The 144,179-nt window shown below is 42.3% G+C and overlaps 7 protein-coding genes across 8 annotated transcripts in view; 3 read left to right on the forward strand and 4 right to left on the reverse strand.

The window, feature by feature from the left end:
• Nucleotides 1-9,906, forward strand: part of LOC134022954 (cytosolic non-specific dipeptidase-like) — a 12,289-nt gene extending 2,383 nt beyond the window's left edge. The window contains exons 4-12 of the mRNA XM_062464712.1: nucleotides 3,101-3,263; nucleotides 3,694-3,782; nucleotides 4,124-4,321; nucleotides 4,714-4,798; nucleotides 5,332-5,492; nucleotides 5,697-5,861; nucleotides 6,007-6,148; nucleotides 9,129-9,276; nucleotides 9,474-9,906. Coding sequence (XP_062320696.1) covers nucleotides 3,101-3,263; nucleotides 3,694-3,782; nucleotides 4,124-4,321; nucleotides 4,714-4,798; nucleotides 5,332-5,492; nucleotides 5,697-5,861; nucleotides 6,007-6,148; nucleotides 9,129-9,276; nucleotides 9,474-9,552 — 1,230 coding nt within the window. The 3' untranslated portion in view covers nucleotides 9,553-9,906. The remainder of the gene's footprint in view (nucleotides 1-3,100; nucleotides 3,264-3,693; nucleotides 3,783-4,123; nucleotides 4,322-4,713; nucleotides 4,799-5,331; nucleotides 5,493-5,696; nucleotides 5,862-6,006; nucleotides 6,149-9,128; nucleotides 9,277-9,473) is intronic.
• Nucleotides 9,907-44,684: 34,778 nt separating this feature from the next.
• On the reverse strand, nucleotides 44,685-57,542 carry LOC134022973 (1-acylglycerol-3-phosphate O-acyltransferase ABHD5-like). The gene is made up of 8 exons (XM_062464734.1): nucleotides 57,435-57,542; nucleotides 50,390-50,470; nucleotides 49,938-50,023; nucleotides 49,462-49,834; nucleotides 48,128-48,282; nucleotides 47,302-47,413; nucleotides 46,483-46,669; nucleotides 44,685-46,122 (listed from the first exon to the last, which is right to left on the reverse strand). The coding sequence occupies exons 1-8, from the start codon at nucleotides 57,464-57,466 to the stop codon at nucleotides 46,033-46,035; spliced, it is 1,116 nt and encodes a 371-aa protein (XP_062320718.1). The 5' UTR covers nucleotides 57,467-57,542; the 3' UTR covers nucleotides 44,685-46,032.
• Nucleotides 57,543-57,851: 309 nt separating this feature from the next.
• On the forward strand, nucleotides 57,852-73,346 carry ano10a (anoctamin 10a). The gene is made up of 13 exons (XM_062464733.1): nucleotides 57,852-58,028; nucleotides 58,803-58,970; nucleotides 59,098-59,295; nucleotides 59,432-59,566; nucleotides 59,869-59,988; nucleotides 60,186-60,755; nucleotides 61,026-61,081; nucleotides 61,232-61,306; nucleotides 61,575-61,760; nucleotides 62,020-62,211; nucleotides 62,704-62,832; nucleotides 67,990-68,106; nucleotides 72,270-73,346. The coding sequence occupies exons 2-13, from the start codon at nucleotides 58,832-58,834 to the stop codon at nucleotides 72,309-72,311; spliced, it is 1,959 nt and encodes a 652-aa protein (XP_062320717.1). The 5' UTR covers nucleotides 57,852-58,028; nucleotides 58,803-58,831; the 3' UTR covers nucleotides 72,312-73,346.
• A 448-nt stretch (nucleotides 73,347-73,794) lies between these two features.
• On the reverse strand, nucleotides 73,795-91,926 carry LOC134022975 (SNF-related serine/threonine-protein kinase-like). The gene is made up of 6 exons (XM_062464735.1): nucleotides 91,627-91,926; nucleotides 89,904-90,608; nucleotides 85,905-86,046; nucleotides 81,531-81,743; nucleotides 79,890-80,024; nucleotides 73,795-77,760 (listed from the first exon to the last, which is right to left on the reverse strand). The coding sequence occupies exons 2-6, from the start codon at nucleotides 90,490-90,492 to the stop codon at nucleotides 76,224-76,226; spliced, it is 2,616 nt and encodes an 871-aa protein (XP_062320719.1). The 5' UTR covers nucleotides 90,493-90,608; nucleotides 91,627-91,926; the 3' UTR covers nucleotides 73,795-76,223.
• Nucleotides 91,927-98,330: 6,404 nt separating this feature from the next.
• On the forward strand, nucleotides 98,331-108,972 carry LOC134022977 (protein SSUH2 homolog). 2 transcript variants are annotated; one of them, XM_062464737.1, is made up of 12 exons: nucleotides 98,332-98,588; nucleotides 101,145-101,240; nucleotides 101,941-102,025; nucleotides 102,336-102,465; nucleotides 102,601-102,664; nucleotides 102,852-102,976; nucleotides 103,106-103,168; nucleotides 103,404-103,483; nucleotides 106,104-106,196; nucleotides 106,961-107,066; nucleotides 107,269-107,376; nucleotides 107,868-108,972. In XM_062464737.1, exons 1-12 carry the CDS (start codon nucleotides 98,564-98,566, stop codon nucleotides 108,000-108,002), a joined length of 1,110 nt encoding a protein of 369 aa, XP_062320721.1. In that variant the 5' UTR covers nucleotides 98,332-98,563; the 3' UTR covers nucleotides 108,003-108,972. The 2 variants fall into 2 exon arrangements, with proteins under 2 accessions (XP_062320722.1, XP_062320721.1); XM_062464738.1 differs by lacking the exon at nucleotides 106,104-106,196 and having other exon boundaries at nucleotides 98,331-98,588.
• A 902-nt stretch (nucleotides 108,973-109,874) lies between these two features.
• On the reverse strand, nucleotides 109,875-111,657 carry LOC134022978 (tumor necrosis factor receptor superfamily member 11B-like). The gene is made up of 4 exons (XM_062464740.1): nucleotides 111,619-111,657; nucleotides 111,003-111,378; nucleotides 110,540-110,722; nucleotides 109,875-110,400 (listed from the first exon to the last, which is right to left on the reverse strand). Exons 1-4 carry the CDS (start codon nucleotides 111,619-111,621, stop codon nucleotides 110,093-110,095), a joined length of 870 nt encoding a protein of 289 aa, XP_062320724.1. The 5' UTR covers nucleotides 111,622-111,657; the 3' UTR covers nucleotides 109,875-110,092.
• Nucleotides 111,658-112,111: 454 nt separating this feature from the next.
• Nucleotides 112,112-120,724, reverse strand: LOC134022976 (tumor necrosis factor receptor superfamily member 11B-like). Its single transcript, XM_062464736.1, has 5 exons — nucleotides 120,589-120,724; nucleotides 116,702-117,071; nucleotides 114,382-114,597; nucleotides 113,459-113,683; nucleotides 112,112-113,258 (listed from the first exon to the last, which is right to left on the reverse strand). Exons 1-5 carry the CDS (start codon nucleotides 120,634-120,636, stop codon nucleotides 112,867-112,869), a joined length of 1,251 nt encoding a protein of 416 aa, XP_062320720.1. The 5' UTR covers nucleotides 120,637-120,724; the 3' UTR covers nucleotides 112,112-112,866.
• Nucleotides 120,725-144,179: the final 23,455 nt, after the last annotated feature.

The raw sequence follows: 144,179 nt of genomic DNA on the forward strand, positions 1-144,179 counted from the left end.
GCGGGCTCTGATTGTACTACAGCAGCGGTTCCCAAACTTTTTAGGCCACGCACCCCCTAATACATCCCGACCGGGTTCACGCTCCCCCACACCACAAAAAGCAACAGTGCCTATTTATAGCTGCATTAAAATCGGACCAATGAGAGAACAGTTTGCTAGCGCATGGAGTTTGTTGCCGGTCCAAGATTTTGTTTTCAAAACAAAATCTAGACAGAAATAGAAACTTTTCTTGTGTTCAAGCTTCTATTACTCAACACCAGTAGGACTGACAGGGGTCCTGACAACAGGGGAAAGAACTTCAGTGTCACCTTTCAAAAGAGACCACAGTCATGCATGTACTCCAAATGGTTCAAGAACAGCTTTCAATTTACTTTGGGTATGCCATTTTTAGGAATTTTCTTTAATTTGACAGGATCGTTAAGAGGTTACAAGATTTAGTCCGCTGTTAAATGTTGCAGTGTAAACACAAACCGAACAAAGGGGCAACTGCAACATTTTATCATATTAATCCCTGAATCGGAACAAAGAAAACGAACTACAGGTGTGAACGCCCTGAAACACTGCAACAAAGTTTCAATACATTTCAGTTACACAAGGCAATCTTTTAAAGAGCAATAAGGATGGTGAGGACACACGCACAGACTCAGAGGCAGATGGAATGACATTTAATTTACAATTAATCATAGGCTACATAGCGGTTACATTCATCTGAATCAAATAACAAAGTTAGTCCATTTGAGGATTTTCACCATTTCACATCAGGTGGCTCAGATCAAATTATATTAACTACTTGGGCTAACCGAGAGTGAGGTCATGCCGGGAAATATTAAACTCGTATCGCTAGGTCGATACGTTAAAGCCTCAGTCTGATATTTCCCGGCATGGCCGAACGGTCCAGGTTCGCTCCTTTCATTTTGTAAATGAAAATAAATGGTAGGCTAATTGTTAATAGAAAACATGTCGTTTTGTTCAGCTCTAAAGTCTTCTCACGACACAACGTGTTTCAGGTGTTGAGTAGCAACTAATTACTTGCTAACTTCAAGTTACAATGATCAATAGAAAACGGACAACACGGCTCAGCTAAAATGGCTTTAATTTACAGTAAAGTAACAACACAAGTGATTCAAACTATAGTTTCTAGTCTTCATCATCACTTTCAATAACACACTTTCGCTGCTTCTGAATTTCCTCATGGCTGTTGATGTCTATCAATATCGCTCATTTTGAAGATGACGTCAGAGGGCAATACGGATCTGTATCAGACCGGTGAGGAGGGCAATACGCGGCTGGCATGACTACCCATTAGCCAATCAGAAAGCTCGTACTGTCATTGCCATATAATAATTAATATTAATTATTACACCATTAGACCGTGCCAAATTATGTTGTGTCCTTGGGCAAGGCACGTCACCCTACTTGCCTCAGGGGGAATGTCCCTGACCTTACTGTAAGTTGCTCTGGATAAGAGCGTCTGCTAAATGACAATGTAAATGTAGACCACCATAACATTTTTACTCTCGCGCATCCCCTAGAGGCAGCTCGCACCACACTTTGGGAATCCCTGTACTACAGGCGTGTTCGTGACGTTAGTGACTGTGGCTAGCAAGTTAGCCACCGTTAGCTTCACCTTTCGCCACAAACTTAATTCAAGCCTAAACCGTGCAACGGCATGTAAATCCCAGCAAAGCAACGCAATCGTGACCAAGACGAACATTACATTTACATTACATTTAGTCATTTAGCAGACACTTATATCCAGAGCGACATACAGTAAGTACAGGGACATTCCCCCGAGGCAAATAGGGTGAAGTGCCTTGCCCAAGGACACAACGTCATTTTGCACACCCGGAAATCTAACCGGCAACCTCCTGATTAATAGCCCGATTCCCTAACCTCTCAGCCACCTGACTCCCAGCATCAGTGGTTCTCAAAATGGGGTCCGCGAACCATAGCCAAGGGGTCCGTGAAATAATTTGCCATAAATTATAACATTGTTTAATTGTGCTGTATTATTAAAAAGTGAAAACTATATTATAATCTACAGATGGGGACCATTTGCACCAATAAAACAAGCATATTGTGAGCACAAAGGGTATGCTGAATGGGTGTTACGATTATGGGGGTGTCCTTGGAAAATGTTCACCCCTGTAAGGGGTCCCTGGCCCCAAAGTTTGAGAACCCCTGGTCTATGTAGTCCAAATATTGAGGGAGCCTTAGGGGCAGTAGCAGTTCTAGGCACGGGCGAACTGGGAAGCCGCCCGGGGTGGCATGAAGAGAGGGGCAGCTTTTTCCGACATTTACATTACATTTAGTCATTTAGCAGACACTCTTATCCAGAGCGACATACAGTAAGTACAGGGACATTCCCCCGAGGCAAATAGGGTGAAGTGCCTTGCCCAAGGACACAACGTCATTTTGCACACCCGGGAATCTAACCGGCAACCTCCTGATTAATAGCCCGATTCCCTAACCTCTCAGCCATCTGACCCCATCCGACATTTGTGTTTGGCGCCCTCTGCTGGCATAAAGGTAGTACGTTTGTGTGTTCACACCCATTGTTGTGCCGTTTGGGGGACAGCAGGGGTGCCAAATGTGCCAGGGCCGCCACTGCTTAGGGGTGGGATAATAATGATAATTAAATCTGTGATATTACAAAGGTTGTGTCCTTGCCATTTAGTCAACCTGCTAAATGTAATGTAAATTTAAGCACACCCAATGAACAAATACATTTTCAGTCTGGCTTCGCAACCCAGCCCCTTCACCGATTTGGTCCTCTGGTCTGTAGCTAGTTTGCTATGAATAACTCGAGAACCTTTTTATAATCCAATGGAGTGCAGTACTGAAAATGTGATTTACAAAGGCCTTCGTAATGAAAGGAAGTAGTAAGAAAAATAGGGAAATTCTGTTTCGTTATTTAGAAGCAAATTCGCTTTTACAACCGATATTCAGCTGCTTTCAAAGGGGCTGGCTAGCTAACAACAACAATATAAAGTCGATATACTTTCATATAGATCAGTGATTTTTGCCTGTTAACAAATGCTTATTACAAGCACCTTTATCTAAGGCGTTATCCAGAGATCTTGTCTCCTTGTGCTCGTAGCTCCCAGATGGTCAGAAGCTGGCCCTACCCAAGGTGGTGGCCGCTACGTTTGGGAGTGACCCCAGTAAGCACACGGTGTGTGTGTATGGCCACGTGGACGTCCAGCCAGCCAAGAAGGAGGATGGCTGGTCCACAGACCCCTACAATCTGACTGACATCAACGGTAAGAAAGAGGCGTGGGGTCAGAAACATTCTATTCATAGTTTACGTTCGCTTTACTTTGTCGTGATTTTGGTGGGTGAGTTTTGGGAAAACGCCCTTGGGCTCCACTGTGACAGACAAGAAAAATATAATCTATAAAAGTAATGAAGATTATTTTGAACAATATTTCGTTTCTGGTAATGGTTGTTTTCATCCTTAAGGCCTCTCATTAAGTACAGTAGCCATTACTGTTAGCAAAATGTTGGGCACCAGACCACCTCTGATCCATTGTGTTAGAGCAGTGGTTTTCAAACACCCTCGAAGTGGCCTTGAAACTCTTTTAGAACCGCAGTGTTAGAGGCACCTGAACCATTGCTTGAGATAATGAATAGAAAAATAATAGATCTTGACTTCTGGGAGATAGTATGTTACATGTTTGGTGTGCTGTACAGGAAACCTGTATGGAAGAGGGGCATCAGACAATAAGGCTCCTGTTCTGGCCTGGATCCACACAGTGGAGGCCTACCAGGCCCTTAACCAGGTGAGTCCTACACAGCAGGCAGGGTTCCCGTAACCATATTGGCCTGAACCAAACTAGCGAACTCGCCCCTTCTCTGGAAATCCTCTTCTGGAAAAAAGCTGGAAACTGTAGAAAGTGACTGGGGTTAAATTGGGTCTGGGAAAAGAATGGTTTCAATTGTTTGTAACAGGAGATCTTCCCTTGAATTCAAGATGCAGATTGTCCTAAACATGTAATATCGGCATGGCAGAGCCAACTTTCTGAGAATCTCTAGCTGCCCTGTAGAGCACAGTGAACGAGCAGTTGTCAGTGAGAATGAGATTGCTGCTATTCTTCAAAGTTTCGTACTGTGCCCCCTCCAGGACCTACCAGTGAATGTGAAGTTCATCATTGAGGGGATGGAGGAGACAGGCTCCAATGGCCTGGAGGCCATGATAGTGGCCCAGAGAGACACTTTCTTCTCCGACGTGGATTACATTGTCATCTCCGACTGTGGCTGGCTGAGTCGCCGACCTGCCCTTACCTACGGCACCAGGGGCAATTGCTACTTCTTTGCTGAGGTAGATGTATAGGATGGTATTGAGTGGGGCCAGGGGTGTGGGTTTGTTTTTCGAATGTGGGTGGGATAGCTTTTTTTATATATATCTAAGGATGCATTAAATATAATTATCTTAATAAAAAGTGTGGGGTGGTGACAGATTGGATGTCCCTGAGTGGGACCTTGTTAAAGGTGTTGTGTAATGACGATATGTAGAGAATGTAACTTAATGTCATTAAGTCTGTAATACAGTGGTTAAAAGCAGTTACACTAACCAAAATCATCACACTGCAACAGGAAGCTGCAACATAAAAAGCAGAAATAGACATGCCATTGGCAATTCCTGTGGCTTAAAAAAAAAAAAAGTTTCCATGCATGAAGGATGGTTCATTACGTGTGTGTGTGTGTGTGGAGGTGGAGGGTCCCAAACAGGATCTCCACTCTGGGGTATTTGGAGGCACCGTGATGGAGCCAATGACTGATCTGATTGGCATCCTAGGTGAATTATTGACCTTCCATCTGGAATCTTTCTTTCATCCATAGCTATTTTCTTCTTGCATTTCCTTCTCCTTTTGTCTGAAATGCTTGTCTTTTCTTCCTTGTTTTTTATTAGAGTTTTGCTTGGTCCTCGGTATGTTATGTGGGCAACTGTGACATGATTTGAAGGTTCTTTTAATCTTCAATCTGTCATCAATTGCACATAAATAAATCAAATCATTGTCAGTGTGACAGTGTATAGTATTTTCAAATATTCATTGTCTGCTAAAAGCGTCTCTACTGAAGGAATACATTTGAGTCAGTCAGTATGTTTTCATGAGCTGCATGACCATGTGTAAGTACACAGCAACACATGATGTGTGAGCATGTCTGTCTCTCTGAATCCATGCAATATTCATGTGGCCTAAAGGGGACGTCCTATGAGTTTCCATGAACACACCTGCAGTTGATTGTGTGAGTCGGACATGAGGTGATATGGAAGTACGACCTTCATGACAGTGGTTGTGTCTTGTGCACCCCCTCCCCTTTCCCCAGACACACTGATCAGCCCCAGTGGTAAGATCCTAATCCCGGGCATCAGAGAGGCTGTGGCGCCCCTGTCTGATGAGGAATGGAAGATGTACCAAGACATCGAGTTTGACATCGAGAGCTACAAGTCCAAAATGGGTGTCGACCAGCTCATGTACAGCAGCAAGGTGAGGATGTGCAGAGAAGAGTTGTTTTTTTTTAATGTGCTTTTGACCCAGTGCATTATTCTGTTTGATTCCAACCCACGTGTTTGTATGTTAACACCCTACCCATACTCTTCCGCTTGCCTTACCAGGCCTCATTGGAAATAGAAACGTATGAATTGAAATGTCTTATTGCATGATGAAACTTAAACTGTGTCTGTTTCTCAGGTGGACCTGTTGGCTCACAGGTGGCGCTACCCCACAGTGTCCATCCATGGCATTGAAGGAGCCTTCTCAGGCTCGGGCTCCAAGACCGTGATTCCGGCCAAGGTCACCGCCAAGTTCTCTATCCGACAGGTGCCTGACATGGACCCTGCTGTGGTCAAGAAACAGGTGGGTCGTGGACCAACAAAATATGAAAGAAAGGACTATCTTGTCTAGACTTGGTTGAATATCAAAAGTTAACCAAGAACAACTAAGAAGATAAATACTTTATTGAAGTTGTCAGTAACTGAACTAGTGATGCCTGTCTGTGCAGGTGACAGACTACCTACACTCTGTGTTTGCCAAGAGGAAAAGTCCCAACAAGCTGAAAGTGACTATGATCATCGGGGCCAAGCCCTGGCTGGCTGACACCAAGCACCCCCTATACACTGCTGGGAAGGCTGCCGTTAAGAGAGGTATGATTCATCCTTGATAGATATGTGATTTCTGGACTGCTCATTGACTGTCTGACTCACTTTCCATAGTCTAAATAAACTGGTGTGGAGGTCCCCTCTTGGCCTAACAAGGAATGAGTTCAACAAGAAACCAATATGTGGGAATGTGTGTGCGTATTTGTTTTGCAATTTGGGCGTAAAAGCATGGCGAGGTATGTACAAACATGCCGCACTGAGGTAAAAGTGCATACTGCCTGTTGCGTGAACTGAAAATGGCAAATTGCGCTTTTCCGTGTCATGCATATGCATTCACGGGGAAAGTGGGAGTTTCCCATAAAGAGATGGGAGGGGATGCGTAAAGTGCGCCTAATTATGTATTCCGCGGTATGTACAAAAACCGCCTGTGAAAGCGCACTTCTATTTTGCAGTGAAAATTCTCCGCCTGTTAAAAGTAGGCGTAAACCATATAGTATGGCTTCAAAATGTACAATTGACCTATCGCTAAGCCCCGCTCCTCGAACGCAAACGGGCCAATGGCAGTTTAGTAACAGCTGCACTCGGACATCTTCAGTTTAAAACTCCATAGAGTAGCATTAGGAAAAGGGATTCTTTTGTTTTATCGGGTTTGTTGTAATTTAAGTGTAAAACAATGGTCAAACGATGTGCATGGGGTAGATGCAACACTGATACGAGGTATCATCAGAGGATGGGCAATGGGGTATATTTTATCCCATTTCCCAAACCAAAACAAGAGGGCCAAATGTCTCCGGTGGATAAAGCTGTGTGGCAGACCACACAGTCAACTGATCTCAGGGCTGCCAACTCTCACGCATTGGCCGTGAGACACACACATTTCAACCATTTCACACGCTCTCACGCCACACCTTGTATATCTCACGCTGAAAAGGCAACGCCAACCAACTAGCCCTCTTAACGTTGTAAACAGGTCCGGGGTGGGTAATCGGGAGAGTTCCCGGTGGGCCGCTTCACTTTTGGGCCAGTCGAGGATTTTTTGATGTTGACATTTGTCATGTTAGTATTATCTTCTCTTAAAGTAGGCTACACACGTTCCGCATTCTGACGCCTCTGCATGGGTTGTACCATGTGAGGGAGTTCTCCCCTCCCATATAGAGTTGGTTGGGTCCAAAGTTTTCTCAGATAGGCTACGGATAGCTGGGCCGGGGAGCCCTACCGTAACGATACGCGTCAGCGAGGATGGATGGGAGCAGGGCCGGAGTGATGGCATCACTAGACAAGGTGTTTTGATAAACGTCTATGTTCATTTTACATAAAGCTCAATTAAACTATTTTGCGCTCAAATAATGGCCAAAAAATTTCGCTTGCGCTCGCATTACGTGTGGAAGTCCCTATCATCACATCAAATACATACGTCCTAGGTTTGGGCTAAGCCCATAATGTTTACAAAGTCTGTCTCCGTGCCTGATTAACACTCGGATCGTTAGCAGTCTCAAAAAATGTATCAATATAAAAAATAATACGATCCATTTCTGTAATCATGATACCCCCCAGAAAAGGGGGGGGGGGGGGCAAATACCAAATCTCACTCCAAGGTTTTTGCAAAACTTGGCAGCCCTGTGATCTTCGTTACGTTGAGTTGACTGTGTGGTCTGCCACACAGCTTTAAGGATGTCATCACATTATTGTCATTGACAGTACCGGCTTACTTTCACCACTGATGTTATGCTAGGCTTAGGCAAGTTATCTCTGGTTAAAACTAGTTAACGTTATTAGCTACGTTTAACGTTTGGCTAGCTATTCACTAGCTAGAAAGTTAGGACACTGCCCTGTCAGGGACAGGGTAGTGCTAGTAAATAAACTAATAAACGTAGGTTTACATCTCAGTGCCTATCCAGATTAGTTCAATTAACTGAAGGTAAATTCATTTAACCCTACGGTGCATTAACAATACTGGTATTGCCAAGCATTGGATATCCACGATTCAGGATATCGTGAATGACCGTAAGATGAAGCTTCTCCCTCTTGCATTGAGATCTGTAAATTCTCGCCTCCAATTTAAGTTTGTCAATCACAATATTTACTTTTAAATTATGTACGTATCCCTCCATTAATTGCATAATTAAGTCCCTTTTGACGGCTAAAACTCTAGTCAGCTGCGATAGCTTGTCCGAGTTAGCAACAGTAACTAAGGGGGGCGGGGCTTAGCGATAGATCAATTAGGAGGCTAACAAATGACACTAGCAGGTAGTAGCATTGCTACGAGTATTATGCTTGGTTGCTAGGTGACGGAAGCTAACTAAAGCTAGCTAGCTTCCGTTTTGGAAAAATAACTCACTCTGGTGGCCGCGTCGGAAATATTTAGAACTCACGCATCTCATTAAAGAAGCCAGCGGGTCATCTGTCTCTTGTGGGTCGCCACCACTCGACATCCTTCGTCGTCCTTAGTGCTGCTAGCTATCTCTGACTCACGGCGGCGCCAGAGTTTCAGAGCTAAGGCGGGGCTGCGGATTAGGTGTCCCTAAAGAACACGAGTATGTAACAGTAGTTCCGCATTACATTAATTAATTTGCACGCGACTTTTATTTATTTTTATACGGTGTATTCTCCGTGTAATTTCATGCACCGAACCGTGACGTCCGTACCGTTTCGGTTCATTACGAATACATGTACCGTTCCACCCCTAGCGTCTACTGAAGGAATACATTTGAATCAGTCAGTATGTTTTCATGAGCTGCATGACCATGTGTAAGTACACAGCAACACATGATGTGTGAGCATGTCTGTCTCTCTGAATCCATGCAATATTCATGTGGCCGAAAGGGGACGTCCTATGAGTTTCCATGAACACACCTGCAGTTGATTGTGTTAATCGGACATCAGGTGATATGGAAGTATGACGTGCAGGTTTTGTAAATACGACGTAAACTGACGTATCACAGTGTGCACAATCTGCGGGTTGGCCATGGCGCTAATAACGCTACGTTTGCGAATGTACGTACATGAGGCCCTGTGTGTCTACCAGTTTTTAACGTAGATCCAGACCTGATCCGCGAGGGAGGCACCATTCCCATTGCTAGAACCTTCCAGGACGTGACAGGAAAGAGCATCATCATGCTGCCCATCGGAGGCTTTGACGATGGACTGCACTCCCAGAACGAGAAGATGAGCAGGTCAGCCCCTTCCTTCCTTCAAGGCCAGGCAGCTAGAAATGTGTTTACTCACTCACTTTTATTTGCTATTTCATTCATTCTTCAATCAATAATCTCAACGTTACAGTTCAAGGCACTTTGATGATGAAGATGCCCACACTTTAAGTGTGGGCATCTTTCTCCATCCTGACATCTCTCCTCCCCCTTTGACCTCCCAGGTACAACTACATCGAAGGCACCAAGCTGTTCATCACTTACCTACATGAAGTGGCACAAATCAAGAAGACCCCTGTCTAATTGAAGTGTTATTTGCACTTCTGAAGTGGATGGGGCCGCACCACCCCCATTTAAAAAAAAAAAAAACAACTCCATTGAACAGAGCCTCTTCCCTGAGATGACACGAGTATCGACATCATGAATGTCAGTATCAGAGCTTAAACTCTGAATCGGTTGTCTACAGTGAAAAGCGCTTTACATTTAAACATGAGTTAATTTTGGATGCTCAGCATTCAGATGTTCTTGTGTGTCAGAGGAGTGATGCAGGCCTATCTCCCCCATATCTTTCTTTCTCTCTGTTATCTTGTGCTCTTTCTAACTTTTTGTCTCCTTGTTTCAATTTCTTAGGTCTAATAAAACTGATCTTTGACTGTTGTAGAGGTATTGGCTGTGGAGTTTTTGAGATTGTAGTAAAAACAGTCTAGGTCTACTCTTTATGAAATGGCAAGCAACATGACACCCCAACCTGACAGTGCCTGAGAAATCGGTTGTGAAATCTGTTTATTTATGATGATGTAAAGCAAATGTAAGGATGTTACTACAATAGACAGTACTAAAACATTATACTATAACATAACACGTCAACTAGAGTTTACCATATCTCATTAGGTTCAAACGGAGGTTCTGTAATACATTTCCCAGAAACACCAGCTACGATACCACTTTAGCTAAGCTAGCAGTACAATGGTGCAGGTGGGCGGTAATCATAGTGAGGACTGAATTTACCCAATTTAGCTCAACAGAAATAAAATTCAGTACCCCCACTAAGCCTCTACTGCAAAACAGCAAACCATTTATATTCTTCTAATAAACAGACATTTAAAAATGTAATGAGTTGATTTGGGAAATAAAGAAATTGTACAAAGAGATACAGACAAAGCTTACTGATACCCAACTGAGACTGAAGCTGAAAATCAATTTCCATTTTTGTCAGAGACAATTACACACTGCTTTTCATGCTTTTGTATTACCAGAAACCAATTTCTCATCTATCATAGGAGATAAAGAGGATAAAAGCATGCTCAACTCAACCAACATTCTCATTGTTGCTTATGGTATTTCTTCAGAGATCAATCAAGAGAATACCTCATTTGAAAATATATACCCAAACCACAGCAACATAAACAGCTCTGGTACGCACAGAGAAGGCTTGAAGTGTCGCAGTCCTGGTTGGGACCCTTGAGTGTTCTGGTCGGGGATGGGGTGCGATCCTGGCACCTTGTGGTCTGTGGTGGGATGTGACCCTGGTGTTGTGAAGAAGCCGTGCCTGGCACTATAGCGGCCTGATTCACAACACCAGCTGCCCCGCCCCACCTGCAGGCTTCCTGTCCTGCTGCCTCTACTAGAGGGCCCCTGTGATGCCCTATCTGGAGTGGAACTTTTTCGGGTCCCACACTGCAGGACCGTAGCTTGAACTGAGCCCACAGTCCTCTGGAAGGAATGCAGGGGGGCAGGTCTCAGGACTGATCTCAGGTCTCAGAACCTGTAGGCAAGACAACAAACAACACAATCTTTGTTACCCTATACATGTGGGTGAGGCAATAACTCAGCACATACCGCACATTGCCTGGAGACCCTAAACGTCACTATCTCTAACATTAACTAACCTTATTCCTATTGAGCCTTATTTTTACTTCATCAATATACAAAACATGCAAAAGGGACAGCCAGCTTTTCATTACTTGAATTGTACATGAAATACTCCCTGACATTAGTAAAACTGATGGTTTTCTTCACTCTTTGAAGAAAATCTATGTAGACCCACCCTCCCTTTACATTCCTATTCCTGGTGACTTTCAAAAACTTCATTAGCCGAATAACTGTGGTAGCTGAGATTAAGGAAATACTTGACATCACTTCCTGTTGTTAGTTTTTGGTTGTTTTGTTGTTAAAAATGTGACACTGAATATCACAAAGTGTTTCACAGTTTTAATTAGTACCTTCTGAGAAATCTCTGGAAATCTGGAACTTTTCAGAGAGTTGTGAAAAGTTGTAAGATCTAGTTAAAATCCTTGTTAAATTGGCAACAATGGCTAACTTAAAGGGGATAAGGGGCTGGACAACCCCTTTTAGTTGATGTAACTTACTAGCAGCCCTGGTACATCCCCACTACACAAATATGCACTGTTGTAGAAAGAGCCTGAATGATATGTTTCAATTAGCCAGTCAGCATCTGTTTTCAACTCAAACTGTGAATATGGATTCAAGTCATTTTACTTCAGCACAAAGCACTTTGCTCTAAATCAAAGACATCACTGATGTGATTTGAAATCTAAGAGGGAAATCAGGCACCCAATGTCTGGTTCTACCTTTACTCCCAGAAGAGCAAAGGCAGTTCCCTCAACTGAACACCAGAGAACAGAGGGACATGGCTTGGACCAACATCACAACAGTCATTGTTGCCTTCATTTCCCTGGATGAATAGAAAGCTTTTGTTTGGTGCAACATACAGTAATTGGCGGAGGAGGTTTCTCTATTTTTCTCTAAAAGACCAGTGTTTCTTTTATGAGTTTCATTTTTAGACAGAGCAACAGGGAATTTCAGGCAGAAGCATCGCAGATTTGAACCTAACCACACTTGTACACACTTTATCACACTGAATAATTGCATCTATTCTGACTTTTAGGAACTGACAAGGGCCGCATGCACAACCCTTTATACTAGTTTTAATGAAAGGAGATTTACATGTGGTCAACCATGTTAAGGTCGGTGTGGAGTGTGTACACTATGCATACTTTGCTGTATGCAGCCGTAACAGAGCACTGTTATATAATTATATCCTCTTCAGGTGAAGAGTTACAACTGTGGACATTTGATGCTCAGCCACCTTTATCTCTGTTCCACTTAGGAACCCAATTAATCAAGTGCGTGTGTGTCCCTTTTGCCTCACTAAACCCGTACGGTCAATCCAGGCTAATTCTTCCACAGTTCAACATGTCACGCAGTCCATAATATTCAAGCAATACATTTCTCCTAATCCAGTTTTATCAGCTCAGTTGCCTTTTCTGGTCAATCTAATTGCGACAAAGCCCACATTAGGGCTTTTGTGACAGAAACTTATTTTCGCTTTAAATTAAACTGCTGGAGCGCCCAGCGGAGGCTTCTGGAAGGCGGCCACTGTCTTTCAGACAAATAATGTCACTGGACATAATGGTCACGACAGAAAAAGAGACTATTGCTTCACGACCGAGCATGTGTCTGCACCAGGAACTTATTCTCTGGCCCAGAGAGAAAGAGTGAGGGAGAGGGAGAGAGAGAGAGGTTGGGAGAGAGAGAGGGAGGAGGAGAGCGGAACAGGCCTGGGGCAGGGGATTGTGTTAGAGAGGGCGGTTGGTGGAGACACAGCCACGATAAGACAGGAACAAATAGGCAGGTGTTCTTTGATGTCCATAAATGGATGTTTGGGGAGGAAGACAGACCAACATACAGACAAGCTAATAGATTACACACAACCACACACACAGGCACACAAACATACACACACACCCATGACAAAGCAATCGCTGGGCTGACACCCATCAGTGACAGCCCCTCTCCATTTGGAACAGATAGACAGAAAGTCCCCTGACACCTCTTAATTGCCTTAATGAATCTATTTATTTTTTTGGCCCAGGTCTCAAACTCGCATAGCCTCTAAGGACCCTTTGACAAGACATTTAGTCCTCCCTGCCTATTGTCCCTCCTCTTTGGTCTGTGTTGTCTGGATCTGTGCTGATGCTGATGGATGCCTCCATCCCTCAAGCTGCCTTTAGACAGTTGTGCTTACACTGCAGAACAGAGAACGAGAGAGAGAAAGATAAAGATAGAGACAGAAAGAGAAAGAGAGAGATAAAGACAGAAAGAGAAAGAGAGAGAAAGATTGACAGAGAGAGAGTTACAATCTCTGCTTCCTGGATAAAAACTAGCATTTGTTTCCTAATGGAGCCTCCATCTAATGCTGCTAGATCAATCTTCCAAACTGACAAACAGATTTTGGCAAGACTGCTCTTCGAGTGATCCATCTCTGCACTGAAGGTGGAGAGTTTTATGGTTGGGTCTGTGTTTGGAGCATCCCTGGTTGTGTGTCATTAAGGATTAAAATGAGTGCAAAATTGTATGACAAGGAACTGGTCTTTAATCTCTCTGCATGGCCTATCCAGCCCCCCCCCCCCCTCTCTCTCTCTCTCTCACACACACACACACACACACACACACGAACACACACACAGTACCCTGGACCAGCACACACATGCAACACATGGCCCTCAGCAGTAACAGTCATTCTGCCTCCTCTATGGTTCACCTGCTATAACTCCTGTCTAGTTGACCGTGTCTGCTATCAGTTTGGTCCCTCTCTCCTTCCAAAGGTTTGGGTCATCTCTTAGTACAGCCCTACTTTCCTGAATTAGCCCCCTGTAGCTTCAGCTTTCTGTACTGCAGAAAGTCGAAACACAACCAGATAATATACATTTACAGAAGCAGACACAATCTCTCTAGACAGAAGCGAATGTGAAAGGTAGAGACTTGGGACGATACAGGAGTGCATAGAGGAGGGTAGGAAGAAGGAAGTGTGTACAGGACGGGAGGAGCAGATGAAGAGGGAGGACAAAGGAGAAAGAGAGCGGCCTGAGAGGGCAGAGAGCGTGAGGAGGAGAGGGGAGAGGTATACAGCACACTGTCGTGCTGTTGTTTGACTCAGGTTGGCAGGCGTGGCTTTCTGCCGCACTGCTGAAGCAGCTAGTCCTCACACACATGACGGACGGATGGATAAACAGATAAGGAGATAGACAGAGAGACAAACAGACAGAAAGACAGACAGCAGACAGATAGACAGACAGACAGATAGATAGACGAAGACAAACAGAAGAACGGACAAGGGAGAATTTCCTTCCCCATATTGCCTTTCAGTAAGTCAGTCAGTAAATCAGTCAATCCATCAGTCAGTCACTCAATCAATCAGACAGTCATTATACCATGATAAAACTAAATATCCCATTTCCCCCTACATCTGTCATCTGAATGGAGACAATCGCCAATGAATAAACGCCTCCCTCGTATAAACGCCGCCCTCGAATAAACGCTGCACCAAAAATGAACGTTGTGTAGGCTAATAAACGCCACCCTCGAATAAACGCTGCACCAAAAAAATCTGAAAACGATTATTTAATTGGTTAAATTCAACCCCAGTATTTATTACACATGGACATAACTTTCTGCACAGCTTTCTGATTGAAAGCTAACGTGTATGAACGTTTCGGCTTGCTGCTTCAGATTTCTACACAATGTAGAACAATTGTAATTGAGACAGTTGTACTACCAACGCACACCTAATTGATAGCCAATGAGAAAGGGAGTTGCCGCACTCATAGACAAACAAAGAATAGACAAGGAGGTCAGGGTAGTAAATGAAACCTGCATTTTTAGCTGCATTATTTATTTGTCACAATGTCAGCAACGAAGTTGTCTATGGCTGCACTGCAGCTACAATTCACGAAATCTCTCTTACTAATTAAACGCCGCCCTCGAATAAACGCCGCCCTCGAATAAACGCTGCACCAAAAATGAACTTTATTTAATAAACTCTGCGGCGTTTATTCGAAGAAATGTGGTATTTGAAAGCATTGATTGATCCATGTATTGCAGTATTGTTCAATCATATTGCTGGTACTTTTCATTGTAATTGCATAAATCTATTTTCTAGATATGCTTAGTTTAGGCTCATATTTTAAATATGAGAAACGATCATTTCTATAAATGTATATTCTATTTATTGTATCTGTTTAGAGCTAGTTTAGAAATAATGAATCCTCCATTTACATTTGCAGGGATTGTACAGTAATAATGGATAATGGTTAGTTTTAGCCGCACCAGTAAACTGAAGAGTGGGATGGTTGCCCAATAGCCTGAGGGGGAGTGAAGCGGGCCGGATTGTCAATGATTGGGTGAGTGGCAGGCAGGCAGGCAGGAAGAGAGAGAGAGAGGCAATGTACCACCAATGTGTAGCTGGGGTTACTGAAAGGATACACTGACAGGGGGAATCTGCCATGATACTCCACACTTAAGAGGGCAACACAAAAGCCACGCGACCAGTCCATTATCACAGCAATGCGCCATACACGGGCCCGGATCAAAACCATTCCCTTGAACCATTCGGCTGAGGTCTGTGTGTGAGAATGGCCACTTGTGGTGAATGACTGAGATAAATTAATCCCTGGAAATGGGAATCCCTTTTCTATCAGCGTATTGATTCGAAAAGGAATAAACAGTGGACTTAATTATGTGATATTATTTGAGATGATTTGTATTTATTGTCCTATTCAACTGTTCATATTCATTTAAGATGGGAGGATTATCATTTTAATTGAACCCTTTACCTCTCTTTATCTCTTCATTTGCAGGTTGTTAATTATCTTGAATATTCAAACTAAGAGCAATTTTTTTATACCGTATTTCTTTGAATAAGCGCTGCAGCGTTTATTAAATAACGTTCATTTTTGGTGCAGTGTTTATTCGAGGGCGGCGTTTAATTAGTAAGAGAGATTTCGTGAATTGTAGCTGCAGTGCAGCCATAGACAACTTCGTTGCTGGCATTGTGACAAATGAATCATGCAGCTAAAAACGCAGGTTTCATTTACTACCCTGACCTCCTTGTCTATTCTTTGTTTGTCTATGAGTGCGGCAACTCCCTTTCTCATTGGCTATCAATTAGGTGTGCGTTGGTAGTACAACTGTCTCAATTACAATTGTTCTACATTGTGTAGAAATCTGAAGCAGCAAGCCGAAACGTTCATACACGTTAGCTTTCAAACAGAAAGCTGTGCAGAAAGTTATGTACATGTGTAATAAATACTGGGGTTGAATTTAACCAATTAAATATTGTTTTCAGATTTTTTTGGTGCAGCGTTTATTCGAGGGTGGTGTTTATTACACAACGTTCATTTTTGGTGCAGCGTTTATTCGAGGGCGGCGTTTATTCGAGGGCGGCTTTTATTCAAAGAAATACGGTATATATATATATTTAGACTATTTAAAGATTTTCAACAATGTACTTGATTCCTGACCAGTAGCGACCCATGTTCATGAATACTTTTGATATTGACCCTTGGCCATGCCCACTTTTGATATTGTTGTTCAAAAAATTAAGTACATTCAAGACTTATTTTTTAAATAATAATTATTATCATATTAAAGAACAGACAGTACATATATGTGAACATTCCAGCCAGCAGCCCACACACCACCGCAGTAACCACACATTTGAAAGATACGCAATAAAGAGCCACCCACAATAAACTAAAGCAACATCTACATTTAGATTACTCCAGTTTTCCATAAACATGAGAAGAACATGACAGTTTATTTCTCATAAACCCCACAACCATGTTTTATTCTCTTGTTTTAGACCTTCCCTATGGTGTCCCAAGGTTTTCCCTATGTTCTGTGTTAGCTGAGTCCTCTTAATGTGTGGTCGATCCTGGCCAAGCTGCTTGGTTGCCAAACTTGTTTTCTTATCTTAATCTTTCAAATGGGCTCTTTAAAATAAACCCAACTCTGTTAGACACAATGAGCACAATGTTGGTTGCTATTTCTGCAGCATGAGGACTAAGTCAAGATAATGGTAGGGCTGCAGAATAGGGAAATGGGGAATGGAACAGAGTCTTCACTACCTCTATTGGCATTTCTTGCCAGTTCCATCTTCGACCAGAAGGTGCTATAGTAAATCTACCAGCATGAGTGAGGCACTGATAACCTGACTCGCTGGTGGTTAGTTACACACATCCATTCGGGAAGATGTCCTAGGAAACTGTTTGGAATAGGCAGGCATTTTCTAAAAAGGGGTGGGATGAGGGGCAGTGGGTGTTTGTGTGTGTGTGTGGGGGGGCTTTGGTTAAACACAGCAAATGACAAATAAACTCTGAAAACCACTAATAAAACAAATCAGACAGAATTTTCTCTAATTACAATTGTAAAATTGTCGGGGGGAAACAATCTGTCAGAGTATGCTATTGCATGAGTTTGGCATGTTTGCATACGTGTTTCAAGCAGACATCCTGTCTTCATTCAGCTGAAACAATATTGATTCTTCCTCACCTCTTCTCCTCACACACATAAGCCCACACATATTGTATAATTATTTCAAACAGTTAAAGCAATTGTGGCCCACTGGCAGGCAGCCTTCGTGTTGGGGTGGACTGCTCTGCTCTGAGTTTCTAATAAGACCATTAATCATGCACCCGCTCTTGGGTCGCCTTTCCTCTCTGCTCTCCACATCAGATCAGTAAGGTCTGCGATGATTTACCCATTGATTAAGCCCAGTTGGCCGCTGTGCAAGCCAATCAAGTCCCTGCTTGTCGGGGTGTGATTGTTTATTAATTGACTCATTGATTAAAGCTTGAAGACCAACAAAATTGAGCTTGAAAAAAAAGAAAAACATACAATAATCAAGAATAAATTAAAGATTAAAGAATTTTGTATTTGTATTTGCTGCCATGTGCAAAAAAAGTATCTTCATGCATTGCAGTATGGGAAGTGACAGCTATGTCTCAGAATTATATCAGGACTACAATTGTAATGTCAACTCCATTTACTTAAGAGTCAACATGTTCACTAAGCTTCAACAGTCCCTCACAACCCCTCATACAGACATAAAGTATATAGAGTATAGATAGAGTGCAATGTCGACAATAGAACCCACTCAAGAAATGAGGATATGAAATCAGGGCAGGTCTACAAAACGGAAATAGAAAAGTCACAATGCTCTTGGGTCCAGTTCAAATTTACAACAGTCTACTTCTTTCAAAGTAAATCCAATGTGATTGACTCTAAAAGCAGAATAATGCACATGTGATATTAGCTACTGTACCTTTTCTTCTGCTGCAGGTCTAACTAGGATGTTAAGATTCACCGATTTGCATCAGGACACCGGCATAATAATTCACCATGCACTTGCCCCTATTAAAAGAGAGTGCACTGGATAGGCTAAGATTTCAGATGAACTTGGGATGCATCATTTCTAACATCTTTGGATGGGTAAAATTCGATTTATTTAGATATAATTATATGAAGAGACCCCAGGCCTTTATTATTTAGAATTTTGACCAATACATTGTTACCAATACCTTTGTAAGTAGATTGATTCCTCCTCTCTAAACAATTTCTCAAGCATGCTCTCTCATCTCCACTGCTGTCTAGTGACGTCGTGTTCATTTTGAACAAATCTTTAGTACGACTCTGGTGTAATGAGTAGTCTCCGAGAATTCTTAGTTAATTTTCTCAGGGCTACTCATCGTGACTGTTGTATATGCTGAGTAGAGGAAACAGAAATGATTCGTTCATCACTTGACTGGTCCTCTTTCATTCATTTTTCACCTGACCGTACTGTGTAACTCAACACTATGTAAAGACTCATACCTGAAGAACAAGTCGAGGGGTGCATGAATAACTTTTATTTTCGTTACTGACTGTGTCTTCGGGTATGAGTCTAGTACAGTTAAATAAAAATAAAAGATCTGCTGATAATAATCTAAGACCATTTTAATTTAATTCTACACTTGTTAGGAAGATAATATTTGTGGAGAGAACACTTTCTGCATTCAACATTATACATCATGAGAGTTTGTATGATTTTAAATGGTCATTTATTATCACACTGACTTGTAATTATCACGGTAAATAATTACATTGCACTGAACTGTGAGGGACAAATAGCCAGACAAAAGACCCAAGACCCATGTTGCAATTCTCTTGAAAAAAATATGGGAATGTGTTAGTTTGTGATATGCCGTATGCTTAAGAAGAACCAAAGAAACAAAATCAAACTATAATTTTGTTCCATATTGAATTGCATGGCATCATATTCTCATGCATTGTATCGTATCGCGTTGAATTGCATTGTGTTGACTCAAATCTGGTCGAATCGTTCTGCATTGAAAAAGAGGTGAATCGCATCATATCGTATTAGTAGTTGCTTCTAAATATGTCTCTTTAATGTATTCGATGGTTGGCACATCATCAAGATGTGTATTACATCTGCCTCAGTGATGCAGATGCACATCCCTAGTGGCTAGATATTTATGTCATGCTTCCCAAGTCTACAGCCACAGTTAAAAAATCCCTAGTAATGAAATTATTTCTGCAATAATGAAAGGCCTAAATAGCAAACCTACTATTATGTGTATTATTATAACATCCTAGCACCTCTGACTTGCTTGGGGCTTGAGTAAGTGTGTAAAAATGTGAAATGTGTGTGTGTAAATGGGGATAAAACAAATCAGAGCCAGAGAGGTTCTGTCTAAAGGTTAACAAGCTATTGAGGGCAACAATGTTCTATCCAAATGATGCCAAGAAGCTGTGCTGTGAATATCTTATGCAAATTAGGTTGATAAAATCTTAGTCCTTAGCTCCTCTCCCTGAATTTCCTCACAGTTCCCACAGTGACAAACAACTGCACTGAATACGGTGAAAATGAGACATAGTGCAATCTCACAAACAATGCATCAATACAGAGCAGATCACATGCACTGACACTCCGACACACTGAAACACTTGCGTATGCACACACGCATACACACTCCTGATAAAACCCACTAGCCGAGCTGTCACTCAATTAATGTCCCTTTTTATCCGCCATGCTCATGACTGCCAGCATCAGCATGGAATTAAAGATCCATGGCTCTCCTCTCTCTTTCTCTCACTTTCGGAGTAAAGCTAAGTGAGGGTTGGATTAAATTTAGAGGTAATAACTTTGCATCATAAAAAAGCAGGGATTTTTGTTTTTTCCAACCAAATATTTTTTCTTTTTCTGTACAAGCTATTCCCTATATTTCTTCTTTTCAATCTTTTAAAATACTGGTATGGCATGATAAACTGGAGTTAATTATATTAAAACTAGCTCTAGTATCTCATGCCACAACGTTGGCATGATGCCTCAAATGGCGGATTGGAAAGTGCTGACATTTCATAGCCAATTTTGCTCACTTGCCCGGAAGCACCAAATCCCCTGTTGTGTGGAGTTGGGTGTGAAATCCATTTACGACAGATTCCAGCAGAAAGCTTGTCATCTCACAGAAAAGATCTCTTCCAAAGACTTGCCCATAGGTGCAAAAAAAAGTATGGTACTTTCAATCTTTTTTCCCTATCCCAGTTCTTCTCTCCCTCCCCCTCTCTCTTTCTCTCTCAGTCTCTCCCTCTTTTGTTCATGGTAACAAGGAAGGTGGTCTTCTCGTTTCTTATTCTGCTGCTGAAGATGGAGAACGTCTGCAGGTACCTGACAAGAACAATGGAAACAAATCAGCAGTTAATCTGTCTTAAAAGAGAAACGTTTTGAGCTTCTCATCATAAGCCACTTGAGGGTCGTCATAGCAGGCTGAGGTCATCATTTTGATGGCTTTTTCATGACACTCTTGACCCTGCATTAAAAAGTACATTATATTGTTATTGTGGAGAAAGTCTTCACTGTGATAAGTGAAGTATTGCTCTCTGGCGACCATGGCAAACGGACTAGGCCTTTCACAAATCAGGCCTACAATATATATCACACAGAGCCCAATCATGGTATGATTAAAAGTCTCTATAAGGATATAAAAGAAAACCTTTAACAGGGTTCTAATCATGGTCTCGATAGGCCAAAATTGAAGCTATGACCCCCCACCCCCACACTTACACTTAGACAAAGGACCTGGCAGTGTTGAAGTTGCGAATAAGAACATATAACTGGAATGAACAGTATATCCAACTTCAGCCAATGCTTGCCAACAGAAAAGCTGTAAGTGTTTAATTGCAAATACTGGACGGTCCCGGGGCTAAAATCGTGTGACGAATTGACAGGTTGCCCACAGACAAGCCCTTCCGATGGCCAGCTGCAGCTGTGCCAAGGCTCACATCTGAGACAGTCAGAGCTGCATTGTGTGGCTGTGTATGTCAAACAAAGGCCCCTCAACGCCACACATCCATACTGAGGGGGGAAGAGGGTGGAGCACGGAGAGGGAGAGCCGTCGACAGAAAGCAGCGAAGCGTGCGGAAATAGTCCTCTATTTCCCTCCAGTTTTACGTGTATGCAGACAAGCTAATTATCTGTTTTTTTCTTTTTGTTTCCCTCTCTGTCTGTCTGTCTGTCTCTGTCTCTCCCTCCCTGTCCGTCAGACGGCTTCCGTCTTTCAGATGTCACTCGATGCTGGCTAGGAGCTAATATTAGCCCACGCCGAGAAGTCACCATCACACTAGTGCATTTACAGTCCGTTACGGCTGCTTGGTTACCACGATATCTTTGATATAGAAAGTATGAAAAAAGTCACGGTATCTTCTACACGAGTATGCTCTGAGCGTGGGAAGACAATGAGAAATAGAGTGTCCTGAGGGAACGGACTTGTAACATGTTCAGACAAATTGGGACTGAGAGAGACACGTCTTCAGAAGCATGACGAGGCCCAAAACAATCTGCATGTGATAGGGACACATGACACAAATGACTTGAGACGAGGATGTGGCATTCTGAAGAGAAGACCAATCTCTTACAATTACTGTAGTATAGTAACCATTAGAGCATCATAAAAAAAATACTTTCTTACATTCCTTCTTGATATGGCCAATTGAGAGACACTACCAAAACACAAGCCTTCAGACTTGTATACAGGCATGTCTTGACACACACAGAGATGCACACCACTGTATCTGCACATCAATGGAAGCCCATAATTGTTCACGTGACCCATGCCACAACCACACAAAAACATGTAAATGCGCATGCACATACACACATGTGCACACACAAACACACATCTAAATGAAAATACTGTGTAGGAGCGACAGCCAACTGTGCACATACACAAACATCCACATAGTTAAACACACACAGGCACACTTACCCAAATGGAAAAACTGCATCAATTCTTGACACAGAAATTCCCATACTAACTCAATATGATCATGTGAGGATAACTGTATGCATGGTTATTTGAGTGTGTATTTGTGTGCATGCATGCACAAATGCATTTGTGTGCATTCTTGTATGCAGACTCGATGATAGCTAAATCAAATAGGAGTCTTTATAACCACCCAAGCAACACACACATACAAAACCTCAACAGTGATTAGCCGTTGGGAGCATGCTTCCCCACCCCCACTGCCCAGGGGCAAAGCACCCCACATACTTACCCCCCCCCCCCCACACACACACACACTCTACCCTGCATTATTGATAGATGTTAATGGTTCCATTAGACGGAGTGCAGAGGCCTTAGTTGTTTTAACATGAAAAAAGGGCTGAGGAGCCTTGAAGGCCTGTCTGACTGGTTCTGCTGACTGGAGTGAGTCTCCACATACACACACACACACCGACACCTATGCACACTGTACAGTGCACACAGTCAAGTGAATGTCTTAACCCTTGTGCTGCCTTCGGGTCACATGACCCAAAGGTTCATAACGAACCATCGTTGTGTTTACCCAATTTTACCCAATACAAAAACAAATAAAAATAATTTTCTTTTAACCTTTGCAATGTGGGGGGTCTGAGACAGCCCAACGGTTAAAAGAAAATGCTTCACTTTGTTTTTTTATGCGGTAAAGTTGTCGCAATACGGCGGTGGGTCACAATGACTGATGGGTCAGAATGACCCGAAGATAACACAAGGGTTAAGTATCCAATCTCCACAACAAGGCCAGCTAGCTATCTGCCTGCTATCTCTGTGTCTTGTACTCTATGGCTTGTTGCTGCTGTGTCTGCCTAGCACAGAGATAGTGTGGTGATTATGTACAACAGTAAGGAATGATGACAATGCACCAAGGCTAAACAGTATGTTTGCAGGGCACTGAGTTCCTAAGCAGACACAGTAACATTTTACTGTTACAGTTTGCTCTGTTGTCAATTTGAAGATTTCTATCAATTACTATCTTAAATAAAATATTATAATAAAACTGATAACATTACAAAGAAACAAGTAATTTTTTAAAAGTGAAAATAATTAGTTGTTTGAATTTTTGTCCCAGAAATGAAATGCATGACAAAGGTTGGATCACACAATACAGATGAATCAAATCAGTTTCCTGCTTTAAGACAAGACAAAATGTCCACCAAGGCTATTTTCAGAAACATAAAGACAGAATTTAAAGAATTTTGTACAGGCTCTCTAATTAAAAAAAAAATGAATTTGTTCCTAACTGCCTTTGTTATCGACTATCTGACGGAGAACAAAGGACCTAAACCCCCTCCATACTCTAGTCGCACACACACACTCACACACATGCCCACACACACCGCAGGCTACAATGTATAGGATCAATTCTGAGACTGACAGTAATTCTGGTTCTTTATCTTGCCTTTACGACATTGCTCACAGCATCTGTATGTACAATATTTATGTTTGAATGTGGTTTTGTGTAAAAGGTAAAAAAATATATCCAAGATCATTTTTAGCAATTGTTCACTAATACTTACCAATCAGTATTTGACCATTCAAAGTCAATACATGTTGTAAATTAATCATAATATATTAACATATTAGTTGTGACATTGTATGTAAAAATCTTTTTATTACAGTAAAAAGAGAGGACATTGAATGAAAAAGACAGCAATGGCATGACCCATACCACATCCTAACTTGTATTTAAAAACATTTTTAACAGGAGTATATGTGCGGGCTCTCTTGCCTCTAGCAAGAACATGCCTGTGCAAGACCGAGTAGGGTATTTGTACGGTATAGAATACGAAAGTATAACAATCATCCAAACACCTACAATTCAATTATGGCAAATCAAACAGCAAAAACTAAAAATCATTGTGTTTCAAAAGAGAATTTCCTGCTTTTGTAATATCATCCATCCCATGCCCTTCCCTTTACATAGTATATATTTTCACTTCAAGATAGATACACAAGCTTGTCTCACAAATGAATAGCCAAATAGTCAAAATAATGTGTTAGTTCACATTATATCAAATATACACAAAAATTAGTATTTATGTATTACAATTATGTAGTAGTAAAAAATTCTGTGCAAATATTGTGATAAAGGGAAATTAGCTATGCGAGGTATATATTTCAATCACAATAAAATGACACAGTTTGTGTATGCCTGGACTAATACCTTTCCTTCTAAAGGCATCTGCACTCCGATTTAGTTTGACACAAAATCCACATGAATTAATTGTGGATTTGAAGTAAGTGTTTGCAACCGTAAGGGGTGCATAATCTCTTCATTTGCATGTATGAGAAATGAATTAAACTGGTCTTTAGCAGACTGTGGGTACTGACATGTATTCATATGTCCTGTTCCTTCTCAAAGGTATCATGAACAACTTCAGGGCATAAAACATGAAAACTATAACAACATCTTCATTTCCTCTGTGTGATTGTTAAAGAGCAGCATGGCTGAGAGAAACGTTTGAAAACTCATTATAGATAAGAGAAAGGTGAGGAGTGTGAGTGTGTGTGTGAGGTGTTAAGCTGTGGAAGTGAAAGGCTAGCGTGGTGCTCCTGAAAATGTCACATCTGACTTCCCTCCATGGCAACCTGTAGAGGCGGAGCTGGTGGCACACTGCTCTCACTGAGGCTCCTAATGATCTACACAAACACACACACGTACGCACACACCCATGTACACGCACACACACACAAACACAAACATGTTTACACATTTGCACACACACATACATGGATGCACACACACATAAACACACACAAACGTGAGCGCACACACGCTCATACACACTTCTAAAAACACTTAACATAAAAGACACACACATCTGCACACACACATTCCGAGGGCTAAACTAGTGTGGACAGCATTCAACTCCACACAGGTAAACTCCATCAGCCACGCCCCCTCAGCCTTGAAGACCCTCTCTGTGACAACCCCACTCCCTGGTGTCCACGAACGTCACCACAGCTGGAAACCTTTCACCAACAACCCCCACCTCGCCATCATGGCTGCCATGGAAACCACAGCCGAGGCCCAGCCCCCATGGGCCACTAAGACCATCCTGGGGGAGCCATGTTTCTCTCTCTCGCTTTATCCATCGTTTTCTTTTCCCCCCTGTGCTCTCTCTCTACCTGTTTCCCTCTTTCTTTCTCTTTCTCTCTCTATCTTTCTCTCTCTCTTTACCCCATTTCTTGGAGCTTGACCCATCGAATACATTTGGTCTCTGGTAAACCTGTGACACTTACATTATCCTCAGAAAAACGGTTTGTATATAAATTATTCACTTAATTTAAAATCATTTATAATGATTTTCAAATTATTTTGTTCTTAGTTATTTCATGATCTACATTGGTTAGTTAAGGGTTTGTTAATTTAAAAGATTCTGTGAACAGTTTATTCTGCTCAACCCGTTACGAAAGCATCATGCCCTTGTTCTTTGGGGTCAAGTCTCTCCGTTTTTTTTTCAGATTGACTTTCGTAACTGGTTTAAGGCAGCGCCTGGCAAATTGGATGGATATTTTCAGAGTGAGGTGTGTGTGCGAAAATGTGTGGGACTGATTGTGAGTCTGATTGCCTAGATATATGTGTGTGCGTGTGTGTTTTGGAGTGTGTGTGTTTGTGGGTGCATGTGTGTGTGTTTGTGGGCGCTTGCACACGTGTGTGCACGGATGTGTGTACAAGCGCATGTCTGAATGCCTTCATGGGTATATACGTGTGTGTGTGTCTGCATTGATCCCATTAGCTCTGTGAATGGAGCTCACATACAGAGATTCTTCTGTCGCCTTAAAGCGACTCTTTGTCTCAGGGGGAATGCATAATGATTCCATGACAGCATGTTAGACATTACATTAAATTGATTCCATGCAGAGTCGGCTCGTCTCTCACTGTGTGTCATCCGTTCGCTGAGAGCTTTTTAAAACAGATGCTTATTCTCTCATCAAGTCGCATGCTGAGAGAACAAAGACAAAGTCACAGTCATTGGCCAAACGTTGAGGAGAAAGACCTAACTTCTGCTGCTGGTCAAGTAAATTCTATGTTCTCTGAACTCTTGTCCTTAAAGGTTTAGATTTTCTACCTGCTTCCTATAGTTATATTTCCGCAAGGGTATAGTCGGTGGGTGGTAGGCAGGTTTCGAAGTATAGAACGAGAAATTGCGAGGATGAGAAGGGGAGAAGTGACAGCAGACGAGGAGGAGGAGGAAAAAGAAGAGACACAGAGAGTGAGACTTACCCTTGGCTTTCCCCGAGAGCGGAACACACACACACACTCCCCGCAGTGCTGGGCACAGACGATGGTTCTTCTACTCCTCCAGGCTTTGCCTGAATGCAATGTTTCAACAGTCACACGCTGCCTGTTCCTTCTGCTTCAGGGTCTCTGTTCCTCTTACTTCTCCTTGTGTACTCTCTCTCTGTCTCTCTCTCTCTCCCCCCTACCTCTCCCTTGTGCCGGCAGAGCATCATGTGGCTCGCCTGGTCCCGGACTCCGAGAACAGACACACGCACAGGGGGAGAGTTTTGTAATCTTCTAGGTCGTACCACCGAGGAGAGGCAGAGAGCGTGCGTGGGGGGGGTGGCGGGTGGGGGCAAGGCTGGCGGCACGCCTCTCTCCAGCCTTACCTTGGTAGAATCCCTCTGTCTGCCACGCAGTGGTCTCTTCCTCTTCTCCCCCGCTATCATTGGAGGGGATGCCTCGCCTCATTAACATTCAAGGAATCTAGAAGGTAGGAAGGAAGGAAGGAAGGAAGGCAGAAAGAAAAAAAAAAAGAGAATGTGTTAGAGATAGAAATAAAGAGATTGAGGTGGATGCAGAGAGAGAGAGAGAGAGAGAGAGAGAGAGAGGGAGAGAGAGAGAGAGAGAGAGAGAGAGAGAGAGAGAGAGAGAGAGAGAGAGAGAGAGAGAGAGAGAGAGAGAGAGAGAGAGAGAGAGAAATAGAATGAGGGAAGGTGATAGAGAGAAATAAATACAGAAGACAGATGAGAAAGAAAAAAGATGCCTTCGAGCTAGTTCAGAGGGTGTTGGAAATGGCATACAAAGTTAATGGCTTCAGTCATATACTGTACATAGGGAGAACAACATACAATATGTGAATGAAACTGTTTTTGGTCTCAAGATTACAGTTTGAATGAGTAGGTGTTTGTGTGTGTGAGAGAGAGAGAGAAAGAGAGAGACAGTCTGTTTGTGAGACGACGAGAAGGCCGTCTCCTCATATCACGCCTGGGGTGGCTGACCAGCTGATAGCCTCACTGTGAGTTCTCATCTCCCTCACTGCACCAAACTGTCACACCACCCCTTCTCGACTCTCGATCGCACAGTACAACACCATGTGAGCCGTTTTGCTGACTCATCTGTCTCTAATGCAATGACCAGTTATCATGACGGTACATAGGAAATCAAAATTCTTCCACGGCTTCATAAACAGAACAGACAAAGGATTTGTCATCAGTAGGGTCATTAGTATGGGATTCGAATTCACAACCTTCTTAGTGAAAGCACCACCTGAAACCAATGAAGCCATGTAGGATTGCTGCATTACCTCTCTGACTGAGACCTCAGCTCTCCATGTTCAGACAGTGCTGTCTGCTCTCCGAAGGGCTGGCTGGACGTGGCAGGATATGCTAAAATGGACAAGTGGGGTTTCTCATGCAGATGAGAGTGCCAGTGATCCGTGAGGGAAGGTGGTGAAGATAAGTCTGACTGCCGGCAGCCTGGCCCAGAAGAGAGGCATGTCTTCCTCTCCCCCTCCTCTGATCATGATGGTCTTCGTCATTTAACAGACTTTGTAGTACAGTCTTGCAGTACAGTACATGGTCCTTGACATCATAAGATTAGCTAAGGCACCCACCAACAATTGATTTGTCTGAGGGTTCAGTTGAGGCGGTCTGTGAAGTCCTTTGTGACATTGCTTGTGAAAAGGGGTCCACAAATAAAACATGATTTTATTTGACAAGAAACTGTTGGTACCAAAATTGCCAGTTACACGCCTTAATACTATTTGTATAAAATGTAATCTCAAGAGCGCCCGCTCCAAACCCAAGCTCTTCTCCTGTCTGGCCCCCCAATGGTGGAATCATCTCCCCACCTCCATCATACATACTGACTGTCTCTCCACCTTCAAGAAAAGGCTAAAGACGCACTTGTTCCTGGAGTACAATGGTACTTAAGAAAGATTTGTTGGATCAGATGTTAGTTTATTTCCTCCAGGAACACAATGACACTTATTGAGGGACTTGCACTTGTTGGTTAGTTGTAACTGATTTAACTACTTGTACTCGCTGTGAATTATATTATTGCTGTTTGCTTTCCTCCAGGTACACTCAAGCACTTTCAAGGATCATGTTTAATTGTAATTTTTTAACTACATGCTCTTCTGGTTCTAGCCATTGGCTCTTATTTGCTTTTCACAATGTATGCTTCATGTTTTGGCTACCCATATTGTTTTTGGGGCTATCTGGTTATTTATGATGATTGACCTATGCACCTTTTGTAAAGCTCTTTCTTGTAAGTCGCTTTGGATAAATTGCTAAATGAAAATGTAATATTTTCACACCAATCCTTTTAGATGAGTAATCTTGTCATGGCAAAACAATGTATCCTGCCACATAATCTAGCAATGTAGCCTACAATGCTACATTTTTAAATGCCTATGGGTTGACTCAATAATGGAGCATGTATGGTATTGTACAAATGGAGACCAACCATACCAGCTATGGACTACCCTTAGGAAAGAGGAGACAGACATTTTAACTACCCCAATAACCCACCCACCTATGTGTCAGTTAGAGTGGATTTGTTTTTGTTTTGAAACCTAATTTCTGATAGTCTTAAAAACAGTCCATAGTCACAAGTATGTATGCAGTATGTACTGTAAGAATACATGTAAGAAGTGAGTACCGTTTTATGAAGACTCAAGTTTTGTAAAGAGAGCTCATTTGTTCAAAGTGTTGTAGGCTTTAGAATTGTATATTTCACTACCATAACAGTCCTTCCTAAATAGGGCATCTGTTTTCTCTGCCTGATAGACCATGAAAAAAGTATATGCCTACATACATTTCTGTTCCATAGGCTCATCTAATGATGGGCAGAACCCTCCCCCTTCCACCTCCTTCTCCTCCTTCCCCCGCTCCTCCCAGCACCATATGGAGATCCTAATGGTCGTCGGGTCCCATATCGACAGCCTGGATGACTGACAGCCACACAAAGGAAGCAGCTAGGCTGAGCTTGCGGCTTCACGTGCACATATTCTTCTGTGGGTAATAGGAAGAAAAATGGAGAAACTGTGTGTGTGTAGTGTGTGCGTGCGTGCACGCATGTATGAATCTGCAGATGCAGCTGCATCCATTCTATGCGGATTCCCTTACACTGCTGGCTCCCTGCCTCATCTTTGTCTGGGCTGAATGAGGCAGAGAGCAGGGAGGGGGGTCTCTCTCCTCCAGTCCGCATCCTCTCCATCCCAGCACTTGGACAGCCTCTGGAGTGTGTCAGCGTGCACTCTGAATGCCTGCTAGTGTGTTTGTGTGTGCATATGTGTGTGTACTGTATGTGTGTGTGTGTATGTGAGTGTATGTGTGCGTGTGTGTACTGTATGTATGCATGTGTGTGGTATATACTGTATGTGTGTATCTGCATCTGTGTGTGTTTCTGAGGATGTAGCAGCCATGTATTAGATGGTGTCTGAAGGCTTGTCTGCTCCCTGCCCCCAACAAAGCAGGAGTGTCTGCATGCCTGACTGCTGCCTTATGTTACTCTCACACACACACACTCCGACACCAACACGTACACACACATACATGCACATACAGGAACATGCACAAAAAACATACATTCTGTACATAAAAAAAAGGCACTCATACACTGTTGCCTGATGCTGCAAATGGAGGGTGACTCTGTCATTGTGTGTGTGTGTGTGTAAACATTCTGAACAGTGCGCATGCGCCACACTGGGGGGGTGTACATTGCTATGTGATTTCCTTTGTGCGCAGAACATGTTGTGCCTGAATCAGAATGGAGTGTTTCACATGCCTATGTCTTCTGTCATTTTCATTTAGCAAGTATTTATTCACACATATGCTTAACACCCACACTCACATGGACACACATATACAAACACACACACATATATTGTATGCTGTTCCTATATGTCTCATCTCTCATGGAGACATTTTGTCTGAATAAATGATGTATCCCATTGACATGTTCTGCTTCGCTGTTGTAGGTACATCTACTGGTATGAAGAGGTAGCCTTGGGCAGCCATAGACAGACAACAGGCTCTTCAACTGTCTCATTGTAGGTTGGCTTTCATTACTCTGAACAAAACAGTTTTTTTGTTGTAACAATATACAAAAGGCAAACAGAGATACACATTTTTTTTTTTTTTTACACTTCATTTATGGTGATTTTCAAACAATTTACAGACAATACATTGTAGAAGTTATATGATGTAAAATTGTGTTACAACAATTGACACCTCACATGACATATGACAGACAGACCTTAAGGAACGAGAGACAAGAAAAATAATAATAAAAAACAAAAAAACAAAAAAGACAAAAGACAAAACAGCATCCCATATATCGCTATATTTCAGTATATTAGTAGGACAGATCAACAGTGACAAGATATACTACAGTGACAAGATATAATACAATATATATTTACAGTTCTAGGCCAGGTAACATATTTATATGTTGTATAAAAGCATCCCATGTTTTATGAAATGTATTCATTGAGCCATTCAGTGTACATCTAATTTTTTCTAGTTTTATGTTGTGCACCATGTCTCTGATCCATTGATTATGTGTTGGAGGCTTCGAATCTTTCCATTTAAAAAGAATGGCACGCTTAGCCAACAATGAAGAGAAAGCAATGACCCGTTGCAGGTTTGCTGGTAGATCGGAGTCCTCTGAACACGGGGTGATACCAAAGATGGCAGTTGCAGAAGAAGGCTGAAGATGATAATTATATATTTGGGAAATTGTTCTGAAATAGGAATCCCAGAACTCAGTGAGTTTTGAGCAAGACCACAACATATGGCCGTTGGTCGCAGGGGCCTGCTTGCATCTGTCACAGACAGGGTTTATATCTGGAAATATTTTTGCAAGTTTAACTTTGGAATAGTGTAGACGGTGCAAAACTTTAAGGCATGTCTTGAGCAAATAGATGAAGCATGTACCCTGAAAAGAGCCATCTCCCATTCTACATCAGAAAGTGTTACCCCAATATCATTAACCCATTCCTCCCTTACATGAGATACAGAGGGATTCAGTATGTTCATGATCTCTGCATAAATCATTGATACTCTACCTCTTTTTAACAAATTAACCTTCAACAAAGAGTCCAAGCAGGATGAGGGAGGGAGGTTTGGAAAGTTAGGAAATTTCTTACGCACAAAATCTCTGATTTGTAAGTAGCGAAAGGAGATACAAATTTTGTTGTTGAAGGTTTTATAGTGAGAAGAGATCAAGGAAAAAGGTGAATTTACACATTAGACCACATACACAACAAAAGTTGCAAACAGAGAATGGGGAGGTTTAAATATGCAGCCACAGCCGGCAACAACAAACAAGAACACCCATTATTGATTTTTTTTTAAGAAGACTGAATGACAAAAGGAAAAGCAATGTGTCATAGCTACATACACTTACATTGGGCTATCTTGAACGAGCATCCATTAACTGATCAGTGTACTGTTGTGAGTGTTCTGTCTTGCCTGGGATGTTTATTGGTCAAAGTATTTTAAGGGAGGCCATTTGATGAAGCAATTCAAACAGACATACTCTTTTCTGCCATATTAAGGGGATATCTAGGTGGTTAAATTAGCATGCCTAAACAAGGTGCTGAAGCAGAGAACGAGAGAGAAGATTCAATTGACAGGATCTATGCATCATGGCATATTTATTTTTTGTTTTTCCTGGAAATTTAGCACTGTTTACCTGGGTCATAGTGACGAAGTGCTTGTTTTAGCTAGTCAGACACTGAACGCAGACCCAGAGATTCAAGTAAAGTATACAGCCCCAAATTGTATGTATAAAGAGACACATCAAGCTAATCTAAAGCATTTCAGGGGCAGCCAGCCTCTACTCATGTCTCAGCCTTGGAGAACAACCATCTAAATTGCTCTCGGTGGTGACAGGAATAGGATCTCTTCACTTCTAGTAGCCACTTTCAGTGTGTGCATGTGTGCGTGTGAGTTGGGAAAGAGAGGCCTTTGCCTCTTAAGTGGATAAGGGAATAGAGGTGCAACACAGTCTAGTTAGGGGTTATAGTTGGCTCCCTGCTAGGATAGCCTGTTAGCACAACTGTAAGTATTCCATGGACAACAGACAACTGAAATATGGAATTATTAAGTATTCTGTTTGTAGATTTGGACATCTGATTTAAGATTAACACTAACACCATGTATATGTCATTATGTATATGGCAGGCGCTCAGGCAGGCAAGCATGCAAGTGTTACAGCTAGTCATGACTTCATACCACATCACCAGGTCTGTTACTCAGGGTTGCTGTCATTTGCAAGCACACACACACTCACACACATACACAGACCCAAATTCCAAAGACACACTCCAGATTCAGCATCACTCATTACTCTAAGAACCTAAATGAATCATCTCTCTGCCATTTATCTGGCTGACAATGTCTCACATTTTCATCATCTGCTGCATGTGTCCTTGAACTACAGAATGTGTCTGACTCAGATTCAATTGACTATTGGGCTGTTTCACTAAGGGGTACTTTGTAGGGGGCTAAATATTGGCCAAACAACCAAAGCTAATTCCCCTATGGTTTAAAGGAAGATGGGAAACTGAACAGTGTATTAGCATGAACCAAATAATGCCAATACCAATGGAATTACAGTTATTTGACTCTATGGGTTAAATCAGAAAAAGAATGGTCAAAGTAAGGTTAAAATGAAATAAACATTTAATGAAATTGCAAATGAATTAAATCAATTACAAGGCAAACATGTTACAAAATGAAGGTTAACTCTTACCTACGCTACCATGATCATTGTAAATCAGAGAGCCAGCAAGAGGTGAGTAAGGAGAAGGAGTACAAGGACAAGACAGAGCTGAGGACGTCTCAGGAGATCAAGAATCCACAGAACAATGCTTCACAATTCCTTTTATACACAAGAACAATCAATCAGACCAAATCTTGATCTTTACTTATCAACATATGACTAGCAATGCTACAATAAGTTACACTATGGGGTGTGAGAGCAATCAAGTTGAGACCCTGTCAAGCTACTCAAGATTTTAGCATATGAGAGGTGGGGGCAGGTTGACACCCAGCCTTACAACATCAACTGTCAATAAGTCATATCCACAGTTATAATGGCTCATAGCTGAATTTGAGTTAGCTGCTGTACTGTAATATTCCATTACTTATTTAACCCTTGTGCTGCCTTCGGGTCACATGACCCAAAGGTTCATAACGAACCATCGTTGTGTTTACCCAATTTTACCCAATACAAAAACAAATAAAAATAATTTTCTTTTAACCTTCGCAATGTGGGGGGTCTGAGACAGCCCAACGGTTAAAAGAAAATGCTTCACTTTGTTTTTGTATGCGGTAAAGTTGTCGCAATACGATGGTGGGTCACAATGACTGATGGGTCAGAATGACCCGAAGATAACACAAGGGTTAAGAATAAGGATGTGTATGACTTGTATGATCAAACATAATTGTGTGTGAGTAACAAAAAAGTAATTATTTGATCATTATGTGTGTGTGTCTGTGTGTGTATGCAAGTGTGTGTGTATCTGTGGTCTGTCTGAATGTATGTCTAAGAGACTGTTGTCTTTGACAGAAGCGAGCACAAGGCTGTGGGCCTGGCACTGAGAAAAGGCTGAATCACCAGAGCTTGACTGTGAGCCAAGCCCACGTGGCTGATTGGCAGGGAAGAGGATATAGAGAGAGAGATAGATAGAGAGAGCGAGATAGAGAGAGCGAGAGCCCAGGCCGCATATGCTCTGAAACAAAAAGAAAGTTAAAACCATTTGTTGCAGAAACACATAAAAATTATAGACAGAAAGAAACATTGTTCTAAAACGATCTGGAATTACTTAATTCTGTAACGAACTTTTGTCAAATGTTTCAAAGCTACCTTTTTGATGATTATGAAGATACTTTCTCTATACTACGTGTACGCTATACAAAGATTATATCAGAATAAGATTTTTAAGCAAAGCACGCACACACGCAAACATAATGAGCAGTCAATTCTTTTGGTTGCTCTCAGTTGGAATCCCAATTTGGAATGTGAATACATTTTCAGTAGGAGAATGACCAAATTTACCCTAACATTCACGTTATATATAGCTTAACAAATGGCATTTGCAAGTATTCTAAGAAATAAAACGAAAAGCACATGAATCACTCGGATTTAGAAAATGTATGTTGCCTGAGTATGGCATATGGTAAACCATCAGCAGTTACATAACGTTGTTAGTGGTAGAAAAAAACAATGTTCCTAGGGAAAGGACGCACAAAAACAGCGATTTGAAAGCTGTAAAAAAAAAAAATCCTTAGGGTCGTTATTACTCGTTTCTGCCCTTATGGACGCATTACCAGCCGACAGGATGAAACTCCCTGACACTTCCCGGCTTTTTCGGATGATCACTGCCTACCCGGGAGATGTTATGCAACAACACCAGGGCTTGCATAGGGACCATAGGGACTAGTCACGACCAAAGTTTGGGAAAGACACAATCGTCCCCACCAATATTTTGTTAATTTTCGAAAAAAAAACTCATTCGTATTATTATCTATACTATGTTCGTCGCCGAGAAAAGTGAAAAATACATTTCCAAGTTAACCAATGCGCCATCGAGCCTGCAAGACAAGATGATGTAATTTAAGTTAATTGGCTGAAGTGGCAGTCAGAAACACCTCGTGAATCGTGAGTTGAAGAGAGCTGGCAGTAGGCCAGGAAATCATATTAGTATTTCGTTTGGTCTCAGCATTGATATTTTTGACCCTTTTGTGCTTTATAGATAGGAAAATGTCACCCAAAAAGAAGAGATATCAGAAGTTTTTTCACCACCCAGAGAGTAAGTAGCTATAAAGAAGGTCGTTGTAGGTTAGCTAGTAGGAAAACTACACACAGTGCAACCTGCTAGCCTTACATCGCCACCCATTGTACAATGGAAACATGTTTTGAAAGTTATTAGTGTAGTAGAGCATGTAACTTTTGCTTGTATTAAATCTATCCCTAGCGTCTGCAATCTTTCTTGTTGAAGCCAGAATGATAAAGCTAACTATACCCACATCATGGGACCGTGCTAGTTTAGCCTAGTACCAGCAGGCTAGCAACTCAAAGGTGATATTAACTGATAATAAGTAGGCCTATATGATCCCTTGGATAGTAATATGCCTATCCTTGTAATCTCGACCAATGTCAGCAGTCAAATAAGCATGGTTAGTGTCTGTATTAAATTGATGAATTACTGTGCAGGAAAAACAGCACCCTGAAGATACAGATGTAGAGCAGGTTAGTGATGAATCAGCATCAGGGTTTCAGGTGAGAAGTTGAATTGTCCATTTTGGTAAAGATTGCATTAAATTGAATTTTTTAAAGGGATGTTTAGACAATGTTACCCATGAATGTTATCATTCACACTTATACTTGTAGATAGTAAAAAGGTGCTATAAATTGGTATGCCCAAATCTATGCATCATATATGATTTAATTGCTCAGAAGTCCAGTACAGATGATGTAGGCCTAGTACAGCTCCATAAAACCTGAACCAATTACCTGTATATAAAAAAAACTATTCTGAACAAACAAGTGTCCTTACCAAAGCTGAGACCAAACCTACGCCCTTGCTCCCGCATCGAGTCCAATACCGGCTTGTCAGGGCTCCGGTAGGAGCTTCTCATCTCCTCGGGTTACCGACCTTCATCACTGCCTTGCATGTAAAACAAGTCCCGAATGCTGAATGCGCCAAACACTTGTTAAACAGAAAACACAGGTGCCGTTTTCTGTATAAATGTAGACATAGGCTATTGAAAGTCAACATTTAATTTAAACTTAATTTGTTTTGATTGTTAGTCCAGTGTTTCATCGCCATGGACATTTTTTTTCTCTCAGATTTATTTGTTCACAATTTTGGGCAGAATTGTTGATGAACTAGGAAGTATTTTTTGTAGTGAAAAAGCCTGTGAAGTATCGTATTCGTGTGACGTTAGAAGTCACAAACTGACATTTGTTGTGGAGTGCATTTTAAAATAATTATAGCCAAACCACTTCATTTGTTAGTGAACACAGTATCAGTGTGTTTACCTATAAATGTTTGTTAGTTATACAAATATAGTACCAGACCACCAATGTACTTTTACTCTTAGAATCCATAAATCATAATATATTCACATTAAACGACTTGAAAACAATAACAACTATCCACTATTACTCAAAACTAACAAGTTCACCAGTAATCATTTTTGCTGAAACAGTAAAATCAAGAGAGAGAGAAATAAAGCAAGAAAGATTAGTGTGCATGTTTGAGTGAATAATATACAGTAGAGAGAAATAGTGATAGAGAGAGAGTACAGTATGTGAGAGAGGAAGAGACAGAGAGAAACAAAGAGAGACAGAGAGAGAAAGAGACAGAGGGAGACAGAGAGTCCCTGCCTTGGTGATGTGCTTTTCTGATACCTCATCATAACCCGTGCTATACTCCAGCTCCTGTCTTATATTTACACTCATTCGCCTTTAGCCTGACAACCTACAGCAGTCAAGCATCCCCGCCCTCCCAGCTTTCAATCACAGTCTCCTCATATCCTGCAGAGAGAGACTGGGAAAACGTCTCCTCAATGTTGCTTTTTCAGATTTAAATTCCAGCCTTTAGTAGGGCTCTTTAGGGGAAGAGCTCATTGTAAAACAAACTGTCTGGCTGTCACAGCCTCTGTGTAGGTGTAAATGCACAGCCCTGGCTCACCTGCATACATGAATATTTCACTACATAAATTATCTCCCTGTACATTACCCTTCAACGCACAAATCACAGAAAACAGGGGGATGAGGTGTGGGGGCTGTGTCTTTGTCGCTTGCAGTGAGTGGTTAAATGGCTGCATTTAAAGAAAATCTACCCGACATAATGCTTTGTCAGCTAATATTTATTTCCCCCCTCCTGTCAGACGTGAACAATGGTCCTCTAGTATTATATTAAAGATAGCAGTCACCATTATGATGACTTGGTATCATAGTACAGCACTGCAAATATTAGACTAGCATTAGGAAAAAGCTATGCCCACAAGGTGATCAAACATGATCTATAAATCTACAACAAAGGACCAGGGATTGTCGCTGCAGCAGCAACAGCAGCTAATGGACAACTCCTTTGTCACTGTTCATAAAACACATTTGTTTCTTTTTCCAGATTATCATTCACGGTGCATTTTGGTTGTTCAGATTCAGATAAGCAGAGTACCAGCTCTTTGGATGGCTGAGGACCATTTGGGCATTTGGGTGAAATTATGAGGTTATTAATTGCAGCAACTGTGGAGTCTTGCAGGAGGCAACCAACTACTATCCTAGATCTGGACATCAACCCTTCTATTCCTCATAATTGGGTGTGCTTTGCCTTCGGCAAGGGCACAACCTTTGTTCTCTCACATATATATTATTAATATTATTCTTTTTGCCCCCCTAAAACTCAGTCAATATTTGGCCTACATAGACAACCTAGGTGTCAAAATTTTCGTCTTGGTAGCGATTGAGTTGCTTCTATCGGGATTTATGTTCCGTTGCATGGTTTAGGCTCAAGTTAAGTTTTTGTGGCGAAAAGTGAAGCTAACGGTGGCTAATTTGCTAGCCACAGTCACTTACGTTACTAACGTCACTAACATCACGAAAACTCGCGTGACTACCTCTAGCAGAATATTAGTTTAGCAACTCGTTAACTTCTGGGAGATAGCTAAGCTAACTGCTTTACTGCAAGGCAGCTGCAGAAACGCCACAAGCAAAGAGGCCAGGGTGATAACTATTTACTAATTTTACTTTGTGATATGACACACAATTGTGATGTGTAATGTACAATATAAGATGATATTATTAAGGAAGTACATCTACTTTCGGAAACAGTAGTCTACTATTTCACTGAAGTATTAGCATCATGACATTAGCCTGTGTTGCCCGGGCAACACATACTACAGTGGTCTATGATGTATCTGTTTTCAATCGTTTAAATAAACATTCCTCACATATACATTTTTGTTGTAGGATATATTATGACATTAGATTACAAGTAAACGATTTGTGGGTGAAATTATCATTACCTGTGGTTTCAATTCAGTGTATCACTGCAACGCTGTAGCCTATGCGAGACACTACAAAAACATCTACACAGCTGTTTAGGAAGTCAAACGGCGACAGAACATGTTCGGCACTCCCCTTACTTAAATCAAAAGTCTATCTAACTACTAACCTGAACTTCATTGCCACAGCCTAAACTTTGTCAATCTGTTCATGAAAATAATTAATTTCAGCCTAAACCGTACAACGGAACGTTAAATCCAATTCAACCAACGCAATCGCTACCAAGACGAACACAGCAGTAGTCTAGTACTGTACCGTAGTAGTACAATTTACCAGGGCAGCTTCTCCACACAGGGCTATATCGCATTTTGCGTTGTTACTGACAATGATCGCTACCAGCGAGCTTTTTATGAATGAGCGATTTTCCACTAAATAAATGTCAAGCTTATTTACGTTTTGGGGGGCATATTTTCAGTTAGCAGATGGTACTGTTTGAATCGCGATTCCATCTTCTACTGCCGGGTACTAGTAACGTTGTAGAATAATCTTCAAAGGGGGTTCTTTATTAATGAATGAATGCAATGAGTAGGATAAATGCATGAAAATATCACGAGAAGGGAAAACTTAAAAGGACGTTTAAGTCATAGAGATTAGGTCAATTTTTACACCGGTCTGCCAAATGTATTCGTTTTGATTCAACGATGAGGCTGCCTCTTGCAGGGGAAATGAGAAGACATCTATTTCATTCTACACTTCACTCGTATTTTCAGTTGTAAATGAGCAGCAAAAAAAAATGCTTTTAAATCTATGTAATCTTTATAAATAATAAGTATGCATTTTTATATAAAATACAGAAATATCAGTTGTAAAAATGTCATAAAAGAACGGACCCCTGTGCAACCGACGCAAGCAAGCACACCCTACAATTTCCCCAGAAATTGTACCCTCTCTAGTTATTTGTGTATTAATCCGATCCCTTTTCTTTCTTCTCTCCTTTCCTCCCTTCTCTAGCTTTCATCTTCCACTCCACTCCTCTCTTCCCATTTCCTATCCTTGCCTTCCTTTTCTGCTCACTTTCCTGTCTTCTCACTCTGTTATCTCCATCTTTATTTTCAAACAATAAAATGTAAATGTCGGTTCTTCCGTCTTCTGAAAGCCCATTACAATTCATTTGGGCCCTAGGACATCAAGCTTGCTCGCTCGTTTCTGTCTCCCTATCGGTCTCTATCTCCCCCCCCCCCCCCCCTCTCTCTCTCTCTCTCTCTCTCTCTCTCTCTCTCTCAGGTGTAAAATTATTTCTCTCTCTGTGAGACATGGCAAGGGAAATTTCACAAACTAACGCTTAAAGGCCACTGTAAATTTTATCATGCACTATATGTCATTGTGTCTGGTTGCTCCTGTTAAGGGCAGCCAGGACCCGTCAGAACCCACCCAGAGTGTTGGATACTAAAACTCAATTGCCTTGTCGCAGAATTGCATAACGGGCAGCGAGAACAAGAGTGCCCGACATAATCAACTTGTTAACCCCGAAGTGGCCAAAATCATCTGTTCATAAATGGATTTTCAACCAGCCTGCTTCTCACTGGGCAACTTCCTCTCCTTAGACACACCCAGAGCCCTCGCTATCTACCCCCGCTATCACATATCCACGCACACACTTTCATTTCCTCTACGAAGTAATGTGTCCATTTCTTGATGGACCAGCAAGGGGTCTCCCACTCAGACAGGGAGGGGCCCCGACCCTCCTCTCATTAGGTTCGCGTTGTCTTTCTGAAAATGCACTTTGAAGCACCTTAATTGCATTTGTGAGATAACCCTGTGGGTTAGTGACAGGAAGCGAGCCCATGTACAGTAGAGGGGCTGGCCCAGGATGGGCTCTTTACTTTAAATCAATCGTCAGTCCAGTCCTAATGCAGCTCCGGGCTGCTCCTCAGGAAGCATTAGGCCTATTAGTGCAGGCCTGGCAGGAACGCACACACAAGCACACACTCATGTATTTATAGGGAAGGAGCAGCAACCGTTGCTGGTGGTGATGTAGTGTGTGAGTTTGTGTGCGTGCACACCCACCCTGCCAGAGCAATGGAAACAAGAGCCAAGTCCAAAGGTGTGCTCAGCAGTCCAGAAGAGTCCAGTCTGGAGGGGTCAGCAGGACTTGGGAGGGTGTGGTGAGATGTGTGTGGGTGGGGGGTGAGGGGGTCTACGGTCCAGGGAAAACCGCCGACTGCAGCCTCCTAATCCCCACCCCCACCCACCAATTAACTCCCAGCTGGCAGGAGATGCTGTGTGTGAGAATGTCAGAGTGCTGTATATGGAGGAATGTGTGTGTGTGTGCATGTGTTTAAAGTGTGTGTTCCCAGTGTGTGTGCTAAGTCAAACGGAGGGTTAAACTGCTTACCTGGAGAATTGTGTCTTTGTTTATCCTTCAAAATAACGTTCTGTGTTAAAGTTTGTGTGTTTACGTACTAGTGTATTTCATGTGTGTGTGAAAACCCAGGGTCAAGTTGTTTAGCTGCAGCATCATGTCCTTGCTAATGCTTTGTTTAGACTATGTTCACACGGGCCACTGAGCTTCTTCACGTTGAATGTGCTGCGACACCCGTGCCTGATTCATCTCTCTGCGTAGAGAATGTCGCCACTGAGTCACTTTTCAATACCGTGCTGTGCCAGGGGCTTACGACACAGACAATAGCTGGCTATTAATAGACAGCCAGACACAGACAGGCAGGAAGACCTGCTTTAAGGTAAATACATAATATTAATGTTATAATTATATATAAACTGTATCTAGAGACGTTACTGCAGGTGAGCACAACACATTATGCTTGATGCAACCCTTCGAGTGATAGCTTTGGTAATGGGTTTAAAGCCAACCGTTGCAGAGTTCTGGGTGGATGGGGCGGCTCTTAGTCAGCACATCAAGAATTAGCCCTCCTCCCCGCCCAGGGTTTACCTGTCACCATGACAACGAACAAAGCACTGTTCTCTCACCTGAGCGGCCCCGGCTGACAGGTGCTGAGAGATGTGCCGATGCCCAGCCCCGTTGACGGCCCCGTCACCACAAAGACCTGCATTTGTCAGTGATACCCACACACATGCACACACTTCACTTTCTGAGCCATCTGGGAGATGCCTGCATTCACAGAAACACACATACGCACAAACTCCCTCACACGCTCTCACTGACGCCGTGGCACCATGTTTTATGGATTTTTCCCCCCTTCTCTTTGTTTGACGCTCCACCCTCTGTCATTTCCAGGCGTGCTTCAGTATTTTTAGGCATATCTGTTCTGCTGCTTCCGGAGAACCTGACACAGCGAGACCTGCTCGGCAGATTGATTTCTCTCTCTCCTCCCTCCATCTAGCTTTACCTTTAGGTCGCCACCCTCTTTCTCTCTTCATATTTATGCCGCTCTCCATCTGTCTTTCCAATTTTTTTTTGTCACTTCCTTTCTCTTCTATTTCTCCCTCTGTCATTCCCTGGTGTGAGTCACAGAACCTGGGACCTGCAGTCTATGAGCTGGGCTCAGCATGTAGGCACATCTGTGTGTGTGTGTGTATTTGATAGGTTGCATGTTCACGTGGAAAGCAGGGATTCCCCTTGTGTAGGAAGACCAGAGGCTGAGGCACATCTGCAGGGCTGAAAACACTATTATATATTCTAACACTGTTTTCTCCCTGAACCACCACTCCGTCCCAACCAATGTTTATCAACACTTTTTCATTTCCCTTCAGAGTAGGCTTTGCTTGCACTCTACCTGTGGGACATAAACTGTATATCTCTATCTTCCCACTTTCGACAGAGACAGGTTTGTTTGAATATGGATTCTAATACAAATTAACGCAGGCACTATATTTGAGGACTTCCCCAACAAACTGTTTGCTAGGATATGATATGACCAGAAACACTTTCAGCTGTTAAAAATCACGTTGTCTGCTAGACTTGGGGGAAAGTTTGATAGTGACCATTCTCACCTCACTTAAATAAAACTATGAGTTAAGAGGGGTTTGAACACGAAGCGTTTGGGGGGTGTGCCCTGTGACCCCATACATTAATCAAGATGACAAGTCCCAGTAACTCAGCTGCACTGAACTGAACTCCTTTGTATGAAGAACAGAAGGTTTCGCTCACCTGGGCAGTCATGATCCACTTATCTCCTCCTTACTTTTGCTTTCTTCCAGACTTTTGGTTCAGCAAGCTAACAATGATCCAGCCCACCCCCCACTCACACTTCAACCCTACATAAACAGTCACATACACAAACATGCACACACACATAGATATAGACATGACAGATATCAAACATTGAGGTCTTTGGAAAACCCTCAATGACTCAAGAAGGACTCAAGATGGGTCAGTTGTCTTCCTGGCATTAGAGTGCAGTGTTGGATGACTCCACAGATGAGTCATCCTCATCTACTTTAATCTCTGTTTCGGGGTCTGACTGTCCCCAGTAAATTCAGGAACAGTGGTGTAACAGAGGTACACAGACACACAGAGAATAGCTTCTAAACAAAACACTGAGGCTAAAACTTCACTGTATATGGAAAATAGCTATGAAAGCATACCTACATCTTCAGTCAGTACCAAGTCTGTCAGGATAGTAGAACTGGTTCATTATTCTGTTATGTGCCTGTATGGATCCTAGATCAGCACCCCTACTCTGAGAATCTTGATAGATAACAGCCTTTTCCCAAACTGTTGTCTAATCGAGGCCTTTAATTGGCTGGAACCTCTGCTGATCTCAAATGAGTGTCAATCCGCAATCATCATCCTGATGAGGCAGATTGAGGAAGTTACAGATGGATAAATGAAAAAAGAACGTATCCGTCTCATACCCTCTCTCTGTCTTTCTTTCTTACTCTCTTTCCTTCTCTGTCTGGAGGTGTTGAGAGAAGAGGGGAAGTGTGGAGAGGTGTAGGACGAATAATGCAGGAGGTAAAGGGAAGGAGGTAAGACAATAAGACAGATGAAAGAGAGGGAAAGAACTAGAGAGAGAGAGGTGGGGGAGGGAGGGAGGGAAGGATAGAGAAGGACAAAACATTGCTGGGTTAAGAAGTAGGCTAGCATAAAGAGACAGAGACAGATACGGGAGGCAAAAGGCAGAATTTAATACATTTGATCTAATACAACACTGACTGGCTGGTTTCCTAGCAACGCCACCGAGCCCTGTCTGGCCTATAGAGGTTCTCTGGTGGCCTTGTGTCAGGCTGAAAACCCACACAGACTAAATACACACACACACACACACACACACACAACTCCTAGCTCCATTCACACTAGCATGATTGGAGCTGGTGAAGCAAACACCTTTGCTCAATTTGGGCAGTAAACGATGATGATTTAGAAATTATATCAATGTGGATTGGATGGAAACAGAAACAAAATCCATCCAGGCATTTTATGAGTCTGGAACACCTTCACATGACGTTGCAGATTTTCTTATTGATCTTGTGGTGATAAGCTAGTAATACAGGATGTCAGAAAGCTAGTATCTCTCTATTAACCTTGCAAAAAGATGGGCTGGATTTGAGGACTGAATTATGGGAAGACCACATCCTTTCTCTGGCACCCAGAGTGGACAACAGAATTTTCGAACATGCTTTCCTGTTTTGCCCTCATTTTCTGGCAACAGACCTCCCCAAAGCACTGTGTGCCAATGCTTTCAGTTTCTCAGTGCCAATATAATACCTCTCATTCATTCTTATACTTACAATTGTCCATATAATTATTGTATTAGGTGATTTAGTGGTGTAAATGCGACCTTCAGTGACTTGCTTGAATATGTAGCACTTAATTTTTTAGCTTTCAGGAAGTTTGTGCAACTTTGAGTGTCCCCTAGTTGTCGGCGAGTGGTATTACACACCATATTCTAAAATCACTCTGAAGCTGAGGGTTTTATTGTGAGCATATTTATACAAGTAAGTATATTTATTGTAAATGTATTGCTGTTTCAGATATAAGCTGGAAAGAGGAAATAAAATAACTTCTACAAACGCTATCATATTAAATATCTTCATTTATTCACCTATGAACAGGTTTTTCACAATTGCAGAGAATAACAATAAACATTCCAAAGAGTGACTATTACTGGCAAACCCAACAATCTCAGTGAGACATTTGAAGCTCAGCTTTCGGCTCATGAAGTCCACAGAGCAGGCAGAGCTCAAGTAAAACTAGCAACATACCCAATCCGCAAACACAGTCTACGATAATTTACAGCAGTCTGCCAATCTGAGGAAAACTTTATTTTATGTTTATTGAAATGCTGTATAGATAACCACATAGTGTGTATCCCTATGAATAGGTACACCAGAAAAGCCCTTTGGTATTTCACTGTGGCAGTGCTGTGGAGTGAGGTAGATCTGGGATTCAATCAAAAGGCATTGCAAGATATTTCCGGGGTCATCTCATGGCCAAAGTCATGGAAACTGTGATATGTTAATAGATAAAATGACATAAGGACATTTGGGTACCAGAATATCAATACCCAAATTACACACCGAGCACAGATGAGTGCATACAAACCCCCCCCCCCCCCACACACACACACACACACACACGCACACACACACGCACACACACGCACACACACACACACACGGCTGACAGATGGTCTGACAGCAAATGGGTAATAGTACTGGAAAAAAGAAGTGCAGTGTGACCACTGCATTGCTGACTCATGGTCATATTAGCAGGCCACACCTGCAAGACCAAGCAGAGACAGAGCATATACTGTCAAGATTATTCTGAATGACATTGTACACAGTGTCAGCCATGCCAGCACAGAGGAAACATAGATTCAGTTACTATGGAATGCAATTCCATATTTCCCGAGGGTCAGACTATCTTTATAAAGTGTATCGATGTACTTTATTTTAATCTTTAAACATCAATATACAGGCTCAGATTGTCTGACTGGCCTGAGTTCAAAGGACATACAAATAACTGGTCAAAGCTATAATCGACTACAATAAATGCAATATCATCCTAAAAAGAACTGTTGAATAAATGTATTCAAAATCACTGGCACATACACACAAAAAGGTAAAAATGACTGGATAAATTAAAGGAGCACTGTAAAATAAATGTTTACCTTGTCATACAATAACAAGGCAAAACAGGTGATCAAGTTAAATCCTCTTATATTTTGATCTCTAGCAGGTACTGTTAACTGAGACAACAGTGCACTGTTGGTATTAAAAACCTGAACTGGCATTAAAAAGCACTACTGGTCTGTCTTATCCTATGTCCTGCTTCTCAGGTGAGTACCAGAGTAAAAGGAAGCTGGCTGCTGGGAACCTGTCTGACTGAGGTAAGCCCCTCCTCCATCCCCTTCCCTTTCCTCCTCATTCAACCCTGGAGCACACCTGGAGCACCTTGTGATTGAAGTCCTCTGGCTGGTCTGCATACACATAGTGGCCGGCCCCACGGATGGACTGGAGGAGGGGTAGTGAAAACACAGGTGCCGCACGCATGCACGCACACACAACATCCATGTTAGTCTTATTTACATTTACATTTAGTTATTTAGCAGACGCTCTTATCCAGAGCGACTTACAGTAAGTACAGGGACATTCCCCCCGAAGCAAGTAGGGTGAAGTGCCTTGCCCAAGGACACAATGTCATTTTGCACGGCTGGGAATCGAACCGGCAACCTTTTGATTACTAGCCCGATTCCCTAACCGCTCAGCCACCTGACTCCCATAGGCCTGAAGGCTATGGGGGGTTAGGGGGCTAGCTCTTATGTAATCTCACCAGGTTCATCATGTCTATCTCTCCTCGTGTAAAGGGCTCACCATGATCTCCACGTGGGAGTTTGGCCTCAGCTCCTTGATGGTGCTGCCAGAGCTGCCGTCGATGCTGGAGCGTGAGCCGTAGATGACGGTGATGGGGACGTCTGGCCGGATCCGGGCCACCCTCTGCAGCATGGGCCTCTTAGCCCAGCTGTACGGAACAGTCATGTTCTTGAAGGCCGTCTCCCCACTGCAGCGACACATCATAACGACTGAATTGTGATAGATAAACCTACAATTTATATACTGGATATACAGAGATCATTTATAGATATACAGTCGTGGCCATACGTTTTGGCAGTGACAAATTTTGTGTTTTTCAGTTTGCTGGTTTATTATTTGAGGATTTGTTTTTCACGTTTCTATGGAATACTAGAAAACAATGATACACATTTCAAAGGTTTTAAAAGCTTTTTTGGCGAAAATGTTAAATATATGCAAATAGTCCATTCTTTTTCAGCAATTAATCTGCTCTTAAAATCCAATCAGAATGATAGTGACTTCACCTGGCTAGAACTAGTTCACACTTTTTCCTGTGCTGATGACATGACTTAGTGAAATTATGTTAGCAGTCATTTCATGCAAGGGCCCAAAAACGGTGAAATGTGGGTTTTGAAGCTTTTATTTAAAATCCATCTGATCACTGCACAATAATTGAGTAACAATGTGAATCAACACCACAACAACTGAAGCAGTAAACTTTGCAAACACAAAATGTATGTCACTGCCAATACTTTTGGCCACAACTGTATAAATATAGAGAGAGATAGTGAGAGTGAGCAAGCGACAGGGGAAGAGAGAGAGAGAGCAAGAGGGAGGTACCTGGGAGACTGGACATTGAGGTGGTAGATGTATTCTGTGACTGTGTTGTCATTGAACATGGAGGAGAACTTCTTCTTGAAGTCTGGTCTCAGAGTTTGCAGCAGAGTAGGACCTGGGTCACACACACACATACGCATGCACACAAACACACACACACACACACACACACACACACATACTCATGCACACAAACACACACACACATACACGCACACACAGAGGGAACATAAACTGCCATGTAACTACACAGCATTAGCTGTAGTAAAAGCATTGTAGGTACATTGGAATTGCAATGTAATGACACAGTATTAAGTGTACCATTTAAGAGGAATATGTTAATACAAAAGTTTTCAAAGGCACAGTTTGGGGGAGGGCTGGGGTGTGAAGGGTAAGATGTTGTAAAGGGGAACTGAAAGATCAAGATCAAGATTAACATTCACTTACCCCTGGAAAGCACAACCTCTCCCGTACCAAGTTTCACTTGTGTAATATATGTCATGAAGTCTAACTACATAGCAGTTATTATGCAACTACACTGTTTTTACTATAGGTACTGCTATGTAGGTCCATAGAAGTTACTCGCACTATATGAAAGTGTTTCTGTAATAGTAACTACACACCACAGCCATAGCCCACCCAATTATCATTCACAACCCCTCCCTGTGATACGTCACAGTACCTCGAAAAAGCGCTTTCGTTTTTTACCACCAGAAGCAGAAAGATTTGCTGGAATCAAGATCAGAATGGATGAGCTTTGTTTGTTTTTTTTATAATAAAATAAAGTTTTGGGTGTTTAGTTCTTTGGAATGCTGTGCTGATCTCTTACCGAGTGGGCCGACCAGCCTGAGCCCGGCCAAGGGATTGAAGGGGCTGATCACGGCCCCCAGGGCTTTGATCCACACTGGGATGGGCCGGTTTTCCTCAGCCGTGTCGGGCCTCTCCGGGAAGCCCCACGGTTCCACCAAAACCATGTGCTTCACCCTGCGCAGGACCACAAGAAGAGGTCAACCCAAACAAGTGTGCATTTACATCAGAACCATCTGCCACAATCCCCTGCCATCTGTATCACTATCGCAGAATCCCAGCCTTTTTTGGACAGCCAAAGAGTGATCTGAAAGTAAATCCAGGTGCTGTGCTGTCAGTCCTCTTAAGGCCACTGAACCATAGAGGACTGCCAGGATGCCACCAAGCATGAATGGTGAGGGAGACACTGTCTACAGATCTGGAGGTGGTGCCCCCTGGTGTGAGCCACACTACAAGACATGGCTGAGAGGAGACAGTCCAACACAGAGGAAGGAGGGGAGTTATGAGTGGATAACACAGTCGGGATTAGTAGATTTATGCCGTAAGGTGAACCCTATTATCGTTTCATCCCGCTCCACAGTCTGGCATCTACACAATCTTTAGCTCATAAAAAAGAACGAGTCGTGCTTAGCTACCAAAAAAAAGTTTGTCGCTAAAATTCCAGTCGATTGTCGATGCGTCTATGTTTTAATGCAGAACTAGTTTCTTCAGAGCGTAATAGTATTTTGGTGGCACGGTTCGACCTGTGATCGTTCTACACCAATAAGGTAGCTGCTTTTTGTCCACATGGATGGATATGGTTGGCAAATAGAGGATGGGACCTTGCACGTCACCTGGATGACCAGAAATTCGGCCCCTGACAGTGTTTTGCATGTGATACACTGCGGCTGCAAAAGTGCGTGTGAGACAGGCAGATGTTCCTGTTTTTCGCTAGGACTGTGTTGCACAGACTTATGTCGTTGTTGTAATTGTGCCAACACAAAAGAAACTGAGGAACTGGAAGATAGAAACTAGTTCTGCATAAAACATAGACGCATCGACAATCGACGGGAATTTTAGCGGCAAACTTTTTTTTGGTAGCTTAGCACGACTCATACTTTTTTATGAGCTAAAGATTGTGTAGATGCCAGACTGGAGCGGGAATCCTTTTCTAAAAGACTTTTCGTGGTTCACCTTGCGGCCAAATTAGGTCGGTGATAAAGTTGGCAAACCGAATAATAATAATTAAAAAAGATTAATTTAGTAAATATAACATATGATACCAATGTGTTAACCTAAACATCATGCTTGACTACTGCGTCTCAAAATGGAAGAGGTCTCCAACCTCTTTGGAATGTTAGTCTGTACACTGTTTACCTGTCAGGGTGTTTGAGTGAGTAGGAGGCAGCCAGGTAGCCTCCCAGGTTGTGCCCCAGCAGGATCATGGACTCCAGGCCCACCCTGGCCCTCCACTGCTCAATGGAGTCCACAAAGCGAGCCTCTGCCTGCTCTGCCTCCTGAGGGAAGGGGGGCCGGCTGCTCTGGCCGAAGCCCAGCAGGTCCAGAGCATAGACGGGCCGCTGCTGGGACAGTGCCTCCAGGTTGAGGGCCCACAGGCCCACACCGCCCCCGAAGCCATGGAGGAGAACCATGGGGGTCTTGTCTTTGATGCTGTCGTTGAAGGCTAGTGTCCAGAGCATGTTGCCATCCAAGATGGGTACATACTGCCGGTGGAACTTAGTGGTGATGCCTGGAGATGGGGGTGGTGGGGTCAGGACTAGAACTATTTATGATAATCAGACTGATGCAAGTTTCACTAGACTTTGTCTCTGCAAGCCACAGCATGTCCTTACACTGCAACATCTTCTCCTCAGCGGCCTGTAGCTGGTTCTGAGAGGTGGGGCACCAGGAGGGTAGCCATCTGGGTATCCCCCAGGACCTGAAACAGATACAGATACATCAAAGAAAGAGAGTGAGAAAGCTTGCATCTCCAAATGTCCACAACTAAAACCTAGTTTCAGTTGCTATGTGTCTTCAACTGAATACAATTATGCTCAACATTTAGTTCAGTCAAGCGACTGAAGGTCAATTTTGCAGCAGTTCAGCATGTGAACCTGCATATTTCCTATCGAATCCACTTTACACTGAACAGATTTCAATTCTCATTTGATATTCTGTTGGTTCTCATCATTTCTACAAGGCATACACAATTTCTGTCATCCGCTGAGCACATGAGGACATACAGGTGGAGTTAGATTGATGTGCATGTTAGATGATGACAGAAGCATCAAGTTCATTACAGTACCTCAGAGTCCTGTCCAGGAACATCAACAAACTGCCAAATAGGCTGTGAATTCCCAGCAACATCAGTATTCGCTGGAGTGGTCTGAAGCCACAGAAAGACAAAAAGGAGATGGGGACAAGTGATATTATAAAGCAAGGTATTACATGCCTGGTACGGAAGCCCTAAGAGGCCATACATTCATTTGTTTGGTTTACTGTTTTCCCATGATAACAAGTTAGCTACAGTGTTTGTCAGGCACGTTGCTAGATATAAAGCTCTACGGGGGCACAGGCCCCTACTCATTATACGTACAGTTCAGGGATTTAAGTTTGATATCAGCTTTGGTAGGGACAACAATAGTTAATGCGAGCACGCAAGCCAATTTATTTTGCAGTAACTTGAGCGCAAATACCGTTTTCCGGTATCATGTAATATGATATGTTGTTTGTGTTGTTATTATGTTTGAGTCAAAATAAGATGGTTGGCCTATTATTTAGAAACTCTCTTAAGTTTTGTGATGTTTTCTTAGTCTACCTCAATTCTGACTTGCGTGCCGACACCTGGACTTATGTGTGGGCGCTGCAGGGGCTATTATAGCACAGAAGAGCGCGCGGACATGAAATTCTGCGGGCAAAAATCAGTTCGTGTTTTCGGTTAAACTGCGTTGATTTTACAAGTGTTGATTGGAATACTGCGTTTCTTTTTCCGGGATTATCAATCTAAATGAATGCATTGACTAATAAAGTAAATTGTTAAAACTGAAACTTAAATAAAACGTTTTACTGGGGCACACAAGATTTATAAAAAGGGTCTAGCGAACCGAGGTGAAATCAGTTTCATATTCGAGATTCAACAGACATTCATATTCGTACCTCCGTTCAGGCTCCGCGTCATATTTAGGGACCGGGGTAAAAGAGTAGACAGTCAGAATGTTTCTTCAATATCTTTGTCAAAATCGACCATACAAACTTCAAACTTGTTGCACATTCTTCTACTACTGACTTACCAATTTGTCCAACCTTTGGTTTGGTGATAATGTTGATTATTGATTAACCCATAGCCGATAAATCAATAAAAACACCAATATTTCTGTATTTCCTCAATATCTTTGTACAAAATGAACATAGAAACTTTAAACTTGTTGCACATTCTTCTAATACTAGCAGGCCAAGTTGTCCAAGCTTTGGTTTGGTGATAAAGTTGATTATTAATTAACCCATAGCCAATAAATCAATAAAAACACATTTCAGTGTTTCCTCAATATCTTTGTCAAAAATGAACAAAGAAACTTCAAACTTGTTGCACATTCTTCTAATACTAGCAGAACAAGTTGTCCAAGCTTTGGTTTGGTGATAAAGTTGATAGTTGATTAACCTATAGACAATAAAAACACCAATATTTCAGTGTTTCCTCAATATCTTTGTCAAAAATAAACATAGAAACTTCAGACCTGTTTCACATTCTTCTACTACTAGCTGACCAAGTTGTCCAAGCTTTGGTTTGGTGATAAAGTTGATTATTGATTAATCCATAGCCAATAAGTCAATAAAAACACCAATATTTCTGTATTTCCTCAATATCTTTGTAAAAAATGAACATAGAAACTTTAAACTTGTTGCACATTCTTCTAATACTAGCAGACCAAGTTGTCCAAGCTTTGGTTTGGTGATAAAGTTGATTATTGATTGACCCATAGCCAATAAAAACACACATTTTCCAGTATTTCATCAATATCTTTGTCAAAAATGACCACAGAAACCTCAGACCTGTTTCACATTCTTCTACTCCTAGCAGACCACCCAGCTAACACATGACGTTGCGGCAACGTTGCCAGTAAGTGCTCAGTTGGTAACCCGCGACGTTACCTTCTGGCAACGTCGTGGCAACGTCGTAGCTACGTTATAAAGGGAATGTTGCCAGTTGGTCCCATGGACAACGTTGCCACTACGTCGTACCTTGGTCGGCTGGTTACGTTATTTTTAGACCCGTGGACAACGTTGCCGCGACGTCGTACCTTGGTCGGCTGGTTACATTATTTTTTGGTCCCCTGGACAACGTTGCCGCGATGTTGTACCTTGGTCGGCTGGTTACGTTATTTTTAGACCCGTGGGCAACGTTGCCGCGACGTCGTACCTTGGTCGGCTGGTTACGTTATTTGTTGGTCCCCTGGACAACGTTGCCGCGACGTTGTACCTTGGTCGGCTGGTTACGTTATTTTTAGACCCGTGGGCAACGTTGCCGCGACGTTGTACCATGGTCGGCTGGTTACGTAATTCTTTGGTCCCATGGACAACGTTGCCGCGACGTTGTACATTGGTCGGCTAATTACCTTATTTTTAGACCCGTGGACAACTTTGCCGCGACGTCGTACCTTGGTCGGCTGGTTACGTTATTTTTTGGTCCCGTGGACAACGTTGCCGTGACGTTGTACCTTGGTCGGCTGGATACATTAATTTTGGTACCATGGGTTAAGTTGCGGCTAAGTCGCTCTTTGGTCGCAGGACAACGGATCTCGAGTGCATATAGTGGTTTATCCAGAGATGGAGATATCACACTGGACTGCTCTCAGTTCTGACACTTTTGCAATGTACCCATAGTCTACATGAATTTCAATCACACACAATATTAAATGTTGCACCCAGCACGTATAAATGTAGACAATGCATGTAATTCATGTGCAGCTCAGCCCCAGCATGTCATTGGTCATCAATTTTCTCATATGCAGAAACATAGCTTTAATAAATAAGACTGAATCTGGAATATAATTTAGTCTTTCATTCTTTACTATAAACATGTACAAAAGCAATCAATGTGTGATGTGTAACATGATTAAGCAAACATTCTTTGTATAGCACACCAAAGCTGTATGACACACAATGCAAATTTGTGCTCCAATAATTTTTGTGATACAAAATTGTTAAATGTGACCAAAAGGTAAGCGACTCTTAAGAGTTTCATTTCCAAAGACAAGTCATCACAGAATATTACAATTCTTCCTTAGCAAACCTGCCCCTCAGTCTGCCCCTGAGCAACAACTTTGCGCATGCCCATTTCAACGCATCGCTCAAATTGGGGTTTCAGAAGAGATTTTGCAGGGGTTCAACGCCGTCTTGTACGCATTGGATTTCAACTGGAAATTAGCTACTTCAAAGGTGAGTTTCTTTACAGAAATATATAAACATATTTTAAGAAATTTGATGGGGCATGCTTATACGTATATGTTTGAAATGTAGGCCATTTAGCCTGTTTATGTGCTATCAGATTCACATTGTTTACGTTAGGATTTCGATAGCTACAGTACAGTAGAGGTTAAACCCTCCAGAAAGTTATGTTGAAATACTGAAAATGCATATGCCTACATGTTTTCAAAGTTTAGCTTCTCACAAATCACCCACAAAAGAATCAGTGAAAATAAACGTTCAGAACTGTTAAAAAACCTTGTCCCAAAATAGTTTATTTAGCCCGGAATTTTCAAAGACTGTGGAGCTAGCGTGGCTGATCACGTTTTAATCACAGCAATGGCGTCTATAAAAGTATCATGTCACTAATTTTTCCAATTTGTACATGACATCTTTTTTTTGGATAAGTTTATTAGTTTTAACCTTTTAGATGCGTGAGTTTTAAATATTTCCGACGCTTCCACCAGTTATTTTTCCAAAACGGCAGCTAGGTTGCTTTAATTAGCTTCCGTTACCTAGCAACCTAGCATAATACTCGTAGCAATGCTACTACTTGCTAGTGTTACTTGTTAGCCTACTAATTGTAAATTTTGAAGCCATACTATAGCGTTTGTCATATAGTTTTTGTCTATCGGAAAACCGTCGGTTGGAATGTTCAGAATCACACATGTGCGACGCTACGATGTGGGGCCCTGCTTTCGAACGATCACATATGTGCAATGCTACTCCTTTAATACTAATATGCTATAACTATGTACATAAACTACATTCCATTTTCATTTCTGTACAGATTATCCTACCACCGTCACACGGCCTAGCACTGTGTCCCTGGGAAATGATGGTAAAGTAATGAATGACCGTTTAAAACAGTGACATTAATTGTATGAGCCATGGCAACCTAAAGGCTATGTTTTGAAGCAAAAGCATGACTTAAAACTTTTGCATCACCAGATTCCATACCCCTAGATGTCAACTCTGGTCTGGTGGAGGTGAACCAATTGGGGGCCCAGGAAAACAGCTGGCAGCCAGGCAAGTGCAAATATAAGACACTCAAAAAAATATATGCTTTGTATACAACCACTCAAGGTAACATTTGTTATTTACATAAATGTTACAGCTAATCTAGAAGAACCACAGTGTATGCCAATCATGCTAACTCTTGTAAACTTGTTTTACTTGTCTTTAATGACAGACACATTACAGGTTATGCTCCGGAAGATGGAGACATTGGAGGAGAACCAGCGAGAGGCTCTCCTATTCAGGCGACTACAGGGCAGACACATTGAAGAGGTGCCAGTGATGGACCTACAGGTGGCCCAAACACAGGCTGAACTCCAAGACGCCTTAAGCGAGGAGCGCCTTAAGGTGCTGGAGTTGCGAAAGAGAGTGGTAAGTGTTTGGAGATGCCATGAACTATGGCTTACACGCAGCGTTCAACGTTCACATTGGTGCTGACAATAAGTTCATGACTTCTAATTCCAGACGCTGTGATGAAGTGGAAGACGGGACTGGGAGAGAAAGCTGTGGAGCTCCTCATAGAGGAGACACTCAAACACAACCCGGCAGCCCGTTCAAAACAAGCCAGGTGAATTAATCATGATTGCAGCTTCCATATCCAACCTTTCACATGGCTATGTGTCAAAAATCTAGAATCACATGTTTTTTTGATGATGTATATTATTTTAGATGTGATTTTTTAATGACTTGTATAGCGCCTTTTTACACGTGCAATTATGTTGATAGAACACTAACTTATTTTGTGCTTCATTGTCAGGGCCAACAGACAGGACCTGTAGCGGGGACTGGCAGAAGATTTTAATTCACTGTTTGGCACTTTGTTTGAAATAAAATGACAATGTTACATGGAAATGCTGCCTTGTTTATGATTAGCTGGAGTTAGGCTACACATCACACAAACCTCCTAAAGTTGGCTACCATGTAGCCTATTATACAAGAACAAGTAGCATTTTGGGCAAATGAGGTCTGCATATGAACCGCCCCAATATAAGCAGTAGAATTGAGAAATATAGGTTACTTAGTTAACGTTGCAGTTACGGACTGGCAACGTCACAAAATTACGTTGCTAGGAGGTCGCGGTTACGGACTGGCAACGTCGGAAAATTACGTTGCTAGGAGGTCGCGGTTACGGACTGGCAACGTCGGAAAATGACGTTGCTAGGAGGTCGCGGTTACAGACTGGCAACGTCGGAAAATAACGTTGCCAAGACGTCGCGGTTACGGACAACTAGGTCAACTAGGTCAGCTAGGAGTAGAATAATGTGAAACTGGTCTGAAGTTTCTATGTTAATTTTTGACAAAGATATTGAGGAAATACTGAAATATTGGTGTTTTTATTGATTTATTGGCTATGGGTTAATCAATAATCAACATTATCACCAAACCAAAGGTTGTACAAATTGGTCAGTCAGTAGTAGAAGAATGTGCAACAAGTTTGAAGTTTGTATGGTGGATTTTGACAAAGATATTGAAGAAACATTCGGACTGTCAACACTTTTGCCCCGGTCCCTAAATATGACGCGGAGCCTGAACGGAGGTAGGAATATGAATGTCTGTTGAATCTCGAATATGAAACTGATTTCACCTCGGTTCGCCGACACCCCTGGTGTTTGTTGATTGATAAGGCCCTATCTTTGAAACTATGGGATATTTGAGCAAAATGACAAGCTAACCACAAAATCTTACACCACACTAGCAAAATGTTAGGAATACAAAACAAAACTTTCTTGCAAAACTTCTCTAACATTACAAAACTTCTCAAAACTCTTTAACATTTTTGTTCTTCAATACAGTACACACAAATCATAATTTGAATAAGCTCATGAAGAAGAAAATAAGTACTGATACTGTAAATGAAAGAGACTAGCTTTTTATGTGTGCAGAGCAGTAGTAAAAACACACACACACAGGTATCCAAATATGTATGGATGTGTATTTGGAACATAACACACTATGGATACAACTACGAAAGGAGAATAGTTTAAATATATATTTTTTTTCAAGTTGATTCCCACGGAAATCCCTGCCTTAGAAATTAAAATGTAATGTTCTACTTTTGTTGTTGTTGCAGACACTGGAAGTATATTGTTTGTGTGGCAGGGTCCACCGCTATCTATGTGTGTGTGTTAAGGGGGAGGGGGGGGGGTATCACAATGCCAGTTTAAAAATGTTTGTCAACCATCGGCGACTATCGAGTGTGTTTGGGAACAGTAGTGTGTTTTGGGGTACAAATAATGTATATTCTATATTCCGTGTTTTATGTTTCTGTGCTGTGGCACTGGTTGAAGTAGATATTAACAAAACACCACTACAGGTACAGTTGCTCTAGTGTGTTTGGGATGACTAACCGTCTTCTTGTTATTTCGACATCACGATTAAACAAACTAAATTAACTACCACGGGAAAACGGAGTAATTCAAATGTATAAATGTATAGCTTCATCCTGCTGGACACTTATTACTGACCTACAGAAGCAATCAATAAGATAATGCATGGACGAGTCAGTTTAATAAGTGTTCGGGAGATTAGCTTTATATCTTAAGACATGAGATGATTATCTTAGTTGAGCCCTAGGTCCTTATAATTGTATCTGCTGTTTGAATGTATATGATCAAAGTCAGCCTTTTACAGTAATTAGTATCTGATCCTGGCTGTGATACACCAGAACTACTACGGAGTGTCACAAAATGCTGCTGCTGCTAGCCTAGTGCTAGCTTGCTAGCAAAGCTACATTGGCGTCAGTTAGCAAGCTAACTTAAAAAAATGTAAGAGACAATGACATATTAGTATTTATTTTCTCCCATCTTAAGAGTTTGATTTGACGTTGGACATGGACAGGGAGCGTATAGCTAGTAAAATGAAGCACTCACCCTCTCGGAGTGGCTACAACTTGCTCGGCCATTCTTGAACCTGAACAACACTTTGCCCTGACGTACTCATTGATTGGACGTTCTGTGGGACGTCAAGCAATGCGGAAGAGGGGAAACCTCAATCTGCACGCCTCAGATGAGCACTGGTAAATAAACTTTGTTATTTTTTCTTTGACAGTGTTACAGTTATTATCTGTATAAGAGGGTCCGTGTTTGGCAACCATTTTCTGTATGTCTATGTATGGGTGTAATTCGTATTTATAACACTTCTTTGGGGCCAAGGCAGCTCAGTGGGGCTAACTAAGACAGCTCAGTGCTCTAGCAAAAGGGTATTCTACACGATTTCCTATAGGAATGAGGCCGAAGTCCTTTACTGATTCAATTAGCGAGCCAATCCTTTATGTACACACAGAGGCCTCCAGTGTTATGAGTGTGTTTGATAACTTTGGGCTGATGTGTGACGTGGAACTTGCTCGTGATTACAAACAAAATTCATAGGATTTCATTATCGACTTCATCTGGTGAAATTCTAACTCTGAAAGCAGCCTGCTTCTTCTTCTGAAGAAGACAGTACCTAGCAATTCGAGGATCTTGGTGAGTGAAAATACAACATTGTACATTATATTTTGTGTGTCATTACTTCATCATATTGATGTTGTGGTTGCAACATTGCAATGCTTATTTTAATTCAGTTAAAGCAACCACTAGTGTGTAAACTTTCTACTGTCTATTTTGAACTTCTATAGTCCCTCCCTCTGATACCAGAAAGCTTCAGCTGTCACTGTCAGTACTAAAGTTTCATATAAGGCTTATGCTTTAGTAGGTGGTAAATCTGTCTCCCAAGTTTGTCTGGTTGACTGAATATCACACTAAAGACAGTGACATTTTAAAACCACAACTTGCATACCACAACTTACATACCTTGTAATCCTTAGAAAATGTAACACATTCAGTACAGTGACCTACCTACTCTGTTCCCATTGGAATTAGGTGTTTATACAAGGTCTTGACTCAGTCTAAACATGCCACTTTCTTCATAATTTGCTTGTCCATCAGCATTATGTCTGTAAATATATTAACATTAAAATGTATTTATTTTCATAAACATTTATGTATTTTAAGATAACTGGCTATTTTGCATAATAACGCCTGAACAATTTGCTTACTTTCTCACAACATTTGAATGTGGCATAAAAACCCTTTCCAAAGTGCTAATTCAACTATAAAGTATGTAAAACACTTAACTGTCAACTAAGCCCTTGGAATGTGCAACCAAAAGTGCTGTTTCCCTGTTTGCTCTTGTGTAGTATCTATTGGAATCGTGTGCCAGAGGTTTTAGTCACCTGTATCATATGTGCTTCCTCGCAGCTGTCAAGGGCAAGGAGCAGCAGAGGAAGATGCTGAAAGGGCTGTCGGTGTCTGACGGTGATGGCTGTTCGTTCGCCCCACTGTTGGTGTTGGAGCTGTCTTCTGATACTAAGGATGAGGCCATCTCATGGCTGCTGACCAGAATCAGGGACAAGCAGCAAAATGGAGGTACTGTTACTACTGAGCTGGACTGTATAGTACACATTTCTACTGGCCTTTGCAATGTTGGGAGTTCACAGCTGAGAGCAGAAAAGTCTAAGCTAACCCTACTCTGCTATATATATTCTGTGTCCAGGGGCAGAATTGCTGGTGCAGCAGCTATGTCCGAGTGGCGAAGGGGATGAGAAGGACAATCCCAATGTGTACCTGGTGGGAGCGCTGTTGTCAAGACTGCTGTCTGGGGCTGAGGATGTGGGCCTGTTCAAAGAGTTCAACGACGGCTCCATGAGAGGCTTCACTTGTGCTAACAAACACAACTTCACAGACTTTCAAGGTATAAGTATAGGTAGAATATGTGCATATGTCGTTATGATATACTTTATTTACACAGAAGATACTTTTAAGTGTGTAATTGCTGTTATGTCACTGTCCTCTCACTGTGTGAGTGTTTCCTGTTTTTGTCTGTGCAGGTGATGGAGACGGCTTCCTCAGCATGGCAGAGTGCCAGTACATTGTCAAGCATGAGCTGGATACCCTGAGAGCCAAGGAGGAGACCCATGTACCAGGCTATCCTAAGATGAAACTCTACCCTGGAAAGTCTCTCAGTAAGATTGTTTCTCTCTCTCTCTCTCTCTCTCTCTCTCTCTCTCTCTCTCTCTCTCTCTCTCTCTCTCTCTCTCTCTCTCTCTCTCTCTCACTCACTCACTCACTCACTCACTCACTCACTCACTCACTCACTCACTCACACCCTCACTCTCACTCTCACTCACTATAGCTATTGTGTTAAATTTGTTTCAGAAATACTGATGATTTTCAGAACAAACCTCATAAACAAGCCAAAACTAGAATATTGTCATTTGTCATACAGTTATAGAACTGACGAATGGGTTCTGTCTTCCTGTCCTAGTCCGCAGACTGCAGTCTAAGGGAGTTCTGGTCCAGGTTTTTCCCCTCCATGACAAGGAGGAACTGAAGAGGCTCTCGTTCACCTGGTACAGAAAGATCAAGCTCTCCTTTCAACCACTTGGTAAGCATTTATGAAATAACAATGTGGAATATCCTTACTACATAATACATGTAAATACATTTACATGTAAATACATTTATGGATCATGAAATGGCTAAATGCTATGACTGTTTATACTTTACAGAGTGCTAAATCTGGAATTTACTGCATGGCATATAAATATTCATAATACTTCACTGTGTGTGTATGTATTCCAGATGACATCAGACACTATTTCGGCGAAGGCCTGGCTCTGTACTTTGGTTTCCTGGAGTACTTCACTCTGGCTCTTCTACCGATGGCCTTGATCGGCATCCCCTACTACCTGTTTGACTGGGAGGACTACGACAAGTATGTGGTGTTTGCAGTCTTCAATCTGGTGTGGTGCACCGTGCTACTGGAGCTGTGGAAGCGCTGCAGCGCCTCGCTGGCATATAGCTGGGGCACCCTGAGCAGGAAGAAAGCCTTTGAGGAGCCCCGGCCGGGCTTCCACGGCCCGCTGGGCTTCAACCCGGTGACTGGTCGCGAGGAGCCGCTGTACCCCAACACTAAGCGTCTGCTGAGGATCTACCTGGTGTCGCTGCCTTTCGTGCTGCTCTGTCTATATATATCGCTCTACGTCATGATGATCTACTTCCAGATGGAGGGCTGGGCCCTCGGATTCCACGACGACCACCCGGGGTTCTGGAGCGGCATGCTACTGTTTGTCCCCAGCGTCATCTACGCTGTGGTCATCGAGATCATGAATCTGCTGTACCGCTACGTCGCCGAGTACCTCACAGAGTGGGGTGAGTCTCTGAGGGGTAGCGCTCTGTCCTGCCCCGAAGGGCATGCGGTCAATATTAAAGATTAAATACAGGTTTTTTTTGGTGGCTAAACAAATATTTGGTGTTTGGTGTGTTTACTCTTATCTTGGAATTGTACTTTTGGAAGTGTTTCATTGATTTAATTGAACTTAACCACATGGCCCTCCAAATAGTTTTTGTGGTTTTGTATGGAGATTAACTTTTAAGAGATGTTAACTTTATGATCAAGCCAAACTGTTCCGTTTCACATAGAAAACCACAGACTGGAATCGTCATATCAAAATCATCTGGTCCTTAAAGTGTTGGTGGTGAGTCTTAGATTTAAAACTGGTCAGATGGTTATTTTAAATTAACATGATTGAATGCAGTCAATCTACATTCAACCTCTGCAGTCTCTGTTTCTCTCTGCTGTCGCTGTAGCTCTGTTTAGTCACCTTTGCCTCACCTCTCTTCCTCAGTTCAACTTCTTCAACTGTTTCGCCTCGCTGTTCTACATAGCCTTTGCGATGCAGGACATGGTGCTTCTCAGACAGGTGGGTCCGTTTAGAAACACTATATGGTAGCTGTAAGGCTAGGACTAGGTCATGCTTTGTGCGAGGTACTTCCTGTAACAATATATTATGATATAATATACAGCAGTTTGCCTTCTGGAAGGTTCAAATGTAACTCAGATGCAAGACAAACATGTTTTCTTGTAAGTTCAGTAAGTATATGTAAGTTCTATGTCATGTGGCTGTAGTACTAATTGGTGTCTCCATCCATCCATCCTATTCAGTAACACGTGTAGTGTCTTTGTTGCAGAGTCTGGCCACTCTCCTGATCACATCCCAGATCCTCAACCAGATCATGGAGGCCTTCCTGCCCTACTGGCTCCAGAGGAGGCGTAATAAGAAGATGCAGCACCGGGTGAAGAAGAGGACCTTGGTGGAGCAGGAGCTGCCCCTGGCCGAGCAGGTCAAACTGGAGGCAGACATGAGCACCTACCTGGTGAGTTGGGGAGGGGGACCCGTAACATCAGGACTAAACCTATGTATGTTACCTCCAAACAGCACCAACAAGTTGCAGCAGGTACTGTTAAAAAAGTCAAATGTATTGGTCTGTATTTTCATAATAAATTATTCTTCCAGTGTTGTCACAACATTTTAGTGTTGCAGCTTGCAGGAACCATGCTAAATCAACTGAGAAATGTGCCGTAGCAGCTGTCTGTGTTTGCTTGTGACGTAGTGTCTGTGTGTCGACATGTCAGGGGACGTTCGACGACTACTTGGAGCTCTTCCTCCTGTTTGGCTACGTCAGCCTGTTCTCCTGCGTGTACCCGCTGGCCGCAGTGCTCGTGGTGCTCAACAATGCCACAGAATTCTATTCCGACGCCTTTAAGATGTGCCAGGTGTTCAAACGGCCATTCTCCGACCCTGCCTCAAACATAGGAGTCTGGCAGGTGAGACAGAGACCAGTCCAAGTCACTTGAAGGCACACAATAGAACATAAATGTTGGTGAATTGGACCTCAGTAAGATGGGCAGCTTCAAAAATTTAAAGTCTGTGATTTAATCTCACATTTTTATCATCCTCAGTACTGAATATTGGGATTGATTTGAATATGAATATTTTTCTCTCTCTCTCTCTCTCTCTCTCTCTCTCTCTCTCTCTCTCTCTCTCTCTCTCTCTCTCTCTCTCTCTCTCTCTCTCTCTCTCTCTCTCTCTCTCTCTCTCTCTCTCTCTCTCTCTCTCTCTCTCTCTCTCTCTCTCTCTCTCTCTCTCTCTCTCTCTCTCTCTCTCTCTCTCTCTCTCTCTCTCTCTCTCTCTCCTCTCTATAAGATTAAGATTGAACAAAATCTGTGAATTATTGATTTACATTTGTAAAAATAATAATAATAATTCCAACAAGAAAATAAATATTATGATAATATACTTCTTTCCCCCCCCCACAGCTTGCCTTTGAGGCGATGAGCGTGATCGCCGTAGTGACCAACTGCACCCTGATCGGCATGTCCTCGCAGGTCAAGGCTTACTTCCCCGACTCTGATGCTCAGCTCATACTCTGGGTGGTGGCCATCGAGGTACGAGACTCCATCCCCACCTCCTGTCCCTGTCAACTCTCTAACCCAGCTGCAGATACCTGCACAGTGGCTCACCTCTGAGTTTGTTAGCTCTTTCGCCTGTAAATGATTTGGTTGTGGAAGCAAGCCGGAGTTACACAGCAGGGGGCGCCAGAGACACGGCAAGGTGACTGAAGCACCATATGTAGTCATGTGAGAGAACTAAGATTATGATTACGAGGGTTTTGGTGATGATGATGGTGGTCACAGCACTGGAACGACAGTAGATCAGTATTGTAGACTGTCTGATGCGTATAGGGAGAGCAGGAGTCGGCAGAGGAGAAAGAACATCCCTGCCAGACCTGCCTAGCCAGACTTCGTCCCAGCGGTTCCAGTTAGCGCTGGCTAACATTATCGCTACTCTTTCTCAACAGGAGCATTTCAGCCTGCAGCCTCTAGAGTAAAACTCAAAATAACAAGCCCACAACATGTCCATATTTTTGAGAATTGTTTTTTTGTGTTTGTTCTGCTATGATAATGGGCTCCTCAGGGGAACCTGACGGTGTGTGGTCTCTATCTCATAGTATCACTGTACACACACTACCCCTATGGAGCTCTTTCTGATCTGAAACTAGGTCGTATTGATTCGCTGCATGTTTGATTAAATATCTATTTAGGGTACACTGCAGACCTGTAGCTGATATCTGTATCTAATACAAATAAATAGACATAGACAGTACAGTAACAACCATACAGTAACAACATGGGCTACCCTGTGTATGCTTCTTTACAGCAGTTTAGAGGCTACGTAGAGGCTATTTGTACAGGCTATACAGTATACAGAGGCTATATAGAGACTATACAGTTGAAGCTATATAGAAGTTAAATATAGGCTATATGTAGAGGCAGTAGAGATATACAGTATATATTAATTGAATTAACTCCCGTATTGGATTAATAAGGAATATATATAGTACGTTTACGATGACTACATAATAGTAATCTACGTTAAAGCGTATCTGTTGTAGTGCAACAAGGATTTGACCCCATATGTGTGTAGGGCCGTAGGCAGTACAGGGCAGGGGCCTGGGAAATACCTGCTTGTCTCCCAGCCTGGGTCAGCGTTGCTGGAGTGTGGAGCTGAAGAGCTCCAGGTCAGGAGGTTGAGTAAATTGCTCTCTCTCTGTGTCTGACTGACTGTCTGGCTTACTGTGTCTGGCTGACTGTGTCTGGCTGACTGCCTGGGTGCCTGTGTCTAGCTGCCTGCCAGTCTGATTGACTGTTTGTCTGACCGTCTGTTCTACCACGGCATGCTGCACATGACGTACTTGTTGGAGGTTGTGGATGTGTGTCTGTGTTCCGATCTGCATACCGATCATGAAAGAGAGATAAAGACAGATAACACGTGATGGGTAGAAGTGAAGAGAGGCGGATGACAGAGATGCAGTCAAAGTGACAGAGTAAAAAGGAGATATCGAGAGAGAAAGAGGGAAGTGCAGAGAGATGTGAGCTGAACCTGACTCACCAGCTGATTGGACACCCAGGCACGTTTCTCTGCACTGCTATCCAGCCAGCACACACACACACGCCATCAACTCTTCTGCTGCCCTTCTGTCTGCCTTTGCCTAGAAGCCAGGCTATTACAGACGGACAAGAATAGGAAGAGGAGATACCCAGTATGCAAAGTATACACATGCACGCGCTCTTAATATTTTGTTGATCATAACATGTATTATCTGTTCAACTATCACCTGTTCAATTTCAGTTTTGATTACATTAGTACTGAATTGTATTGAATACTGCAGGAACAGAATTCTTCTCTTTTCGCTCTCTCTCTCTTTTTCTCCCTATCCGATTGTTGTGTCCCAGCTCCTGCTCCTCATTTGTCCTGCTGTGATACCTGGGTAATTACAGTACCCGCTATGAGACACGCTTCAACGAGCAGTAACCAGGCAACAGGCCAGCCACTCACAGATAGACAGATACAGAAGAAGACTTAGAATCCGCTGCGATTGCCACACTTTGGCGCCGGTCCACCAGTAAATGAAATTTGAATTTACTTATCTGATTGTAGGTTTGTTAATCATGCGTCAGCCTCACCCTCATGGGTTTAGTCTTGGTAGACTACAGAGATGGAATAGTAGTAATGATAATGATAATAACATTTGGTTTGTTGCAGTCAAATCTGAGACATTTAAACCGACATACAGATCTACATGTTGTCTAGATCTTGGTTTTGTCACTTTCCCCAAGGTTATTTTCAGTAGCGATTCACAGAGAAATCCCATTATGCTGGTTTGCAGATAATCAGATTTGAATCCAGCAGGCCTCGCCTCACCGCGCTCCATCCGGATTCTCTGGCCTGCCTCAGGCTTTAACAAGTTTGGCACTCGGTGTACCCATATCTGCTCTCTCTGTGCCTCTGTCACTGTAAAAGCCAGAAGCATACAATACCTGGGCCTGTATTACCACTTAAACAGATACTTTATTAGGTCTGTTAATAATTTTTAAGTGTGGCGTTGGTGTCAGATCCTTATGGTTGCACTGGTCTCAGATCAGGGATTTTTAGTGAAAGAATGAAGCGGTTTTCGAGTATTGTGACAGGCTTCATTCTACTGTGACCACAGTGGCGTTATGGTGTCATATCCCTTGCTCTCTGGCTGTTATGTCTTAAGCACTGTCTGAGAATACAGTTGGCTTTTGTTTGATAACCACTTGATAACATTTCCCTCGCAGATCACACACACCAGAGTCACAAACTTTTGGCTCATAAGAAAGTCTACTTACTTTTTCAATTTTGTATCCAGAAACACTGTGATGTGTGATAGGATTAATTGGTCCATAATACCTTTTTCCAGTTTTCAGTATTTCACTGGTTGTGCATCATGATCCAGGCCTGTCGAACCTGCTGCTCCAAGTCTTCACAATTGAAACTTTGCTTACTTCAACCTGTGTTAAACTGTGCCTGAAGCTGTTCTTCTGTGAGCCATCTATTACTCAAGATGTTGACTCTGAACTTCTCTTCTGATTCTGTTGGGTCTTTAGGCCAGTCAGAATCATTTCCTGTCAAAGTTTTCTCCAGTTTCCAAGTGCCTTTTGATTTTGAAGGAAACTGGACTACCTTTTCCATGAAATAGGCCTTTTTTGCCTTATTGGGAACTTTTCTTTTAATGTTTGGCAGGTTACCACTTGCCTTTGTACAATTTGAATAAAAACAGGAAAAAGGGCGTTGTTCAAAAAATGTTGACCTATGGTCTATGTAGGTGAGTATGTGCCTTGCTGGTGCCTACCCTCCACATTAACAGTCATTAACATCCCATCCTTAGTAATCTGGCTAGTTTTCTACCTGTTAGCGTTGATTCTGACAGTCTTGCCTCAGTCACAGTGGGTTGTATCTGGTGTAAAGGACAGGGCAGTGTGTTTTGACTCAGAGAGTAGCTCTGACAGGCTGAGCCCCCTACCGCCAGCTCTGTGGCTCACACAGACACACATTTACAGACGCATACACACACACACAAGCATATCCATGCCAACCCTTTGTAGTAAAGCTCCATGCCCCCAGTCCAGTCCCCTATCTATTCCATCTTCCTAACCTGACTTAGAAACTGAATTGTGTTTCTCCTCCCTAATAAGGTGTGCGTGCATGCACACATGTAGAATGGCTTCTCCCTACCTTGTTTCCCCTAAGGCTGTGATCTCTGAAGCGTGTATTACAGTGTATTACACTGAGCCTGCCTCCAGCAATCAATACCTTAGGGGTTGGGATTGGGCTCAAAACAGTTAGTGTCCTTTCTTGATTCATTATGCTATGCTTTCCTCCCTCCCCTCTTTTCTGTCTATTATCACCCGTTTACTCTGTTATATATTCTATTTGTAGGGCTATGATTAGTAGTACATTTTTGACTTGATTAATGTTATTGTATGGACTAGACACTCAAATGAGTCTCAGCCATTAGTGTGTTATTATGGTTATCTATTATCACCAAATTTTTAGTTTGTTAATGGCGGGACAATGGCAACAACAAACGCTGTAACTGCATGCTGACACCCATTTATTCCTTTTAGAAACAGGAAGAGGCAGAATTAGACATTCCTGTCACACCATTTAAAAGATGAAATGGCAGAAATCACTCTCAATCAAATTGAAATCAAAGTGGATTTAAATGTAAGTTTTTAAATGAACAGTGTAGTGCAGTCACGGCAACAGTCTGTTGAGGTGAATACTGAGCTGATGGCACTGTTACCATAAGATTATTATAAAGAATGTCAACAGTTTTAAATATACCAGTTATTATTTTTTTTTTTTATACATGTATCCTGTTTAAGATTAACTTCACTTAAAGTAAGCCAACTCCAATTGTTTTCTTGCCTCAGTCAACGCCGAAACTAGTGGATCCTGTCCTCATGCTTTTATTGTTGTTCAATTACCCAAAGCTCATCAGAGTAATAATGACTGTCAGTAGAGGTGGAAGCCAAGTCCCAGTTTCTTGTCGTGTTCTGAAGTACTGTCATGATCAAGTTCAAGGCACCCATTTCATCAACCTCCAAGCTACTTACCGGAGAAGCACATCATAGAGGACTAATCGTTCCCTTTGATCTGTGTTCAGATCAAATACTGCAGTATTTATTACGGCTAACACATATGAATGTTTTTTCACCCAGAGGAGACAACTGGCTTAATCAAGTGGAGCGATGTAGACACTCAGACTGGGAGTAATGGAGGTGCTGTGTATACTGGCTGGCAGGTTTCCAGCTACAGTGCAGTCGCCTGGTCTAACACCCCCTTTCCCATGGGCATAGAATAGAAACACATGATCTTAAACATATTGCCGTTTTCATATTTAAACATTGACCAATACAATCTCAGATAAACATATGCCATTAAATGAGGTGAATCTACGGTATAGATATTGGTTTTGGTTCTACTGGGGCGTTTACATAATGTCACACTGGGTGTGTTGTTGTTTTGTGTCAGTTCTCTACGGTTGGGGTCATTCTCATGTTGTGTAACGTCCGTTTTCCAGATGGTCAGTAAACAGGACAAAGGAAACATGAAGGGGGTACACCAGGAGGGGAGGGGGAATGCATAAAACGATGCATTTTAATGATGTTATGGTATCACATCGAGTACATCCTTATATGTCCTCATTGACACAATCCTGTGCCTGTGTGTTGCAGCATTCCCTCCTCGCCCTCAAGTTCATCCTGACATTTGTCATTCCTGATGTCCCCAAGCACATCCAGATCAAACTTTCCAGGCTGGAGTTTGAATCTCTGGAGGCCCTCAAGAAAAAGGTGAGACATGGCCGGGGTTGAAGTGTGTTGGTTGGGGGTGGGAGGGGAGGGGCTTATTGTACCGTGTTACAAGGGCTCTCTGCTATTTTGGCAGATGTTCACCCCCTTTTACATACCTCCGAAGTAGGTCACACACACACAGTGTTCCAGTCTGAAAGGACATACAACGTCGGTCACTCGTCCTTCCTGCACAACTAAAGTAATGTTCTGGATTAAAACATTAGTATGCAACAGCTAATAAAGTACTGAAGTATGAGAAGGAGCTTTTAGGAAGCCTGACGCAAAAGCAAAGAGCACTGCAGTTAACTCTGACATGTGTATGCAGGCCCTCATTGCTTCTCCGAGAGCACTCAGTAGTTAAGATAAATGGGTTTGTAGTTAACAGTATTGATGGCTTGGTTTTGGCCTTGACATTGTAAGCCATTTTCCCAGATAGGGGCGGGACAGCTGAGTGCTACTCTAATTAGCCCAACCTATAATTTCTCAAAGAAGGGGCGGGGTAAAAGAAATATTTCACTTTGATTGGTAATGCAGTTGCTTCTTGTGTCAGCAAGCGCTGAACTCAGCCGCTTTTCATTTTAATTAAAGTTTTTTTCAAACAAGGGTTGATATGTGATTTCTTGGTTTGTGCAGAGCCAGGTTCCACGACGGTAAGTTGATAAGGCTCTGTCAAAACCGTTGCTGTGGAGTGGTCTGCAATAATCCCACACATGCAATATTGAATGACACTTTTTACCGTAATATATAACTTTAAACAGGCAAGATGCTGAATATCATCTTACTGCCGCCTGTGAGAATGTTAATGTATGTAATGGCTACATGTATTGCCTTGCCTGTTTGAGTCAATACGTTGTGTTGTGTTGTATTTGAGGGTACCTCACACAATTGTTTGCTGATTCAATATCATCTCTTTAATCCCCTCATCCACCATAACAACAGTGGTTATTTTTATAGTCCCAAAATGGCATGACCTTTTGTTAATCAGGCGGGACATGTTCTACGATAGGCCTGACCCCCCTGACTCCACCTTCGCTCTGTCCCCTCCTGGCCAGTGATCTCGGATAAATGGACAGAAGGTCTAGTACTCAGGAAGATAGACAGGCAGGCTGAAGGGCAGAAAGACAAGACATGCAGTCGATGATGGTAAGGAGAGCTGGTAAGAAGACCTGTATTCCAGGATAGGTGTGGGTGAGGAAAAGAGCTGGGCCGAGCAGGGGGCCATTTTGACTGTGCCACTTAAGTCCCCCCGTCCCCCCGCATCTGACCTGATCAATCACACAGGGCCGTGCAGTACTGAGAAGAGCAGGTGTTTTGGACAGTGGAAATCCCCTGTACCCAGTGAACTTATCTGGCTGCCCTTCACACAGAAGCCTCTCAGAGCAGCCAGTCACCAGATAAGTGGAGAGCAGTGAGTTGAACCCCTAAAACACTTGAGAAAACCACAGAATAGAGAGGAAAGTGCCTCAAAATTCATCTGAAATATCAGTAAAACTGTACTTCTGCGTCAGTGTTTTATTGTTTTCACAGCATAATTATTATCATTTCAACTATTTGTGTCACCATGAATTGGAAGGGTTAACTTTGAGCCTGCAGGCTATCAGTATAGAGTCTTGTGTGCATATAACTTATAAGCCCTTAGCAATAGATGGAAAGTCTTTCAGCCCAGCGGGTGTGTTTAGCATTAAAGCCTATTTCAAACAGTTCTCTGTGTATATCCGACAACCCCCCAAAAACAGTTCCATCCATTTATCTTTCCAACCGTGTGTGTGGGTGTCTGTGTGTCTGAAAGCCCTTGGTGTTTGTGATGATGACATAAGTTTTTAAAGCCCGGTACTGCAATGGCGCTCTGCTCCATGATCAATACTAACTTGTCGAGATAATTAGAGCAACATGGCCAGTGCGGCTGCTGGTAAACCAGAGTATTAGTCCCCAGCATGAGCCACTGACGACTGCAGGCAGCTTGGACTATGTCTCTCAGCCTAATACTGTGGTTAGGCAATACACAAATGAGTGAATCTGTCTGTCAAACCTTGAGCCTGGCTATTGTATCCTTAATCCTATCAAATTAGCTTGAGTCCACAGAACTTGTCTGTGAATCTGTCTGCTTGCTTGCTTCTCTTAACTGCCACCCAAAGGGAGATGAAGACAGTGTTTCCACCAGGATCTAGTAGATAACACAACGTCAGTCATGATCCACATAGATTTATGGATTATCTGACTCGATCAGACTCTCTCCATCCTCCCTCTCTAGATTAAGGAAATCAGTGGTTCCGCCTGCCAGATTGGCTGGACGTTGGGTCGGATCTGCCAGGCTCTACTCCTGTGGGAGGCCATATAAATTTCCCAGCCCCAAATCCTCCCTCCCCATCACTAAACAGACCCAGAATACAGAAGGCTCACATCAGCAGATCTCTCTCCCTTTATTGATCAGCCCTCTGGACTGAAACCTTAATTGCACGTAACACATTTGAACCCAGAAAGTAATTTGCCGCTGTGCGCCAGAGGCAGTGGAATGAATTGATTAAAATGTAACTCAGACCCAGATTGGAGCCTGGGGACGAGGTCTCTGTGATGTACAAAGTCGCTTAATATCTAAATAACCCAATCTCAGTGAAAAACTCCAGGTCCGTTCCGACATCCAGATCCTCCCTCATAACGGAGATGTGATGTTATTTTAAAGCCCTCGTTTCCTGTCTTAACCGACTTGAATGTGATTTCTGGCAAAATGGGATGGCAGCGGGCACAGTATTTTTTGTTAAGGCGGGAACTGTGTCTTCCTTAAAGTTAACGAGAGAACTTGCCTCACTGTTGAGTCGGAGCCTAAATGATGCGCTCCTGCTTTTCTCCAGGGATTTCTGGGACTCCCTTCAAATAACTCTTTGTAAAGAAGCATTGCACAGAACTCTTATAGTTTTTTCCGATTGCATGGACACAAAAATTTCAAATAACACATAGTTAGTGAAACCTGACACTCAAGGAGCAAAACAAGTATAAGTACATTCTCAGCCTCACACTATTTGCAAAATACTACACACAGTGTTTTGCAAATCATTAAACACACTTTTCTACATTAGACACAGAAATATAGGATTATGTCACTTAATTGCCTTTTCAAGACACTTCCTTGTAAAACGAATGGATCATAGACGGGCGTCAGGTGTACAAGCACTAAAGTGCTTAATTGTAAACATACCAATCAGTTGTAAGCACTATAAAAAGGCATCAGGTCAGTGTACCTGTCCTCATCAAAAATGGAAGGAAATGTTGCAGGGAGAGGGAAGATGAAAGGGGGAGCCCGTGGAGGAAGAGTGGTAGGGAGAGGTAGACCTGGAGGCCGTGGAAGAATAGGGCCAAATTTACAGTATCTAATGAAATTTGAACAACATTTGTTTACCATGTTGTGAACCATGGGGCAACATTGAGAGAGGCTGGACAGAGAGTTCAGCCCAACCTCAGCAGATATACTGTTGCAACAGTAATTTGGACATTTCGACAAGAGCACAGGTGAAAACTACTTTTCTCTACTGTCTCCAGTACAGTACAGTAAAATATAGCCTACTATATGCACTACATCAGTATTTGTTTTTCACCCATTCACTGCAGTCCATGATTGAAACAATGTACTGTATTTCATTTGCTGTATGCTTTCCTTTGTCTCAACAAATGTATTTGCTGTGTTTACAGTATGTAGCCTACTACAGTATTTGATTTGAAATATGTTCTGATCTTCTAAACACAATGCAACCTTTACGTAGACTGTGGAGAGTATAGTACATTTTTTCATCAGTGTGCAGTACTGGTCTTGTGTATTGTGTTTGGTCAACATATTCATGTATGTATTAAGTACTTAAGAATAGTTAGTTTAAAAGTGTTTTAAATTGTGCACCAGTGTGTAACTGGTTCAAACAGTCACATTTTATGAACCATATGTGTGGCATATGGTGACAGAATTGGGTTTTTATACATGATTGTATAGTTTTGAACAAAGTGTTTCATTTTGCAAAAGATTGGAGGTGTTCTGCTACCTGTACGTCTGGTTGTGTGAATCGTGTGTTGTTTTGACAAAGTGAGCCCTGTTTTCAAAATTGTGCATAAGCAATTGGAAAAACTGTAAATTGATTTATTGACAGAAATCTTAATTCCATGTTCGTGTTTTATTTTAGAAAATGCTGGAAGCCACGGGGATCACAAAGACAGTCCAGTGAGGAGGAGAAGAGAGGCCGCCACCACAGATACTGACTAGGCAAGGACATGCTGCTGTCCTGGGGGCCGCCACAACTAGTTTACACCACTGCTAACTGAAGAGGGGGTACTAAAGGGGGGCTGGTTGGTAAATTACTGTTGTAAAAGCATAGCTACAAACCAAATGATTAAGTTGGCTGTTGTATATCATTTAATGTAGGGCCTATGAGTGTATGGATGGGTATTACTGTAATATTAATGGTTGCAAACTGTATAGTTATATAAATCAACTCTGTAATGTCCTACCTATGGAGGAATAGCAGTTTTGGCTCCATATGTGATATGGGGGTGAACTTCTTAAGTGTTGTATCTTTATTTGAATTTGGCTAATCTCACATTGGTAAAGTGTGGCCTAATAGGTGTTTTCTTATCTCACACATTACTGTCGCTATGTGGCCAGTCCTAGGGCCTTTATAGGAATATTAGTCAGTATTCCAACCCCAGATAACTTGATCATGATACATTCACGACTGTTGACATATTTATTCGCTTACCAAAAACTCAAATCACTTTTATAGTTCTCACAAACTGCTGCAGCATGTATGATGAATTGGTTTTGAAATGGGGGGTGGAAATTAGCCTCTGGTATTGCACTCATGTCATGCACTCATTGAGAATCCGATGGAATCTTGAAACACTTTATATCAAAAGAGTAGCATGTAAGATAAGTGATCAGCATTATATGATGATCCAGTATGGTATTCAAATTGAAGCCGCACCTATAGTACAAGTGACATTGGCTATAAAATTATTTGCATAGTTTGTGCATTTTGTTTTGTAAGTTATTTGAAAATTTAGACCATGTCCTCATTAAAACAGTGCCTTTTAATGTGATGTGCTATCTATCGATCTTTGTTTTATATAGGTATATATGTACAATATGTACTCTTTATACACACAATATACAGCACTGTTTGCAATATTACCAACTTAATCAGCGTTATTGAAGTACTGTATGCCTTTGCTCAAATAAACTATAAATTGTGCTGAAAAAGAATGTTCCTGTTTATTTGTAATGTGAATCTTAATGTGGTTACTTTACCTATGCAGGGCTGTGTTTCCAGGGAGGTGGCACGGAACTAGGGGCTTAACCAAGCACTGGTTTGGTATTCCCAGAGACATACATGCTTGCGCACATGCTTTCAAGGCTGGTATGGTTACTTGAGTGGAGACGGAGTCAAGTAGCTTGTAAATCAAAGGAAGAATACCTTTCAACAGAGCACCGTCATGGGAGGGATGTTAAACCCTATCTATTTACCCAGGACATGGACAGATCAAATCCCAGATCAAATTATTTGAAACCAGGAAGTGAGATTCAACAGACCGCTGACATTTTCATCTTTAATGCAAGGTTCCTTTCATAATTTGTAATGTAATTTGAACTAAGTGCACTGAAAACTATTTGCCGAAATTTCTTGATGAAACATGAATCACAAACAAAATAAGTTTGTTTTTCACAACATTTTTTTTATTTGGGGATATTACTATAGCTATATGTAATGTTTGACAACAGGTATCACTACAGAATAATACATTTAATAATTCTGTCAGTTTCAACTTTTTTTTTTTCCTCTTTTAGTCAGTACATGGTTTGGTCCATTACATATTCTGTGTTTTCTCCTAGATGTCCTTGGATCGATAATGTCAAACATTGAACACATGCACGTCATTCACCTGTTTACAGCGGGGTAAGACAACAGTCAAAAGACTGACAGTATGACTAGGATAATGTCTTTTCACATGGTCATTTTCTTAAGAGACACCCATGACTAATAAGGCTATAATACAGCTTCTGCACCAAATGGTTCACCCAGCTGTTCCAAGCAAAGAGAGCACCATATTTACACCTGTATGTACAAAAATTTCAGTTTGAAAAAGAAAATGCAGGAAAAAAAAATACATGAGATTTGATTCTCCATTTTTTCTGTTCGATGTGCCGTTCTAAGGCTGCACAGGTTTAAAATACAAAACAAAATAAATGTTTATTTACAGATAGCTGCAACATATAGCTTATTGCCAATGCCCTTAAAATATATCCACAATCCTCTATCCACACGCTGTCTCTCTTCTTGGCCAGGTCCTTTAAAGCTTCTACATGAGCAACATGTGAGAGCTGCTGCAGGGAGTCTGCATGTTTTGCATCCCTGGGTAGCCTGTTGTGGATGGAGCTATGCCTTTGGACCACTGTAGTAGTATCTTTCAAAAGTCCAAGTCTAAAAATAAACTTTTTTTAAACATATATACATACGCAACAAACACCCTTTGAAACAATCTGCCTGAAGGCTAGTTTGAAACGTAACATGTATAAAGATCAAACATTGAAACAAGCAGAAACGTGGGTCCAACACAAAGCCCACTTGAACTAAAAGACCAAATACAGTCATCTCTGATCAATCAGGACGTTCTCTCTCCTGGTCTTCAGAACACTTCAGTACAATTTAGTAGTTCTCATGCGAGAGGATTGGAACCAACAGTAAGAGAAGAACAAGAACGTGACCATTACCAAATCTAACCTACGCTACACCGGAGGGAGCCCATCAGCCGGTCAGGTCCATCACATGAAAACAAAACACCAGTTTATTTGCTTGTATCTTACATTCAAATTTTACATCAGTGTTCTTTTTTGTTTTTTTCTGGTGTTTTCTTTTGGTAATTTAAATAAAAGATTAATGAGTTCAGTTCATCCAATTTGTAAATGCATGCTGTAGCTGTTAGGCTATTTTGGACTTCATCCATGCCTCAATCTCTATGTTGTATACAGTGTATGGACAGTATTTGACTTGCTTTTTAATTTGAGTAAGGATAGAACCTGTACAAGTATATTTTTTTGCTGCCAAAAAGAAGTGGAAGAAAGAGTGGAAGAAACTTCTTGAGAAGGAAGCTGAGTTCCCCTGTCTGCTCAGTGGGTGACACACCTGCAGGTCCAACCAAGTGCTTGGTACAGTAAATCGTGGGAATCAATTCAGTGAGAGCTGTATGGCTAGTTAAAAATCAACCTTCAATTCCAAAACCAATTTGAAATTCAAAAAACACCTGTGTATGCTAACAGCAGTCTTGTGTTTGTTAAAAATTATGAATAAAAACAGACAAAAAAAAAGAAGAGAAAAACATACAAAAATAAAATGTCTTTAGTAGTCCAGATCACCACGGTTACTGGTGGCAGGGTTTTAGACTGTGTGTGTGGGGGGGGGGGGACAGACATGGGAAGGTACAATTTGATGGTATCGAGCCCACCCCAGGACATCCATGGCCACTCCTACACTCGCCCCTTTCAACTGACCCTAAATCCCTGTTTGAGGGTTGTTACTCCAGGGCTTGATTCTAGTAGAAATTCAGCCTGATTTAAGTGCTTGCCCTTTCAGCCACCCTGGACTACTCACCACTAATAAACATTTGGTCTTCTTACTTTCATCCAAACAAAGTGAAATCCAATCCCTCCCTTTGTCCCCTAGCTTCAACCAACCCTTGCTCCCGGAGGAAGAATCGCTAAACATTACCTTTTTTGGGGATGAGCAAAAAGCCAAAGTGATATGACAAGACAGAAACAGAACCAAGACAACTAGCAGCATTTACCTTCTAGATGAAACCAACAACGTAACAGACGGACCGAGATGGACAGAAAACCCACTGGGGAGGAGAGGGTCAACGGGAGAAGGCAGGTGAATCAGTGAAGGGGCTGTGATTACAGGCTTCTGCTACAGTAGTCAGAGGCTGGGGGGGGGAGATGCTAAAGTCATGGGCTTCGTGTTAACCTGGGGGTTGGGGCTTACAGCATATGACCTGGGGTGGTAGGGGCTTGGTCATGTGACTGAGGGGTGCTGTGGACATGTGGGTCAGGGAAAGGGGAGGGTTAGGGGAAGGGCTGCGTGTGTCTGTCATATGACCTGGCAACAGCTGGCCTGAGTCGAGGAACAGAGCAGGCCTTCCCTGGAGCTGCGCTGGATGTTCACAGAGATGGTCTTCTCGCACAGAGGTAGCTGGAGCAGGCCGTTCTTCAGCCTCATGCTGCCACCATCCCCGGGCCGGGGCCGGGGATGGGCCCTGGGGTCTGAGTAGCCCTTAGGGCGCTCCGCGGAGGAAGCCCTGGAGTCTGTGGAGCCCCTGGGGTGGCCCTTAGAGGCAGCCCTGTGGTCCGGGTAGCCCCCCGGGTGTTCCACGGAGAGGGGTGTGGAGTCCGAGCAGCCTCCTAGGCATCCCAGGGAGGCGGCCCTGTGGTGTGGGTAGCCCCCTGCACTGCCCAGGATGGTGGTTGGCAGAGTCAGGGTGTCCAGGCTCCCTGTGGAGCCCACACACATCTTCCAGGAGGACTTCTCCTGGATGCTGACACTGGACAGACCCAGGGGGTCCATGAGGAACTTACCCACCGCCCCCGCAGGGCCCGCGCCCCGCCCATCCCTCTGTTGCTGCAGGTGGGAGTTCAGACAAAGGCTCATCAGCCTCAGGCTTTCCACCAGGTCCCCGGCGCTCCGGTTCGTCGAGCCCCGAGACCGGCACGACCCCCCGGGGCCTCCCGAGGACGAATGATTGGAGCTGCTGTTGGAACAGCTGGAGGGGCTGCCTTGTCCTTTACTCCCCCCTCCTCCTCCTCCTCCACCTCCACCTCCCCCATTACCCCCGCCGCCTCCCTCCCCTCCGGGAGGACTGTCTCTGTCGGCCCCGTCGCTGCTCTCCCCAGGGGGTCTGCTCTGTCCCCCACCGCCGCCACTACCCCCTCCGTTGCCCCCGGAGCTCCCCGGGGGTCCCTCGCTGCTGTCCCGCCGGTTCCAGCTGTAGCCAAAGCCCGCGTCCTTATCCAGGCGCCGCCGGTGGCTTTCCGAATCGTCGTCGCTGGTCTCTGAACTGGAGCAAGACGAGCCGCGGCCCTGAGACTTGCGGCGGTGGTAGCGCTTCTGGCTGCTTCCCGGGGACGCAGAGGCAGCGGCCATATTCATCTTGAGGCGGCTGAGCTTGGGCGGTAGCCCCTCCTCCAGGTCGAAATCGTCGTCCGACTCGCCCTCCTCCTCGTAGATCTGGTTGAGCACGGGGGCGCTCTTGCGTGAGGTTAGCCGGCTGGTGATGGAGGGGGGCTTGCGCCGCAGGATGACCTGTGTGGGCACCTGGGACGCCTCTTGCTCCTCCTCCTCCTCCTCGTCCTCCTCCACCCGGAACAGGCAGGTGCGCTGCTTGGCAGAGCCCGAGGAGGAGGAGGGGGTGGAGGTTCCCGCCCTGAGGGCCCCGGGAGCGGAGCCTGTGGCCCCCTGGGGGTCCTCGTCGCGGCGGGACAGCTCCAGGAGAGCTTTGCTGCGGTGGCCGTTGAGCAGGTTGTCGGTGCTGCGGGCCGGGGACTGCGGCCCTCCTGCGTGGGAGATGGAAGAGGTGGCAAGACTGTCTTCTATGTCCTGGTGCATGTCCATCTTTGTGGGCCAAGACTGCCTGTGGAGGGACAAGAGACGGAGAGAGATTGAGGACAGGTGAACAGATTTACACTGTCGTAGTTTAGGAATAGTATTAAAAGGCCTATACGAATGATCAGACAAACTGCTTCCTGTTGACAACGTAATACCAGCCGGTCACGGTGCCTTCTTTGTAAGATGAACAACCTTTCCTGATCCGCTCAACAGCTAAGTATTCTAGTTCAGAGCTTTCAAATTTCAATGTTGTCTTTTCATTCTGAATCATTTCAACTGCCAGCTAGTTTTCCCAAAGGATTTCTAAGAGTAGTGCCTGTGACCAAATTCATAGTCTCCCTGGTAAAACATAAATCTGATTACAGTCTTCATGTTAGGTCCACTCAAGGTTAACTTTCTCTACAGTGCAGGGGACCAGTTCATTGGACCATTCATTCCGATCATGAAAAATATTAATTGCCATTATTATGTTTTATTTTTCATTGATCCTTATTTTTGTTGAAAATATTCATGTGACATGCCTACTCAAATTACATTTAGCAGATGTTCTTATCCAGAGCGACTTACAGTAAGTACAGAGACATTCCCCCAGAGGCAAGTAGGGTGAAGTGCCTTGCCCAAGGACACAACGTAATTTAGCACGGCCGGGAATTGAACCAGCAAACTTCTGATTCCCTAACCGCTCAGCCATCTGACTCCCTGTTTCATCTTCATTTTCCATACCGTCCATACAATGGCTGAGTTCCAATATCTGAACACATTTATGTAGGCTTATAATTCTGAATGTAATAGACCCAGCTCTGTAGTACAAGGTTTCTGCTGATATGGTGCAGCTAAAAACAAACACAGAGACAAAGTTCTCTCTCAAACCACAGTCACATTGGTGGTAATGAAGCTATAAATCGCATGGTAGTCCACCTGTTAGTTGAACATGCACAAATGTACAAACACAGGCATGTCTGTGAACGAGTACAGCTAGGCAATCAGTATGTACACACACAGTAGCGCATACATACACGTCTGGCTTGGAGCCCATTGTGCTGCCAAACTCCCATCCAATTTAACTCAGCCAAGCTTTTAAAAGCTTAGCCACATTGGAATATCTCTGACACACAAAACAGGCCCTCAGCTTGGTGACACAGCAACTCCATTCATACACACGTGCATGTACACAGGCGCAAGTGTGACACACACCACAAACAACCTTGGGCGTAATCTACCTAATCAGGATCTGAGTCAGGCTAGCAAGGACGAACACACATGACAAAGGAATACAATAGCAGCTACTTGGCCATTTCACATCGCCTACTATACCTGTGATACTACTAAATCTTCTAGGTATGAAATACACAATTGGCGTTACACATTTGATTTGAGTGGCATATCCCTTGGACAAATTACTTGCCTCCAAATTTCCACTAGAGCTACCTCTTTTGGAATCCGGGAGGGTCTGATTAGAGACCTGGATGGTGGCTGGGGTGTGATACTGAGATTGAACCAAGGGGCTAGGGGCAGGACAGGGGCAGGGGCAAGGGAGGGACAGGGGGCAGTGACTAAGACTGAAGAGGTTAAAGCTGAGGCCAGGACAAAGCTGGAGATGAGGCCAGGACTGGGGCTGGGGATGAGGCCAAGGACTGGGGCTGGGGATAAGGCTAAGCTTGCATTTTAGACTAGGATGTACTACTTAGAGGTCCAGAGCAGCTTTCACACTGCAGCCTGGTATTGATCTTAGCAGAAGCTGTGGGCATAGGTCTGGCTGGCTTCACTGCTCTTAAAATTTATCTCTCTCTTTTTCTCTCAAGCTCTCTTTCTTTGAAGAGGAACACTTGTACTGTTTCTAGGTCACTCACATCCAATTACCGCTTGCTCCCTTTAAACACATTTGTCATCTTGCACTGGGGGATCATCACATGACTGGGTAGAGCTGGAGATAGACCAACCAGGCCTGTGCGTGTGTGTGCGTGGGGGATTCCAGATGCCAGGACAAACACCCAGCAGTTCTGAAGATGGTCCTAACAACAAATACTCTGCTGTCTAATAGTCTTTAAAAAACTGGAAGTTTTGCATACACACGTGTGTGTTTGTGTGACCAAATGCGTGTGTCTGCGTGTGTGTATCTGAGTGTGTGTGTCTGAATGTGTGAGTGTGCGTTACCTGAAGTGGGCCTTGATGTTGCTGGGGCTTGAGGAGCGTGTCTGCACCTCCTTCTCCTGCTTCTCCCTCAGGATCCTCTCGGCCAGCAGAAAGTATGTGGCTGTGATGTGGTTGTACTTGTTGGTCTCCAGCGCTCTGCGGAAACAACACAGGAGACGAGTAGAGGTGAGCTGGGAGAACAAGGCACAGCCCACTTCATACCCATACTGACCACAGAAGTGTGCTGGGTTGAACACAATGCATCCACCCGACAGACATATGTTATGGTCCACATAAGTGACAGTGTATATCTCCTTCCAGGCACGAGTGGTTAGGTTTTACACGGGTTTTCCCGTGTAATTTCCTCAGTCGTCTCATAGGGCGTGGTGGTATTTATATTTGCACTGTTTGGTATGTTGACTGACTGGGCACCTCTCGCTGCAGGGCTGAGTCAACCGGCGTTCCATTCCAACAGTCACTCTTGTGATGAATCGGGATTACAAACATGCTCGCACACATACACACACGGTGAAACAAGCTCTGACCCTGACATGACCTTCGACCTCTCTGTGGAAGATGCTGCATTTCCCATGATCCCTCAGTAATCACTGCCACTAGAGAATAACACCATGTCAACGAATAAATACTTGACCTCATGTCACATAAAGGGGTTTGTGTGTGGTTGTTTAGAGCTAGTGACAGTGTATTACATAAGTCTTCCTGTGTGGTTGTTCCCTACACATTAGCACCTGAATAATCTCCTGAATGACTGGATGGAGAACTCAAGTTCTTGAGTAAATCCCCTGGCACATGTCCTCGCTTTCTTCCTCATATGGCCTGTTCTGTTTTGAGAAACTGACTGTGGAGATTTCCCTTCAACTTACTGACATGAACCTGACCGTAGCCTGTCCACATTCGTGAATGCCAGCCTAGCAGACTTGCATAAGGAAAAAGGTCTGAGGTTCTCTGGTGATTCTCTCTGCTATCTCTTTCCCTCCATCCCTTCCTTCCTTCCCTCACCACCTCCCTCCTTCTTCCCTCCCCCCCTCCCTTCCTATGTGTGTCTGGCTGTGAGCCACGCTCTCTCTAAACTTCATGCGTTCTAAATCCCATCCATTATTTATTTCCAGACGGCGCCTGGCTAGCTGGGACTGCATCCGGGTACAGTCACAGTTTAGATGCGCACACACACACACAGGGATCTGATGTATTTCTGAGAGCAAGAGAGCGAGGGAGAGAGAGAGAAAGCTTAGCTGTAAAGAGTCTGCTGTTGTACTGAAGATGAGATGTAGATGAAGGCTTGAGACTGGCATGTAGAAGTATGTGTGTGTGTGTGTGTGTGTGTGTATCTCGCATTGCGGCAGTATCACAAACGACTAGTTCCTATTAAGAGGTGTCGTGTGCGTGTGTGGGTGTGTATTTGAATCTACTACCAAAGGTTAGCCTCTGTCGGCTAACAGGTTGAGTAGATTACTAAAGGTTACCACTCACAATGAGAAAAAGATACAAGAAGACATGTCACGTCACCTGTTTCACGTTTGACAAAGTCAACTATTTTATGTCTAGATCACAAAAGGTGTGTTTGTGTGTACAGGAAGGGCTAATGATACTCTACAGCAGCGGTGCAACACTAACTGCAGTGTGTGTGTGTTAAGGACTTACTCCACGATAGCCTCCCTGTCCGCGATGTCCCCCAGAACCATGCGCTGGATGATGCTGTTGTGCTCCTCGTCTGACAGGTTCTTGTGGGACACCAGTGGGGTGGTGAACTTGGTGGCGGGGGAGGGGTCGACCCCCTGGAGCCAGGGGTGGCCCTCGATCTCCTCCAGCGACGCCCGACGCTTGGGGTCTCTCTGTAGCATGCGGTCTATCAGACTGGAGGGGAGAGAAAGAACAAGAGAGGAGAGAAGGAAGAAAAAGACAAGTTGAGAACCACAGTGATGGAGCAGATTGGCAACGACCCTCCAGCCTCATTGGACATCTACATTGTTGTGCAAAAGTCTTAGGCACAAATAAAATAAAGTTGCTTTAAGAAATAATGACGAAATATTTAAGAAATATGAAAAGTCTAAACTAAGTTTTTCTCAACGTTGCACTTTGATACTTACAGAAAACAAAACAATTCATACTTATATTCATGTGAAATCCTTGGATTTTCACATGTACCATGTGCGAAATAGACTTTTGCACGATACAGTAGTTCCGGTTCCCCTGATCACACATGGAATTCTGGTCCATAGACTCAGGTGACCAAACCTTCGGACCTCAGCAAAACCAATCTCTCTTCTTCACAGTTGCCCCCCCTCCCCACCACAACCCCATCTTCACTACCAATTCCAACTCACAAATGTCTGGTTTGGAAAGATCTGGATGGCTTCGCTGAAAGGCCAGTCAGTGGCCTGACGTTAAGAGAGGACGAGACTCAATTAGGAGTTAATGGCAAGACAGCCTTTGTTTTGAAATGCAAATATTAAATGTGGAAAAAAACGAAGATGGAAATTTAATAGGATTATACGAGGGCGTGAACTTTGACAAGGGGAAATTATTACTCTAAAACGTATCAGCGGCCACTGCTAACAGGAATATTTTTGGGGGCATAAAACCACAGACAGATCTAAGTAATCCTGATATCAAGGATTAGTATTTTTGTTGAGTCACACACGAAGGCCTATAAGCCTTTAAATTAAGACTGGCCATAGAGACAGTTACATTAGACATGTATGTGTAGCACTCAAATAGGAGCATTCCATCCCACCTGCAGTCTTTACAGACCTAGCTATAATCCAACACGTACATGCCTACGCAGAAAGACATCCATGTCCATCCACAAAACACCAAGTTAAATAGCTATCTTAGATTGGTTGTATTACACTAGTTGGCAGTTCAATGCACCAGATTAGCTAGCTATCCTAAACTTCCTATACACAGGCAAAAAAGCCATGTTCCTGGGCAGAGGAGATCCTGGCAACGCTAGCATTCGTAGCGTAGCAAAAGCCTAGCAGCCATCAGTAGGTCAGTGGGCCCAGTGGGGGATTAGTGAGAGCTGGACTCTCTCCCCTCCCCAACCCACGGCAGACTGGCAGCCCCCTGATAACACACATCTCCATAGCTTTAATAACCACACACGCTGGCTTTAATCCCTCTCCCTGCTCTGTCTGTTGGCATGAGCGATGAGAAGCAAACACACACAGTGCACCCACGTATATATATATATATATGTATATCTGTGTGTATATACACACAAACGTATACATATACACATCTGGTCTACTTCTAACTGTCGCTGCCTCCGGTATGGGGCAGCCTGTTTCTGTCCCAGGATATTCCCTGTGTTTATGCTTCTTAAACAGCAAAGCTTTGGCTCGACTGTAGTCCAATGACGGCTTTGTACGTGCAAGTCTTTCCATACCCATCTCTGTGTGTGTGTGTCCGTTCCTGCATCATCTCTCTCTTTATTTGCCCTGTCTCAAGGGACAGAGTCAGGAAGCTGCTAGGGGGATATTTATAGGAAGCTCAGCATGCTGCAGAATTTTCTCCTGCACAGAATCTACGCTCTCACAACAGCTGGATAACAGAGAGCAAGAGAGAGAGAGAGAGAGAGCAAGAGAGAGAGAGAGAGAGAGCAAGAGAGAGAGAGAGCAAGAGAGAGAGAGAGAGAGCAAGAGAGAGAGAGAGAGAGAGAGAGCAAGAGAGAGAGAGAGAGAGAGCAAGAGAGAGAGAGAGAGCAAGAGAGAGAGAGAGAGCAAGAGAGAGAGAGAGAGCAAGAGAGAGAGAGAGAGAGAGAGAGAGAGAGAGAGAGGAGAGAGAGAGAGAGAGAGAGAGAGAGAGAGAGAGAGAGAGAGAGAGAGAGAGAGAGAGAGAATCATATTGTCCAAATAGATGGAGATGTGGAAAGAGATTTGAGGTTGGAGAACAATTCTTGAGTGTGATGCACGAGAAAGTGAGGTAAAAACATTAAAAACAACAGATCCAATTGACAGTGGCGCATGTATTAGTCTCAACCCTTTTTCCTTCAGTATCCTTAAAGACTTAGAGTCCAGGGATAAGAGATAATAATAGCAGGGAGGTAGTAGTGTAGAACTAGAGGACACAGCCTCCACACAATAGCCGCCATTGCAAAGGAAATGGCCCAGAGTACACAATGTTCCGTCCTATGTGTTTGGCTGAAAAGGAAGAGCATACCAACAATGTTGTGTCACTTTGAGAAAGAAGAAACACTACAATCCTCTTGCAATTAGCATATTTATTGCATTTTGAGACCAAAAAAAGAGGGAGTGAGGGGGGGACGGGGGACTGTACGGGAAAGCTAACGACTTGCTGAATTATTAATTGTGGCAAGTAAATGAGTTTTGGCACCACTGGAAACGAGAGTTTTGATATGGTAATAAAGAGAGGGTTGTTAGCGAAAGCTAATCCAAGTGCTTGGCACTCAAGTCTTGATATCCCTGGTGGAGCGCTTATCTGCAGGGAGAAGACAGCTTGAGGGAGCCAGTGTCAACTACTTAGTATCCATCCTGAGTTCTCAGTCACAGGGAAGGCAGCCTAGTCTGCTAACTGGCGTTGTCTGGATTCATAGGTCCACGGTGCCCTGTCCCTGGCCCCTGAACTGAGTGGCTGGGTCGGCCCAAAGCCTTCTGCATGGGGAGTTGTGCCAACAATGAAAAGACAATACAGGTGCTCATAAAATATGAAGCTCTGGGTCAGCCAGGGTCCACACCAGTGGTGGTATCCTCAGAGCTTTGGCTGAGCCAACTGCTGCTCTGCAGCCTCCACAGGGGAGTAAACACTTGCCAATAGCTAATAGTGAGGCTAGCCGGTAATTAGTCAGCAGTGACTCTGCTTTTCTTTTGCTGCTTTGACAGTCTGAGTTGTCAGTCAGCAGTTGGATGGTTGATATTCTGTCGATTGGCTGATATTAACGCACTGGGATACTGCCACAGGAACTCCTCCCTTCAGAAACAGGAAATGTGTTCGTAGTTAGGCTAACCACCAGGTCAAATTACAAAGTAATGCAATTACCACAAACTTTACATTAGGGTTGCTTTAACTACCAGGTGACTACATAGCAGTGGTAGCAACTATAACAGTTACCAGGGATATTGTTATGTACTTACATGGTTGTTAAAGTAACCTTAATTTAAAGAGTTATCCAAAGTATTTAAAAGCCAAACAGCTCTTCATACAATACACTGGGTTTCAGGAGATTAATGGATGACCTTCTAAACTGTTCACACACACACACTTGCCGAGTGGGATGTGCCTTGTTTTACTATATTAAGGCCTCATGATGCTGAATTTCCGTTACTGTCTCGTCAAACCATCTGAGCAACAACAGACAACAAACGAGAAATGTCTCAGATCCAGGGATCCCACGGAGGATAAGGTAGCCTCCCACTTCAACTCTCCTCCCTGCCCAGTCAAGGGAGTCAAAACAGACAAGATATCCCGGTCCAATTAGGCCGACACCACAGCAGACATCCACCAAAACAACAGTATTCAACTCTGTTTGGAGTTACCCAGCTAGACCGCCGTCTGAATAGGCAAGCCAGCAATGAGCCTAGTCTATTTAATTTGGTTGAAAGATTGAATCAAGATGACCCGAGACAGACCCTGAGAGGATGGATGCTCCTGTAAATAGGAGCATCCACGTCTCCTACAATCTCCTACGTCTTCCTGAGAGGAAGACGTAGGAGAGCGAGGTGTTCCTTGACTTATAATAACACCATCAGTAAAATGCTTTGATGGACATACGGGATGCTGTCTGGAATTTAAGGGCTTTGCTTATGTCTGGTTACCACCAGACTGTCTGTCTGTCGGACTAAAGACCTTAGAGACCTTAAGCTCTCCAAGAAGTCTGTACTATACGACACCGCAAAGTAGCATTGATAAATTTGGAGGCTGGAAAAGCCTGGCATGATTTGACATGTTTGATGATATGACAATATGAAATTGGTTTGGACAGTGAATTCCAAAAGTGAACGAGGCTATGTGTGCATGACCATGTGGAGTGTGTGTGAGTGTGTGTGTTCGACTCACTCTTTGCAGGCGTTGGAGACATGGGTGGGCACGGTGTATTTGCAGTCCATGATCATGGTAAGGGTCTCGCTGTCGTTGGCCTCCTGGAAAGGAGGCTGTCCACACACCAGCATGAACAGGATCACCCCAAGACTCCAGATATCTACAGAAGGAAATGTCAAGACAGGCAGAGCATGAGCAAGAGACAAACAGAGAGACAGAGAAAATGTAAACATTGGTCTGCGACAGCGATAGTTAAAAACCATCGTCAGTCCCTCAGCACTTTGTGTAATCCTGTTCTGTGGTTCCTTTCAACTCAGGAGACAGGAATTTCACTGTGCCAGGAATTTGTGTGTGAGTCTGTCCCAGAAGGCCAACCTGTCACCATGCACTGCAACTAAAGCATGTCGACTCGCTCTCCAGACACACAGCGAACACATCCTTCACCATGGGTTAAATCAAGTGTGTGAGAGTGAGATATGCCCTCTAGCATTCACAAGTCAACACAGACCACTATCGGGAGAGAAAGACGTTTTCATTATATAGACACCTCATTTCCGCAGGCTTCTACATGCCCGCAAGTCTTAAAAAATAAATAAATGTGCACCTTGATTTTTGAGCAGTGAATCAAGAACGTGCATACCGTATTAACATCTTTAATCCTCAGCTTGTTAGGACAATATTCCCTTGAGGCGACAAGGAAAGCCAACAATCTGAGACAAGACTAGACTCAGACCCTCTAGTAACTACAGTGAGGGGATAGGTCAAAGTAATTTAATAGTAAAGCCGAGGTCCTCGACATTGACATGGATTGTTGGAATGCACTGCAGTCTTTGCTTGTAAATGTATGTCTAGGTTGCAGCAGAACAGCAGCCTCACAAGGCAAGGGACCAGTGGACACAGAGGCTAAGTGCATGGAGGGTAAGACGGTGACCATGGGTTTGATTTGTGACAGAGCCTGTAGATAGAATGAGGCTTCAGGTAGGATGAGGCTGCAAATAGGATGAGGCTGCAGATAGGATGAGGCTGCAGATAGGATGAGGCTGCAGATAGGATGAGGCTGCAGATAGGATGAGGCTGCAGATAGGATGAGGCTGCAGATAGGATGAGGCTGCAGATAGGATGAGGCTGCAGATAGGGTGATGTTGCCGATAGGATGATGCTGCACAGGATGAGAATGCAGTTTGGATTAGACTGCAGCACTTGCTGTAATCGTGCATTGCCAGGCCGTGCACCTTCATAAGGAGGTATTCAGGTCTCCAGCCTGCCCTGCCAGTGAAGGCCTCACCTCATGTTGCTAACTCCTTCAACACGGAAAGGTCAGCGACGCCACACGACAACAAGGAACACGAGTATTCTAATTGCGCCTCGTGTCGCGTCGACAAATTGCAGATCAGACGCTGCTGTTGGTTCATGCAGGCAGCTGCTGGGGCTTATCAGCCCAGGAGGTGGGGGGTCAGAGGAGAGAGACTTATACAGCTATGCTATGATAATGAACAAGATCAAATCTCCTTTTTTGAATTGTTGTGTGATTTAAAGTGTGGTTCTTCATCTGCAGAATATTTTTCTTGCTAAGTGGAAAGAAGTGTTATGCTTGACAGAAGGCTCTGATAACGGACACCATATTCTACAACCTTCCTTTCACATCATGGCAATCACGTCTCACAGAACCAAATTCCCTACCATCAAAAATGGAATATTTCCACGCAGTGGCTGACCCAGTTAAACCAGTCCAAGCCTAGTCCAGAAATAACCCAGCATCATTTAAGCTAGCCCAATGATATCAGGCCATGGAAACTAATAAACATGGAGCTTGATGTTCCAATCGCATCACATCTGTAGCTCTGATAATATGGGACTGGTCTAGAGTTTACAAAATAGCCAGCAAAGATTCCACTATTTTGCACAAAGTGAAAACAAGATCCTTAAAGCGAGGCTACCTGCATGGAATGATACCCCCAGAAACCAGCCCAGTATTTAGATTTTGGAACGCAGATTCAGTTTGGCTTAGCTAATTAACGTATGCACACACACCACCACACCCACACCCTTTTTTCTCTTAAGGCAGCACCTTATTGTCAGGGACACATGCATACTGTCAACCATGAGACCTCTTAACTCCACTTCACTACTATTCAATACTGCTCGCCCACTGCTCAGCAGATCTCTGCAGATGACAGTTCCAAGTCTCCAGCAGCAGGCTACCCTACAAAGTACACACACACACACACAGTCACTGTCAGTCACAGACTGCTAGCCTGGAACACAAGGCCTCTCCTCGCTGTCTCTGGTGCCATCTGTTCGCCCTTCGCCTAAGCCTGTCTCAGGAATTGCAGTTAGCACCTCTCCTCACAGTGCCTGCCTGGGCACAGGGTTTGACATTTAGCTGTCAGAAAAATTGCTGTTTGCCCAGCTCTCCTTTCAGACTGCCTGGAGTAGTTTTGCTGGGCAAAAGTCGTTGACTTTTACTCTTTAGTCTGCCTTTCTAAAGCTTGGTCAAGCAAAGCCTAGTGGGAATTCTCACAGGTTCTTGTTTATCCTTTTTTGGGTTGAAAATTTCAGTCAGTAAATAGACCTCCCATTTCTGAGCCTGATAAGAGCAGAGGCCAGTTCCAGTTATGCTACTGACCTTTTCTTTACTTGCAATGCAAGTAGGACAGTGTAAGCTCGGCTATGTTCTGAAACTACAATCATTACCACAGGGCGCTCCTCTCTCTGCTCTCAGTCTGTCTAATCTCAAGGGCTCTCTGTGCTTGTGCGTGCAAAAAGGGAGGATGCAGAACTGAGAAAGATGTGACATCCTTTGAAATTCCGAGATGAAACGATGGATGTAGTTCCATGGTGCCTCTTCCCATCGCCTCACACGTGTCTCCAATGTGCAAATGATCCAGCCGTCCCCAGCGGCAGAATGTGTGCATGCATGATGAGTGGGACTGTCACAACATGTCATCCAGAGTGTCATAAGCCTGAAGGGGCTTTAAGACTAGCCGAGAAGACCTGGTAGCCTAGAAGGAGTAAGAAGCCATCCTTCAGCCCAGTTTCAGAACAAAGAAGAGAAGCTAGGTCAGAGGTTACAAACAGTTCAAGGTCTGTGTATAACGCACACTCAGAACTTTCTGGGTAGTTAGACACACTACTACAAGGTGAGTGACAGACAAGCACTGAAAAGTGAGGACTTAAAACATATTTTAGGCAACACACAGTGCCAAGGCCATGGCAGTGGTTTTTGGGAACATATCATGCTAATTGGTGCGCTGGGGGGATGCATACAACTACTCCGGAGAATGACATGAAGGGTAACAGATGTTGAGGGACTGAAACTAAAAAGTAGTGTTGCTCGACTGATGCAGACAGCCCTGTGTTTCTGATCAAGTGAGCGTGTGAGAGAAAATGAGAAAGTAAGGGGGTGGACAAAGAAAAGAGGTTAGATGGGGGAAAGTTTGATTTTTCCAAGCAATGATTTTGTGACAGCATAGTTGTTGACTGCAATCCAGAATTGGACCAATAACCTTGAATTCAAAAGAAGCGCCTCCTTGGCTACATCATTTAATCTGACACGATGAGATTATGACAGTATGAGACAAAGGTCTTCTATGCACTAAGCATTTGTCAAAATATTAGGCCAAGCCTCAGAGTGCAATGACTGCCAATATGACATAAGCATCCTGTGCCGTAAAAAGCAAAACCCCATTTCTGTATCATCTTCCAAACTTGCCCTTCCCTCTCACTGATGATTTATACTAATTCACATTTGACAACACAGGGCCCCTGTTTCAAATGGTGACAGCTCCTAGTCTCTTGCATGTGCGTGCAAATGCCATGTGGGTGACCTTTCATGTCTCGCTGCTCTTGGCAATGGAACACATTTCAAAAGCGGCTTGATTCTAACTCTTCTGCCCCCTTTTCTCTCTCTCTCATTGTCTCTCTCAAGCAATCACAGCAAACACACAGTGAACCGAGACAGCCCAGTCATCTAATAAACACAGGGCGCCAGTCATGCCTGCCAGCTCCAGGTCTTACCCACGGCGGGGGCATCGTACTCGTCCCCTAGCAGGATCTCTGGGGCAGAGTAGGCCAACGAGCCACAGCTGGTGGTCAGCTTCTTGCCAGGCTGGAACTTGTTGCTGAAGCCAAAGTCAGTGAGCTTCACCAGGCCCTGTTTCTCAAAGAATACCACGTTCTCTGGCTTCAGGTCGCGATGGACCACGTGAAGCCGGTGGCAGTATGAGATGGCATGGACTATCTGGGCGAAGTACTTCTTAGCCAGCTCCTCGTTGAGGCCTTCCTCGTGTTTCATGATGTAATCAAACATGTCCCCTCCATCTCCCAGTTCCAGGATGAGATAGAGCTTGGTCTGCGTGTCAATCACCTCGTACAGACGCACAATGTTAGGGTGCTGCACCAGCTTCATGCAGCGCACCTCCTGGAACAGGTGGCCAGTGGCAACCGTGTCTAGTTTGGTCTTGTCGATGACTTTCACCGCCACTTTTTCGCCGGTGAAGACGTGACGCGCCAGCTTGACCACGGCGAAGTGGCCCCGGCCCAGCGTCTTGTCCAGGTCGTACAGGCCAGCGATCTTCCCATCGTATCCGCGCTTGAAGCCTGCCATGGCTGCAGGGGCAGGGGAGGCCCCCTGTGCTGGGGAAGGTCGGGTTGAGTCTTGTGGATCCAGTATCACTTCAGTACATCACAGGTAGCTGCTGTCGTGCCCATTGTGCCAGCTTCCTAAAAGTCACAGGGAGAGAATAACAGAAAGTTAACCAAATGAGGGGCAACAACACAGACAAGAAAGCGAATGGCCTACATGGTCTAATTTTTCAACGTCAGGGCTGGGACTTAATGAGGTCAAGTCAAGTGGCTGTGAAGACTAAAGATGTGGCCAATACATTTCCAATTGGCTAGTTAGCAATGTATGTATCAATGCATCTGAAGCCTTGGCCAGTTTGAATAATAACAAGGCATAGGTAGATTTGTAATTATTCCTTCAATGCAATTCTCTCTTGACTAGTGCGTGTTGTCTTCGCATCCAAATAGAGTAACAACGTAGGTAGCTAGCTGTCCGTCCCAACCGCAGACTACAGTAAGTTGAATATCCTATATTGGACATGGACTGTGGCTATCTAGGTAGTTATGGAGGCCGTTCTGCTGTCAAAACGTTAGTTGGATTGTTCAACGTTATTTAACGTGGTTAGCTACACAACCACCTCGACATTGTGTAGCTAATATAACTAGGCTAGCTCGCCACTAACAGAAAATATGTCAGAAAATCGAAGGCCTGTACTTAGCAGATGGCGTTCCTAGTGATCAACTCACAGGCTCGGCACGTCGATTAAAATACCAATACAACACTGGATTAGTACACTTGATAACCACGTAACATATCCAGACGGCCCAGTCACTACGAAACGATTTTATTAGTTTTAGGTATTGCGAGTAGCACTAGCTTACATAGATACTGTAGCCAAGTTAGCTAGCTACTTACTAGCCTACAGTAGTAGATCAGCTCCTGCCTGGTGTACAAACGACTAGCCAACAAGCTAAATAGCTCAATGTACAGTAGCTAGCCTAGAGCTACATGATTTCACCAAATGAGTCACAACATCGCAGTGACATGTTATCCAGCAAGTTGCAATAAAAAGACCATTGATTAGATTTCATGCTAACTAGTGTGAGTGCGGGCACAAACAATCTTGGCTGGCTAACATAAGCTAGCCCACCACACTAACTTGATAGTCGGACTTACCACCCTCTCTCCGATAAACATCAAGCTCAAGTCCGTGGCTGCCCCGATGATGGCAGAAAAGTGTGTTTTAGTCCAGGCAGCCTTGAAAGTTGTACCTGGAAATGTAAAACAGTCAGTTTACCACGGCATTGTATAACGTGATTACAATTCCATATTTCATCAATGAAACAAGGCATGCAACGTTAGCTGCAGCCCTCTCATCGAACTCGTTCTCCTCCCAGAAACCATAGGTTGGGCTGTGGTAGGAGCGTCATCAACCGCATTCATTTCTGACGTCAAAGGAGCGGAGCCGGAGCTCCAATCTCTTGACGAGTACAAAAAAAGAAAAAAAACTCGAGCTCGAAATGATTCTACCATGCGTTTAAAAACAAAACTATAATATAGCTGCAAGCAGCGATGCGGGTTCCTCCGCAAAATGGCAAAATATTATAAACATGTACACTGCAGAAGATCGAGAGTTGGACAACAAGGGAGCAAAACTACTTCATGTTTGGCCAACAACAGGCTGAATGGGGATTTGAACTCATGAGCATAAGGTTACAAGTCAGTCTCTCTATCCTCTCTGCTACATACCAACTGTTGAGATTGTATGAATAGAAAGGGCAGAGTATTAGCTTTGGTCAGCTTTTGGACAAAGGTTAAGTAACGGTTGACATTTCAAGGTGAAATTGCATGAAATTGTGCATCGTATTTCAGAATGATGTCATCCTGTCCTGTTGAACTAAACAGATAATCAAAATTATGACAGGCCAAAAGACTATGGCTGGATTCCAACCTACAAACTTATACTTTACAGGTCACCATCCCAGCCCTATTCTCAGTGTTGAATATTGTCATGTTCAGTTACTGTATAAAAAAGTAAGCTGTTTCTCCTGTGGTAAGTGTTGTTAGATTCAGCCTAAGTTGAAACTGCTTGTACATTTCCTATAAAAACGGGACAACGGGATGACTGGGTTGCTGCTGTAAAGAATAACTTTCTCATCGTTTTTTTAAACAGGTTGTTTGGAGTGCCATAACTTGTCATGGAAGGGAATTTTAAATCATGCCTAGCATCAGTGGGAATGTGTCCTGGCTTAGGTTACTGAAATGAATTTGTGCAACAGGCAAGGGATCCACCTGAACAATCAATTGACTTCATTAGAGAAAACCATTAGAGTTATCTCTACCATGCGTAGACTACAAGTAGCTAGCTACTGTGGTGAACCTGGCTTGTGTTGCAGTGGTTTACACAGTCTCGCTAAACAGATGTGTTGTGATGGGCTCAAATAAACACGCATTGCTATGTTTTACAACCGGAGGATTTATCGGGAGACTAGAAACCGTTTGGTCAGAATAAAAAATTAAAAACTATGCCTCTGACTGGTATTGAACCTTGATTACCAGCACAACATCTCAGCCAATTGAGCCATTCCCAGGCATGGAATACACAAAGTTCAATAACTGGATAATTAAAAAAAGCTGTTTCTCCAATGGCGAGCATTGTCAGATTTGGTCGAAGTTCTGTAATTCAGTCATATTTTGACATATCAAGGTGAAACTTTGCATGGTACTTCAGAGGCATGTCACCTTAAAGCTTATTAGGTTTGAAACATCCTTCAAAAATACATTTGATTTAGTGACACAAACATATTGAGGCAATGTGGACATTTACATAAATACACCCATTTCAGCAATTTTGTACTTGATTCAATTGCCTTAAGTAACGTTTTTAAATACGTCAATGATACATATCTGTACCAAATTTCAAGTCAATTTCACCTTTGGTTCAAGAGAAGAGGAATTTTGAAAGTTTTCCCAAATTATCACAGTACAGGAAAATCCATCATGGCGGACCTTATGGGTCCTTGAGGCTTTTTTGTTCCTCATGAAAAAGGAGGCATGCCCACCACGTTTCAGAAGAATTGGAGCAATGGGGTGGAAATGCCATCACTTTGAAAATCGGACTTTTGGGCGTGGCCTGTGGCGCCCACTATGGTCGAATGTGGCCCATATTTGGTGTGGGGGTACCCACTTGGATGTAGTATCAATGTGCCAAATTAGAAAATTTATGACAAGGGACTTTTTGAGATATTGGGGCGCAAGGAGAAGAAAAATAATAATAAGAATACCAACAATAACAATAGGTTCCCTCCTACCGGAGGAACCTAACTAGAGAGGGTACAATTTCTGGGGAAAATGCGATATAGCCCTGTGTGGAGAAGCTGCCCCGGTAAATTGTACTACTACGGTACAGTACTAGACTACTGCTGTGTTCGTCTTGGTAGCGATTGCATTGGTTGAATTGGATTTAACGTTCCGTTGTACGGTTTAAGCTGAAATTAATTATTTTCATGAACAGATTGACAACGTTTAGGCTGTGGCAATGAAGTTCAGGTTAGTAGTTAGATAGACTTTTGATTTAAGTAAGGGGAGTGCCGAACATGTTCTGTCGCCGTTTGACTTCCTAAACAGCTGTGTAGTGTAGATGTTTTTGTAGTGTGTCTCGCGTAAGCAACAGCGTTGCAGTGAGCTACACTGGTTTGAAACCACAGGTAATGGTAATTTCACCAACAAATCGTTTACTAATGTCAGAATAAATCCTACAACGAAAATGTATATGTGAGGAATGTTTATTTTAACGATTGAAAACAGATAACGCTACATCATAGACCACTGTAGTATGTGTTGCCCGGGCAACACAGGCTAATGTCATGATGCTAATACTTCAGTGAAATAGTAGACTACTGTTTCCGAAAGTAGATGTACTTCCTTAATAATATCAGCTTATACTTTACATTACACATGACAATTGTGTGTCATATCACAAAGTAAAATGAGTAAATAGTTATCACCCTGGCCTCTTTGCTTGTGGCGTTCCTGCAGCTGCCTTGCAGTAAAGCTATAGTTAGCCTAGCTATCCCCCAAGTTAACAGATGTGAAACGAATGTTCTGCCAAAGGTAGTCACACGTGTTTTCGTGACGTTAGTGACGTAGTGACGTTAGTAACGTCAGTGACTGTGGCTAGCAAATTAGCCACCGTTAGCTTCACTTTTCGCCACAAAAACTTAACTTCAGCCTAAACCATGCAACGGAACGTAAATTCCAATAGAAGCAACTCAATCGCTACCAAGACGAAACTTTTGACACCTACGTTGTCTATGTAGGCCAAATATTGACTGAGTTTTAGGGGGGCAAAAAGAAATAAAAATAATAATAATAATAACTAGAGAGGGTACAATTTCTGGGGAAATTGTAGGGTGTGCTTGCTTGCGTCGATTGCACAGGGGTCCGTTTTTGAATGACATTTTTACAACTGATATTTCTGTATATTTTATATAAAAATGCATACTTATTATTTATAAAGATTACATAGATTTAAAAGCTTTTTTTTTTGCTGCTCATTTACAACTGAAAATACGAGTGAAGTGTAGAATTAAATAGATGTCTTCTCATTTCCCCTGCAAGAGGCAGCCTCATCGTTGAATCAAAACGAATACATTTGGCAGAGCGGTGTAAAAATTGACCTAATCTCTATGACTTAAACGTCCTTTTAAGTTTTTCCCTTCTCGTGATATTTTAAGGAATTTAGTCTACTCATATTGCATTCATTCATGAATAAAGAACCCCCTTTGAAGATTATTCTACGACGTTACCGGCAGTAGAAGATGGAATCGCGATTCAAACAGTACCATCTGCTAACTGAAAATATGCCCCCAAAAACGTAAATAAGCTTGACATTTATTTAGTGGAAAATCGCTTTCATAAAAAGCTCAGTGGTAGCGATCATTGTCAGTAACAACGCCAAGTGCGATATAGCCCTGTGTGGAGAAGCTGCCCCGGTACTACGGTACAGTACTAGACTACTCCTGTGTTCGTTCGTCTTGGTAGCGATTGCGTTGGTTGAATTGGATTTAACGTTCCGTTGTACGGTTTAGGCTGAAATTAATTATTTTCATGAACAGATTGACAAAGTTTAGGCTGTGGCAATGAAGTTAAGGTTAGTAGTTAGATAGACTTTTGGTTTAAGTAAGGGGAGTGCCGAACATGTTCTGTCGCCGTTTGACTTCCTACTGTACAGCTGTAGATGTTTTTGTAGTGTCTCGGGTAGGCTACAGCGTTGCAGTGAGCAACACTGGTTTGAAACCACAGGTAATTATAATTTCACCCACAAATTGTTTACTTGTAATGTAATGTCATAATAAATCCTACAACGAAAATGTATTTGTGAGGAATGTTTATTTTAACGATTGAAAACAGATGCATCATAGACCACTGTAGTATGTGTTGCCCGGGCAACACAGGCTAATGTCATGATGCTAATACTTCAGTGACATAGTAGACTACTGTTTCCGAAAGTAGATGTACTTCCTTAATAATATCAGCTTATATTGTACATTACACATCACAATTGTGTGTCATATCACAAAGTAAAATTAGTAAATAGTTATCACCTGGCCTCTTTGCTTGTGGGGTTTCTGCAGCTGCCTTGCAGTAAAGCTATAGTTAGCCTAGCTATCTCCCAGAAGTTAACGAGCTGCTAAACTAATATTCTGCTAGAGGTAGTCACGCGAGTTTTCGTGACGTTAGTGACGTAAGTAGCGTCATTGACTGTGGTTAGCAAGTTAGCCACCGTTAGCTTCACTTTTCGACACAAAAACGTCATTTCTACTTAAACCGTGCAACGGAACGTAAATCCCAATACAAGCAACTCAATCGCTACCAAGACGAAACTTTTGACACCTACGTTGTCTATGTAGGCCAAATATTGACTGAGTTTTAGGGGGGCAAAAAGAAATAAAAATAATAATAATAATATATATGTGAGAGAACAAAGGTTGTGCTCTCGCCGAAGGCTTGAGCACACCCAATAATATATATGTGAGAGAACAAAGGTTGTGCTCTCGCCGAAGGCTTGAGCACACCCAAATATTAACTGTGGTACACAGATGTACCAGATCAGATCCAGTTGTAGCCTACTGTTGGTTGGCCGTGAAAATATATATTTAAAAGCATTCACCCATGACATGTAGCCTACTAGTCAACGTTATTATTAAGAGAAAGTCACATGATAAAATAATAAATAATAAAGCAAATGGCCTTCAATGTTTATTTTATGTTTGTGTATACACAAACATAAAATAAACATTGAGACCAGGTACAAATCATATACAACAAAAGCTATTGCATTATTTTTCTTTGAGTTGTTAGGCCTAATGACAGTCAGGTTTATGTCTGTTAATCTGATCAAAGTGGTCTCATGTTTTTCTCAAACGGTGTAATTTCTGATCAAGTCAGAAACATTTGATTTTCCTGCCATCTAGTGGAAAACACATTTTCACTGTAGGCTACAACCAGAGCATGTTTAAAGATCCTGTAAAGTAAATTCCATGTTTGGCTTCTAAGTACTTTATATACGTGTGAAATGAGTTCCTGAAAGCATGTGCAAAGCGCTAATACTTTGTCGCACTGAAATGTGGAGTTAAACCGAAGAACAGTTTCTCTTCCGTTTACAGATCAGGTTTTAATGGGCGGAGCCAAAAAATGCCCTATCTACGTCATTTCGCCCCATCTACGTCAGATCACTGAATGGCTCCTCCTGCTGTAATGTTATTGTAGCCTACATCAGCTAGCTAGCTAGCTTCAGGATGTCTCCCACCACCCGCAACTGCATCTTCCCTGGATGCAAGAACAGCTGCGCTGCAACGCCATTTAAGTTCGCTGTTGATAATGAAAGGAAAAATAGGTGGATAGATTTTGTGAAGAGCCACGCTCATGGAAAGCTTCGGATAAACTCCAACACCCGCCTCTGCGCCACTGACCATTTCACGGCGGACAGTTTTAACATGGACCAGAGACAGACGGGGTTCACCAACACACGGCTTCTCTTGCAGCGTGGAGCCGTACCGAGCATCGCCCCCCCGGCCGTTCATCCTCCGGTCGCACCTGGACCATCCACCGCCGCCAGCAGCTCATCACTCAGTTATGTGTGCTTGTTATAATGATGTTCAAGGTTTGTGATCGATTTTTTAACAACAAAACAAATGAATTATTCAGAGATGGGAAGACTGCTACTAGATAACTTTTCCAGAGGTATCTCTGCTATAATTAGTGCAAACCGCTAACTTGATATTAGGCTACTCGGTGTAGAATGATGGTATTTTGGTGAAATGGTAGCTAATGTGCTAGAAGTAGTTGGAGAGCTCACTGTCTGCTGTCTCTGCCGTTTTTAATTCCACTTTACAGGATCTTTAAGGGTTAGGGTTAGCCCTAACCGTAACCCTAAAAGTCTAACACCCAGCAGTGTGTATTTTTTTTGCCTCCCCTTTCACATTCAGAATTCTAATTACTAGACAAAAAATTATATCCTGAGAAAAGTGGATTTTGAGGGGTATAGCTCCATACACCTCCATTCATTCTGCACTCGCTCGTTAGTGCCCTCATATGGAACTAGAGTGGAACTGCAACCATTTCAGAACCCGGAAGTTTCCCGAGAGTGGCAGTTCTCCCCATATTAGACATTCTCTGCTACAACTACTACTACTACTTCCTCAAAAGTATGAAGTCTGAAGGCGTGTCACGCCGCTTGGCAGGAACATTCCAAAAGGTACATTTGACTTCATGCCGACAGCTGTCTGCAGCTGGCTGACTTGAAGCAGTGAATGCCATTGGCTGCTTCAAGTCAGCCAGCTGCAGCCGACTGTAGGCGCCGCCGGCGCTGCATGAAGTCGAACATACCTAAAGACGCAGGCCACGGCCCCCCTACATTAGAAGTTTCGCGCGATAAAAAAAAAGCAGTCCAGTCTAACATTAAACAAGTGATCTGAGATTTTTTATTTATTGACTAAACTATATGAATATTCTTCTGATTGTATTTTCTTGGGCGTGGTTGGAAGACTTGACGATTATGTAATTGTTTGAGCTTTTCAAAAGCTGAACATTGCAAGTTACTGAACAAACCATGGACGAAAAAGACGAAGACTTGGGTGAGTTGTCATATCTGTGCTGTTTTGTCAAAACTGCATGACGTTAAACGCCTGCTTTACATACTATAATATACTGTATTTGATTGTACCACAAGATAATGAACTTAGACAGCCTCCCAGTCCCCAGATCCGACAGAATAATGACTTTCAAAGGGGCTTCAAAGGATTCGCCTTGGCTTTGCAATAGACAACGGAGGAATGTGATTCCCCAGTGATTCCTGTTTCTCCACCGGTTGTATGTGTGGTAGTTTTAGACAAAGACACCCAAAATCCCCCACATGCTTGATTTACTTTATTTAACAAATCTGCTTCAAACATCTCTACTGATATCAAGTAATTAGTAGGCTATATGTGACACCTGTCTCTCTTGGTCTTAGAGTTTGTCACATTTTGTCACAAGACACACACTTGTTCATAGTCACGTTTTTTCTTTTTATGAGAGAAATTAGGAACGTTTGTTTCTGATTAACCAACCTCTTAAATAAGACAATGTCATGTTACAAAGGTCCATGAAATACATTTGATTACTTTAATGGGTATCCATTCTTCTTGTTGCAGTGATATTTTCGACTGTAGATTTAGCTATTTGTTGCTGATACTGTGTCCACTTGCTGAATGCCATGGTGTATTTTGGGTGCATTGTCTGAGTTGTAATCAAGCCTGGTTTCCCCTTCTCTACAGCTCTCTTTTTTACAGTCTGCCCATCGTGTTCCACATCTGTTATTCAGGGAAACTGTTGCTACAATATTTATATCTTCCATTATAGCTATTGTCTAACCAGTGTTTTATGGCCTTTAACTTTGTTACTTTTTAAAAAAACAATTAGATGGAAAGCACCCTTGGGAATAATTTAGGTGCTCTGAGTAGCAAATGACGCACAGGCGTGACTTGGTCTACCATAATCAAGATCTTGGTATCACTTTTAGTTATTTATCCTGACATTGTTATTTATACACATAATTGAATGAATAGTTAGGTCTAACATATTACATTGTTGTTAGTTTATTACTACGTTGTTCTGTTTAACAAGACATTTAAAGTTTAAATTGGTAGTTATGCATTGTAGTTGTGTTGCAGAATTACATATCAGGCCTTTGTCCTACAGTGCATAGAACAACACAGAACATCTCCTGAATGGATAATACTGTAAGTTAACAGTTTTAAGTTGCAACACAGCCTGGACTATTTAGAATCTAAGTCACCCACCCCACCTCCCAAAGTAACCCAAAGTCTGTGCCTTAAAAGATCGACCTCTAAATGTTGGCCAACATTGTAATCCAAATAGTGTTCTATGTAAATACTTCATGCATACTTTGTGACTAAACGTACATGAAGGAGGCTCTTTAATAATACTTTATCACTGATATGTCAAGCAGTTTTTTTGTTTTAATCTAGCTAAGTATGTTTACCAAAATATTGCAATATAGTACAGAAATTGAAAGTCATAAAACAATAAATATATATATATATATATATAGGATATGAGAATATATATTATAAATTATTGTATATATGGAAAATTACAAAACAAAGAAAGTATATGTATTTTATATAAATGCATTCTTTTGAGAGGTCCCTATACTGTATGAATCAATGTACACTAATTTGAGTAGGGCTGCTCAGGATCAGCCATCCGTTTTCTGGTGACTTACAGTATCTCTTAACCAGTACCTCTCCTTTGTCTCAGTCTCTTAAGACGAACTGCAGTCATAAGCCCCCTCCTCAAGAAGCCCACTGTCAACACAGGTTCTTGCCAATTACTGCTTGATTGCTTAAAAAAAATGTCAAACCTATTTTGCCTCGAGATTGCCTTGACAATGAAGGGCACACTATAAATCAAATGCATTGTTATTATTATCTTTTCGTCAAATGGGGGTATATGGGGAGGCTGCCATCTATGATGTCTCTGTCCTGAGAGTGGTCATGGGCTGGGAGCTGTGAATTTCTTTCTTTTAGACTGTTGTAAAATCATTACTGCCTGACTGTCACTATCTATGTTTACATTCTTGTGACCTATAAAAGATGGTCCTCTGGCCTTCAGAGATGAGAGAGAAATGATCGAGACCTAAGCCTGGTGTTGTGTTTTCATTTATTGTCAGAGGTCTGGTTTTCTCTCCCAATCTGCAGATTGATAATACTTATAAAAATCCTGAATTCAACTGAACTTAGTCACTCCGTTAATGAAGAGACGGACAAAAGACTTCATCAAGAGCAGCGCTGTTTATCATTAAAATGATATGTGCAAACCGTCGTGTAAATCAGATAAATAACATAAGGCCATTTAGTTTGTTTAATAAAAGAGCAAGCTATATACATGTTTTGTAGGAAAGGTAACCTTGAATGACTTAATTTGTGATCTGGCGCTATATAAAAAATATATATATTTATATATATATATTTTTAATTTTTTTTACTTGACCTTCCGGGGGGGGGGGGGGCGGGGGGTGCCGTTGAGGGGGCGGGGCGCCCCCCTAATATAATGGTGGGGGAAACACTGACTTGTTTCCATTGAAACTGAACTGAAGGTTGTCTATCAATTTACCCCATCACCTTTAGGAGAGTTCGATCCCAACATTCCAGAAGAGGGTCCCACATCCCCTCCTCCTGGCTGGCTGGACTGTGTGACAGGTTATGAGGAGCCTAAAGGAGAGGGTGAGGCAGATTATCCAGTTATTTGTCATTTGTCATATTACATCTCACTGTATGATGACTATCTGTTGGAAAAATTGAAGATGTAACACTTTTATTCTGTATAAAATGATACTGTGTTTGGCTTTCTGTGCAAAGAGAGGCGTACCCCCAAATCTGAACTCTGGGTAACACTAGGCTTACGTAAACAAGGGGACCTGGGCTTGACCACTATCTTACTGGGGAGGCCATAAAAGAGTTGGTCAAGCTTTAGAGGTGTCAGAGAGCGCACAAACGCACACACTCAAACACGCACACACCCGCGCCAGGTCTATCAAGGGAGCCAATGAAGGAAGAACCATGGGAAATTTGCATGCCTATGTATTAGCCAATAACAGTCAAGAGCGGTTCTGTTTAAATAGCTTGCTAGCACAACATGCTAGCGGACAAACTTTGTAGCACAATGGCGTGTGATGTTTTGTCTCCTTGCGGCCGCAAGCAATAAAGTGTTCTTAACTTGTTTACCGACTGACTGTGCAATGCTTGATAGATTAATATTTCTGACACTATAAATATTATTGCATACTGTACCAATAAGACTTCCCAACAACCTATCTGGCCTTGCCTTCTTCCTTGCTTCCATCCATCCTCCCTTCCTTCCCTGTTTTTGTCTCTTCTATGTGTATATTGTGGCTGATAACAGTGCCTTGTCCTCTCTCCCCAGATGCTGCAGATCAGCTGTACCCCCCTCCACCTGCCTACAACCCCCAGCCTGAGAATGACAGGAATGCCTCTGTTCCCATTGTCAGGTTAGAGCTGCCTCAAGTTAGACCTGGCTCAGGTTGGGAATGAGGAAGTGAAAATGAATTAAACTGGAATATTCCAAAAACCTTAGGCCTATATCTAGAACACTTTTTTTCCCATCACTCATATATGTATTTGCAATTATATAATTATTTGCAACTATTTCTCTACTAAATTACTGTAATAATGAAACTGTTTTATTTCAGATTAGATTCCAATGACTGTAACTTCAGAATAATTGTTCTGCAGTAAAAGCTGATTTAGGTCTATGACGTTGAAAGGAACTCTAAAAGTATTGTGTTGATGTTGACCCAGGGTACCCACAGTATCTGAGGATATGGCAAGAGAAGCCCTGCTCAAGTTTGTGGCCTCAAAGTGGTGCTACAGTAGCAAGCCTGCTAGGAACCTGGTCTTCAAAAACCTGAAGCCTCTCACGGTCTACAGGGTAGGAAACCAAACATTTCCACCACTGATCTTCACACTCATCAATTTCAAAGTATTATACTCTTTGTATCATTTGTATGATGGGGCGAATATGACCTGTTTCTCTAGTAGTGGCAGCAATGCTTTTTTTTTGCAGTACCGGTTGGAAACATACACAGAGACTAGATCTAGTACCTGGGAGTGTCAACCATTTACTGGTGGTATGTAGAGATATGATATAAAATGAATTGATATAATGGTATTATGTTCTCTCTCTCCGTCTCTCTCTTTATCTAGCTATAGCTATCGAGCTATCTATATACGGTATATCTATATATAGACTGTATAAATACATACGTAGACACATACATACAGTACATATACAGTATCTGTCTCAATCTGTTACAGGCCAGGATGTGGATGGGCCTCAGTATGGCATGAGCCCGCCTCCTTGGGATATTCCTGTGATAACGCCACAGAGATACACAGATGAGGTCCAAAAAATCTGTGTGCCCCACTCCTCCGTTGTTAAGGTACACTACAGTCCCTTCCTGACAATAGGACCCAACTCTCAATCTGGGATATGTTCTTACTTCCTGACTCCCCTTCTCAAATAAAGGTTGTGTGACAGAAAATGTTTCTATGGTCAACGTGTGTTACAGCCATGCCACCGATGCCACGGCTTTGGCAGAGTGCGCTGCAAGCACTGTCAAGGGAAAGGATCGGTAAGTGTGTAACACACACAACCTTTCCACTATATCTTCACTTTACTTTGTTTTGCTGTCTCCCACCTCTCTCACATTCACTCCCAGATGTATATATCCCATACACACAAAAAACACACACACATCCTCTGTTTCTGTCTATCTTTCTTTTCATCTTTTTATCAGTATGCCTTTTCCGATGATAAGAAAGAGAAAAGTAGATAATAATTGATGTAGGATAAACCTTTTTTCTAAGAAACGCTGTACAGCTTGCCATGGCTCCAGGTACACCAGAAACAAGCGTTGCGGAAGCTGTCACGGGAGGGGCAGAAGAAGGTGAGAATCTCTCTCTCTCAGCCCTTGAGAGAACTGTAAGATAACTATGAGCACCCCTATGTGTGTGTGGGACAGATAAGCACTTTTGGAACATTTTTGGAAACAATCTTATAACATTCTCTAAATCAGTGTTTCTCAACTTTTGGATCGCAAGCAGGTGTGGAGAGGGACATGTACTTCGGGTCCGTAAAAAAAGCTAACGTATATTAAGTTACCAGACTTGCCCAAGTCTCATGCATTCACCGTGAGACACCAAGTTGATAGCCGTCTCAAGTTATACAAAGTTAAACACCCCCCCTCCCCTCCCTGGTCATGACTTACATATGACCAAGGAGAAATGTGAGTCCTGAAGTTAGACCAGTTGAGAAACACTGTTATAAGTGTAATCGTCACATGTTTACAGTTTTTCTCAATTGCTTTGGCTCAATTCTTGAATGATAATTCGTTTTTTCGAAACAATAAATTCTAATCTCTGAACAATTTATTTATTGTTCACACCAGATTAGAATTTCTTATTCATTCAATAAATGTTCATATGTTTTGGCACGTGTGCAAAAGAGTAAGTACAATTGTCTACAATTGGGCACAATAACTACATACATACATCCTGATCAAAACTGATGAGTTGATTCTCAGTGGCATTGTCATACTCTTCACAACTTCTAAACATTTTTTCATTTTATGAGCCATCACATGCAAAATTATTAATTCAATTAACAAAATCTGTCAGACATATAGCTCTGGAAAACATTGAGACCACAGCACTTTTTTTCTTTATAATTACAACAACAAAAAGTTGAGAAGGACAATTTTGTGGAACAGAAGGGTAACATTTGCAGTGGCCTTCACCCTTCTGTTCCTTACTTAAAATTGTCCTTCTCAACTTTTCTTATAAATGAAAGAAAAAGGTGAATTATTGAACTATTGAATTACAGTTTTTCTCAGTCGCTTTGGTGCATTTCTCACATCACTATTTACATTTGCACAACAGTTAATGCAGTTCTCAAAACAATTAGTACAAACTGCAAAACCTAGTTGATAACCTGCAAGTGTGTCACTTGCTCAAAATGGATAACTCATTCCTCAAAAGCAAGTATTCATGTCAATGAAAGTGTCAGTGTCATCAAGATGAAAAGTCCCGACACCATTGTTTATGAACAAGATAGTCAAATGGCTTTGTCATGTTTTCATTATGACAGTTTACTCTGTAAATGTTTTCCAATGCAAAAAAGTCAGATCTTGGTGACACTACCTGAAAATGCTCAAGACAGCACTATATACTATTTGCACAGCCATTTGAAAAATACAGTTAAGTTACACATTACTGTATATAGGGAGGTAAATGAGTACAAGACACTGAATATGTATGTTTCACATTTTTACTGCATATGCTCTTTGCAATTCAAATTTGTTCACAGCATTGTGCAAAAAATACACCCTTATTTATAACAAATATAAACTCCCTTTGGGTACAGCTGTGCACAACGGTAAACAATATTGCAGTACAACATGCAACAACAACATCAGGGATCCGCCTATGTACTTGGCCTCTTCTTCCTCTTCCCCTGTTTTGTCCCCTTCCTCCCCGCACCCTCTTCCTCAAGGCTGACCTTCCATTTCTGTGTCACAGTATTGTAGAAATGGTACACACTATGTCCTGCTTGGTTCATATGTGCTTGTAAAGTGGGGGTTTATGGGACTCAGCTCTGATAGTGATTGTAGAGAAGTGGCTTATCATTGGTTGCAACTGATACTTCACAAACCCCTTCTCTTCAGTGAAAGCTGAGATTCACCTGAGAGAAATGGTTCGATTTAGGAGACATTTTCAGGAAAAAAAAGATTTTAAAAAACGTTGTAAAATTTGCTTGACAGATTTTGACAACTAGTTCAACAGTTTTGTATATAATGACTCAAACAATGAAATGAGGACTATTAGTTTTATATGGAATGACTATTCAGCATTCACAAGTATAGTTTATTTTGACAGACATGACATAAGCAAATGATAATGTTATAAAACAGCAGAGAGTTGTATGAAAGCAATTGATGCATGTCCAAACGCACTTGCAATTTGTTGGAAGGTTTTGTGGAGGTTGAACTAACTGTTGTGCAAATGTAAATAGTGATGTGAGAAATGCACCAAAGCGACTGAGAAAAACTGTAATAATTTTACATGTGATGGCTCACACAATGAAATAATGTTTAGAAGTTGTGAAGAGTATGACAATGCCACTGAGAATCCACTCATCAGTTTTGATCAGCATCCATGTGCATGTAGTTATTGTGCCCAATTGTAGACAATTGTACTTACTCTTATGCACATGTGCCAAAACACATGAAAATTGCTTAAATTAATAAGATATTCAAATCTGGTGTGTTGTTATGTTATGCTAGGTTGCTTGCGTTATCCCAAGAATTTCAGTGCCCAGTTGGACCTTGTGTTGTTCTGTGCACCTGACAATAAAACTTGAACAATAAACAAATTGTTCAGAGATTTGAACTTCTCATTTTAGAATTGAGCCAAAGCAATTGAGAAAAACTGTAATATACAGTATATAATGTATATGGGCAATGGCCGACAGTGCTGCCATCTCTGTGGTCTAACCTGTTGTTCTCCCAGGTGTGTATTCTGTCATGGAAAAGGCAACAGAAATTGCCAATCCTGTGCTGGCAAAAAGTACCTCCTCAACTACATCCAGCTGACTGTAACATGGTGCGTTTCAAATTATATAAAACTGCAAGAGCACATTCATCAAGATCGAACTTGATTTTACTTTGTGTATCAAGTGAAAATAAACAGCAGTGGCTTTGACTTGATAAATTAAGTTGCACAAATTACTAACACAAAAAGGTTATATTAGTGGTACACCAAAATACAAAATACAGTCTGTTTACTTACCCTAGACAACATTAAAGATGTGAACATGAAATACAAGCTTGAGTAGAAGACTCTCAAAGCCAAAGTCAGCTGTTGGCATCACCTGACAATAAACTGGCTGCATCCTCAGTACAATACAACAATTACAGGCCCTGCGCCTGGACAGATGGTCTATTCACGTAAAAGACTACAAATTCCCACACAGGCACCCAACACTGCTGTAGTTGACTAGAGTTTACTGCATCTGCCTCTGCTTTCTTCCCATCAAGATGTGTGTTTGCTATCTCATCATGCTGGTTTGGTTGCTGCTTCCATCCCAGCGCTAACCTTAGGTTCTATAGTATGGATATATATATGCCCCTTAATGATGGATAAGATTCCACATCATTTGAAGCTTTCTCTGCATTCTTGGTCAGATGGCTTCTTAAAGCAGAACCACACCACCAAAGATGAACACAGACATTGTTCTAACAAATAATTTCACTGCGTAAACCATTGATTGACTGAAATACTAATTGAATCATGATAACTAGAAAAGTGTACTTAAGTGTGGTTTACTTACATGTTCTGACTGCCCTCCTGCTTTATGTCTGTCACAGGAAGAACCATGTGTTTGAGTTCATACCTGACCGGCTGCCAGAGTTCCCTCTCAAGAAGTTTGAAAAGGTGACCGCGGATCCGTTCTTTGTGGATGAAAACCTCCTGGTAAAGAGCGGTCTTCTCTTCCCTCTCCTCATCTATTCTTTCCTTAATTTTGATCCCCTGTTGTCTTCTTGTGACTTCTCATGTAATATTGCACTGTAGTCTAGACTTTAAATTTGAATTCATTTACATTTTAATTTCAGTAAAATTGTCTTATGTCTATTCAGTATGTATTGGCCAGTACTACCAATGCTTCTTTTCTCAGGTGTACCCCATTGTGGGTTTTCCTGACCAGGACATCTGTGAACAGTCCAGGATAGCAACCCAGGAACACTTCAGCAAATTCTCCTCTGTCAGCCGGATTCTACAGCAGGTCAGATGCAAACTCATCATACACACAAACACACACACACATGCACTCAACCACACACAAAGTACACATTCTTAATCACACACTCCCTGCCATATGTACAGTCTGTACCACACAAACATTGGCTAGCTAACAAATGGAGCATATATATGAAATGGAACTACTCACATTTTCTTTAATACTGGAATGTGCACCCAAAATGCAATTGCCTTGTATGGCCAGTAGATGTCAGTGCCTGCTGCTACCTCAACCACTGCTCCCCTTTCTTAAGGCCTTTAAGTGATTTCATCTTGAGTAAATGGATAAATACAAGCTAGTTTAAAATCCCACCTAACCTTTCATTCAGTAGCTTTTACACAATTACTTATACCTACTTAATCTTTATGATTTGGTCCCAGTTTTTCAATTGGAGTATGGTCTTGGAATCCAATTGATGATGGTGAACAAGGATTTTGAATTTGTCCTGCAGCCTTTGTTTGTCTTTTGTTTTGCAGCGTCAAAGCATTGAACTGGTGCCCCTGACTCATGCATTCTATGCATACAATGGAAAAGACTTTGAATACTTCATTTATGGTCTTGAAAACAAGATTTACACTGCAAAGTATCCCTCTGCATGTAGTATTTTGTAAATGTAAACATTTCAATTCTTATAAAGAATGTATTTGTAATCGCTTACCATTAAGCAAATATGGCAGTCCTTAATGTACTTAACTTACAATCTTAATCTTTTGTTTATTGGTAATAATTAGTCAACATGTAAAGTAGCAATAACACATGTATGTATTGATATATAGTAAAGCAATAGCCCTTATATACTTTAAAAGCCAATATCATTTGTATGATTATAATCTTACATGATCTTAATCCTGGATCAAAGCTGACACACTGTTATTTGCCTTGATTGTCTGTCCATTTCATGTTGAAAGATTGTTATTGGAATTGGAACATTCTTATTTACTGTATTTTACAGATACACCCCATTCTTAAAAACACTAGTTTTTGTGCATAGCTTTTGATAACTTTATCTGTATATATTTACCTCCACACTATACAGTGATTGTTTGTCCTAGGCTTGTTTCACAATATTCCAGACAGTGTACTGTAAATGGAAGGGCCTATTGAGGAAGGGCCTACAGCATGTGTGTTGACCTTTTTTAAGAGACAAGGGGAACTGTTGAGAGACAGACCAAAAAAATATGCTAAGATTAGATCTGCTTTTACACCTTATTGTTAGAAAGGTGTTGCTTACTGTAAATTATCTTTAGTTGGGTCCTTATCTCATAGCAGTGCAAGTATTGTTTGTATCCTGTTTTTGGCAGATTCATCAAGCCTTATGATTTGTCAGAAAAACTACAACAACATTTTGGAAATACGAGTGTTGGTGACAGTGTTCCTGGCACAGAAAGAAGGCTACCAGATGCTACCAGTGTGATTGTGCCATAGCAGATGAGAGTCAAAAATAACCAGGGAACGAATTTGTGGTGGTCAAAACAGCCGTGGCCCACTGTAGCCTGGCATCCTCAGGGGCTTTCACATCCCTCCATTTCCTGACAAGGAGAAAGTCCTGCTATTTAAATACATTGTTTCAGTTCTCCCTAATTATTCTGCATATTTTTGAGTCTATCTTTAAATAGATTTCGAAGCAATTATGATGATGTGTTAAAAAAACTGGAGGAGGTTCTATAAGAAACTGAGAATTAGAGATCCACAATCATGTGACACGGAAATCACTTAAAGGGCTGGACAGAAATACTATCTATCCTAGGCCTTTTTCTTAGAAGGTTGGGCCTTCAACCTTGATTTCCCAATGATGTCTGCATAGATTTTTTTTCTTCCACTTCCAGTTAAAGCATTACGGTTTAGGTTGTGGTTTTCCTGCTTTGCCTCTGTGCCCTAATGCAATCTGGATTCACTTGGCGCAACGTTGAATGAAAGCAAGCTTTAATGCCCTGCTTGGGGTTTAGTTTCAAAGGTCAGGGTAGGTAGTATAGTGTCACCAGAAGAGGACTTGGTCTAAAGAACATACGTTTTAAAGTAGCTTAGGGATGTTACACCTGACATGTCGATGCTCACTGGCCACAGTCAACAGAACCTCGAGTCATAGTGACATCATCTTCCCAACCCCCCAATATACAAATCAATTTAATTCACTTGATTCTGAAGTGTCATGTGCACAGTTAAATAGACAGAGCAGCCATGAAATATCAGAATTGCAACCCCTGCTTTACTCCTGCCACCAGAGGGCCTTACACATTCATGCTTAAAGTTGTGGGATGGGCTCAAATCAGAGTTTTGGGTTAGCAGGCAATGGCGGTTTGCAGTGGAGCCTTAAACCCATGAGTTAGAGTGATGCTGTAGCCTGTACAGTACATCCCAGAAATGAAGATGTTAAATATGGATGAGGCATTGGCATAGAGAGGACGGAAAAGTAACTGGAGTGACTTGTTGTTTCTATGACTACATGTACTTGTGTTATAATGTATGCCAAACTTTGTCATGGGTAGTATTTTAATGTTAAATTCTTATTTAGAGACTAAACAAACACGAGACATTCATTGTACTTGTGATCAATCAAACCAGACTGCTATTTCAGGAAAATCGGTATCCAATATTCAACATATAGTTCTGATGTCAACATGGTCCTTTGATCAGTTTACAATAGTAAGAGTAATAACACAAAGTCTTGCCACATTTTACTGTCTTAGTCTAGAGACTAGACTTACTGACAACGCTGGTCCATAATTCTAATCCTCCTCTCTAGTCGTTGAGCTATGTGGTTTAGATTGGATTTCCTCAGCCATTCAGGGAGTCTCTTGAGGTCTTCCTCTGGAGCTTGTCTGATCCACTGCCTGATCAGACTGAGGATTGTCTCTTTCTGTCTGGGAAAGTGTTTGTCCAACTGTATCTGGACCTGCTGATTGGTATGTGGGAGCAAGAACCTCCAGAGCAGCTCTTTCATCTTAGGTTGGTGGATTCTTTGATGAGAGAAGAAGTGAAGAAGGATAGTTCTGATATGTGTCATGTCACCTGTCCAGGGGGAAAAAAGTGTAAAGTCTATTTTGAGAGGAAGAGAGAATTTTTGCAAACAACTCAAAACCCCTAATAATGCCATATAAACATTGAGTTACAATCAATAATTCAAAATTGCTATCTTTGTGAAGCTTACCTCCATCAGTAAAATTTTCACAAGAGGCACAAGTATTATCATGCCTGCTTGTGCCTCTGAATATGGTTTTGAGTTCACGAGAAGCGCAATTAGTGTGATTTTCACACTCCAAGTGCGAGGATGAGACAGAGGAGAAGAAGCCTTTTTGGCACCGCTTACACTCCGTGTCCGAATTTGTGGTACCTTTGAGGAGAAATGTACATTGTTTACCTGGATTGGTAACACAATTTAAGTGTAATATAACTCAACTTCTAATTATTTCAGAAACACTCTGAACTTGTATTTAGGTTATTCACAGTGGTGTTGACACATTGAGCCATGGTGTGAGAAATCAGCACATAGGCGTAATTGTTATGTAATGTTAAATACTTGAGGACCTCAAGTTGAGGTAAACTTGATTTCAATTAAACCGGTGAACGCATCTATTACATTCAAGTATTTGACCTATATCTATCTTTTGTACCTCTCCTTTTGACACCGTAGCCAGCGGGACACTCTGAGTGTTTGATACACATGTCTGCGAACCAGTAGTAGCCCTCGTTGCACTCACACACCCTGTCGTGGGTTGATGAGCAGTCCTCCTTTATAAACTGATTATGTACACAAAACGTACTGCAGTACAGACATTTGGGCAGGTAATTCCAGTACTCCGTGTAGTGGTTAGTTGGACAACTGTGGCACTCTGTCTGTGAGGTTGCGGTACAGTGAGCAGACATGTGATATCCAGCTGGACAACGATTACAGGTGATTGATTGCCCGGTGACAGGGTCTAGGTGCTCATAGCTCGTAGTCCCACCGATGTACTCCATAAAGGTAAACATCAGAACAATGAGAAACCACTGTGGATAAATTGTTCAAATTAATAATACAAATAATTTAATTATGTATTACTACAATACTATTATTTATACGATATTATTCAAATTAAAAGTTAAATTCAGTCGTCCACAAATAGAAACCATCATAGATCAACTTATGATAAATTGCATCATTGGAAGACTAATGTATTGTGGAATGTCATTGCATTTATGCTTTCAGCGAGTTCTCCCTTTATCAGAAAAGCCATATCTTCAACTCACCATGTTTATGTGGGTGGTATGTAGGATGTCCTCCACAGTGACTTCTGATGCATTTGACTAAGATGCATCTTTGTTTTTTATAGGCCAGGGCCAAATGGAAATACACATTTACAGAAGTGAAAGGGATTATATCTATCCAAAAGGTCAAATCACTTCCTTGGATAGGGGAAAGTGAAAGCTGGTGTTTGTCTGTGTGCACATACAACAAATTGAAATGCAACCAAGAGGATGTAGCGATACTTCCTTCTAATACTATTTTGTTTTGCATAAGGTGTGGTTGAGATAAAATATGTAATATTTACAAGTTATATGTAAAAAATAATAATATTTGGGACGTTTTTCAATTTAAACCATACAGTATAGCTGATAATTGTGTCAGAATATTGAAGTATTAACAGTGATCAGTGTGTATTGCAGTTGTATAATTCCATATGTGGTATGCACATGAAGAAAATCTGAAATATTATTTTTTATTTTTTTAATGAGATGCATACTTCTAAACTGTCAACTATCGCAGATTATTTCTTATGACAAAGAGAATCACTGCTTTAATTAGAGTCACTGCGGGATAAGCCCACACCTTTTGTACTCTCAAAAAGAGAAAAATATATGGGAGATAGACTCTATTGAGAGGAGTTATCTTATACTTGTGAATGTGGAAGTATTGTTTCATGTGTAAATATAACCCAATGACAAACACAGTGGCACTTACATGTTGAGTCAAGCTTGCAGTAAAACAGTCAGTGAATATACTAGTATCAGTCAAGCTGTAACATTGTAGAGGGAACAACTATTCTAAGAAAAGTATTTTTATTCTGATAGTTTGCCGATAGTTTGGCGTAGTGTTCACAAAGTCACACAGCAAATGCACAGTAAAGATGCTTACACAACATGAAACACAAACACACAATGTCAAACATGTAACTTTTAGCCTTTAGTATCCAGTTTTGTGATAATGTATAAAAACAAGCTTTAACAATTTCATCAAAGTAGAACATTTTAAATAGAAAATAATTGCACTCCTTTGTACATTCATAAGAAGCTGACATCCTATAAAAAGTGAAAAAAGTTTCAATGTCAGCAGTCCAAAAACAAAATAGCGGAGGGGTACATTTCATTATGAAAGGAACTCCTTCCAAGTTAAACGGTGAGAAGCAAGATAACCTCCCTTCCCTTCATTCCTCTTATCCAGAGTATTTACATCAGTTAAATAATAATCTCCACGCAACCCAGTCCTGTGGTTAACTACTATTCATTGAAAGGCTTGGTTTTGAAGCAGGGGCTATCTTGAACCATGCTGAGGAACATCTTCTCATACATTTTGTGTATGGACGAGCTACTGATGATGCGGCTGATCCTCTTGATGCTCTTGAGAAGGTGTCGCGGAGAGCCCTGGCCCCGTAGAGTCCTCAGACAGTGGGACAGACCCTTGGCCAGCTCCACCCCTGCATTCTGTCTCTTCCATAGGTGAAGTAGTTGTAGGATGTACTGTTGGGAAGAACAGGAAGTGACCACTGCACGCACATCCTCCTTGCACACCTTGACCCCAGGTAAGCTGTTGCTGATGACCATGAGGTCATTCAGGGTGAGATTCTTCAGCTCCGTACAGCGGGACACCCTCCTCTCGCAGTGTTTGACACCTGGTTGAAAAAGGAGAGAATCCGATTAACATCAGCACATTGAAATGCAATATTCCAAGAAAGCTTTGAAAATAGTATTTACAATTTACTCTACAGTTCTCTCCTCTTTTCATAAGACACATAATATTTTTGCTCCATGTACACAAAATTATAATTGTTTGAAAGAGGTGCCCTTTTGAATATGTTTATTTAAGTCTGACCTTGTATGATGCCATAGAGTTTGTCCTGGTCTTTGTTCTGCTCCTTCCACAGAAGCAGCAACTGCAGTAGCAGCTGCTGTGGGCTACATGCCTTCTTCAGCTTCTCCAGACTCTTCCTGTCCACCTTGCGTCCCGGTAAACTGTCTAGCAGGTGCTCCAGGGGAACAGAAGACAGACGCAGGGACGCCAGAGACTGGAAGATGGCCTCCTCACACAGAGTGACGTCTGCAGGGAGGGAGGGAGAATTAAGAACTAAGAGACTTGACTGACCACAGATGACCTTGGCTCTATCACACGTTGTGCCACAGCATGTTCTGTAATACTGAGTAATGTTTGAACTATAAGTTGTTCCTGAAGAATGCGTTTGTCATTTAGATGGGTAACACGTCACTCCACTTGTGTGTGTGTTTTTGGTTGTGTTTCCATGAGTGTGTGTGTATTTTCTACACAAAAGGCTAACTGGCCCATTTCCTGCATGTACTCTAAATCAGACAGACATCAAGAAACCCACATTTCCCAAATCTTGTCTACACATTGGTTCAAAACTTTTAACTGCTTTCAATTTTACATTTAACTACAAGATGAATATTGAATTCATTGCAAATAATCTAATAACTGAAATTGAAAGAAGTTTGGAGGAACAGTTTTTGTGAAGAGACACTGCTCAGATTCTATGTTCTTGGGAGGTCAATTATGCCAGTGGTTAGTCAGTGTTGTGTTGTTCATATGAATCTCCACTTCATGGACAAATTGTTGGGCTGTCCACTTCCAATCCCAACATTTCTACAAACTATTCTGTGCACTTGATTTGGCTCAAAGATTCTGATTCCCAATTCCTTATGTCCTGTCAGTGTTGCTATTCCGAATAGGTTGAGCTAGCATCAGCCTTAATTTTGTGTAGTTGTAGGATGAGGAAGACTCACCTGTCTGGCAGAGCATGTGTTGTCTGGAGCACTCCAGGTCTGTGCTCTTGGCCTGGTTTTCACACTGGCTGTCCTGGGATGTGCTCCCAGCCCGCAGGCTCCTCATGCCCAGCTCACTGCAGTTTGTGTGGGGAACACAGGGCTCTGTGGGTGAGGCCGCACTGGAGAAGTAGCCCTGGGGACAAGGTTCACACACGGTGTCACTCTGTGGAGTGCCTGCAACATAAATAGAAACCATTCAGGACAATTAACTTGAGAACCGCTGATAAAACATCAAAAAGGGTCAACCTGAACTAGGTTGTGTCACATTTTGGTTGTGTAAATACAGCAGTGAGCAGTTTGTTAGCTTTCCAGTCTGTCATGATGCAGTCACGTCTGTTGCCATGAAGGTCATCTTACAAAGCATCTGACAGAAACCAAGTTGGTTCATACTATCTGCTAACAAACAGTATCTCTGACACAATTCTTTTTTTAGACATTTCTATATCCTGTTTCCAAATGTGTTCCGTGCACTGTCATTTCTCTAGTTACAATTCACAGATCCCTTTTCAGAAGAGGCGTTAACCACATCTTCCTTCTTTATTTGACAGGAGAGATGTCAGTTCTTCATGCATTGGGTTTGACCTTTATGAAACAGGTGGGGTGGTTGAGTGTCCTAAATCTTTGGGAAGCTCCAATCTACCACTAAACTACTGAAGAATTCCCTGAGATCCACGTGCTGTATGTTATTGGACATTCGAGTTACAATGGTCATTGTTACACCATGTATAAACCATTTTAAACTTCCTTTCTCCACAGATCGGCAGACCCTGTATATATAATTTCAGTCTCCATAGAACACACAATGCTGGTGTACTAGGATTTCCTTTAGCCATGCAGAGAGCTGCGATCTAGAGGAGAAAGGATTGAGCCAGGGATGGAAGGATGTTTTTGGTTAGCAGTTTGGCCTTTTAGTCTCAAAACCACAATAACTCTAAGATGATGATGCCAGAGCAAGCCAAACGTTCCTCTGTGAGATGTGAGGAAGGACCTAAACTGTTGTTTCCAGTCATTCACATCCAGATACAAGTTATATGATGTGTCTCAATACCCATACTAGTCAGTCAGCCATTATGACATACTACATGGTAACATTACTCAGTTGGCAAACCAGCATGCTTATTTGGGTATTCACAGCACAATACACAGTGGAAAAGGGATCAACCATGGAGAAGGTATGACAGAGGAGCACTACGAACCAGTCCCAGTTCAAGCTATGACTATATGACAAAGTTGCATTGTATGCATGCTGCCTGCAACAGTGAATAGTGTGCTCTCTCGCTCTCTCTCGCTCTCTCTCTCTTTCCAGAACTTTCTTTCTAAATCATTCAGTACAATGCCACGACCTGAATCAAAAACACATAAATCACAAAAGTGACACAACAGTTGATTTTACAGCAACACTACCAAGACCTTTCAATGGAAATGACTACATTGCCCTCTCCTGGAAAAAGGTATAACAATTTAACCACACCCAAAGTTTGAGAGAAAAACAGTCCAACTTTGGTTACAAGTTATTTGCAGTATACAGAATGAATGTTTTACATTTAGAAGCATAAATGTAGGGGTTTATTTTCTGGTAATGTAATTGAAGGACTTAAATATGTGTACTGTTAAACTCTTCTCTCGAATGGGAATCGATGTGACAGACAGAGAGGAGAAATGTCTACTTAGTGACCTGAAAATCTCCAATCATCATGTATTGTAGAAAAAATACTGTCCTTTGACTCAAATGACTTGTTAAGAACAGTCACTTGTGAAAGTTGGAAGAGGAACTAGTCCAACTCTCAGACTAGAACCGAATGGGATGAAGTTTGGGATGAATACACAAGAAGAATAAGGACTACGAAGTCAAGATGATACCGTTGCAGCTATAGAGTTTTACGGTTGCAGGAGAATAATCTTATAGAGGTTGGGTTGTGAGAACACATGCAGAACAGGATGTCAATTTTCTCTGAATATCAGCGGGCAGTGTTATTCTTCCTAATTAGAAGGTGTCAGTTACACACACATACACACAGCCCCTCTAAGAAAGAACTGATTACAACTTGGGCCCATTGAAACAGCATGATCAGAATCAAACAAGCTAACTCATAACTTACCTAACCACTTTAATATGAAGTTACATACAGTGAACAGTAACCACACTTTTGGGTGACTGAATTAGGCAAAAGACAACAAACTAAAGTTAGTAACTAGTGTAAGTGAGCTTCATACACACATGAAAGAAGAGAACACAAAAGCACAAAAAACAGGATGGACAGTTCGCAGACAAACATACCCAGACTGACAGCTCCATTTCCAGGTGCACAGGTGCTGTGTTTGATGCAGAACTCCACCACAAGGTGGAACCCAGGTCCACACTCACACAGCTGGTCGTGGGTGCTATTACACTCCCTCTTCATCAGCTGTCTCTCCTTGCAAACAGATGTGCAGCGCTGACACGACTCGCCCCATTGCCAGTCGTCTGAGAACCGGCGCTCGGGGCACGGCATACAGATAGTGGGCTCGTCTGCAGTGCAGTGGTGTCGGACAGCTGTGCCGGGAGGACACTGGTCACACTGGAGGAGTTCAGAGGTCAGGGGGTCAAGGTGAGAATACTTGGGGCGTGGTGCTGGCTGGAAGGCCCAAGAGAGGGATGCTGTGAAGAGCTGTGAGAGGAGGGGAAGAGGAGAAGAGGAGGGGGGAGGAGAGGGGAGTGGGGGAGGAGAGGAAAGGAAAGGAGGGGTGGAGTGTAGAATAGAGGGTGAGAGGAGGGGGAGAAGAGAAGGGGGAGGAGGAAGAGATGAGACAGAAAGACATCAGCATTTAACTGCATGTTTTTACAATGTGTCATTCTAGTTATGTCACTGACAACATGGCTCAATACTCTGAAGGATAAAGCCAAATCATTTTCAAATGGAAAAAACTTACACCAAACACCTTTCTTAAGTACGGAATCATGGCAGTTCAATACTGTCTTTTCAAAAGTGTGAAATACACTTGTAAATGGAACCAAAAAACAACAAATAACATCCTGACCCTGAAAAATCCTGTTGACTCCCCATACTGTCGCCATAAAGTCAGAAGCCAGGTCTGTTACATGTGGTCTATATGTCACGGCGGCACATCGTTGAAAAGCAATTTGATGTGTGGACTTCACCCTCCCCATCCCCCCCAACACACACACACACACACACCACCATGTGTGCCAAAGCCATTGAGAACACAGTTTTCCTCACTTCTCCATATATGCCCTGCCCTTCACCCAAAGCCAAAGGAAAGGTTACTGGGATTTCCCAGAGACCCCCGTCCTGTAGAATACATGACCACTGTCTCCACATCAGTTTCCCTGCTAACTCGACCACTCTGTTGCTCTCCACATCAAACTTTAAGCAGGCCTGACCAATCAAGTCCTCTCATTATCATGTGAATTTATTCATCCCTACAGGTGAATGAAGTATTTAAGTCCTTCAAATTGATTTATCATTCATAAATGCAAATTAAAATCATCAAGCAGTAAATAAGATGTTGAACTTTTCACTTTTCAGTGTTTCCTTAGAAGTTAGCATCTGTCGATGGCTGCAAACCAAAATTACATGCTGCTACTGGGCATCAAACGACCATAATTGCACCATTCCAACGATCTGAGGGAAAGTTACAGAGGATGTTTCAGTGGCCTGTAGCCAGCCTGGAGAGGAATGTTTGATTTCAAAGTATGCTGAAATACAGGACATTCCCTCAATCTCACTGAACTGATTGTTTCTTTACCCAGAGCTCTGGGAGATGCTATTGAGTTTGTTAGCATTCAGACCACTAATTATATGAATTTCACAGGACAGGGTTTTAGGGTGTGATTTACCATCTAAACAGAACTTTATACAACCCAATTCATAGCTGATAGTAACACTTTGCGCTCTGTCTAGACTCCAGCCTACTCCAGAGAAACTCAGTGTTTTTAAATCTCAGTGTTTTTAAATCCTACATTTTCTTTGATTTGCTGCGTGGGATTTGACGTGCTGAATGTTGATTGCAGATAATTAATCTAGCAAGATAAGAGCATAATACCAAAGCAGGTATGGACACACACAAGAACAGTTACAGGCACATGTGCATGCAGACCCCCCCCCCCCCACCTCCACACACACAAACACACACTTACAAATACCACCTGTGCGCTATTGGTTTTCCTATAACAGAGCCACCTGTTCAGTACAATCACACAGGAAACCCAGCATCACCCAGCACTGCAGTCCTCTCTGAAAAAGGAATATACAGCTAAACTGTACATACACAAGCCTCATGACATGAAAGCTTGTGTTATGTTAATGAGTCTTAATGCTCTTGGACACATCTATGGTGATGTTCCTGGGGTCACAGGATGTCCTCCTCCTAATCTCTACCTGTAATACTCCCAAACCTCTGCTACCACCGGCTTGCCTTGTAAGGTTAAATAACCATCACTGCTAAACTCAGATTCACACTATTTCTTTCAGTAACCATTCAATTTACGCCTGCTTGTGTGCACAAATAAACAAATAACTAAAAGAACTACTAGGAAAATGTTCTTGTGTTTTATCTGTTTACACTGGAACATTACAGCCAATGCAATGCAACATCATTTGATTAAATTCCTTTCCATTTGACCAAGTTGATAAAATTTCTCTTTGGTCATTTGCATTGCATTGGCCATGCTAATACATTTTCACAGCAACTCCCACGCAGACGTGACATAGGACTTTATCTCTTATCTCTTTATCTCTCTTTCTCTTATACACACACCTGCACACCTTGTTATTAGTATTGCTGTAGACAGAACGACTACACTGACCAGCACCTAATCTCAAGCAGTTGAAAAGGGGAAGCTAGACTTCAATTTCTTTTCAGGAGTGTTCCTTTTTTAATAAACAGGGCATCGGGCTGTGCAGATATACAGTATGTGACCCTTTGATACTCTACTCTGATCTCTGTGAGAGCGGCTTTTTTTAGGGAAGTTAGACTTAACTGCCATCCTGGAACATAGGACATAAAGATAAAGAACTTAGAGATAACAGACTCTGATACATTATTTACATCAAGCAAGCTGAAATTACTATTGTGGGAGGATGCATGTGTACACTCTCACTTTTAGCCTGACGTCAAATGAGGCTAACATACACACACATACACACAGACACACACACAAAAAAACATCTCTCTTTATCTCTTTATCTATCTCAAAAAGGTCAAACTGTTCCTCTCACATAGTCTAAGCTCAGTTTCTACTCTGATTCACATCTCAACACAAAACATCACATGCAAATGGTGTGACAGGAGGCCATGCAAAACACATCAGACCTGGAAGTAACTGATATCCAAAGGCTCCAATTCAGCGAACACAGGATAGGGGTTGTGGCACTTTAATAGTAAGACACACCTGAATCTAGGAATTATACAATTTAAGGGGGTCTATGACTTTAGGGTCTACATTACATCATAAAATGAAGTCAAAAAGATAACACAACTTCATATCAAGCAGGTACATAATGTAGTTTGATTAGTTAATTAATGTTAGTTTGACTAAAATGTGATTGTGTATTGATGTATGAGCATGTTTTGACACAGACACAGACAGATTTATAATTCCAATAAGAATAAACAATATGCTATAATTATTTTCTCACCCATTGATTTTTGCTCACGCAGTATGCTACATCCAGTATACTACATTGTTTCCTTATAGTTTTAAAATCAAGTTGCTCAAAATGTAAAGTGAATTAGGCTATAATGCAAATTATCAACATTACATAGCACATCTAAACTACTGTCAAAACTATAGGCTATAACTCAGTGAATGAGTGATATTGTAAACCGATGTACGTTGTGACAGCAGGTCAGAATAATCACGCACGATTGGTACGCATCTTGGTCATAAAAAATACATCGCTTATAATTGAAAACGACAGGCTAGCCTACTGTACCTGTATCCTTACGGAAATAGACAATATTTTATAGTAAACATTGATAATTCATTGATACTGTTTAATCCACGAGCGAAATTCATACTGTTCATATAGTATGAGTTCACTTGCCGAAATTGTCCCCAAAAAGAAGGCATTCACAAGTAATAACCCAACTCCTACTGTAGCCTAAGGGCAGCAATTGTTTTCCCAAGAGAAAACAAACTTAGCATCGGCCAAAGTTACTCACCACAAACAGTTTCATCGCTGGATGTGATTTCATTATCCGTACGTTCATCTCTCTCCTAAAATCAACTCCGGTAGGAAAGTATCGTTTCCATACTTATACTGCAGTGGGGATGAGGGAAGTGTGCCCACCCACTTCGATGGCATTTCCACTAGCGGGGTGCGCTCTCTCCACAGACTTAAAATAAGAGCATCCTCTCTGTGATTGGGTTGCTACTCACATACAGTAACTGAAGGAGCCCTTCTCAATAAATGAAATGTAATGTACTTACAATTAAATGAATTATGTATTGTATTTACATTATGTCAAGCAGGTTCATATATATATACATATATATATTTAGAGGAAGTATTGTTTTTGATGTTTTATTTTTGTCAATAAAACTGTATACCTACAGGCTACCAATGTAAACCCAATAAGATGGTGTGATTGTGAAATATGTTTCATCTCACTGAGTCTTTCAGTCTCAGTGAGGATTACTCACTCTGTCTTTATTGCTCCCTTAATCATCTCTACCATACATAATTACAATTTGGATGACAATTTGCAGGTACAGTTTTATTTGAGTTCAAAGATTACAAGTAAGTATTCTTTGTGTTGTCCTCCCAAATGCCTTTGATTGAAGATACAAGTCCTGAATAGGTAACCCCTTCCAGACTATGTGCCCTTCTCTGGTTGACATTTGTAGACTGTTGGATCCATTAAAATGTTTCTAAACTGATTTTTAAACTTTCTAGAGGCTGGCAACAACCTACAGTATATGGCTGTTTGTTGAAATACAGTAACTAACTTCCATCAGCCAATCAATTCCTCATAGCTCATTATTAAATCAGGATAGACAGAATGGATTCTGTTCAATACTTATTAACATAATACATGTTTATCTTCATTTAGCAGACACTTTTATCCAAAGTGACTAACAAATAGTACATAGTAATTTCCTATGTCCACGTGAAAGCAGTTATAGTAGTGAATGAGGGTAATTATTAAAAAATCTAGATTTAATTGTTTCATCTCAGGGTCAGATGGCTGAGCGGTTAGAGAATTGGGCTATTAATCAGAAGGTTGCTGGTTCGATTCCCGGCCATGCAAATTGACGTTGTGTCCTTGGGCAAGGCACTTCACCCTACTTGCCTCGGGGGCAATGTCCCTGTACTTACTGTAAGTCGCTCTGCATAAGAGCGTCTACTAAATGTAATGAATGAATGAATCTACAAGTCCTATCGCTCAAACAGTAGTCCCTGCTACTCTGTTCATGCACTACTGACACAGAAAAACCCTGGAGAGAAAAGGTGTGAACAGACGTCCACATGTAACATCTTGTCAAAGTGATGGTGAGAAACTAACTCAGAGTATGAAAAATGTGAAGACGTTTTGAGTCACAAAATGTTATTTTGAGTCAACATGCAATGTTCTACTTTATATGATATTCAGTCAGTACGGCATGTGGGTTGTCACTAACGTACATGGATTGCCTGTATTTCTTGTAGAATTAATACAAGTGGTGCTTTAACCCCAAAACCTGATGATGCGATCATCATACATTGCCACCTCCTACTCACAGACATCAGCAGTGACTTATGACAGCTCCAGGGAAGCTTGACGTAGAAGACTTTATGTCTACGCATAGCCACAGAGAAAATAGCCTTCTCTTGCTCTCGACAGGCCAAGAGAGAAATCTTAACAGAAAGGTCAGAGCCCACCAAAACGTCACACACTTACACAAATAGGTTTGCACACGCAGACACATACAGTACACACCCCTGCAGTTTCATTGACGCATGGATTGGCTGACCACAGGTAATGTCTGGTGTATTTCTATTCTTCTTGCTTTCAATGACTGTTACACACTCTCACTCTCTCCAAGTAAGGAAATGTGGGTGTGAAGAGGTGAACCAACCACTGAGCAGCTAAACCACTGCACAGCTAAACCATTCCACTTCTACCAAGCCAAAACCTGGTAGCCACACACCAACTATAAATTACAATGCTGGGCTCTTTAGTGGCTGACATTATTTTCACAGTCTATTGACTTATGAGGTAAACACTGTGTGTGTATAAAATCTGCGATTCTTTCTTCCTTTTAGAATTGGAAGTTCAAGAGCAAAACAAAAGGGATTAGACACTTTAAATTTGTCATAAAAATGTTTTCTTCAGTAAATTTAACCTTTATTTAATGAGGCGAGTAATTGAAAACATATTCTTATTTACCATGGCAGTCTTGAGTGGAAAGGGGAAAACGGCTAAGAGATAAAAACTTGAACAAGCAATTTCTGATTTAAATACAAAACAAGCGAAAAGATGAAGAGATTACATACAAAGCATCGTAAAGAAGGGAGTGGTAGATACACCTGCTATCTCATTTGCATATAGTCAGTCAATATGAGTGGGATAATTCAGCTCCCACCCCCAACCCTCCCCCTTTCTGTTCAGCCCTCAGCTTCCCAATATGTCTCTATTAGCCACCAAAGCTAACCAAATGTTATTATTTCCATAACAGTCCTTGAAAATGGATGAAGAGAGGAACCGCAACTGAAGCTTGTATTGTGGCCCTCAACAATAAGCTGTTGTGCTCCATGAGCTGACAGATCCAAGCACAATACAGCATCCATCATCGAAAAAACAGCTCGACACACAGTTGTTTCCAAAATGTATTTAATTGTCATTCTTCCTTCTGAAATTTGTAATATTTAATAAAGAGGACAATTCATTAGGTCTACTTGGCCCTCTTTGATCTTTGTGTGTCGGTGTCTACAGATACTTCCATAGATGTAAGTATCTGTTATAAGTAATATAACCCTAATCTGAAAGGTCAAATGTAATTTGGTTGATCTGCTACACAGGGTGTGTCCTTACATTCTGCTATGGAAAAGATGGTGATTTGCAGGAAATGTATGCGTAGCTCCTGACAATCGTGGCAGGGAAGGTTTTTTTTCTTGGCCTGTAGCTTGTAACCAAAAAGCAATGTATCAAACCTGCCAACATGACATAGCGTGAATACCTAAAAGGCTACAGTCTAGCAATCACATCAAAGTATCAAGGTTGTCTTGTGAAACCCACCATGTCAAAAAAAGGCACCTTTCACCCAGTGTACAGCATGAACTGAAGCATGGCCTCACTTCTAGGATTTCAAATCCTACTCCTTTAGAAACGTACACATTTTACAGGAATACTATTGGTTAGAGATCCACTGAGGCAGGACATGGTAAAAGTGGACCAGCTGGTGCCCACATCCCAGTCGGGCATGGTGTGGATCTACATCAGCTATATGGTGTGCACCTACATCAGCTACATGGTGTGGATTTATGTCAGCTACATGGTGTGGATCTACATCAGCACCTGGTGTGAATCTACGTCAGCGACATGCTGTGGATCTATGCTACAGGGTGTGGATCTACGTTAGATACAGGGTTTAGATCTACATCAGCTACATGTTGTGGATCTACACTACAGGGTGTGGATCTATGTCAACTACATGGTGAGGATCTATGTCAGCTACATGGTGTGGATCTACGCTACAGGGTGTGGATCTACGTCAGCTGCATGGTGTGGAACTAAATCAGCCACATGCTGTGGATCTATGCTACAGGGTGTGGATCTACGTCAGCTACAGGGTTTGGATCTATGTCAGCTACATGGTGTGTATCTACGCTACATGGTGTGGATCTACATCCGCTGCATGGTGTGGATCTACGTTATAGTGTTCTCTAGCTATCCTCCCTGCCTCAACTGCGGTTCACCACAGAGTTTTAATTTCATCCTGTGTTGCTCTCTCTCTCATTCTCTGGGCATCTCAGACATAAATCTAATGGACACTTTATTTGTGCCTGATGGAATGACACAAAAGGCAACCAAAATAATCAATATGGGGCATGTGCATTGAGGAGTGCCATAAGTGAGGCTTGCTAACCATCCTCCCAGCTTCAGAACGTCTGCCAGTCAAAGCAAAGAGTCAAATGGCATCTTGGGAAGAACTAACCCTGACCTGAAAGCTTGATGTCAGATGATGCGATTGCTTTCCATGTGCATTGTTTTCTTTGCAATTTATGGGAAACCCTGTGAAAGACTACAATCCTGTCCAGTGAGTGTTTTACATCAAGTTACCTCAAGCCATCAGAGTAGTGTGCCCTCGTGACTGGTCAGATTAAGATTATGCTTAATGTTCTGGGTGACAGATAGTGAGAAAAACATGGGGTGAATCCATGTTCTCTGAATAAGTGAGACTATAGACTGTGTAAGTATCTGTGTATTGTTATACTTACAATATGGTACAGTATGTGCTCAGGAAAGATTCTCACATGTGCTTGGCCATAATAAACACTAGGATTGGTTAGATCATAGCTTTACTCCAATGGAGCAGCTTCCAATGGCACAGGTTAATTTACAACATCTGTAAAGTCAAGTCATTTGTAATGTAACAAAAACCTCAGGATGTGTTTCATACTGTGAGTTTCAGGATTGAATGAACCATTTTACACACAATTCCTGCCGGGAATCAAACCAGTCTGCATTTCAAACAAACTTCCGGTTGAATTACGAGGCTTACTTTGTGTGTTTGAGTGTTTTCATCGCCAGGAGTGAAAAATGAGGGAAAGTCACCAAATAGAGGCAACTGTTTGTTTTTGTGTTTAATTCATTTCATGTGAAGGAACCTGAATGTGTGTTTTATGTGTAATGTTTACTATCTAAAACTAGCATGTGGGTGAATAGTTCCTTCGCTCTGCCCACAATATGCTGTGGACAAGGATCAAAATAAAGAGTTTACTGTACATGCACAGTACAAACCTCCCTGGAGTTTGCAAATTAATCTATGACATAAATATATAAAATATACTGTAGTAATAGGAAATGGAGCCTTCAACTGGTATTTCAAGATGGCATACATTTTGAATAGAGAATGTTCTAAACGATATTGCATCACCAAAGTAATATGGCACCCTAAAAGGTAGAGGTATTTTGGCTTAAGTAATTTTTCCTGAGTATTGCACTTTCTATTTCGTTGTAATGTTGTGGCTGAACATGCTATCCAGATTTTAATCAAGGAAGACAGTTTCCACATAGGACTTCTTAAGTTCCTAACCTTTCATGCTGGTACTTTATTTCCTCTTCCAACATTATCCCTGTCAGAATTTTCCAAACTGTTAAATCTTAAGCAACTTGCATCTTACCTTGGAAAAACTGACAATAGGTCTGAGGCTTCACAACTTTCCCAGCAGTAGGGTGCCCACACTTAAGTAAATTACCAGAGCCTTGAGAATGTCTGCACTGTGGAAAGATTTGTCTATGTCTTTACAGTGTGTGGTAGCTCTGGCATTAACAGCACATACAGTGAGATCAGAGATTAGATGTCACAGAAGGTTTCACGTTTCACACATGGCAACTACAATTCCTTTAAAACTTTAATATTTTAATACTGTAATGCTGTCTTGCAAATATTTAATTTTAACTGACCAGTTTATGAACAGATGCTCATGTTGAGGAATTTTAATTTATTTAGAAGCAACATACTTCAATTACTACTTTTATGGTGTTCACATTGCAACATATTTAGCAGCAAACAAAAGGAATTCACCCCAGTTTTGTCATGACTCACACATTATTAAACTTCAGGAAAAAATGCTGGATATTTGATTATTACGGCTACAGAATAAGAACCAATTTGGAACTCACTGAATGAATTTGTGTTCAACATTCCAAATGTTGAGCAATGAATCATTCTTAGTTAGTATTCACAATAAACATTGTGAGCCACATCCAGTGTTCCAATGACTAAATCCCTCATAGTACATGGGCATACCATCACACTGACTTCAATTTCCTTTCTTTACTTTATTTCTTATAATCATGTTATTTAAAATATATATATTTATAATTGTGACTCATTCTGTGGATCCCTGGATGACAGATACATTTGCTAGGCTCAAGGTTAAACAGACAGACTGAAGACAGACACATAGACACACAAACCAATGACTTTAGAACTGCAGTATGTCAAACAAGGAAAGCAGCTAAATTCAAATTATTTCATTGCCAGTAAAAGGGCGCTGAAAACTATATTTGTCGGCCGAGGTTTTATGACTGGAAGGAGAACTGAAGAAACTGTTTAATCATTCTGTAGAAATTGATAGGTGCAGAATGGAAATAAGCCTCTCATTCAAGAAAAGAGATCCCCTTTGAAAGAGGAGGAAAAAATAAATATCGTTGAATGCCTCTCCTTGGCTTTTTTCTCCACCACACCATATTTGTTTAAGGGGGTTGTGAGGAGCATTTCTCTTCAAGTTGCTCCATCCTGAGGAGTTTTCAGCGAGGTCTCCCTCTGACCACATTGGTGTTTCTCTGACGGTCACTCTGTGGCTGCATTTTGGCCAAGTTACAACCACATCAACGTCCTTCAGGGAAACATAGTTGCTCTGTAGCTGTTTGAGAAGGGCTCCGATGACGAGGACTTGTCTGGGGGGGACATTTGGTAAGGTATAACCTTGCCATCTCCTTACATTCAATAATAACAACCTCTTACATCCACCAGAGTTGTCTGGAAGCCATCATAAGACCTGTCTGTTCCCCTTCTACCTGTTTCTTCATCCATCTATCTGGCTGCCTGCCTTTTAGACTGCCTGTCTGTCTATGTGTATGTCTGTCTGTCTGTCTATCTGCCTGTCTGTATGATAGGTCAATTCAGAATTTCGGGTGGAATCCCACTAATCCCAGATGGTCCAACATTACCAGGTCTACATAGTGAGTCAGGCATAAATTATACATTTTGTTCATTTCAACCATAAAGATATGCCCCCGAATACAAGTGTAATCTCAAATTGTATGCCATCAGTTTTTCTAGATTTAAACTAGCAGTCCCAATGAAGCTTTGGAAACAAGAATCCAAAACAATAATAATTGGCAATAAAGTTTAATTTAAAACATCTTTACAGGGCCCAATCATTTTTATTTTTACATTTGATTGAAGATTACTTAAGGATTTGTAGACTCTATGAATACATTATTTAACAAGTTCTGCATATTGTTAATATCTATTCAGTGCTAGTGAACCAGTGGGCCAATACTTTCTGTTATTTAATAAACTGACTTGACTTGTTAACCCTCGTGCTGCCTTCGGGTCACATGACCCAAAGGTTCATAACGAACCATCGTTGTGTTTACCCAATTTTACCCAATACAAAACCAAATAAAAATAATTTTCTTTTAACCTTCGCAATGTGGGGGGTCTGAGACAGCCCAACGGTTAAAAGAAAATGCTTCACTTTGTTTTTGTATGCGGTAAAGTTGTCGCAATACGACGGTGGGTCACAATGACTGATGGGTCAGAACGACCCGAAGATAACACAAGGGTTAAATAAACTGACTTGACTTGTTATTAAGCACATCCCCATGTTTCACTGGCTGAACATATTCTACACTGATTTTTAATCTTCTCTCATTCATACATACCGTAGGGAGTGATAGACATACAACTCGAACATACAGAAGTGTATAATAGCTCTGAGTTAACTATCAAATCTTCATAAAAAGATTAGCATTGGAACCTCTAATGCCTTTTTAAATGTTTGAACCTATGGACCTTCCCATGACTTAGATGCCTGTCTGTAACCATTCCTAATGTGTGCAAAACATTAAGGTTAACTTGTTGCAAAGCATTACCAACTAGAGAGGGTACAATTTCTGGGGAAATTGTAGGGTGTGCTTGCTTGCGTCGGTTGCACAGGGGTCCGTTTTTGAATGACATTTTTACAACTGATTTCTGTATATTTTATATGAAAATGCATACTTATTATTTATAAAGATTAAATAGATTTAAAAGCATTTTTTTTTTGCTGCTCATTTACAACTGAAAATACGAGTGAAGTGTAGAATTAAATAGATGTCTTCTCATTTCCCCTGCAAGAGGCAGCCTCATCGTTGAATCAAAACGAATAGATTTGGCAGACCGGTGTACCTAATCTCTATGACTTAAACGTCATTTTAAGTTTTTCCCTTCTCGTGATATTTTCAGGCATGTAGCCTACTCATTGCATTCATTCATTAATAAAGAACCCCCTTTGAAGATTATTCTACGACGTTACCCGGCAGTAGAAGATGGAATCGCGATTCAAACAGTACCATCTGCTAACTGAAAATATGCCCCCCAAAACGTAAATAAACTTGACATTTATTTAGTGGAAAATCGCTCATTCATAAAAAGCTCACTGGTAGCGATCATTGTAAGGTAACAACGCAAAATGCGATATAGCCCTGTGTGGAGAAGCTGCCCCGGTAAATTCTACTACTACAGTACAGTACTAGACTACTGCTGTGTTCGTCTCGGTAGCGATTGCGTTGGTTGAATTCGATTAAACGTTCCGTTGTACGGTTTAGGCTGAAATTAATTATTTTCATGAACAGATAGACAAAGTTTAGACTGTGGCAATGAAGTTCAGGTTAGTAGTTAGATAGACTTTTGATTTAAGTAAGGGGAGTGCCGAACATGTTCTGTCGCCGTTTGACTTCCTAAACAGCTGTGTATGTTTGATGTTTTTGTTGTGTGTCTCGCGTAGGCTACAGCGCTGCAGTGATACACTGGATTGAAACCACAGGTAATGATAATGTCACCCACAAATCGTTTACTTGTAATCTAATGTCATAATAAATCCTACAACGAAAATGTATATGTGAGGAATGTTTATTTTAACGATTGAAAACAGATACATCATAGACCACTGTAGTATGTGTTGCCCGGGCAACAGAGGCTAATGTCATGATGCTAATATTTCAGTGAAATAGTAGACTACCGTTTCCGAAAGTAGATGTGGGCTTACTTCCTTAATAATATCAGCTAATATTGTACATTACACATCACAATTGTGTGTCATATCACAAAGTAAAATGAGTAAATAGTTATCACCCTGGCCTCTTTGCTTGTGGCGTTCCTGCAGCTGCCTTGCAGTAAAGCTATAGTTAGCATAGCTATCCCCAAGTTAACAGATGCGAAATGAATGTTCTGCTACAGGTAGTCACGCGTGTTTTCGTGACGTTAGTGACGTTAGTAACGTCAGTGACTGTGGCTAGCAAATTAGCCACCGTTAGCTTCACTTTTCGCCACAAAAACTTAACTTAAGCCCAAACCATGCAACGGAACGTAAATTCCAATAGAAGCAACGCAATCGCCACCAAGACGAACCTTTTGACACCGCCGTTGTGTATGTAGGCCAAATATTGACTGAGTTTTAGGGGGGCGAAAATAAATAATAAATAAATATATATGTGAGAGAACAAAGGTTGTGCTCTCGCCGAAGGCTTGAGCACACCCAATAATAATATATATGTGAGAGAACAAAGGTTGTGCCCTTGCCGAAGGCATAGCACACCCAATAATATCCTATATGTGAGAGAACAAAGGTTGCGCCCTTGCCGAAGGCAAAGCACACCCAATAATATATATGTGAGAGAACAAAGGTTGTGCCCTTGCCGAAGGCAAAGCACACCCAATAATATATATGTGAGAGAACAAAGGTTGTGCCCTTGCCGAAGGCAAAGCACACCCAATAAAACTCAAATTGTATTCTACAGGTCAGAAACTATTTTGTTCCCAGAAGGCATTTAGGGAACCTTGACCCATTGGAAACACATAGTGGGCCGGTGTAATGCCTGGTAGATGGCTGACGGCACCCAAAATGTTTTGTTGCATGCTGTTAGAGGCGCTGCGTGTTAGTAGCACCATGTTAGGCAGCCCTGAAAGAGACCATGGAAAGTCACAGGAAGATTTTGGGGAGGGGACATTTGGTGCAAAGGGGAAACCGAAACAGCAATTCGTAGTTCTGCAATTTAGCACCCACTTACAGTCTATGGACAGCAACTTAGAGAGTGCATATATGTTTTATTCAATGGCCTAATGTCACCAGTATCAAACCTCTCACCAACTATGCTATCTAGACAGTAGCCTATAGGCCAGCAGTGTTTCTACGCTGGTTCAGTAGCTCAGTCACACCACCACCCCTTAGTTTATGTGAATGCGGGTTCGCAAACAAACGTTGTTGGAGAACACTGTAACCACAGCTAGTTCTAAATTCACACTTGCCTGAACATTGTGACACAGATTGTGAGGAAATACCGTTACTAGGGCGAGGTGATTCAAAGTTCTCCTGAAGTGAGTCAGATCGGGAGCTTCACTATGCCGTTTGATGAGTCTGTGGTGGTCAGGGTTGGGTCGGGCTGAGGTAGGTGGGGCAGTTGGATCAGATAATTTATTTCCTAATATTTGTCCGTGAACCAGGAGAAGGATAGAAATATGGTACAGTATAGTTTGGTCCTGTGTTACATGCTGTTCAATAGGCGTGTGAACTATGAACTCCCAAGTAAAAAAACGTAAAGTCACAAAAATGAGAAAGTGCTGTGACTCAGCAACCAAAACCCCACTGAGGTAAAAGTGTTCACCATGAAGCAGGATATCTTGGTCTTGTTAATGTGTGAGACACCACATAGTTGCTGTGTGAATCAGAGATGGCGATGGTTGTGACATGCTACACAGACTAGGTACAGAGCCTGGCCCACATGAGTAGATAGATTAGGGAGATCACCATCTGGCCCCTGTTTGTGTGTGTTTGTGTGTGTGAGAGAGAGAGAGAGAGAGAGAGAGAGAGAGAGAGAGAGAGAGAGAGAGAGAGAGAGAGAGAGAGAAATAAAAAGAAAGAGAGTGTGTGTATGTGTGTGTGTGTGTGGTGGATTGTGGGTAACCAGAATGTGAATGTAACCTCCGTATTGGGTTTCAAAGAGTCCTTGGGGTTTGAGGCAGTGCTCCTGCCCCCCACCTCCAGCCCTCTGTCCTGCTCTGTTGTGGCATCATGCAGCTCTTAGATGAACGTGTTCTCCAATTGAGGCACCAGCTGTCTTGGCAATGGCAAATGGTCCTGGTGTCAACGTTCAAGGAGTGGGAAGAAAAGCCCATTGTGAATTAATGGAGGTACTGTAGAGTTGTGGTAACATTGGCAATTAAAAGCTCCATCCTTGGGCACCGACTAACCTCTCCGTTGTAACCAATAGATTTGGAGTAGGTGCTGTGTTGCTGATCAACATTGCAGACAGTGACTCAACGGTTAGGGTTGGCAACACACATCAAGGTTATATTAACTACCATGTAACTACATAGCAACACCTATAGTAACAACATTGTAGTTACATAAGTACTATGTTCCACATAGTACACTGTTACATAGTTCTTATGTATCAGTGTCTCTATGTAGTTGCACTTAATTATGGTTTAGCAGTGCAAGTTCTAACACAAGTGAAACTTAATATGAGGGAGTTTGGGATTTCAGGAGTTGGTGGATATGAATATCGATTTTGTTTTGGTAACACAACCTTCAACTGCCCCTTTATAACATTTCCACACTCCTTACCCCTCCCCCATCCTGGGCCTTCTTACACTTTTGTAATAATCTTGTCTGATGTATCCTATTATTGGAATCATAATTCCATGGCATGGTTTTTACTGTACGTATTGCTATGTAGGCCCATTGTAGTTAAAACTAGAGAGGGTACAATTTCTGGGGAAATTGTAGGGTGTGCTTGCTTGCGTCGGTTGCACAGGGGTCCGTTTTTTAATGACATTTTTACAACTGATATTTCTGTATTTTATATAAAAATGCATACTTATTATTTATAAAGATGACATAGATTTAAAAGCATTTTTTTTTTGCTGCTCATTTACAACTGAAAATACGAGTGAAGTGTAGAATGAAATGGATGTCTTTTCCCCTGCAAGAGGCAGCCTCATCGTTGAAACAAAACGAATAAATTGGGCAGACCGGTGTAAAAATTGACCTAATCTCTATGACTTAAACGTCCTTTTAAGTTTTTCCCTTCTCGTGATATTTTCATGCATTTAGCCTACTCATTGCATTCATTCATTAATAAAGAACCCCCTTTGAAGATTATTCTACGACGTTACCCGGCAGTAGAAGATGGAATCGCGATTCAAACAGTACCATCTGCTAACTGAAAATGACCCCCAAAACGTAAATAAGCTTGACATTTATTTAGTGGAAAATCGCTCATTCATAAAAAGCTCACTGGTAGCGATCATTGTAAGGTAACAACGCAAAATGCGATATAGCCCTGTGTGGAGAAGCTGCCCCGGTAAATTCTACTACTACGGTACAGTACTAGACTACTGCTGTGTTCGTCTCGGTAGCGATTGCGTTGGTTGAATTCGATTAAACGTTCTGTTGTACGGTTTAGGCTGAAATTAATTATTTTCATGAACAGATAGACAACGTTTAGGCTGTGGCACATTACACATCACAATTGTGTGTCATATCACAATGTAAAATGAGTAAATAGTTATCACCCTGGCCTCTTTGCTTGTGGCGTTCCTGCAGCTGCCTTGCAGTAAAGCTATAGTTAACCTAGCTATCCCCCAAGTTAACAGATGCGAAACGAATGTTCTGCTACAGGTAGTCACGCGTGTTTTCGTGACGATAGTGAAGTAGTGACGTTAGTAACGTCAGTGACTGTGGCTAGCAAATTAGCCACCGTTAGCTTCACTTTTCGCCACAAAAAATTAACTTAAGCCCAAACCATGCCACGGAACGTAAATTCCAATAGAAGCAACGCAATCGCTACCAAGACGAACCTTTTGACACCGCCGTTGTGTATGTAGGCCAAATATTGACTGAGTTTTAGGGGGGCGAAAATAAATAATAATAAATAAATATATATGTGAGAGAACAAAGGTTGTGCTCTCGCCTAAGTCTTGAGCACACCCAATAAATTGGGCAGACCGGTGTAAAAATTGACCTAATCTCTATGACTTAAACGTCATTTTAAGTTTTTCCCTTCTCATGATATTTTCAGGCATTTAACCTACTCATTGCATTCATTCATTAATAAAGAACCCCCTTTGAAGATTATTCTACGACGTTGCCCGGCAGTAGAAGATGGAATCGCGATTCAAACAGTACCATCTGCAGGGAGTCTGTTGGCTGAGCGGTGAGGGAATCGGGCTAGTAATCCGAAGGTTGCCAGTTCGATTCCCGGTCATGCCAACTGACGTTGTGTCCTTGGGCAAGGCACTTCACCCTACTTGCCTCGGGGGAATGTCCCTGTACTTACTGTGAGTCGCTCTGGATAAGAGCGTCTGCTAAATGTAAATGTAATGTAATCTGCTAACGGAAAATATGCCCCCCAAAACGTAAATAAGTTTGACATTTATTTAGTGGAAAATCGCTCATTCATAAAAAGCTCACTGGTAGCGACCATTGTCAGTAACAACGCAAAATGCGATATAGCCCTGTGTGGAGAAGCTGCCCCGATAAATTGTACTACTACGGCACAGTACTAGACTACTGCTGTGTTCGTCTTGGTAGCGATTGCGTTGGTTGAATTGGATTTAACGTTCCGTTGTACGGTTTAAGCTGAAATTAATTATTTTCATGAACAGATTGACAACGTTTAGGCTGTGGCAATGAAGTTCAGGTTAGTAGTTAGATAGACTTTTGATTTAAGTAAGGGGAGTGCCGAACATGTTCTGTCGCCGTTTGACTAGATGTTTTTGTAGTGTGTCTCACGTAAGCTACAGCGTTGCAGTGAGCTACACTGGTTTGAAACCACAGGTAATGGTAATTTCACCAACAAATCGTTTACTAATGTCAGAATAAACCCTACAACGAAAATGTATATGTGAGGAATGTTTATTTTAACGATTGAAAACAGATAACGCTACATCATAGACCACTGTAGTATGTGTTGCAACACAGGCTAATGTCATGATGCTAATACTTCAGTGAAATAGTAGACTACTGTTTCCGAAAGTAGATGTACTTCCTTAATAATATCAGTTTATATTGTACATTACACATCACAATTGTGTGTCATATCACAAAGTAAAATGATTAAATAGTTATCACCTGGCCTCTTTGCTTGTGGCGTTTCTGTAGCTGCCTTGCAGTAAAGCTATAGTTAGCCTAGCTATCTCCCAGAAGTTAACGAGCTGCTAAACTAATATTCTGCTAGATGTAGTCACGCGAGTTTTCGTGACGTTAGTGACGTAAGTAGCGTCATTGACTGTGGTTAGCAAGTTAGCCACCGTTAGCTTCACTTTTCGACACAAAAACGTAATTTCTACTTAAACCGTGCAACGGAACGTAAATCCCAATACAAGCAACTCAATCACTACCAAGACGAAACTTTTGACACCTATGTTGTCTATGTAGGCCAAATATTGACTGAGTTTTAGGGGGGCAAAAAGAAATAAAAATAATAATAATATATATGTGAGAGAACAAAGGTTGTGCTCTCGCCGAAGGCTTGAGCACACCCAATAACTTTAAAGTAAATTGTTGCTGAAAACTTCTATAACTATGTTAAAGCTGGAGACCAGGTTAACTTCACCATGAGCTTGCAGCAAATACCCAGGTTTGAGCTTAGCATGATGTTACATGAGGTTGTGTCTTATTTTAACAGAAAATGAACATAAGACGTTTGTGTGAACTGACAGCTCCTCCATGTCCTCTCATGACATGCATCTGACCGACACTGCTCTCTTCATCTTGAACACATCTTTGTACAGACTCCACTCCAGACGTCCTTTCCACTCGTTCTTCCCGCTCATGGGATTTCTGGAAAACGACACACGTCTGGTGGAACTTAGTGCCATGTGGTGTCCCTCCTAAAATGTGGCTTAAGAATTTGTAACTGCTGCCATGGTCCTCCTGTTGGGGATTTATTTTCAGGCTTCCTCTCCTCTGCTCAATTATCTTCATCCAGACTCACATGCTGTGCAATAGGCTAGCCTGGGTTGTTAGTAGCTAAACTAAATTAGCGTCTGAGTGAAGCACGTCAGTCACATCATCAAATCAAAAATAAGTGGGTGTGGGTGTGGAATGGATGGACATTTTACCACACCAATTGGCTTACACATGGTTATGGACCATCCATTTCTAAACAACAGCCCACTGGGTGCTCGTGAACCCAACCGGGTATGGGTGGTTCTCCTCCTGCTGGTTCTTAGAAGAACCCCAGCTGGTCTGGTACAGTATACAGAAGGGTTTGATCCTTAGTGGGCTCCTCTTTGGAAAGGTCACTTCAAAGACAGAGAGAGAAGGAGAGAGAGAAGGAGAGAGAGAGAGTGAGAGAGAGAGAAAGAGGGAGAGAGAGAGTCCTATTGAAGAGTACTGTATGTCACAGCAGCTTGCCACAGACACACCCTGTTACGCTTGTCCTGCACCGGCCTGTGCAGATGTTCTGGCTTGTTCCAGGAGTGATGCTTCATCGAGTGGCGCTTAACCCCTTTAGTTTTTCCTGGGTTAGAAACCAACTTTTTACAACAGCTGCATTGAATTCAGACCTTTACTGTGGTCACACACTGTTCCAATTTCCTATTGGATTTTCTTGTCTTCCATGTTGCCAAACAAAACATCTGTAGTCCGAGTTTAATCACATTTTTGGTTTACCCTGGAAGATGTCTCTCAGAGGCCTTGATAGGTACATGTGTGAAAATGGAATGAATAATACTTGTCAAAGACACACCAATGTGTAAAAGCCAACTGCACTGAGAATGCAGAAAAAAATGCATGTCTCTTAAGTGTTGGAAGAGAAAATCAGACAAAATTGCTTTCAGACATGATGCAAAATAATGGTAGGTGCAACCAAAATATCAGAAGAATTATAGAGATAGAGATTCCCTCAGGGGTGGGTCTGGAGTGTTCACTGGAAGAAGATGGTTAAAGATCCACACCCATGTGATAAATTGGACAATGCCTGTCTGCTAAAAACATAAAATGTCTGTATGTTCAAAAAGCATGAAATGCGACCTAATCATCCACACATCCATAATTTAAGTGCTGTAAAAGCAGACCCATAATGTTATATGGAGCTCGTCCTGTCAGTGAAAGGGACAAAACTCAACAGATTTATTATTGTTTCGAATTTCTTTAAGTATATGGAACCTGCAGACTGCTTTTAGCTCTAATAGTTTAAACTTTTTTTTTAACGTTGTTTGACAATGGAGCAAGAGGCCACATAGGGTCAGTCTCTTACTCTTTGCCCCCAAGCCTCAACCCCTAGCACAAAGGCCCCAGACCCCAGGTCCAAGTCCGTAGTACCCATTTGTTCCCAGCCAACTACCCCTACGGTCCATGTCCAAAGCCTTCACCAAGGACCAAGATGTTGGATGCAGCTGGGTCTGCGGCTGTGACAAGTCGAGGGCAGAGCATTGGCCAGGGAAGTTCCCAGTTTTTCACATGGGGTCACTGTGTGTGCTTTTGTGTGCCGTTTTTACCCATTTTTATCTTTTTAAATGTCTTTCTGTGTCTCACTATCTCTTCCTTTCACCTTTTGGCAAATACAGTATGTATTAATTTCTGGGCCTGTGCCTCCCTTTTAAACACAGGATAGAAAACGAGAATTTGTCATTAAATCATAAAAAAATGCATACCATAGTGCAAGCCCAACATTTGGTTGCAGTACAACCTACTATGCATTTACATTGTCCTTCTTTGTTTGACTAGAGAAGTGCTCGTTGGCAGAAAAAGCCTGTATATTTATTGTTGGAATGCTGCATGCTGCTTCAGCATTACAAGTATTGTTCTTTGAATCTTTATTCAACTTCTTCATATTAATATTATTCTATTTCTTCCGTGACACCTTTCAGCGCCTTCAAATCTTCAGCTATTAAAACCGTTCAGCTATCAAAAAATTCTGCAGTTTCAGGCCATGGGTGCTATGAATTTTCAGCTTTGTACCTCTTATGCTTGAATTAATATAAATCCATCCATCCATCATCTGCCGCTTATCCGGGGTTCGGGTCGCGGGGGCAGCAACCTAAGCAGGGAGGCCCAGACTTCCCTCTCCCCGGCTACTTCCACCAGCTCTTCCTGGGGGACCCCGAGGCGTTCCCAGGCCAGTCGAGAGACATAGTCCCTCCAGCATGTCCTGGGTCTTCCCCGGGGCCTCTTCCCAGTGGGACGTGCCCAGAACACCTCACCAGGGAGGCGTCCAGGGGGCATCCTTATCAGATGCCCGAGCAACCTCAACTGGCCCCTCTCGACGCGGAGGAGCAGCGGTTCTACTCTGAGCCCCTCCCGGATGACCGAGCTTCTCACCCTATCTCTAAGGGAGAGCCCGGACACCCTGCGGAGAAAACTCATTTCGGCCACTTGTATTCACGCGGGGGGGGGGGGGGGTGGGGAGGGGAGTCACCACCTTACCGCGGTGGAGGGGTTTGCGTGTCCTAGTGATCCTGGAAGCTATGTTGTCGGGGGCTTTATGCCCCTGGTAGGGTCACCCAAGGCAAACAGGTTCCAGGCGAAGGACCAGACAAAGCGTGGCTCAAAAAAACTACCATGAAGAAAACGAACAATGGTTCCCAGTTGCCCCTGCCCAGAAGCGGGTCACCGGGACCCCCCCCTGGAGCCAGGCCCGGGGGTGGGGCTCGATGGCGAGCACCTGGTGGCCGGGCCTTTTCCCATGGGGCCGGGCCGGGCACAGCCCGAAGAGACAACATGGAACCCCCTTCCAGTGGGCTCACCATCCGCAGGAGGGGTCATGGGGGTCGGGTGCAGTGTGAGACGGGCGGCGGCCGAAGGCGGGGGCCTTGGCGGTCCGATCCTCGGCTGCAGAAGCTAGCTCTAGGGATGTGGAACGTCACCTCGCTGGCGGGAAAGGAGCCGGAGCTGGTGCGCAAGGTAGAGAGGTTCCGGCTAGATATAGTCGGCCTCGCCTCAACGCACAGCATCGGCTCCGGAACCAGTCTCCTTGAGAGGGGCTGGACTCTCTTCCACTCTGGAGTTGCCGTCGGTGAGAGGCATCGAGCCGGGTGGGAATACTTGTTTCCCCTCGGTTCGGCGCCTGTACGTTGGGGTTCACCCCGGTGGACAAGAGCGTAGCCTCCCTCCGCCTTCGGGTGGGGGGACGGGTCCTTACTGTTGTTTGTGCTTACGTACCAAATGGCAGCGCAGAGTACCCACCCTTTTTGGAGTCTCTGGGGGGGTGCTGAAAAGCACTCCTCCCGGAGATGCCCTCGTCCTCCTGGGGGACTTCAATGCTCATGTGGGCAATGACAGTGAGACCTGGAGGGGCGTGATTGGGAGGAACGGCCCCCCCAATCTGAACCCAAGCGATGTTTTGTTGTTGGACTTCTGTGCTAGACACGGCTTGTCCATAACGAACACCATGTTCAAGCATAAGGGTGTCCATATGTGTACTTGGCACCAGGACACCCGAGGTCTCAGTTCAATGATAGACTTTGTAGTCGTGTCATCGGATCTACATTTACATTTAGTCATTTAGCAGACGCTCTTATCCAGAGCGACTTACAGTAAGTACTGGGACATTCCCCCCGAGGCAAGTAGGGTGAAGTGCCTTGCCCAAGGACACAACGTCATTTGACACGGCCGGGAATCGAACCAGAGACCTTCTGATTACTCGCCCGATTCTCTAACCGCTCAGCCACCTGACTCCCTGAGTCAGGTGGCTGAGCTGAGTATTTCACGCGGCGGTAACCCTCGGACCCGGTGGTGGACTCCGGAGGTGAGGCATGCCGTCAAGCTGAAGAAGGAGGCCTATCGGACTTTATTGGCTGGTAGGACTCCAGAGGCAGCTGATGTGTACCGGCAGGCCAAGCGGAATGCGGCTTTGGCGGTCGCGGAGGCAAAAACCCGGGCGTGGGAGGTGTTCAGCCATGGAGAATGACTTCCGAACGGCTTCGAAAAGGTTCTGGACCACCATCCGGCGACTCAGGAGGGGGAAGCAGTGCACTGTCAACGCTGTATATGGTGGGGATGGTGCGCTGCTGACCTCGATGGGGAACGTCCTGGATCGGTGGAAGGAATACTTTGAAGACCTCCTTAGTTCCACCAACACGCTTTCCGACGTGAAGGCAGAGTCTGGGGACATCGGGGGGGCCCTTCTATCTCTGGGGCTGAGGTTGCCGAGGTGGGGATAAATCAATATTCATAATATTTTTTACATGGTTTTCCAATTGAGTTTTTTTTCAAATCCTCTCAATCCTATTAAACTTCTTCAACTTTCAAATCCTTCTTCTTCCTCAATCCTTCAGCTACAGCCACCATTTACATTACATTTACACATAAGTCATTTAGCAGACGCTCTTATCCAGAGCGACTTCCAAATAGGGTGAAGTGCCTTGCCCAAGGACACAACTTCATTTGACACGGCCAGGAATCGAACTGGCAACCTTCAGATTACTAGCAAGGCCGGATTAACCATTAGGGAAACTGGGCACTTGCCCAGGGGCACATGACATCTAAGGGGCCCTGGACAATGTCAACTAAAATGTTTGTTAGATGATTTTCTGTCAGAGGAGGGGCCAAGGAAAGCACCACAATGAAAAGAGTTGACTTTGTTTATTAAGTCGAGCTGCTCGGATCACGTCACCACGACAGGCAGAGTGGTTGGCATGAGTGAGAAAACATGTCTCTCAGAAGTCCTTTATATATGGCTGGACTGTACAAATATAGTTACCATCACAACATCTCCTTAAACGGTACTCATTCCACAACTTGATGCACAGAAGAAACAACACACAGGTGATGCTGTCATCAATCATTGCTTGTACTATTCTCTGCATCTTGCACTTAACCTAAGTTGACCCTAGCACATTCCTTGATCTATATGTGTATTGTACAAGGCCTGCTCCGTGACCTCTTGACCACAGCAAGAGACAACCTCACACATGTATAGAAAATCTGCGTATCAATGTTATATCACTTTATGAACGCAGTCCTAACTTTCCTTAATGTGAGTACTTTATTGCAACTCGTTCGATCAAAATATTATGTTAAATCACGTCAAAAACAGTGTTTGTGTAGTCTAGTAGCCAGTGCCGCCGCTCCCATAACGCTCACTACGCGCTGTGCTTAGGGCACCAACTCCTGAGGGGGCACCAAAAATTAGCCAACTGAAAAATCATCATAGTTATAATACTTATAATGCCGATATTATTTTAGTATAGAAATATTAGGCACGTATATTACAAAACAAGCAGAACAAGAGATATAGCCTATTTAAATGCTCAAAAAAAGTTACGATGGTGCCCCCCCCCCAAAAAAAAAACCCAACAACAAATACACACTCAACTTCCCAAGCTCGCTGTGGGTGCCCTTCCCTATCTCAGTGGCCTGACGAACTTTGATAGCAGGCTAGGTCAACTTTTCTAAAATTGGCTTAAAAAGATAACAGGAGTCAGGGGAAGAAAAAAAAAAAAGAGACTGCGAGATGGTGCCCGTGCATCACTTTCAGGTAAGCCCATGTTTAATCATTGTTAAATACGGGAAATGTGCTGCTAATTTAATGGTTAGCCTATGCATAAACCTCAAACTAGCTGACGTTATTGCTAATGTTAGCACACTCAAATATGTTTTAACTTAGGTGCAAGCTAAATTGAGATGTTACTGTTAAACATTATCTATGCATTTTACAAATAACTGACGCCAGCTAGCTGTTACTTTACATTCTATGATGCTTTTATATTCGATTTATCAAATAGTTTTAAAATGAGTAAGGTGGAGAGCTCCTTGGCTAAACCAGGCTAAGAAACGCAAGGTAGCTACTAGTGATGGGTCGTTCGCGAACGATCCGGCTCTAAGAGCCGGCTCTTGAAGGTGAACGTCGGGAGCTGGCTCGCATATCTGAAGAGCCGACTCTATTTTTAATAGATTAATACAGCCTATAAAAACTAAATGATTATGAAATAATTCATTTTAATTGTATTTAAAATAATTGACTGATTCAAAGAACAACAAAAAATACTTGTAGGCTTAAAGGCGCACACGATCATCCTCACATTCTGTTCCTGTCAATCCTGCATGAGGGTGGGCCGAGCCAACTCACACACAGTCAGAGAGTAGTCAAAACTCGGAGGAGAGCCATGACAAATCAATGCATTTTTAAAGATATGTGGTTACGGTCGAGTATGATTTCATTTAATAATTTAATTCAAATTGTTTTCACACCTATCATAGTCAAATTCATAGTTAAAACATGTATTTTTTAAAGAGCCGTTGGAGAGCCAAAAGAGCCGGCTCTTTTTAGTGAGCTGAGCCATACGAGCCGGCTCACGAAAAAGAGCCGGAATGCCCATCACTAGTAGCTACGTAGGGCTGAAAAATTAAGAGACAAAAAGACATCACCTTCTCTAGACAAGATTTTACCAATTGAAAAACGGCTTGTAAAAAGTTTATTTTACATAAAGCTCAAAAAACTATCTTGCGCTCAAAGAAGGGCCCAAAAATTCGCCCGCTCGCATTACTTTTAGAAATCGTAACTAGCATCACATCAAACACAGGGGGGCCCGATTCCCTAACCGCTCAGCCAACTGACTCCCATTTAAACTTTAAAATGTTGAAAAAACCCTAAACTATTTTTTTTTTAATTCATCTTTTTGATATCTATTCAACTTTTTTTAATATTACTGATTATGTTTCATGAGTTTTTCAAACCGTTTCTGAGATTTACATGGGTGTGTATGTGAGAGCCTAGAGTGTTGACTGAAACGCTTAGAGTGGAAGGGAGCTTCGAAATCAGTTTTAAAAAGTATAAGTTGCCACAATTTTCACTCTTCATGCTTCATTTTTGGATCAATAGATAGCTAATTTTGTGTTGGTCGTAGACAGTTGCGCTTTTTAGGTTCTCATGATATCCCATTATCGCTGAGGGCAGCCAGAGAATGTCTAATATAGAGAGAACTGCCACTCGGGAAACTTCCGGGTTCTGAACTGGTTGCAGTTCCACTCTAGTTCCATATGAGGTCGCTAACGGTCGAGTGCAGAATGAATGGAGGTCTATGGAGCTATACCCCTCAAAATCCACTTTTCTCAGGATATAATTTTTTGTCTAGTAATTTGAATTCTGAATTCGAAAGGGGAGGCAAAAAAAAAACTCAACTTTCACAAACAAAGTATCGGCCATATAGTTAGCTAGGCTACTAGTACAGTAGCCTACTAAGCTACAGTACGGCCGCAGCCTTGTGTGTGTCTGTGTGCTCTCGTGAGTATGTGGTCTTGTGAGTGTTTGCATGCGTGCTTTTGGTCATGGTTGTACTGTATGCACATGTGTATATTTTTATAGGATGTGCATTTCTGTGTGTGTGTGGCCGTATGAGAGCCTGGCCTCCAAAGTAGTTGTCTCACTTCCATGGTGAGGCTCTAAATGAGGCGCAGCGTGAATCTAAACAAACTAACAACATGAATAAAAGCCCTGTTGAGCAACAAATGTCAGAAGAACAAAACACTAAGCTTGATCTGGCAGTCAGCACAGTGACATCACGTGTTGATAATTGGGTAGTGGTTTATGGCAGATTAAACAATTTTAACATGCAGAGGGTTCAATGGGGACATCGTTTTAGGTATTATTTCCAACCAATTCTACCAATTTTTATGATACTGTATATCAATACAGCAGAATCCCTGTGGATATAAACTTGCCAAGAGATCCTTCAAAAAACAGACTCTAGACTCAAACTTCAGCTACACTATTTAAAAGCAAACCAAACCCCGTAGTAAACCCAGTAGTCCACCGTTCCTATTGACCACTTGTGACTTGTGGTAACATATGGACCTAAGGCTCGCTCAAACAGGAACATGGAGAACACAGATCTGTTAGCAACGTTCTGACACCGCTCCCCACGCTCCTCCATAGGAGTATCATTCTTTTTTTGCTCAATGACATGAATGGTATTAGCCATGGCTAGATTACAGCCATATGGGACAGTTTAGTGATGATTTATTTTGTTTCTTCTCAGGTCAAAGAAGGTTTTTCCACCTACAATATGAGGCGGGAAGCAAGGAAAGCTTTTACAGGGAGGGCAGGACAAGAAGAAGATGGAAGAGATAGTGTGAGAGAGAGAAAGAGAGAGACAGAAATAAAGAAAGTTTCTCTTCATCACCAGCCTACTGTGATTTGGTAGCTCCATATTTATGTAATAAAATCCCTGAAACCACATGTCAAGGTATGGTTTTACATGAAGTCTGTCTGGTGTTAGCTGTAAACCGGTACTGCCTAAAGCAACACCAACAAGTCCAACTTCAGTCAGAATCTATCAAAGCAATTCCAACAGTTTGTAGTCATTTCATAAATCACAGACCGCAAATTAAATCTTGTGTGTCACCAAGAGAAGGCATGAAATCACAAATCTCAGTTTGAAATCCTGACTTTAAAGTAATCTCCTTAATCGTTTTTCATCCTGAGAGCTTCCCTAAAAGTCTCTAGAACTCTAAATCACGAATGTGCTTGAACCTTGTGATAGGACACTGAGTTGAACATTTAGTGAAATGTCAATTAAAGCAAATATCCTGTGTAGCATGTAGACAACATCCAAAAAGAAAGAAAGTTGGATGGATGGATAGATGATAGACAGACAGACAGACAGATAGACAGATAGATAGATCAGATTGATACTTGAATTCGAGTTTAATGTGACAGACTTGATTTTTTTTTATAGCTCACTCGTAATCTGCCCTCTGGCAATAAAGACTCCTCGGGAAGTGCGCCGGATTGAGAAGAATGTAGCAGTCACACTCAATGGGCACAGCGTGCAACAAACAGTCTGGCTGCCAAGAGACAGAGGCACAGTTGGTGGGAACTCTTAGTTT

This window comes from Osmerus eperlanus, chromosome 7 (assembly GCF_963692335.1).
Source record: "Osmerus eperlanus chromosome 7, fOsmEpe2.1, whole genome shotgun sequence".
Lineage (NCBI taxonomy): Eukaryota > Metazoa > Chordata > Actinopteri > Osmeriformes > Osmeridae > Osmerus > Osmerus eperlanus.

Bases quoted from the DNA above. Each gene is read 5' to 3' on its own strand.
- LOC134022973 (XM_062464734.1), bottom strand. From the start codon at position 57,466: ATGGCCGAGCAAGTTGTAGCCACTCCGAGAGG. The intron at 49,835-49,937 runs GTAAGGACATGC...CCCCATCTCCAG, and splicing joins TGAGGAGAAGATGTTGCAGT to GCATCACCACTAAGTTCCAC. The intron at 47,414-48,127 runs GTAAGAGATCAG...TGTGTGACCCAG, and splicing joins CAGGCTGGTCGGCCCACTCG to GTCCTACTCTGCTGCAAACT.
- ano10a (XM_062464733.1), top strand. From the start codon at position 58,832: ATGCTGAAAGGGCTGTCGGTGTCTGACGGTGATGGCTGTTCGTTCGCC. The intron at 62,212-62,703 runs GTGAGACAGAGA...CCCCCCCCACAG, and splicing joins CAAACATAGGAGTCTGGCAG to CTTGCCTTTGAGGCGATGAG. The intron at 62,833-67,989 runs GTACGAGACTCC...TGTGTGTTGCAG, and splicing joins TCTGGGTGGTGGCCATCGAG to CATTCCCTCCTCGCCCTCAA.
- LOC134022975 (XM_062464735.1), bottom strand. From the start codon at position 90,492: ATGGCAGGCTTCAAGCGCGGATACGATGGGAAGATCGCTGGCCTGTAC. The intron at 86,047-89,903 runs GTAAGACCTGGA...TTCCTTCTGTAG, and splicing joins GTACGATGCCCCCGCCGTGG to ATATCTGGAGTCTTGGGGTG. The intron at 81,744-85,904 runs GTGAGTCGAACA...TCTCCCCTCCAG, and splicing joins GTCTCCAACGCCTGCAAAGA to TCTGATAGACCGCATGCTAC.
- LOC134022977 (XM_062464737.1), top strand. From the start codon at position 98,564: ATGGACGAAAAAGACGAAGACTTGG. The intron at 102,026-102,335 runs GTTAGAGCTGCC...ATGTTGACCCAG, and splicing joins GCCTCTGTTCCCATTGTCAG to GGTACCCACAGTATCTGAGG. The intron at 102,977-103,105 runs GTACACTACAGT...CGTGTGTTACAG, and splicing joins CCCACTCCTCCGTTGTTAAG to CCATGCCACCGATGCCACGG.
- LOC134022978 (XM_062464740.1), bottom strand. The intron at 110,723-111,002 runs GTACAAAAGATA...TTCTCCTCAAAG, and splicing joins CTACGGTGTCAAAAGGAGAG to GTACCACAAATTCGGACACG. The intron at 110,401-110,539 runs GTAAGCTTCACA...CCCCCTGGACAG, and splicing joins TGAAAATTTTACTGATGGAG to GTGACATGACACATATCAGA.
- LOC134022976 (XM_062464736.1), bottom strand. From the start codon at position 120,636: ATGAACGTACGGATAATGAAATCACATCCAGCGATGAAACTGTTTGTG. The intron at 117,072-120,588 runs GTGAGTAACTTT...CTCCTCTCACAG, and splicing joins CAGCGATGAAACTGTTTGTG to CTCTTCACAGCATCCCTCTC. The intron at 114,598-116,701 runs GTATGTTTGTCT...TTTATGTTGCAG, and splicing joins AAATGGAGCTGTCAGTCTGG to GCACTCCACAGAGTGACACC.